Source organism: Pseudophryne corroboree, chromosome 12, assembly GCF_028390025.1.
Source record: "Pseudophryne corroboree isolate aPseCor3 chromosome 12, aPseCor3.hap2, whole genome shotgun sequence".
Taxonomy (NCBI): Eukaryota; Metazoa; Chordata; class Amphibia; order Anura; family Myobatrachidae; genus Pseudophryne; species Pseudophryne corroboree.
In genome coordinates, this window is record NC_086455.1 from 705,381 (window position 1) to 817,500 (window position 112,120).

General features: G+C 49.5%; 3 protein-coding genes across 4 annotated transcripts in view; all 3 read left to right on the forward strand.

The window, feature by feature from the left end:
• The first annotated feature begins 28,451 nt into the window (after positions 1-28,451).
• Positions 28,452-55,273, forward strand: LOC134980788 (complexin-3-like). Its single transcript, XM_063947755.1, has 4 exons — positions 28,452-28,799; positions 38,783-39,037; positions 54,784-54,871; positions 54,948-55,273. The coding sequence occupies exons 2-4, from the start codon at positions 38,862-38,864 to the stop codon at positions 55,155-55,157; spliced, it is 474 nt and encodes a 157-aa protein (XP_063803825.1). The 5' UTR covers positions 28,452-28,799; positions 38,783-38,861; the 3' UTR covers positions 55,158-55,273.
• A 5,518-nt stretch (positions 55,274-60,791) lies between these two features.
• On the forward strand, positions 60,792-87,609 carry SCAMP3 (secretory carrier membrane protein 3). The gene is made up of 9 exons (XM_063946618.1): positions 60,792-60,924; positions 68,043-68,120; positions 68,910-69,047; positions 69,143-69,263; positions 74,273-74,401; positions 75,759-75,918; positions 76,880-76,981; positions 77,119-77,239; positions 87,100-87,609. Exons 1-9 carry the CDS (start codon positions 60,871-60,873, stop codon positions 87,241-87,243), a joined length of 1,047 nt encoding a protein of 348 aa, XP_063802688.1. The 5' UTR covers positions 60,792-60,870; the 3' UTR covers positions 87,244-87,609.
• Positions 87,610-103,579: 15,970 nt separating this feature from the next.
• The window catches only part of ENTREP3 (endosomal transmembrane epsin interactor 3), a 53,066-nt gene continuing 44,525 nt past the window's right edge, over positions 103,580-112,120 (forward strand). Inside the window, exons 1-2 of one of the 2 annotated variants that reach the window (XM_063946620.1) lie at positions 103,580-104,564; positions 105,644-106,566. In XM_063946620.1, coding sequence (XP_063802690.1) covers positions 106,309-106,566 — 258 coding nt within the window. In that variant the 5' untranslated portion in view covers positions 103,580-104,564; positions 105,644-106,308. The remainder of the gene's footprint in view (positions 104,565-105,643; positions 106,567-112,120) is intronic. The other variant, XM_063946619.1, reaches the window with a different exon arrangement.

Consider the following 112,120-nt stretch of genomic DNA (forward strand, 5'->3'; position numbering starts at 1 on the left):
ACATTTCTGACATTAACCCGGTTACCACTAAAAAGGGTATTATGTTTGGGGAGAAAAAGCAGCCAGTGACTTTTCCCCCATCTGATGAATTAAATGAATTGTGTGAAGAAGCGTGGTGTTCCCCTGATAAGAAACTAGTGATTTCTAAGAGGTTACTGATGGCATACCTTTTCCCGCCAACGGATAGGTTACGCTGGGAGACATCCCCTAGGGTGGACAAGGCGCTCACATGATTATCTAAAAGGGTGGCACTGCCGTCTCAGGATACGGCCGCCCTAAAGGAGCCTGCAGATAGAAAGCAGGAGGCTATCCTGAAGTCTGTATATACACACTCAGGTACTATACTGAGAACTGCTATTGCTTCAGCATGGATGTGTAGTGCTGCAGCAGCATAGTCTGATACCCTGTCAGACAACATTAATACCCTCGACAGGGATGCTATTTTGCTAACCATAGAGCATATAAAGGACGTTGTCTTGTATATGAGGGATGCACAGAGGGACATTTGCCGGCTGGCATCTAGAATTAATGCAATGTCCATTTCTGCCAGGAGAGTATTATGGACTCGGCAGTGGACAGGTGATGCTGATTCTAAAAGGCACATGGAGGTTTTGCCTTAAACGGGTGAGGAATTGTTTGGGGACGGTCTCTCGGACCTCGTATCCACAGCAACAGCTGGGAAGTCGACTTTTTTACCTCAGGTTTCCTCACAGCCTAAGAAAGCACCGTATTATCAAGTACAGTCCTTTCGGCCTCAGAAAGGCAAGCGGGTCAGAGGCGCATCCTTTCTGCCCAGAGGCAGGGGTAGAGGAAAGAAGCTGCACCAGGCAGCCAGTTCCCAGGAACAAAAATCCTCCCCTGCTTCCACTAAGTCCACTGCATGACGCTGGGGCTCCACAGGTGGAGCCAGGTGCGGTGGGGGCGTGTCTCTGGAACTTCAGCGACCAGTGGGTTCGCTCACAGGTGGATCTCTGGGTTCTACAAGTGGTATCTCAGGGATACATGCTGGAGTTCGAGGCGACTCCCCTTCGCCGTTACCTCAAATCAGCCTTGCCAGCGGCTCCCAGGGAAAGGGAGGTAGTGCTGGCGGCTATTCACAAGCTGTACCTCCAGCAGGTGATAATCAAGGTTCCCCTCCTTCAACAGGGACGGGGTTACTATTCCACAATGTTTGTGGTACCGAAACCAGACTGTTCGGTGAGACCCATTCTGAATTTAAAATCCTTGAACACTTATGTAAGGAAGTTCAAGTTCAAAATGGAATCGCTCAGGGCGGTTATTGCAAGCCTGGAAGAGGGGGATTTTATGGTGTCGCTGGACATCAAGGATGCTTACTTGCTTGTCCCCGTTTACCCACCTCACCAGGAGTACCTCAGGTTTGTGGTACAGGACTGTCATTACCAATTCCAGACGTTGCCGTTTGATCTGTCCACGGCACCAAGGGTATTTACCAAGGTAATGGCCGAAATGATGATACTCCTTCGGAAGAAGGGAGTTATAATTATCCCGTACTTGGACGATCTCCTTATAAAGGCGAGCTCCAAGGAGCAGTTGTTAGTCAACGTAGCACTATCTCGGGAAGTGCTGCAACAGCACGGCTGGATTCTGAATATCCCAAAGTCGCAGCTGATTCCTGCGACGCGTCTGCTGTTCTTGGGCATGATTCTGGACACAGAACAGAAGAAGGTGTTTCTCCCGGTGGAGAAGGCCCAGGAATTGTCATCTCTGGTCAGGGACCTCCTGAAACCAAAACAGGTGTCGGTGCATCACTGCACGTGAGTCCTGGGAAAGATGGTAGCTTCTTACGAAGCAATTCCCTTCGGCAGGTTCCATGCAAGGATCTTTCAGTGGGATCTGTTAGACAAGTGGTCCGGATCGCATCTTCAGATGCATCGGCTGATCACCCTGTCCCCGAGGGCCAGGGTGTCTCTGCTGTGGTGGCTGCAGAAGGCTCATCTTCTCGAGGGCCGCAGATTCGGCATACAGGACTGGGTCCTGGTGACCACGGATGCAAGCCTCCGAGGATGGGGGGCAGTCACTCAGGGAAGGAACTTCCAAGGACTGTGGTCAAGTCACGAGACTTCCCTTCACATAAATATTCTGGAACTAAGGGCCATTTACAACGCCCTGAGTCAAGCAGAACCCCTGCTTCAAAACCAACCGGTGCGGATTCAGTCAGACAACATCACGGCGGTCGCCCATGTAAACCGACAGGGCGGCACAAGAAGCAGGATGGAGATGGCAGAAGCCACAAGGATTCTCCGATGGGCGGAGAATCACGTGCTAGCACTGTCAGCAGTGTTCATTCCGGGAGTGGAAAACTGGGAAGCAGACTTCCTCAGCAGGCACGACCTCCACCCGGGAGAGTGGGGACTTCATCCAGAAGTCTTCACGCTGATTGTAAATCGTTGGGAACGGCCACAGGTAGACATGATGGCGTCCCGTCTCAACAAAAAGCTAAACAAATATTGCGCCAGGTCAAGGGACCCTCAGGCGATAGCTGTGGACGCACTAGTGACACCGTGGGTGTACCAGTCTGTTTATGTGTTCCCTCCTCTTCCTCTCATACCCAAGGTACTGAGGATTGTAAGAAAGAGAGGAGTAAGAACTATACTCATCGTTGGGTACCAAGAAGAACTTGGTACCCAGAACTACAAGAAATGATCTCAGAGGACCCATGGCCTCTGCCTCTCAGACAGGACCTGTTACAACAGGGGCCCTGTCTGTTCCAGGACTTACCGCGGCTGCGTTTGACGGCATGGCGGTTGAACGCCGGATCCTAAAGGAAAAGGGCATTCCAGATGAAGTGATTCCTACGCTGATAAAAGCTAGGAAGGATGTGACAGCACAACATTATCACCGTATATGGCGAAAATATGTTGCTTGGTGTGAGGCCAGGAAGGCCCCTACGGAAGAATTCCAGCTGGGTCGATTCCTGCACTTCCAACAGTCAGGAGTGACTATGGACCTAAAATTAGGATCCATAAAGGTCCAGATTTCGGCCCTATCTATTTTCTTTCAAAAAGAACTGGCTTCACTGCCTGAAGTTCAGACGTTTGTTAAGGGAGTACTGCATATTCAGCCCCCTTTTGTGCCTCCAGTGGCACCTTGGGATCTTAACGTTGTGTTGGATTTCCTGAAATCCCACTGGTTTGAGCTACTTAAGACCGTGGAGCTAAAATATTTCACGTGGAAAGTGGTCATGCTATTGGCCTTAGCTTCGGCTAGGCGTGTGTCAGAATTGGCGGCTTTGTCGTGTAAAAGCCCTTATCTGATCTTCCATATGGACAGGGCAGAATTGAGGACTCGTCCCCAATTTCTCCCTAAGGTGCTATCAGCGTTTCATTTGAACCAACCTATTGTGGTGCCTGCGGCTACTAGGGACTTGGAGGACTCCCAAGTTACTAGATGTAGTCAGGGCTTTGAAAATATATATAGCCAGGACGGCTGAAGTCAGGAAAACTGACTCGCTGTTTATCCTGCATGCGCCCAACAAGCTGGGTGCTCCTGCTTCAAAGCAAACTATTGCGCGCTGGATCTATAGCACGATTCAGCAAGCTCGTTCTGCGGCAGGATTGCCGCATTCTAAATCAGTAAAAGCCCATTCCACGAGGAAGGTGGGCTCTTCTTGGGCGGCTGCCCGAGGGGTCTCGGCTTTACAGCTTTGCCGAGCTGCTACTTGGTCGGGTTCAAACACCTTTGCTAAGTTCTACAAGTTTGATACCCTGGCTGAGGAGGACCTTGCCTTTGCTCATTCGGTGCTGCAGAGTCATCCGCACTCTCCCGCCCGTTTGGGAGCTTTGGTATAAACCCCATGGTCCTTACGGAGTTCCCAGCATCCACTAGGACGTCAGAGAAAATAAGATTTTACTCACCGGTAAATCTATTTCTCGTAGTCCATAGTGGATGCTGGGCGCCCGTCCCAAGTGCGGATTGTCTGCAATACTTGTATATAGTTATTGTTTAACTAAAGGTTTATTGTTGAGCCATCTGTTGAGAGGCTCAGTTATATTTCATACTGTTAACTGGGTATAGTATCACGAGTTATACGGTGTGATTGGTGTGGCTGGTATGAGTCTTACCCGGGATTCAAAATCCTTTCCTTATTGTGTCAGCTCTTCCGGGTACAGTATCCTAACTGAGGTCTGGAGGAGGGTCATAGAGGGAGGAACCAGTGCACACCAGGTAGTCCTAAAGCTTTCTTTAGTTGTGCCCAGTCTCCTGCAGAGCCGCTATTCCCCATGGTCCTTACGGAGTTCCCAGCATCCACTACGGACTACGAGAAATAGATTTACCTGTGAGTAAAATCTTATTTTTTTCTTCCAGTGGAAAAAGCTCTGGAAATACAGAACATGGTAAAACAGATTCTGACACCGGCAAGAGTATCGATTCTTCACTGCACTCGGTTGCTGGGGAAGATGGTGGCAGCCTACGAGGCCATTCAGTATGGCAGGTTCCATGCCAGGGTGTTTCAGTGGGAAGTACTGGACAAGTAGTCCGGGTCTCACCTGGACATGCACCAGAAAATATTCCTATCTTCCAGGACCAGGATCTCCCTTCTGTGGTGGCTGCACAGTTCTCACCTTCTGAAGGGACGCAGGTTCGGGATTCAGGATTGGATCCTGGTGACCACAGATGCAAGTCTCCGAGACTGGGGAGCAGTCACACAGGGGTGAAATTTTCAGGGAAAATGGTCAAGCCAGGAAGCTTGTCTGCACATAAACATTCTGGAATTAAGGGCCATTTACAACTGCATTCTGCAAGCGGAGCATCTTCTTTGCGGTCTGCCCGTCTTGATTCAGTCAGACAACATAACAGCAGTGGCGTACATAAACCGCCAGGGCGGAACAAAGAGCAGAGCGGCAATGGCCGAGGCCTCGAAAGTTCTTCGCTGGGCGGAGAGACATGCATGCACTCTGTCAGCGGTTTTCATTCCAGGAGTGGACAACTGGGAAGCAGACACGATCTCCATCCAGGAGAGTGGGGTCTTCATCAAGAGGTCTTTGCAGAAGTGACAAGTCGTTGGGGAATTCCTCAAATAGACATGATGGCGTCCCGCCTCAACAAGAAACTTCAGAGATATTGTTCCAGGTCAAGGGACCCTCAAGCGATAGCGGTGGACGCCCTAGTGACACCGTGGGTGTTTCCGTCGGTATATGTGTTCCCTCCACTTCCACTCATTCCAAAGGTGATAAAGATGATAAGAAGAACAAGGGTTCAGGCGATACTCATTGTTCCAGATTGGCCAAGGAGGGCCTGATATCCAGATCTTCAGGAATTGCTCATAGAAGATCCCTGGCCTCTAACTCTACGGGAAGACCTGTTACAACAAGGACCGTGAGTCTATCAAGACTTACCACGGCTGCGTTTGACGGCATGACGGTTGAACGCCAAATCCTAGCCCGGAAGGGTATTCCCAGTGAAGTCATTGCCACACTTCTTCAGGCTAGAAAAGAAGTAACGGCAAAGCATTACCACCGTATTTGGAGGAAATGTGTGTCTTAGTGTGAATCCAAGCAGGCTCCTACGGAGGAATTTCAGTTGGGGCGGTTTCTCCATTTTTTGCAAGCAGGTGTGGATGCGGGCCTAAAGTTGGGCTCAATTAAAGTATAAATTTCGTCCTTATCAATTTTCTTTCAGAAAGAATTGGCCTCCCTTCCAGAAGTTAAGACCTTCGTGAAAGGCGTACTACACATTCAACCTCCCTTTGTGCCCCCAGTAGCACCATGAGATCTGAATGTGGTGTTGCATTTCCTGCAGTCTCATTGGTTTTAACCTTTGCGTAAGGTTGAGTAAAAATTCCTTACTTGGAAAGTAGTCAAGTTGTTGGCCTTGGCATCCGCAAGGCGGATATCGGAGTTGGAGGCTTTGTCTCACAAAAGCCCCTATTTAATCTTCCATGATGATAGAGCGGAGTTGAAAACTCATCAGCAATTTCTGCCAAATGTGGTTTCATCGTTTCACGTAATCCAGCCTATAGTTCAGTTGGCTAGTAGCTTGTTTTTGTAATGACTAGGATGGTGGGTTCCCTGGCACAAATCAGCTTCTATTTATTTCCATAGTTTTTTTTAGAAGGGGATTCGATCCAGGGATCCCACCATTCTTGCCATTACATAAACCATCTACTAGCCTGCTGAGCTACGCAACCGACGACAAGCTTGGAGTCTTTTTTTCATCTTCTAGCCAAGTACAAAATCTATAGAACTAAATAAAAACCTAGAAAATGATTCGATTCTGGGATACCACCGTTTTTTTCATGACTGAAACCAGCTACTAACCCACTGAGCTATGCAACCAACAGTTTATTAGGTGTCTTTTTTCGTCTTCTAGCCAAATGCAAAAACTATAGTCAAAATAGAAGTGGATTCAAACCAGGGATCCCACCATCCTACTCATTACTGAAACCATCTATGCAATCAACAGTAAGCTGAGGGTCTTTTTCTCATCTTCTAGCCAAGTACAAAATTTATAGCACTAAATGGAAAACTAGAAAGGACTTCAAACCAGGGATCCCACAATCCTTATCATTACAAAAAGCAGCAACTAGCCCACTGAGCTATGAAAGCAACAGTGAGCTAGATGTCTTTTTCTCATCTTCTAGCCAAGTGCAAAAACTATAGCACAAAATAGTAGTTGATTCAAACCAGCAATCCCACCATCCCACCATCCTACTCATTACTGAAACCATCTACTATCCTGCTGAGATATGAAACCAACAGTGAGCTGGGTGTCTTTTTCTCATCTTCTAGCCAAGTGCAAAAACTATAGAACTAAATGGAATTCAAACATGTTAATGTTGGTTGCATAGGTCATTGGGTTAGCAGCTTGTTTTTGTAATGACTAGGATGGTGGGTTCCCTGGTACAAATCAGCTTCTATTTATTTCCACATATTTTTTTGGAAGAGGATTTGATCCAGGGATCCCACCATTCTTGTCATTATATAAACCATCTACTAGCCTGCTGAGCTATGCAACCAACGGCAAGTTTAGTGTCTTTCTCACCTAGCCAAGTGCAAAATCTATAGAACTAAATGAAAACTTAGAAAATTATTCGATCCAGGGATACCACCATCTTTTTCATGACTGAAACTAACTACTAACCCACTGAGCTATGCAACCAACAGTAAGTTTGGTGTCTTTTTTCATCTAGCCAAATGCAAAAACTATAGAACAAAATAGAAGTGGATTCAAACCAGGGATCCCACCATCCTACTCATTACTGAAACCATCTATGCAATCAACAGTAAGCTGAGGGTCTTTTTGTCTTCTAGCCAAGTGCATAATTTATAGCACTAAATAGAAAACTAGAAGGGACTTCAAACTAGGGATCCCACCATCCTTATCATTACAAAAAGCAGCAACTAGCCCACTGAGCTATGAAACCGACAGTGAGCTGGGTGTCTTTTTCCTCATCTTCTAGCCAAGTGCAAAAACTATAGAACTCAAACCTGTTAATGTTGGTTGCTTAGCTCAGTGGGTTAGTAGTTTGTTTCTGTAATGACTAGGATGGTGGGTTCCCTGGTACAAATCAGCTTCTATTTATTCCCACAGTTTTTTTGGAAGAGGATTTGATCCAGGGATCCCACCATTCTTGGCATTACATAAACCATCTACTAGCCTGCTGAGCTACGCAACCGACGGCAAGCTGGGTGTCTTTCTCATCTTGTAGCCAAGTGCAAAATCTATAGAACTAAATGAAAACCTAGAAAAGGATTCGATCCAGGGATATCACCATCTTTCTTATAACTGAAACCAGCTACTAATCCACTGGGCTATGCAACCAACAGTTTGTTAGGTGTCTTTTTTAATCTTTTAGCCAAATGCAAAAACTATAGAACAAAATAGTAGTGGATTCAAACAAGGGATCCCACCATCCTACTCATTACTGAAACCATCTACTATCCTGCTGAGCTATGCAATCAACAGTAAGCTGAGGGTCTTTTTCTCATCTTCTAGCCAAGTGCAAAATTTATAGCACTAAATAGAAAACTAGAAGGGAATTTGAACCAGGGATCCCACCATCCTCGTCATTACATAAACCATCTGCTAGCCCAGTGAGCTATGAAACCGACAGAGAGCTAGGTGTCTTTTAATCATCTTCTAGCCAAGTGCAAAAGCTATAGAACTAAATGGCATTCAAACCTGTTAATGTTGGTTGCATAGTTCAGTTGGCTAGTTTTTGTAATGACTAGGATGGTGGGTTCCCTGGCACAAATCAGCTTCTACTTATTTCCACAGTTTTTTTTAGAAGGGGATTCGATCCAGTGATCCCACCATTCGTGCCATTACATAAACCATCTACTAGCCTGCTGAGCTATGCAACCAACGACAAGTTTGGTGTCTATCTCATCTTCTAGCCAAGTACAAAATCTATAGAACTAAATGAAAACCTAGAAAAAGATTCGATCCAGGGATACCACCATCTTTTTCATGACTGAAACCAGCTACAAACCCACTGAGCTATGCAGCCAATAGTGAGCTTGGTGTCATTTTCTCATCTTCTAGCCAAGTGCAAAATCTATAGAACTAAGTGGAAACCTAAAAGATGATTCGATACAGGAATGCCACCATCCTTCTCATAACTGAGACCAGCTAATAACCCACAGATAATCAACCGACAGAAAACTTGGTGTCTTTTTCTCATCTTCTAACCAAGTGCAACATCAATAGAACTAAAAGAAAACCTAGAAAAGGATTCAATCCAGGGATGCCACCATCTTTCTCATGACTGAAACCAGCTACTAACCCACTGAGCTATGCAACAAATAGTGAGCTGGGTGTCATTTTCTCATCTTCTAGCCAAGTGCAAAAACTATAGAACTAAATGGAATTCAAACCTGTTAATGTTGGTTGCATAGCTCAGTGGGTTAGTAGTTTGTTTCTGTAATGACTAGGATGGTGGGTTTTCTGGTACAAATCAGCTTCTATTTATTTCCACAGTTTTTTTTAGAAGGGGATTTGATCCAGGGATCCTACCATTCTTGCCATTACATAAACCATCTACTAGCCTGCTAAGCTATGCAACCGACGGCAAGCTTGGTGTCTTTCTCATCTTGTAGCCAAGTTCAAAATCTATAGAACTAAATGAAAACCTAGAAAAGGATTCGATCCAGAGATATCACCATCTTTCTCATGACTGAAACCAGCTACTAACCCACTGAGCTATGAAACCAACAGTAAGTTTAGTGTCTTTTTTAATCTTTTAGCCAAATGCAAAAACTATAGAACAAAATAGAAGTGGATTCAAACCAGGGATCCCACCATCCTACTCATTGCTGAAACCATCTACTATCCTGCTGAGCTATGCAATCAACAGTAAGCTGACGGTCTTTTTCTCATCTTTTAGCCAAGTGCAAAATTTATAGCACCAAATAGAAAACAAGAAGGGAATTTGAACCAGGGATCCCACCATTCTCGTCATTACATAAACCATCTGCTAGCCCAGTGAGCTATGAAACCGACAGAGAGCTAGGTGTCTTTTAATCATTTTCTATCCATGTGCAAAAACTATAGAACTAAATGGCATTCAAACCTGTTAATGTTGGTTGCATAGTAACTTGTTTTTGTAATGACTAGGATGGTGAGTTCCCTGGCACAAATCAGCTTCTATTTATTTCCACAGTTTTTTTTAGAAGGGGATTTGATCCAGAGATCCCACCATTCTTGCCATTACATAAACCATCTACTATCCTGCTGAGATATGCAACCAACGGTGAGCTTGGTGTCTTTCTCATCTTCTAGCCAAGTACAAAATCTATAGAACTAAATGAAAACCTAGAAAAGGATTCGATTCAGGGATATCACCATCTTTCTCATGATTGAAACCAGCTACTAACCCACTGAGCTATGCAACCAATAGTGAGCTGGGTGTCATTTTCTCATCTTCTAGCCAAGTGCAAAATCTATAGAACTAAGTGGAAACCTAAAAGATGATTCGATCCATGAATGCCACCATCCTTCTCATAACTGAGAACAGCTAATAACCCACTGAGATATGCAACCGACAGAAAACTTGGTGTCTTTTTCTCATCTTCTAACCAAGTGCAACATCAATAGAACTAAAAGAAAACCTAGAAAAGGATTCGATCCAGGGATACCACCATCTTTCTCATGACTGAAACCAGCTACTAACCCACTGAGCTATGCAACAAATAGTGAGCTGGGTGTCATTTTTTCATCTTCTAGCCAAATGCAAAAACTATAGCACAAAATAGTAGTTGATTCAAACCAGCAATCCCACCATCCTACTCATTACTGAAACCATCTACTATCCTGCTGAGATATGAAACCAACAGTGAGCTGGGTGTCTTTTTCTCATCTTCTAGCCAAGTGCAAAAACTATAGAACTAAATGGAATTCAAACATGTTAATGTTGGTTGCATAGGTCACTGGGTTAGCAGCTTGTTTTTGTAATGACTAGGATGGTGGGTTCCCTGGTACAAATCAGCTTCTATTTATTTCCACATATTTTTTTGGAAGAGGATTTGATCCAGGGATCCCACCATTCTTGTCATTATATAAACCATCTACTAGCCTGCTGAGCTATGCAACCAACGGCAAGTTTAGTGTCTTTCTCATCTAGCCAAGTGCAAAATCTATAGAACTAAATGAAAACCTAGAAAATTATTCGATCCAGGGATACCACCATCTTTTTCATGACTGAAACTAACTACTAACCCACTGAGCTATGCAACCAACAGTAAGTTTGGTGTCTTTTTTCATCTAGCCAAATGCAAAAACTATAGAACAAAATAGAAGTGTATTCAAACCAGGGATCCCACCATCCTACTCATTACTGAAACCATCTATGCAATCAACAGTAAGCTGAGGGTCTTTTTCTCTTCTAGCCAAGTGCATAATTTATAGCACTAAATAGAAAACTAGAAGGGACTTCAAACTAGGGATCCCACCATCCTTATCATTACAAAAAGCAGCAACTAGCCCACTGAGCTATGAAACCGACAGTGAGCTGGGTGTCTTTTTCCTCATCTTCTAGCCAAGTGCAAAAACTATAGAACTCAAACCTGTTAATGTTGGTTGCTTAGCTCAGTGGGTTAGTAGTTTGTTTCTGTAATGACTAGGATGGTGGGTTCCCTGGTACAAATCAGCTTCTATTTATTCCCACAGTTTTTTTGGAAGAGGATTTGATCTAGGGATCCCACCATTCTTGCCATTACATAAACCATCTACTAGCCTGCTGAGCTACGCAACCGACAGCAAGCTGGGTGTCTTTCTCATCTTGTAGCCAAGTGCAAAATCTATAGAACTAAATGAAAACCTAGAAAAGGATTCGATCCAGGGATATCACCATCTTTCTTATAACTGAAACCAGCTACTAATCCACTGGGCTATGCAACCAACAGTTTATTAGGTGTCTTTTTTAATCTTTTAGCCAAATGCAAAAACTATAGAACAAAATAGTAGTGGATTCAAACAAGGGATCCCACCATCCTACTCATTACTGAAACCATCTACTATCCTGCTGAGCTATGCAATCAACAGTAAGCTGAGGGTCTTTTTCTCATCTTCTAGCCAAGTGCAAAATTTATAGCACTAAATAGAAAACTAGAAGGGAATTTGAACCAGGGATCCCACCATCCTCGTCATTACATAAACCATCTGCTAGCCCAGTGAGCTATGAAACCGACAGAGAGCTAGGTGTCTTTTAATCATCTTCTAGCCAAGTGCAAAAGCTATAGAACTAAATGGCATTCAAACCTGTTAATGTTAGTTGCATAGTTCAGTTGGCTAGTTTTTGTAATGACTAGGATGGTGGGTTCCCTGGCACAAATCAGCTTCTACTTATTTCCACAGTTTTTTTTTAGAAGGGGATTCGATCCAGTGATCCCACCATTCTTGCCATTACATAAACCATCTACTAGCCTGCTGAGCTATGCAACCGACGACAAGTTTGGTGTCTATCTCATCTTCTAGCCAAGTACAAAATCTATAGAACTAAATGAAAACCTAGAAAAAGATTCGATCCAGGGATACCACCATCTTTTTCATGACTGAAACCAGCTACTAACCCACTGAGCTATGCAGCCAATAGTGAGCTTGGTGTCATTTTCTCATCTTCTAGCCAAGTGCAAAATCTATAGAACTAAGTGGAAACCTAAAAGATGATTCGATACAGGAATGCCACCATCCTTCTCATAACTGAGACCAGCTAATAACCCACAGATAATCAACCGACAGAAAACTTGGTGTCTTTTTCTCATCTTCTAACCAAGTGCAACATCAATAGAACTAAAAGAAAACCTAGAAAAGGATTCAATCCAGGGATGCCACCATCTTTCTCATGACTGAAACCAGCTACTAACCCACTGAGCTATGCAACAAATAGTGAGCTGGGTGTCATTTTCTCATCTTCTAGCCAAGTGCAAAAACTATAGAACTAAATGGAATTCAAACCTGTTAATGTTGGTTGCATAGCTCAGTGGGTTAGTAGTTTGTTTCTGTAATGACTAGGATGGTGGGTTCTCTGGTACAAATCAGCTTCTATTTATTTCCACAGTTTTTTTTAGAAGGGGATTTGATCCAGGGATCCTACCATTCTTGCCATTACATAAACCATCTACTAGCCTGCTAAGCTATGCAACCGACGGCAAGCTTGGTGTCTTTCTCATCTTGTAGCCAAGTACAAAATCTATAGAACTAAATGAAAACCTAGAAAAGGATTCGATCCAGGGATATCACCATCTTTCTCATGACTGAAACCAGCTACTAACCCACTGAGCTATGAAACCAACAGTAAGTTTAGTGTCTTTTTTAATCTTTTAGCCAAATGCAAAAACTATAGAACAAAATAGAAGTGGATTCAAACCAGGGATCCCACCATCCTACTCATTGCTGAAACCATCTACTATCCTGCTGAGCTATGCAATCAACAGTAAGCTGTGGGTCTTTTTCTCATCTTTTAGCCAAGTGCAAAATTTATAGCACCAAATAGAAAACTAGAAGGGAATTTGAACCAGGGATCCCACCATTCTCGTCATTACATAAACCATCTGCTAGCCCAGTGAGCTATGAAACCGACAGAGAGCTCGGTGTCTTTTAATCATTTTCTATCCATGTGCAAAAACTATAGAACTAAATGGCATTCAAACCTGTTAATGTTGGTTGCATAGTAGCTTGTTTTTGTAATGACTAGGATGGTGAGTTCCCTGGCACAAATCAGCTTCTATTTATTTCCACAGTTTTTTTTAGAAGGGGATTTGATCCAGAGATCCCACCATTCTTGCCATTACATAAACCATCTACTATCCTGCTGAGATATGCAACCAACGGTGAGCTTGGTGTCTTTCTCATCTTCTAGCCAAGTACAAAATCTATAGAACTAAATGAAAACCTAGAAAAGGATTCGATCCAGGGATGCCACCATCTTTCTCATGACTGAAACCAGCTACTAACCCACTGAGCTATGCAACAAATAGTGAGCTGGGTGTCATTTTTTCATCTTCTAGCCAAATGCAAAAACTATAGAACAAAATAGTAGTGGATTCAAACCAGGGATCCCACCATCCTCGTCATTACATAAACCATCTGCTAGCCCAATGAGCTATGAAACCAACAGAGAGCTAGGTGTCTTTTAATCATCTTCCAGAAATAAATAGCATTCAAACCTGTTAATGTTGGTAGCATAGTTAAGTTGGCTAGTAGCTTGTTTTTGTAATGACTAGGATGGTGGGTTTCCTGGCACAAATCAGCTTCTATTTATTTTCACCATTTTTTTAAGAAGGGGATTTGATCCACGGATCCCACCACTCTTACCATTACATAAACCATCTACTAGCCTGCTTTGACATGCAACCGACAGCAAATTTGGTGTCTTTCTCATCTTATAGCCAAGTGCAAAATCTATAGAACTAAATGAAAACCTAGAAAAGGATTCGATCCAGGGATATCACCATCTTTCTCATGACTGAAACCAGCTACTAACCCACTGAGCTATGCAACCAACAGTAAGCTTGGTGTCTTTTTTTTTATATTTTAGCTAAAATGCAAAAACTATTGAACAAAATAGTAGTAGTTTCAAACCAGGGATCCCACCATCCTACTCATTACTGAAACCATCTACTATCCTGCTTAGCTATGCAAGCAACAGTAAGCTGAGGGTCTTTTTCTCACCTTCTAGCCAAGTGCAAAATTTATAGCACTAAATAGAAAACTAGAAGGGAATTTGAACCAGGGATCCCACCATTCTCGTCATTACATAAACCATTTGCTAGCCCAGTGAGCTATGAAACCAACAGAGAGCTAGGTGTCTTTTAATCATTTTCTATCCATGTTCAAAAACTATAGAACTAAATGGCATTCAAACCTGTTAATGTTGGTTGCATAGTAGCTTGTTTTTGTATTGACTAGGATGGCGGGTTCCCTGGTACAAATCAGCTTCTATTTATTTTCTCAATTTTTTTTAGAAGGGCATTCGATCCAGGGATCCCACCATTCTTGCCATTACATAAACCATCTACTAGCCTGCTGAGATATGCAACCGACGGCAAGCTTGGTGTCTTTCTCATCTTCTAGCCAAGTGCAAAATCTATAGAACTAAATGAAAACCTAGAAAAGTATTCGATCCAGGGATATCACCATCTTTCTCATGACTGAAACCAGCTACTAAACCACTGAGCTATGCAACCAATAATGAGCTGGGTGTCTTTTTTCATCTTCTAGCCAAATGCAAAAACTATAGAATTGGATTCAAATCAGGGATCCCATCATCCTTCTCATTACTGAAACCATCAACTAACCTGCTGAGCTATGCAACCAACAGTAAGTTGGGTGTCTTTTTCTCATCTTCTAGCCAAGTGCAAAAAACTGTAGACCTAAATAGAAGAGGATTTGAAACAGAGATCTCACCGTCCTTGTCATTACAGAAAACAGCTACTAGTCTGCTGAGATATGCAACTAACGGTAAGTTGGGTGTCTTTTTCTCATCTTCTAGCCAAGTGCAAAATTTATAGCACTAAATATAAAACTAGAAGAGAATTCGAACCAGGGATCCCACCACCCTTATCATTACAAAAAGCAGCAAGTAGACCACTGAGCTATGAAACCTACGGTGAGCTAGGTGTCTGATAATGTCGATATTATCTTAAACCATAAAGCTATACCTTTAAACACACCTTTACCATGGAGCCGCTACGGCCGCTAAACTTAATATGCACTCTATGTACCTTTTACGCTATTTGCGTAACGAGTCCCGTACCGTGTACGGACTCTGCGTACAAACGCCACGCTGGGGTTACTAAGTACACGCAGCGCGTACACACTCAATTAATACACTTTAAAACCTTATACAGTTTGGTAATGTAATACACTTTAAACCCTAGCAGGGAAAAGAGGACACAACACCGATTTGTAGTTAATCACTGGGTTCCGACACCACAGAGTAATATATCTGAAAGGGGGTTTAACAATACAAATTATGCACTACAATACAACAGAGTAAATGGCTACAGTCAATGTACATACGTGAGAATATTTGCATGCGCTTCCTGGTCCAGTCCTCCGCTAATCAGGTAGATAGCGTTAAGAGTCTTGTGTCTGGCCGGGCTGCAGCAGGCTTTATTTATACAAGTCTTCCAAAAGCAATACAATAGATACTGTAATCCCTTTGTCCATTGGACACAGGGATGCATCTTTACAGTACAGGAGAGGTCATAGGTTGATTTGAAAAGGTGGGCGATGTCTTTCTCAACTGCTCTGGTGGGTGGTCTCCTCTGGATTCCCGCCGCATACATAATATACAGTAAATACAGTTTATATCTATATTCTGCTTCTGCACAAAACTATCCACAGGAACATGCGATCTTCCGCAGACCAACACCGGGATGTTACCCTTAAAATACCCTACAGCTGGATACCAAACACCACCTTATAACCTTAGTCTGTCCCCTCCTATCATGCAAAGGTGAATCCCTTTGTTCTGGAATAATTTAAACTGTTGATACTTGCTGATGTGGTGCGGGGGGGCTATGTGTACAATGTGCGCTATTTGGATTTAATATGTAATGTTTTGATAGCCCTCCATGCGTTCACAAACTCCACCGTAAATACCCATACCACGCGCAGGACCGCGGGAGCGACCATATGCAAATTGCGGATATGTGCACGCACGACGGAACAAGTGGGTTGAGATTGCCTAAAGGATAAAATAAAAAAGGGGCAGACTAGATGGGCCAAGTGGTTCTTATCTGCCGTCAAATTCTATGTTTCTATGTTAAGTGCACGCGCAGTGGGCATGTGTGTGTATTTTATACGTGCTGCGTGTTCTATAATATTTTTTTCGACTTTGACAGTCCACCCTTTGGCAGTCAACAATAACTGCCACTATCTAATCACTAAACAGAAAAATATCAATACAATATCTACAGAAGATTGGATGGTAGGAGGAGAGTTGTAGGCGGGAAATGTATGACCTAGTGGGATAGTAAAAAGCATGTATGTATGAATCCATGTCTGAGGGGCATGTATCATTGTGCCGTATATGTTCTAGAAAAGCTTCGAGGTATTGCGAAGTATACATTAAATCCTTCTTATCCCGTATTAAGGGTCTGTAAGTGGGCCAACAAACACTACCGAGCTCTTTTCGGCTTCTTGTTCCAACAAATGGGGTGCACATTTAGTTGATGATACATGGAAGGGGAACATATGTGAGTGCTAGTATATGTGGATATCACCTGTCGACTATGTGTGTCATTAACTGAAGGTTGTAGAGATGAAGATAAGACACATATCTAAAATACATTCACATAACATTTTCATAATCATTCTTGGGTAGGATCGATGTCTTTTCCGGATGGGTGTATCTGGGCAGAATGGGAGACAAAGGAAAAATGGGTGAAAGAAACGGGCCATGGAATTCATTTGTAATCCTTATCATAACACTGTCTCTATGGATGGGTCGTAAATTATATCTGCTGCTGTAACAATGCCCCGCTCCTTAAACTCATCAAATTTGTGCCGTGCTTGCGCCGCGTTAAAATTCGAACACACCTAAATATCAAGCCAATAATTATGACGACTCCCAGGATACAAAGGAGAAACTTTCCTACACTCATAATAACATTTTGAGCCCATTCTCCTAAACCTGAGAACCAATTTCGTGGGTTCAACCATGAGACCCAGCCGGTCAGTTCATTACTCACAGCGGTAAGGGTAAGGTTGTGTCTCCTCCGGAACTCCCACTTCAACTGCAAGATATCGTCCATCTTTTGATCGATGATCTCGGTTGGGTCATCAGTGCTGTTTGTAATATACGTGCAGCACTTCACACCATATTGAGTTGCCAAAGTGACACAGTACCCACCCGTCACGGCTGTGATATAATTGAGGACCATCCTATGCTGGATCAGTTCTGTCTTGTAAGCTTGCAACTCCCTACCCATATACCTGAAGGTGACGTCATACATCTCAGTGATATTATCTATCAAGTTCGCTAGCGCATGGATATACCTATAATTTATAATTCCTCTGGCAGTACGGGTGATGTCTAATGCGAGAAGGAATTGAATCCCGGTGGATTCGTGGATCAAATCAGAGGCTACGTGTTCTGTCCTATCTATGAGGTGTCTCTTGACGATGTGTTCATAGCGAGTATGAGTATAAGGAGCCTGAGCACTGCGGTGAACATCTTTCATCTTATCATGGGTTATGGTAATGACCTCTGGCAACACTCTTCCAACATAACACAATCCCTCTGAGTTCGGGGCAAGCCACTTATACGCCTTCCTCCCACATATGAAATAGGCATCATCGGGGAGAACATATGGGACAGAATATAACATTACCATATTACAAACTTTCCAAGTGAAAAACCCAATCCCTAGTTCTCCCATCTGCTCAGTACAAGTATCAGGCTGGATGATATGAGCACAGTACCCTGGTGATACTTCTCCAACCCACATGGTCTTGCTTCCTCGAGTATACCTATACCGAAAATACCTTCCACTGTTGGCTATTTGGCGTACAAGTTCAGAGTCTATGGGTATCCTATCAGCTCTGTGTGAAAAGGCCATGGTCTGGTTATTCCATGTCACCTCCCAATTTCCTGGTTTTCGGTAATTGGAAATGTTGAAACACACTAAGGATCTATCTACATGATACTGGTGGAGCTTCAAACTAGGGGGCCTAGAAATATTAAATTTCTTGTCCACCGGTCTCCCACCCCGTAATTCGAGTACCTCATCTATTGCTAAAGGGTACGGTACTAATCCTGACTTCCTCTGGCCTTGAGGTACTTGTGAGCACACCCAGCATTCTGTCTGGTTTAAGACCTTACCAACTAGTGAGTGGTAATCACTCAATGGATGACGGTCCATGTTGATATTAAGGCTGGACTGACATCTCTGGATGCACCCATCCTCAACTATGTTCTCGCAATTCCTACAAATGCAATTTTCATTAGCCAATAACCCTTCACAGTGCCTCCGAGCTCCCTGACTACCAGATCGTTTTCTGATACTCGCCTTTGCTCGAGTGATCTGTTGCTCTTGGAATTCTACAAATCCATCCTCGCCATCAGAACCCATTCCAGATCCTTTCTCGACCTCTCTGGTACTCTCACCGAAACAGACTGTTCTGGTCAACAACAGGATTAACAGGAAAACCCGGAACGCAGTCTCTTGGGGTAAGTCCATCTTGTTAAGGGAAGAGAAAGGAAACAAGAAGGGGGAAAAAGGGAGGGAGGAGAGAAGGAGGGTAGTGGGAGATGGAGAAAATAATAAAAAGGAAAAACTGGTGCGACAACCGCCTCTGGTCTTGTTCTCCGCGCTCAGGTGCCGTCTCAACAGTACTGCCTCTCAGCCTTCCCGGAACAGACACTCCAGTGATACGATGTTCTCTACACTCTGCTCTTTGTCACGGGTTCTCTCTGGGTCAGCGACCTTCTTACAGTGGGACGAGTGGACCCAAGTCTCTCTTTCGGCAACCTTTAATGCTGTCATGCTGGTTAGTAAGACTTGGTACGGTCCTTCCCACCTGTCAATGAGGCAACCTGAGCGTAGAAAATTTCGAATCATTACATAATCTCCAGGTTCAATGTCATGACAATTACTGTTTGGCAGGTCAGGAATCACCAGCTTTAGATTTCTGTTTTGATTCCTCAGCTGCTGGCTCATCTTAACCAAATATTTTACAGTCACTTCATTATTGCATTTCAAATCATCCTGGGGGTCTATCATTACATGGGGTTGTCGGCCAAAAAGAATCTCAAAGGGTGATAGGTTAAGTGGGGACCTGGGAGTGGTTCTGATGCTGTACAACACTAGTGGCAAAGCTTCTGGCCACAACAATCCAGTTTCAGCCATCACTTTGCTCAGCTTGTTCTTAATAGTGCTGTTCACTCTCTCTACCTTCGCACTCGCCTGTGGGCGGTACGGAGTTTGCAGCTTGCTATTAATTCCCATCAGTTTGCACATAACCTGAAAGACTTCACCTGTAAAATGGGTACCCCTTTCGCTTTCAATTATCCTGGGGATACCGTACCTACACACAAATTCCTGCACAATTTTCTTTGCAGTGAACGTAGCAGTATTTGTGGCAGCAGGGAACGCTTCTACCCAATTGGAAAACACATCAATACAGACTAACACAGATTTTAAATTCCTACAGGTTGGTAACTGTATGAAATCTATTTGTATTACCTGAAAAGGGCCGTCTGTCAGAGGGATATGGGACGGTTCTATTGGTATTGATTTTCCAATATTCTTCCTCAAGCAAGTAAGACATGTCATTGCTCTCTTACCCGCATGAGAAGAGAATCCTGGCGCACACCAGTAGGCTCTCATCTGCCTGCACCTACCCTCTTTACCCAGATGAGTCAGACCGTGTGCCACCTCAGCTAAGATTGGAAGATATGCTCTGGGGGCCACTGGCTTACCCTGTCCAGAGTCCTGAGGACTCCTGGCCATACCCCTTTGACCTCCAAACCGCCTTTTCCTGTGGAGAACACAAATTTTGCATTTCAATTAATTTTTGTGTGTTGATTGTGTTGAATGTCATCAGTGATGTGATATCTGTTTGTATGGGGGTGCTGGCTGCTGATTTAGCAGCTTCGTCTGCCCGGCTGTTACCAAGTGAGATTGGATCTTGGTTGTAAGTGTGTGCTTTTCACTTGATAACAGCCACTCTGTCTGGTCCTTGTATCGCTGAAAGAAAGCCTTTTTATGTGGGATGCATGCGCTACAGGTGTGCCAGCTGCCGTCATGAAATTTCTGAGGCGCCATGGGGCCCCGAAATCATGCACAACTCCAAAGGCATACCTAGAATCTGTGTATATATTGGCTGACTTACCCTTGGCCAATTCACACGCTCTGGTTAGGGCGACCAGCTCAGCAACTTGTGCTGAGTGCGGTGGACCCAGGGGTTCAGCTTCTATGATACCTCTGTCATCTACGACTGCGTATCCAGTACACAGGTCTCCCGAGTCCATCTGTCTGTGGCAACTACCGTCAGTATAAAAAGTAAAATCTACGCCTTCCAGTGGGTTGTCACTAATGTCGGGTCTTGTAGTGATTCAGGTATTCCATACAATCATGCGTGTCAGTGTCTGCACTAAATTCTCCTTCGCCATCATTCTCATCCTCCACCCTTTGTGCCTGTCCAGGCACACCTGGCAGATAAGTTGCAGGATTTAGTGCGCTGCATTTCTTTATGGTGATGTTTATAGGGGCCATTAGTGCTAATTCCCACTTTGTAAACCGTGCCGATGAGACATGTCTGGTTTAGGCGGAGTTCAGTAAGGCTGACACTGCATGAGGTGTATGGATTGTCTGGTTGTGTCCTAACACTACATCTTCGCTTTTACTTACTAGCAAGGCTATCGCTACAACACTTCGCAAGCATGTGGGGAGAGACCGCGCTACGGTGTCCAACTGTGCACTGTAGTAAGCTACCGGCCTGCTGGCATCACCATGTCTCTGGGTTAGGACACCTGCCGCACACCCAGCACTTTCCGTACCGTACAATTCAAAGGGTTTCCCATAATCTGGCATGCCTAATGCAGGTGCCTGTGATAGGCACTGTTTGAGTCTCTCAAATGCCAGTTCGGACTCATCTGTGTGCGAGATCCGATCTGGTATGTTCGAAGAGACCATTTCTTGCAAAGGTAAAGCCAGTATGGAGAACCCTGGGATCCAGTTTCGGCAGTACCCACACATTCCAAGAAAAGTGCGGATCTGTTGCTCGGTTTGTGGCAGAGTCATGTCGCGAATCGCCTGTATTCTATCAGCGGTGAGGTGTTTAAGTCCTTGCGTCAAGCAATGTCCCAAATATTTTACCCTGGTCTGGCACAGCTGCAACTTATCCTTTGAAACCTTGTGTCCCGTATTAGAAAGGTGAAACAGAAGCTGTTTCGTGTCTTTCAAGGACGATTCGAGATTCAGAACACAGCAGTAAGTCATCTACATACTGTATTAATACTGATCCGCTCTCAGGTTGAAAGGATTGTAAACAGTCATGCAAAGCCTGGGAGAAAATACTTGGGCTGTCAATGAAACCTTGGGGTAGATGAGTCCAGGTGTACTGTACTCCCCTGTATGTGAATGCAAACAGGTATTGGCTGTCAGGGTGCAGAGGGACAGAAAAGAAGGCAGAACAGAGGTCAATGACAGTGAAAAATTTTGCAGTAGGGGGAATTTGCATGAGGATGACAGCTGGATTTGGCACTACGGGGAATTGGCTCTCAACTATCTTGTTTATCCCCCTTAGATCCTGCACTAGCCTGTAACCCCTCCCCCCACTCTTTTTCACAGGGAAGATGGGACTATTGGCAGTGCTGGACGTCCTGACTAGGATGCCCTGTTGTAGCAAGGGCTCTATGACTGGGTACACTCCTAATTCTACCTCTGGCTTCAGAGGATACTGAGGGATTTTTGGAGCTATCCTACCATCTTTTACTCGTACTGCTACTGGAGCTACATTCGCCATCAATCCAGTGTCCTGTCCATCTCTGGTCCAGAGGGAACCCGGTATTTGTGAGATCATTTCCTCTACCTTTGATGGACACTTGTCTATAACAGCAGAGTGTGACATTAACCTTTGTGGGGTGTCTAACATATCCTGCACTTCCTGAACGTGATTCTCGGGTATATCCAAGGAGACACCCTCAGGAGTACAATATATGACACACCTCATTTTACACAATAAATCTCTCCCAAGTAGATTAGTCGGAGCCGATGCAGCTAGCAAAAAGGAGTGCTTGGTCTGCAAAGGCCCTATCGTAATCTCCGCAGGTCTACTCAAAGGGTAGTGTTGCACTACTCCTGTTACTCCCATTGCCGAAATTGTTTTACCCGTGGTTTTCATACCTACCGTCGAATTTAACACTGACCTGGCCGCCCCTGTATCTACAAGAAAAGGTAATGCTCTACCAGCTACATCAACTGTGACCTCGTGTTCACTACCAAGGCTAGCAATCAACTTCACTGGCTGCAGACTACAGGTGTGGCCCAACCCCTATTGTATATTGTGACCCTCCCGCAGCGCGCTGGCAGCTACAATATGTGAGGGGGGTAACTGAGAATTTTCGGAGGTCTGCCAGTCCCTCCTAGGTGGGTACCTCCTTGTTTCCCCTGATGTGGCTCATAACTTCTCCTATGCGATCCCTGATCCCTATTATGTGTATTATAGTGTGGTTCATATCCTGGTCTAGGAGGTCAGTATACCTTATGTGTGTTTTTATACCTACAATTCCGTGCAAAATGTCCTTCCTTCTGACAGTTATAGCATACTACTTCACATGACTTACCATCAGGGGTCTGGGGTTTTGGCTGATGCGGTTTTGTTGTAAGAGCATTTATACTTACTGTCATCAGCTTATCCCCCTGAGACTCCCTGTGCTTAATGACGTTCCGATCGTGCTCGATAGCGGACTCTCTTAATGCAGCCACCGAGATACCTCTCCAGTTAGGTAGAGTGGTTTGTACCCTTGTTCTTAATGTCTCTTTTAACCCGTCCATTAATACTGACACAGCTACCTCCCTGTGATGTACATTTTCCTTAATGTCCTCGATCTCAGTGTATCTAGCCATTTCCTGCAGTGCTCGGTGGAAATATTCAGATGCTGTTTCACCTTCTTTTTGTCTTATGGAAAAGATTTTATTCCATTTGACAACAGTAGGGAAATATACTCCTAATTGCAGATTGATTTGTCGTACATTCTCCTGAGTGTACTCATCAGTGAGAGGTACTTCTGCGTCTAATTTACAATCAGTAATGAATTTTGCGGGGTCAATATTGGAAGGCAAACATACTCGTAGCACTGTTCGCCAATCTTTGTGGGTTCGGTGGCGTTACCTAATTCTTTAATGAACCTCTGGCATGCGACTAGATCCTCTCTGGGATCGGAAAATTAAGACATAATTGTCCTCAATTCTGTCCGGGACCAGGGACAATGCATTGCAGTGTTCCTGATGGGAGTGACTCCTTGAGCGTCAGTCTTCCCATTGGAGACTGCGATCACCCTGACAGGATTTAATTCAATTACATCATTCTGAGTTGACTCCACAATCTGAGGTGCTATTGTCTCTGCATAATGTATGGTACCGTACTTACCTGTGGACACGACCTCACTTATCCCTCCGCTAGGGGGCCTTACTACTGATCTTACTGGTTGGGCCGTGCCCACCTGAGTATTCTGTATGGTGGCTGCTAGAGAGAGTCCCGATATCGTGCTGGGCTCATCTTCTTGCTCGCAGTCCTGAGGAAAGTTTAAAATGGGATACAACTTGCAAGGGTTAGCGTTAGTACATTTATCAACTATACTCTTATCGGATACCAATATGCCATTGTCTGTAGCCACTTTCTCCCCTACAATATACGGTGGTGGTGGTGCAGTTGCCATCATTTTCCTGCTAGGTTTGGAACCTGCTGCGTGAGCTAATTCTCTTTGCATATCGCCCTCTTGCTGCCATAAGTTTAAACAATTTGTGTGTCTGACCCTTTGTTTTCGGGATTTTATCAGAGATATCCTAATCCTTAAATTCTGCAATACCTCTGGTTCAAAACTGCCTACCTTAGGGAATGGTTCCCTATCTCCCGCAGTCATACGTTCCCATTCATTGCATAAAACTTCTGTGTGTGGTCCATACTTCTCACACATTATGAACCTCGCTGACCCCCTGGGCCGCGGTATGTCAACCTGAACCCTGGTTGAACGTCCCTTACTTGAGCAACTGGCCCCCATATTTTTGCAGGTATTTTCCTTTCGGCTAATCCCACAAAAAAAAAAAAAAAATACTCAATATAAGGCAACGGTGAAAGTTCTCTGAGCGCTCTTCACCCGCTCACGCCCACGTTGGCCTGTACTACCATACACTGTCGATAGCGAAGGCAATGTACCCAACCTAGGGCCCTGTGTAACCTCTATTTACTGGAAGTATCTGGGAATAACTTACCCTTTCCAGTAAATATAAGTTGTTGGAGATTTCCTGAGAGAGACCAGCGACAACTCCCTAAACCTTTATTATACACAAATCACGCTTGCGTATGCTATATACAGCACTAATGATACCGCGATTTTACGCAAAGCTCGTAAAAAGGGTATCACGTTGCGCTAAAATTGCACCCACGAACGCGCAGTCCAATTGCACAGCGTATAGGTACTTGTTACTTATCCGCCGTACGACCACTGGAATCGATTTTCAGGCTGCGAAACCTCAGCCGGAGCGTATGAAAAAAAAAACTAAATGGGTAAACCTTCGCTAACCCCCTGGGCTGCGGTACTCTAAACCTCGCTGACCTCCTGGGCCGCGGTACTCTGCCACCTTACTCCTTTGCACTTCAATCTATATTAACGTGAGTCAGCTATCTCACGCCACCAAGTCTCCACTCACTTGGTGTACCACTCGACGGTATCCCGAATTCCCTGTGTCCACTACATTCTTTGTTACGTTTGCTCACTCACGTTCACTCTTTCAAATACACTTTGGTTTTTCTGTACAGAAAATTATCTTTCATTCAGATAAACAGCTTTACTCCCAGAGGCAATACAGTAAAAAAGGTTTTATTTAAACTAAATCTTGGAAACTGAGCAATTTGTGCTAATGTAGTGTGGCTACTGTCCCGCCCCTAAACTAAACAATGCTATTGTGTAATTTGTACTTAGCGGTCATACCCTTGCGCACGTTGCGTAAACACGCGACCGTGTGTATGTCTTTACGTTGAGTACGCAGTCCCGTCCTTTGTCCGAGACACGTGTACACAAAAACCGTACGTCCGCAATAGCACAAATCCCACACTTCTATAAATGTAAGCGATATTACCTATAATCGTTTACTTAACACAACACAGTATCTTTCTGTATAAACATGTTTAACTAGGCCAGACTGTATTTGTGTTTGACGTTTACTTCCTTAATATTTATTCTATATTTTTAACTAAATAGCAACAAATTTCTCCGCACAGGTCTAAATGAATCTAGTAATCAGTATTTATGGCAACAATATGAGCAGGTATACAAAGTACAGGTGTACGCTTGTGTTGTGTGCGCATTTGGCGCCAAACAGAAATTCACAGACTTTTTAAATAGCTTTGCGTATTTACTTTACGGGTCCCACCAGCATCCCTACAAACCATGCAGAGCAGACGCCGTCTAATCAGCAATAAAATAGGGTTTCCCAGTGTATCCTGCGGCTAGAAAAAGGTTTACGTAGGATACCTGTCCGCCCTTTGCTGATAGATAAAGTCTGCTTTAACCTGCTAGGCTGCGGGTATGTGGAAAAACCGGACGATGCCCCCAATTGATAATGTCGATATTATCTTAAACCATAAAGCTATACCTTTAAACACACCTTTACCATGGAGCCGCTACGGCCGCTAAACTTAATATGCACTCTATGTACCTTTTACACTATTTGCGTAACAAGTCCCGTACCGTGTACGGACTCTGCGTACAAACGCCGCGCTGGGGGTACTAAGTACACGCAGCGCGTACACACTCAATTAATACACCTTTAAAACCTTATACAGTTTGGTAATGTAATACACTTTAAACCCTAGCAGGGAAAAGAGGACACAACACCGATTTGTAGTTAATCACTGGGTTCCGACACCACAGAGTAATATATCTGAAAGGGGGTTTAACAATACAAATTATGCACTACAATACAACAGAGTAAATGGCTACAGTCAATGTACATACGTGAGAATATTTGCATGCGCTTCCTGGTCCAGTCCTCCGCTAATCAGGTAGATAGCGTTAAGAGTCTTGTGACTGGCCGCTCTGCAGCAGGCTTTATTTATACAAGTCTTCCAAAAGCAATACAATGGATACTGTAATCCCTTTGTCCATTGGACACAGGGATGCATCTTTACAGTACAGGAGAGGTCATAGGTTGGTTTGAAAAGGTAGGCGATGTCTTTCTCAACTGCTCTTGTGGGTGGTCTCCTCTGGATTCCCGCCGCATACATAATATACAGTAAATACAGTTTATATCTATATTCTGCTTCTGCACATAACTATCCACAGGAACATGTGATCTTCCGCAAACCAACACCGGAATGTTACCCTTAAAATACCCTACAGCTGGATACCAGACATCACCTTATAACCTTAGTCTGTCCCCTCTTATCCTGTAAAGGTGAATCCCTTTGTTCTGGAATCATTTAAACTGTTGATACTTGCTGATGTGGTGCGGGGGGGGCTATGTGTACAATGTGCACTATTTGGGTTTAATATGTAATGTTTTGATAGCTCTCCATGCGTTCACAAACTCCACCGTAAATACCCATACCACGCGCTAATGCGCAGGACCGCGGGAGCGACCATACGCAAATTGCGGATATGTGCACGCACGACGGAACAAGTGCACGCGCAGCGGGCATGTGTGTGTAGTTTATACGTGCTGCGTGTTCTATAATATTTTTTTCGACTCTGACATGACTTTTTCTCATCTTCTAGCCAAGTGCAAAAACTGTAGAACTAAGAACTAAATAGAAGAGGATTCGAACCAAAGATCTCGCCATCCTTGTCATTACAGAAAATATACACTAGCCCGCTGAGCTATGGAACCTACAGTGAGCTGTGTGTCTTTTTCTCATCTCCTAGCCAAGTGCAAAAACTATAGAACTAAATGGAAAGCTAGAATGGGAATCAAACTGGGTACCGTTGGTTGCATAGCTCAGTAGGCTAGTAGTCAGTATTCTGAAATGATATGGAAGGTGGTATCCCTGGTACGAATCTGCTTCTATTTAGTTCTATCCTAGGATCCATCCTTGTCATTACAGAAACCTTCCGTTTGCTATTCACTAACATTACCAATTTCAAGCATTGGCTTTTGGACTGCCCATGGTCTTTACCAAAATCATGGAAGTTATGTCGTCAGGGGTTTAGAATACGTCCTTATCTGGATGACCTGCTGTTCCTGACACGACCCCCCCCCCCCCTCGAGCTCCTACATCGCCATCTCCAGCTAACCATTGCCTTCCTGCAACAACATGGCTAGCTAATAATGTGGAAGACGTCATCCCTCTCTCCTTCACAACGCATGACACATCTGGGGGCTCTCTTGGAATCTTGAGTCCAGAGGCCGCAGACAAAATATTAACGTTACAGAAACGGATACGACACTTTCTCAGCAGTCATCATGTATCCATGCACTCGGCCATGCAAGTCCTGGGATCCATGTTCTCCACCTTCGACATGATGGAGTACAACCCAGTTCTACTCCAGGCTTCTACAACACTTGATCCTGTCCCAGTGGAACGGATAGCCACATAGGATCAGGTCCAAGACAATGGTCCTCTCTCCGGAGGCCCGACTGTCTCTAACCTGGGGGCTCCAGACGACACACCTGAACAAGGGGTGACCCTTCTGGATTCCAGCTTGGATACTGCTTACCATGGATGCCAGTCTTCATGGATGGGGCTCAGTAACTGGACAATTCTCCTTTCAGGGCCGTTGGACCGTGGCAGAAACCAGCTTACTAATCATCGTCCTGGAGTTACGAGCTGTATACAGAGCACTAATTCTGACACACAAAGTTCTTCAGGGCAAACTTGTACAAATCCTGTCTGACAACGCCACAGCAGTAGCCTACCTAAGCCATCAGGGAGGCACCCTCAGTCGATTGGCAATGAAGAAAGAGGACTTCCAGCTATCTCAGCCGTATTCATACCAGGAATACTAAACTGGGACACAGACGTCCTCAGCCACCATGATGTACACATTGGTGGGTGGTTGCTACACCAGGAGGTCTTCCAGCTCTTGGCACACAAGTGGGGCCAGCTGGATGTGGACCTCGTGGCCTTCAGACACAACCACAAGGTTCAAGTATACGCGTCCAAGACAAGAGATAATGAAGCAGCCTTCGTGGACGCCCTGGCAGTGCAGTGGATGCTGTCCCAGAATGTGCTTCCAGTCCCTAGCCAACTGTATACGCATTCGTAATGCAACACTACGGCACAACCAGGAAACCGCCCCAACACGCCCCATCTCCTTCCCAAATGCTGCCCACCTCTCACTCCCTGAGATGACTCCTTCTGCGTCCACCCTCGCCCCTCCAATGCCGCATGCGCAGTAGCAAAACACTCCACTGTGTTCAGCATTGTGCCACCTCTGAATCATGCCCATTGCTGGGACCACATATACCCCTACGTAGTGGTTACTGCCCTGCGCTCCCACGTCACATTGATGGCTGTGTTTGGTAATCTACAGGATGTCGCTTCTGTGTCACAAGGATAAATAAGTAGGGATTGTGACACTTGTTTATCCCAACTTAACAGATTATTATGAAGCTTTATCTGCCCAGCGCTGCTGAGTTATATACTGCATCATGGACACCGGACTACAGGTGAGATCCATGCCTGACTACTGAGGTTCCAGTGTTACACAGTGACTGCTCCGTGCTGGGGGAGACTGCTCTCCAGTGTTACACAGGGACTGCTCTCCAGTGTTACACAGTGACAGCTCTGTGCTGGGGGGGAGACTGCTCTCCAGTGTTACATAGTGACAGCTCCGTGCTGGGGGAGACTGCTCCAGTGTTACACAGTGACTGCTCCGTGCTGGGGGGAGAGACTGCTCTCCAGTGTTACATAGTGACAGCTCTGTGCTGGGGGAGAGACTGCTCTCCAGTGTTACACAGTGACTACTCCGTGCTGGGGGAGAGACTGCTCTCCAGTGTTACATAGTGACAGCTGTGTGCTGGGGGGGAGACTGCTCCAGTGTTACACAGTGACTGCTCCGTGCTGGGGAGAGACTGCTCCAGTTTTACACAGTGACTGCTTCGTGCTGGGGGAGAGACTGCTCTCCAGTGTTACACAGTGACTGCTCCGTGCTGGGGAGAGACTGCTCCAGTTTTACACAGTGACTGCTTCGTGCTGGGGGAGAGACTGCTCTCCAGTGTTACACAGTGACTGCTCCGTGCTGGGGGAGACTGCTCTCCAGTGTTACACAGTGACTGCTTCGTGCTGGGGGAGACTGCTCTCCAGTGTTACACAGTGACTGCTCTCCAGTGTTACACAGTGACTGCTTCGTGCTGGGGGAGACTGCTCTCCAGTGTTACACAGTGACTGCTCTCCAGTTTTACACAGTGACTGCTTCGTGCTGGGGGAGAGACTGCTCTCCAGTGTTACACAGTGACTGCTCCGTGCTGGGGGAGACTGCTCTCCAGTGTTACACAGTGACTGCTTCGTGCTGGGGGAGAGACTGCTCTCCAGTGTTACACAGTGACTGCTCTCCAGTGTTACACAGTGACTGCTCTCCAGTGTTACACAGTGACTGCTCTCCAGTTTTACACAGTGACTGCTTCGTGCTGGGGGAGAGACTGCTCTCCAGTGTTACACAGTGACTGCTTCGTGCTGGGGGAGACTGCTCTCCAGTGTTACACAGTGACTGCTCTCCAGTTTTACACAGTGACTGCTTCGTGCTGGGGGAGAGACTGCTCTCCAGTGTTACACAGTGACTGCTCCGTGCTGGGGGAGACTGCTCTCCAGTGTTACACAGTGACTGCTTCGTGCTGGGGGAGAGACTGCTCTCCAGTGTTACACAGTGACTGCTCCGTGCTGGGGGAGACTGCTCTCCAGTGTTACACAGTGACTGCTCTCCAGTTTTACACAGTGACTGCTTCGTGCTGGGGGAGAGACTGCTCTCCAGTGTTACACAGTGACTGCTCCGTGCTGGGGGAGACTGCTCTCCAGTGTTACACAGTGACTGCTTCGTGCTGGGGGAGAGACTGCTCTCCAGTGTTACACAGTGACTGCTCCGTGCTGGGGGAGACTGCTCTCCAGTGTTACACAGTGACTGCTCTGTGCTGGGGGAGACTGCTCTCCAGTGTTACACAGTGATTGCTCCGTGCTGGGGGAGACTGCTCTCCAGTGTTACACAGTGACTGCTTCGTGCTGGGGGAGAGACTGCTCTCCAGTGTTACACACAGTGACTGCTCTGTGCTGGGGGAGACTGCTCTCCAGTGTTACATAGTGACAGCTCTGTGCTGGGGGGGAGACTGCTCTCCAGTGTTACACAGTGATTGCTCCGTGCTGGGGGAGACTGCTCTCCAGTGTTACATAGTGACTGCTCCGTGCTGGGGGAGACTGCTCTCCAGTGTTACACAGTGACTGCTCCGTGCTGGGGGAGACTGCTCTCCAGTGTTACACAGTGACTGCTCCGTGCTGGGGAGAGACTGCTCCAGTTTTACACGGTGACTGCTTCGTGCTGGGGGAGAGACTGCTCTCCAGTGTTACACAGTGACTGCTCCGTGCTGGGGGAGACTGCTCTCCAGTGTTACACAGTGACTGCTCTCCAGTGTTACACAGTGACTGCTTCGTGCTGGGGGAGACTGCTCTCCAGTGTTACACAGTGACTGCTCTCCAGTGTTACACAGTGACTGCTTCGTGCTGGGGGAGACTGCTCTCCAGTGTTACACAGTGACTGCTTCGTGCTGGGGGAGACTGCTCTCCAGTGTTACACAGTGACTGCTCCGTGCTGGGGGAGACTGCTCTCCAGTGTTACACAGTGACTGCTCCGTGCTGGGGGAGACTGCTCTCCAGTGTTACATAGTGACAGCTCTGTGCTGGGGGAGAGACTGCTCTCCAGTGTTACACAGTGACTACTCCGTGCTGGGGGAGAGACTGCTCTCCAGTGTTACATAGTGACAGCTGTGTGCTGGGGGAGAGACTGCTCTCCAGTGTTACATAGTGACTGCTCTGTGCTGGGGGAGAGACTGCTCTCCAGTGTTACACAGTGACTGCTCTGTGCTGGGGGAGACTGCTCTCCAGTGTTACACAGTGACTGCTCCGTGCTGGGGGAGACTGCTCTCCAGTGTTACACAGTGACTGCTCCGTGCTGGGGGAGAGACTGCTCTCCAGTGTTACACAGTGACTGCTCCGTGCTGGGGGAGACTGCTCTCCAGTGTTACACAGTGACTGCTCCGTGCTGGGGGAGAGACTGCTCTCCAGTGTTACACAGTGACTGCTCCGTGCTGGGGGAGACTGCTCTCCAGTGTTACACAGTGACTGCTCTGTGCTGGGGGAGAGACTGCTCTCCAGTGTTACACAGTGACAGCTCTGTGCTGGGGGAGAGACTGCTCTCCAGTGTTACACAGTGACTGCTCTGTGCTGGGGGAGACTGCTCTCCAGTGTTACACAGTGACTGCTCCATGCTGGGGGAGACTGCTCTCCAGTGTTACACAGTGACTGCTCCATGCTGGGGGAGACTGCTCTCCAGTGTTACACAGTGACTGCTCTGTGCTGGGGGAGAGACTGCTCCAGTGTTACACAGTGACTGCTCCGTGCTGGGGGGAGAGACTGCTCTCCAGTGTTACACAGTGACTGCTCCGTGCTGTGGAGAGACTGCTCTCCAGTGTTACACAGTGACTGCTCCGTGCTGGGGAGAGACTGCTCCAGTTTTACACAGTGACTGCTTCGTGCTGGGGGAGAGACTGCTCTCCAGTGTTACACAGTGACTGCTCTGTGCTGGGGGAGAAACTGCTCTCCAGTGTTACACAGTGACTGCTCCGTGCTGGGGGAGACTGCTCTCCAGTGTTACACAGTGACTGCTCCATGCTGGGGGAGACTGCTCTCCAGTGTTACACAGTGACTGCTCCATGCTGGGGGAGACTGCTCTCCAGTGTTACACAGTGACTGCTCTGTGCTGGGGGAGACTGCTCCAGTGTTACACAGTGACTGCTCCGTGCTGGGGGGAGAGACTGCTCTCCAGTGTTACACAGTGACTGCTCCGTGCTGGGGAGAGACTGCTCTCCAGTGTTACACAGTGACTGCTCCGTGCTGGGGAGAGACTGCTCCAGTTTTACACAGTGACTGCTTTGTGCTGGGGGAGACTGCTCCAGTTTTACACAGTGACTGCTCCATGCTGGGGGAGAGACTGCTCTCCAGTGTTACACAGTGATTGCTCCGTGCTGGGGGAGACTGCTCTCCAGTGTTACACAGTGATTGCTCCGTGCTGGGGGAGACTGCTCTCCAGTGTTACACAGTGACTGCTCCGTGCTGGGGGAGACTGCTCTCCAGTGTTACACAGTGACTGCTCTGTGCTGGGGGAGAGACTGCTCTCCAGTGTTACACAGTGACTGCTCCGTGCTGGGGGGAGAGACTGCTCTCCAGTGTTACACAGTGACTGCTCTGTGCTGGGGGAGAGACTGCTCTCCAGTGTTACATAGTGACAGCTCTGTGCTGGGGGAGAGACTGCTCTCCAGTGTTACACAGTGACTGCTCTGTGCTGGGGGAGAGACTGCTCTCCAGTGTTACATAGTGACAGCTCTGTGCTGGGGGAGAGACTGCTCTCCAGTGTTACACAGTGACTGCTCCGTGCTGGGGGAGAGACTGCTCTCCAGTGTTACATAGTGACAGCTGTGTGCTGGGGGAGAGACTGCTCTCCAGTGTTACATAGTGACAGCTGTGTGCTGGGGGAGAGATTGCTCTCCAGTGTTACATAGTGACAGCTCTGTGCTGGGGGAGAGACTGCTCTCCAGTGTTACACAGTGACTGCTCTGTGCTGGGGGAGACTGCTCTCCAGTGTTACATAGTGACAGCTCTGTGCTGGGGGAGAGACTGCTCTCCAGTGTTACACAGTGACTGCTCTGTGCTGGGGGAGACTGCTCTCCAGTGTTACATAGTGACAGCTCTGTGCTGGGGGAGAGACTGCTCTCCAGTGTTACACAGGGACTGCTCCATGCTGGGGGAGACTGCTCTCCAGTGCTACACAGTGACTGCTCCATGCTGGGGGAGACTGCTCTCCAGTGTTACACAGTGACTGCTCTGTGCTGGGGGAGACTGCTCTCCAGTGTTACACACAGTGACTGCTCTGTGCTGGGGGAGAGACTGCTCCAGTGTTACACAGTGACTGCTCCGTGCTGGGGAGAGACTGCTCTCCAGTGTTACACAGTGACTGCTCCGTGCTGGGAGAGACTGCTCCAGTTTTACACAGTGACTGCTCCGTGCTGGGGGAGAGACTGCTCTCCAGTGTTACATAGTGACAGCTCTGTGCTGGGGGAGACTGCTCTCCAGTGTTACACAGTGACTGCTCCGTGCTGGGGGGAGAGACTGCTCTCCAGTGTTACACAGTGACTGCTCCGTGCTGGGGAGAGACTGCTCCAGTTTTACACAGTGACTGCTTCGTGCTGGGGGAGAAACTGCTCTCCAGTGTTACACAGTGACTGCTCCGTGCTGGGGGAGACTGCTCTCCAGTGTTACACAGTGACTGCTCCATGCTGGGGGAGACTGCTCTCCAGTGTTACACAGTGACTGCTCTGTGCTGGGGGAGACTGCTCTCCAGTGTTACACACAGTGACTGCTCTGTGCTGGGGGAGAGACTGCTCCAGTGTTACACAGTGACTGCTCCGTGCTGGGGGGAGAGACTGCTCTCCAGTGTTACATAGTGACTGCTCCGTGCGGGAGAGACTGCTCCAGTTTTACACAGTGACTGCTTCGTGCTGGGGGAGAAACTGCTCTCCAGTGTTACACAGTGACTGCTCCGTGCTGGGGAGAGACTGCTCCAGTTTTACACAGTGACTGCTTCGTGCTGGGGGAGAAACTGCTCTCCAGTGTTACACAGTGACTGCTCCGTGCTGGGGGGAGAGACTGCTCTCCAGTGTTACACAGTGACAGCTCTGTGCTGGGGGAGACTGCTCTCCAGTGTTACACAGTGACTGCTCCGTGCTGGGGGAGAGACTGCTCTCCAGTGTTACACAGTGACTGCTCCGTGCTGGGGGAGAGACTGCTCTCCAGTGTTACATAGTGACAGCTCCGTGCTGGGGGAGAAACTGCTCTCCAGTGTTACACAGTGACTGCTCCGTGCTGGGGGAGAGACTGCTCTCCAGTGTTACATAGTGACAGCTCTGTGCTGGGGGAGAGATTGCTCTCCAGTGTTACATAGTGACAGCTCTGTGCTGGGGGAGAGACTGCTCTCCAGTGTTACACAGTGACTGCTCTGTGCTGGGGGAGACTGCTCTCCAGTGTTACATAGTGACAGCTCTGTGCTGGGGGAGAGATTGCTCTCCAGTGTTACATAGTGACAGCTCTGTGCTGGGGGAGAGACTGCTCTCCAGTGTTACACAGTGACTGCTCTGTGCTGGGGGAGACTGCTCTCCAGTGTTACATAGTGACAGCTCTGTGCTGGGGGAGAGATTGCTCTCCAGTGTTGCATAGTGACAGCTCTGTGCTGGGGGAGAAACTGCTCTCCAGTGTTACACAGTGACTGCTCCGTGCTGGGGGAGAGACTGCTCTCCAGTGTTACATAGTGACAGCTCTGTGCTGGGGGAGAGATTGCTCTCCAGTGTTACATAGTGACAGCTCCGTGCTGGGGGAGAGACTGCTCTCCAGTGTTACACAGTGACTGCACTGTGCTGGGGGAGAGACTGCTCTCCAGTGTTACACAGTGACTGCTCTGTGCTGGGGGAGAGACTGCTCTCCAGTGTTACACAGTGACTGCTCTGTGCTGGGGGAGACTGCTCTCCAGTGTTACACAGTGACTGCTCCGTGCTGGGGGAGACTGCTCTCCAGTGTTACACAGTGACTGCTCCGTGCTGGGGGAGAGACTGCTCTCCAGTGTTACACAGTGACTGCTCCGTGCTGGGGGAGAGACTGCTCTCCAGTGTTACATAGTGACAGCTCTGTGCTGGGGGAGAGACTGCTCTCCAGTGTTACACAGTGACTGCTCTGTGCTGGGGGGAGAGACTGCTCTCCAGTGTTACACAGTGACTGCTCCGTGCTGGGGAGAGACTGCTCCAGTTTTACACAGTGACTGCTTCGTGCTGGGGGAGAAACTGCTCTCCAGTGTTACACAGTGACTGCTCCGTGCTGGGGGAGACTGCTCTCCAGTGTTACACAGTGACTGCTCTGTGCTGGGGGAGAGACTGCTCTCCAGTGTTACATAGTGACTGCTCTGTGCTGGGGGGGAGACTGCTCTCCAGTGTTACACAGTGACTGCTCCGTGCTGGGGAGAGACTGCTCCAGTTTTACACAGTGACTGCTTCGTGCTGGGGGAGAAACTGCTCTCCAGTGTTACACAGTGACTGCTCCGTGCTGGGGGAGAGACTGCTCTCCAGTGTTACACAGTGACTGCTCCGTGCTGGGGGAGAGACTGCTCTCCAGTGTTACATAGTGACAGCTCCGTGCTGGGGGAGAGACTGCTCCAGTGTTACACAGTGACTGCTCTGTGTTGGGGGAGAGACTGCTTCAGTTTTACACAGTGACTGCTTCGTGCTGGGGAGAGACTGCTCTCCAGTGTTACACAGTGACTGCTCCGTGCTGGGGGAGAGACTGCTCTCCAGTGTTACACAGTGACTGCTCCGTGCTGGGGAGAGACTGCTCCAGTTTTACACAGTGACTGCTTCGTGCTGGGGGAGAGACTGCTCTCCAGTGTTACAAAGTGACAGCTCCGTGCTGGGGGAGAGACTGCTCTCCAGTGTTACATAGTGACAGCTCTGTGCTGGGGGAGAGACTGCTCTCCAGTGTTACACAGTGACTGCTCCGTGCTGGGGGAGAGACTGCTCTCCAGTGTTACACAGTGACTGCTCCGTGCTGGGGGAGAGACTGCTCTCCAGTGTTACACAGTGACTGCTCCGTGCTGGGGGAGAGACTGCTCTCCAGTGTTACATAGTGACAGCTCTGTGCTGGGGGAGAGACTGCTCTCCAGTGTTACACAGTGACTGCTCCGTGCTGGGGGGAGAGACTGCTCTCCAGTGTTACACAGTGACTGCTCCGTGCTGGGGAGAGACTGCTCCAGTTTTACACAGTGACTGCTTCGTGCTGGGGGAGAGACTGCTCTCCAGTGTTACAAAGTGACATCTCCGTGCTGGGGGAGAGACTGCTCTCCAGTGTTACATAGTGACAGCTCTGTGCTGGGGGAGAGACTGCTCTCCAGTGTTACACAGTGACTGCTCCGTGCTGGGGGAGAGACTGCTCTCCAGTGTTACACAGTGACTGCTCCGTGCTGGGGGAGACTGCTCTCCAGTGTTACATAGTGACAGCTCTGTGCTGGGGGAGAGACTGCTCTCCAGTGTTACACAGTGACTGCTCCGTGCTGGGGGAGAGACTGCTGATAATTGTGTGATGAGGTCTCTGCAGGTCACAGATTCTAATCTGATAATCTCTGTGTCACTATGCCCCATCCCATCACCACAGCCACATGTTCACCAGTGTCATGCCACAACACCCTGTAACCGCTGCCACGCACCTTCTCCTACACCCCACCCTGTAACCGCCACCACGCACCTTCTCCTACACCCCACCCTGTAACCGCCGCCACAACCTTCTCCTACACCCCACCCTGTAACCGCTGCCACGCAGCTTCTCCTACACCCCACCCTGTAACCGCTGCCACGCACCTTCTCCTACACCCCACCCTGTAACCGCTGCCACGCACCTTCTCCAACACCCCACACTGTAACCGCCGCCACGCACCTTCTCCTACCCCCCACCCTGTAACAACTGCCACGCATCTTCTCCTACACCCTACCCTGTAACCACTGCCACGCACCTTCTCCTACCCCCACCCTGTAACCGCCGCCACGCACCTTCTCCTACACCCCACCCTGTAACCACTGCCACGCACCTTCTCCTACACCCCACCCTGTAACCGCTGCCACGCACCTTCTCCTACACCCCACCCTGTAACCACCGCCACGCACCTTCTCCTACACCCCACCCTGTAACCGCCGCCACGCACCTTCTCCTACACCCCGCCCTGTAACCGCTGCCACACACCTTCTCCCACATCCCACCCTGTAACCGCTGCCACGCACCTTCTCCTACATTCCACCCTGTAACCTCCGCCACACACCTTCTCCTACACCCCACCCTGTAACCACCGCCACGCACCTTCTCCTACATCCCACCCTGTAACCTCCGCCACACACCTTCTCCTACACCCCACCCTGTAACCGCCGCCACGCACCTTCTCCTACACCCCGCCCTGTAACCGCTGCCACGCACCTTCTCCTACATCCCACCCTGTAACCGCTGCCACGCACCTTCTCCCACATCCCACCCTGTAACCGCTGCCATGCACCTTCTCCTACATTCCACCCTGTAACCACCGCCACGCACCTTCTCCTACACCCCACCCTGTAACTGCCGCCACGCACCTTCTCCTACACCCCACCCTGTAACCGCCACCACGCCCCTTCTCCTACTCCCCGCCCTGTTACCGCTGCCACGCACCTTCTCCTACATCCCACCCTGTAACCACCACCAGGCACCTTCTCCTACACCCCACCCTGTAGCCACCGCCACGCACCTTCTCCTACACCCCACCCTGTAACCACTGCCACGCACCTTCTCCTACACCCCACCCTGTAACCGCTGCCACGCACCTTCTCCTACACCCCACCCTGTAACCGCTGCGACGCACCTTCTCCTACATCCCACCCTGTAACCGCCGCCACGCACCTTCTCCTACACCCCACCCTGTAACCGCCGCCACGCACCTTCTCCTACACCCCACCCTGTAACCGCCGCCATGCATCTTCTCCTACACCCCACCCTGTAACCGCCGCCACGCACCTTCTCCTATACCCCACCCTGTAATCGCTGCCACGCACCTTCTCCTACTCCCCATCCTGTAACCGCCGCCACGCACCTTCTCCTACACCCTACCCTGTAACCGCTGCCACGCACCTTCTCCTACACCCCACCCTGTAACCGCTGCCACGCACCTTCTCCTACACCCCACCCTGTAACCACCGCCAGGCACCTTCTCCTACACCCCACCCTGTAACCGCTGCCACGCACCTTCTCCTATCCTCCACCCTGTAACCACCGCCAGACACCTTCTCCTACACCCACCCTGTAACCGCTGCCACGCACCTTCTCCTACACCCCACCCTGTAACCACCGCCAGGCACCTTCTCCTACACCCCACCCTGTAACCGCTGCCACGCACCTTCTCCTACACCCCACACTGTAACCGCTGCCACGCACCTTCTCCTACACCCCACCCTGTAACCACCGCCACGCACCTTCTCCTACACCCTACCCTGTAACCGCTGCCACGCACCTTCTCCTACACCCCACCCTGTAACAACTGCCACGCACCTTCTCCTACACCCTACCCTGTAACCACTGCCACGCACCTTCTCCTACACCCCACCCTGTAACCGCTGCCACGCACCTTCTCCTACACCCCCACCCTGTAACCACCGCCAAAACCTTCTCCTACACCACACCCTGTAACCGCTGCCACGCACCTTCTCCTACACCCCACCCTGTAACCACCGCCATGCACCTTCTCCTACACCCCACCCTGTAACCGCCGCCATGCCCCTTCTCCTACACCCCACACTTATACTTGTATGGTAACCTTGTGGTGTATTCATCCCTTTAGATCTGAATAGAACATTGCTGAACCGTTCCAGGCTACGTGTTTTGTGCCTTTCCTCCTGCATCTAGTGATATCTGCAATTATGGCTTCCGTGGCCAAGTCACTGTTTGGGGGACCAGTGAAGAGTATGTCTTGCTGCACATCTGGGGGGTTCACACAGGACCTCCGACCTCCCAGAGAGGACAAGTCCAGCATATTCACCACAAGAAGATGGAGTGCAGACGAGCAGCAACACCGCAGGGTCCTACAACCTGACACGTAAGACGCCTTCAATCCGCACGCAGAGGTGAACGCGTCACAGGCGCATCTTCACTTAGGCTCTCTTACAAAGAGGGGGATGCTGACCAAACCATACACACGCGGCATGAAACGTTATACTCCAATGATAGAACTGGCGGAACTGATAGGAGCGGTGCACACGCCAAACGCATTTGCATCACTATACGCAATGCCGAGCAAACCCTGCATAGGCCCCGAAATGTATAGTCAGGTGTATACTCCTAGTATGGTCTACAGCCAGGTATATATTATACAGGCGGGTGTGTGTTACTCCTAGTATAGCCTACAGCCGGGTATATATTATACAGCCGGGCGTGTGTTACTCCTAGTATGGTCTACAGCCAGGTATATATTATACAGCCGGGCGTGTGTTACTCCTAGTATAGCCTACAGCTGGGTATATATTATACAGCCGAGCATGTGTTACTCCTAGTATAGCCTACAGCCGGGTATATATTATACAGGCGGGCGTGTGTTACTCCTAGTATAGCCTACAGCCGGGTATATATTATACAGCCGGGCGTGTGTTACTCCTAGTATGGTCTACAGCCAGGTATATATTATACAGCCGGGCATGTGTTACTCCTAGTATAGCCTACAGTCGGGTATATATTATACAGCCGGGCATGTGTTACTCCTAGTATGGTCTACAGCCAGGTATATATTATACAGCCGGGCGTGTGTTACTCCTAGTATAGCCTACAGCCGGGTATATATTATACAGCCGGGCGTGTGTTACTCCTAGTATGGTCTACAGCCGGGTATATATTATACAGCCGGGCGTGTGTTACTCCTAGTATAGCCTACAGCCGGGTATATATTATACAGCCGGGCATGTGTTACTCCTAGTATGGTCTACAGCCGGGTATATATTATACAGCCGGGCGTGTGTTACTCCTAGTATAGCCTACAGCCGGGTATATATTATACAGCCGGGCGTGTGTTACTCCTAGTATGGTCTACAGCCGGGTATATATTATACAGCCGGGCGTGTTTTACTCCTAGTATATATTATACAGCCGGGTATATATTATACAGCCGGGTATATATTATACAGCCGGGTGTGTGTTACTCCTAGTATAGCCTACAGCCGGGTATATATTATACAGCCGGGCATGTGTTACTCCTAGTATGGTATACAGCCGGGTATATATTATACAGCCGGGCGTGTTTTACTCCTAGTATAGCCTACAGCCGGGTATATATTATACAGCCGGGCGTGTGTTACTCCTAGTATAGCCTACAGCCGGGTATATATTATACAGGCGAGCGTGTGTTACTCCTAGTATAGCCTACAGCCGGGTATATATTATACAGCCGGGCATGTGTTACTCCTAGTATGGTCTACAGCCGGGTATATATTATACAGCCGGGCGTGTGTTACTCCTAGTATAGCCTACAGCCGGGTATATATTATACAGCCGGGCATGTGTTACTCCTAGTATGGTCTACAGCCGGGTATATATTATACAGCCGGGTATATATTATACAGGCGGGCGTGTGTTACTCCTAGTATAGCCTACAGCCGGGTATATATTATACAGCCGGGCATGTGTTACTCCTAGTATGGTATACAGCCGGGTATATATTATACAGCCGGGCGTGTTTTACTCCTAGTATAGCCTACAGCCGGGTATATATTATACAGCCGGGCATGTGTTACTCCTAGTATGGTCTACAGCCGGGTATATATTATACAGCCGGGCGTGTGTTACTCCTAGTATAGCCTACAGCCAGGTATATATTATACAGCCGGGCATGTGTTACTCCTAGTATGGTCTACAGCCGGGCATATATTATACAGCCGGGCGTGTGTTACTCCTAGTATAGCCTACAGCCGGGTATATATCATACAGCTGGGCATGTGTTACTCCTAGTATGGTCTACAGCCGGGTATATATTATACAGCCGGGTATATATTATACAGGCGGGCGTGTGTTACTCCTAGTATAGCCTACAGCCGGGTATATATTATACAGCCGGGCATGTGTTACTCCTAGTATGGTATACAGCCGGGTATATATTATACAGCCGGGTATATATTATACAGCCGGGCGTGTGTTACTCCTAGTATAGCCTACAGCCGGGTATATATTATACAGCCGGGCATGTGTTACTCCTAGTATGGTCTACAGCCGGGTATATATTATACAGCCGGGCGTGTGTTACTCCTAGTATAGCCTACAGCCGGGTATATATTATACAGCCGGGCATGTGTTACTCCTAGTATGGTCTACAGCCGGGTATATATTATACAGCCGGGCGTGTTTTACTCCTAGTATAGCCTACAGCCGGGTATATATTATACAGCCGGGCGTGTGTTACTCCTAGTATAGCCTACAGCCGGGTATATATCATACAGCTGGGCATGTGTTACTCCTAGTATGGTCTACAGCCGGGTATATATTATACAGCCGGGTATATATTATACAGCCGGGCGTGTGTTACTCCTAGTATAGCCTACAGCCGGGTATATATTGTACAGCCGGGCGTGTGTTACTCCTAGTATGGTCTACGGCCGGGTATATATTATACAGCCGGGTATATATTGTACAGCCAGGCGTGTGTTACTCCTAGTATGGTCTACAGCCGGGTATATATTATACAGCCGGGTATATATTATACAGCCGGGCGTGTGTTACTCCTAGTATAGCCTACAGCCAGGTATATATTATACAGCCGGGCGTGTGTTACTCTTAGTATAGCCTACAGCCGGGTTTATATCATACAGCTGGGCATGTGTTACTCCTAGTATGGTCTACAGCCGGGTATATATTATACAGCCGGGTATATATTATACAGCCGGGTGTGTCTTACTCCTAATATAGCCTACAGCCGGGTATATATTGTACAGCCGGGCGTGTGTTACTCCTAGTATGGTCTACAGCCGGGTATATATTATACAGCCGGGTATATATTGTACAGCCAGGCGTGTGTTACTCCTAGTATGGTCTACAGCCGGGCATATATTATACAGCCGGGTATATATTATACAGTCGGGCATGTGTTACTCCTAGTATAGCCTACAGCCGGGTATATATTATACAGCCGGGCATATATTATACAGCCGGCGTGTGTTACTCCTAGTATGGTCTACAGCCGGGTATATATTATACAGCCGGGCATGTGTTACTCCTAGTATAGCCTACATCCGGGTATATATTATACAGCCGGGCATGTATTACTCCTAGTATGGTCTACAGCCGGGTATATATTATACAGCCGGGCGTGTTTTACTCCCAGTATAGCCTACAGCCGGGTATATATTATACAGCCGGGCATGTGTTACTCCTAGTATGGTCTACAGCCGGGTATGTATTATACAGCCGGGCGTGTCTTACTCCTAGTATAGCCTACAGCAGGGTATATATTATACAGCTGGGTGTGTGTTACTCCTAGTATAGAGTACAGCCGGGTATATATTATACAGCTGGGCGTTTGTTACTCCTAGTATAGCGTACAGCCGGGTATATATTATACAGCTGGGCGTGTGTTACTCCTAGTATAGCGTACAGCCGGGTATATATTATACAGCCGGGCGTGTTTTACTCCTAGTATAGCCTACAGCCGGGTATATATTATACAGCCGGGCGTGTGTTACTCCTAGTATAGCCTACAGCCGGGTATATATCATACAGCTGGGCATGTGTTACTCCTAGTATGGTCTACAGCCGGGTATATATTATACAGCCGGGTATATATTATACAGCCGGGCGTGTGTTACTCCTAGTATAGCCTACAGCCGGGTATATATTGTACAGCCGGGCGTGTGTTACTCCTAGTATGGTCTACAGCCGGGTATATATTATACAGCCGGGTATATATTATACAGCCGGGCGTGTGTTACTCCTAGTATAGCCTACAGCCGGGTATATATTATACAGCCGGGCGTGTGTTACTCTTAGTATAGCCTACAGCCGGGTTTATATCATACAGCTGGGCATGTGTTACTCCTAGTATGGTCTACAGCCGGGTATATATTATACAGCCGGTGTGACAGGACGATACCGTACGGAAGCACTCGCAGCTTCCGCGTCCCGTTGACTGCGCACAGAATGGAAGGTCAAGCCGCACGAGGCCTGACCACATAGGGGATTCCCTGCTTACCGTCAGTAACCGCCTGTTACTGACTCCACCCACTGCGCTGTGGGCGGGTTCTCGCTGCCACCACCAAACTCCTAACCTGCCGTGGCGTTTGGAACCACGGTTCTGCTCTGTATGTGCCGACGCACTGCTTTACCACACCTGTGTGGTGTTGACGAATCCCCTCTAGCCACTTGCTAGGCCTCTACCGGTAGCTGGCGGAAGGCGGAGCTTGGAGACGTCAGGTGCTTCCCTGGACAGCCAGGCTGCAGGGCTAGGGAAGGCACTGCAGTGCCTGAGTATGTAGAGTCTGTGCAGGGCACAGGCTCAGTGTATATTTAAAGAGAAATGTACAGTGTGATTTAAAAATGTAATGTATTTAAAGATAAAATGCACTTACTTGATTGTGTGTCCCAGGAGGGGGGAATCCATAGCTGTGCAGGCTGATGGATTCTCCCAGACCTTTTCCCTAAAAACGGAATGCTTTCCCATCCAGCCTCACAGTTCCAATGGGGACAGGGAGAAAGAGAAGCAGCTTAGCTATAGAACAAGCTGAGGGGTTTCTTGGAGCTCCATGGAGATCAGCCGTAGTGAACCAGAGACCTGGACCGGGGAGTCAGGCTGCCCAGCTCTGGAGCCCAAATCCAGGCTGCAGGCAGTGAGAGGGGTCCCGGGCAGGTTTCTGGAAGTCAGTTTAGGAGGGAAAACTTCCCCCCAGCCAGACTGAACGGCACCGTGGGAGTAGCCTGCTCTCCCAGATGGGAGAGACAAAGGAGACCGGCCACTCCCCACTGTCCATTGGGGACAATGTTAGGTGTGCATGAGTCCAGAGCATGCACAGCTCATGGGTAAACATTGATTGGTTGTACACCACAGGGCGGGCTTACCCCCTGTGGTAGAGGGTCTTGGAGAGGGATAAAAGGAGGGCAGTTGGCCCATAGGATGGTGTATTGTAACATCTTCTTCTGCTGAAAAGATCTTGATTGTATGCCGTTGCCCCTAGCAATAGGGAGGAGCCTTTTTAAAGGTTATTTGAGCAATAAACACCTTTGCCTCAAGAAGACTGCTTCATCTTGTGACCAACAGGGTTAGGCCAAACCTAGCCCCGTTCTCCGGCTGTCCAGGGAAGCACCTGACGTCTCCAAGCTCCGCCTTCCGCCAGCTACCGGTAGAGGCCTAGCAAGTGGCTAGAGGGGATTCGTCAACACCACACAGGTGTGGTAAAGCAGTGCGTCGGCACATACAGAGCAGAACCGTGGTTCCAAACGCCACGGCAGGTTAGGAGTTTGGTGGTGGCAGTGAGAACCCGCCCACAGCGCAGTGGGTGGAGTCAGTAACAGGCGGTTACTGACGGTAAGCAGGGAATCCCCTATGTGGTCAGGCCTCGTGCGGCTTGACCTTCCATTCTGTGCGCAGTCAACGGGACGCGGAAGCTGCGAGTGCTTCCGTACGGTATCGTCCTGTCACAGCCGGGTATATATTATACAGCCGGGTGTGTCTTACTCCTAATATAGCCTACAGCCGGGTATATATTGTACAGCAGGGCGTGTGTTACTCCTAGTATGGTCTACAGCCGGGTATATATTATACAGCCGGGTATATATTGTACAGCCAGGCGTGTGTTACTCCTAGTATGATCTACAGCCGGGCATATATTATACAGCCGGGTATATATTATACAGTCGGGCATGTGTTACTCCTAGTATAGCCTACAGCCGGGTATATATTATACAGCCGGGCATATATTATACAGCCGGCGTGTGTTACTCCTAGTATGGTCTACAGCCGGGTATATATTATACAGCCGGGCATGTGTTACTCCTAGTATAGCCTACATCCGGGTATATATTATACAGCCGGGCATGTATTACTCCTAGTATGGTCTACAGCCGGGTATATATTATACAGCCGGGCGTGTTTTACTCCCAGTATAGCCTACAGCCGGGTATATATTATACAGCCGGGCATGTGTTACTCCTAGTATGGTCTACAGCCGGGTATGTATTATACAGCCGGGCGTGTCTTACTCCTAGTATAGCCTACAGCAGGGTATATATTATACAGCTGGGTGTGTGTTACTCCTAGTATAGAGTACAGCCGGGTATATATTATACAGCTGGGCGTTTGTTACTCCTAGTATAGCGTACAGCCAGGTATATATTATACAGCTGGGCGTGTGTTACTCCTAGTGTAGCGTACAGCCGGGTATATATTATACAGCTGGGCGTGTGTTACTCCTAGTATAGCGTACAGCCGGGTATATATTATACAGCTGGGCGTGTGTTACTCCTAGTATAGCCTACAACCGGATAGATATTATACTGCCGGGCATGTGTTACTCCTAGTATGGTCTGCAGCCGGGTATTTATTATACAGGCGGGCATGTGTCACTCCTAGTATAGCCTACAATCGGGTATATATTATACATCCGGGTATATATTGTACAGCCGGGTATGTGTTACTCCTAGTATAGCCTACAGCTGGGTATATATTATACAGCCAGGTATATATCATACAGCCGGGCGTGTGTTACTCCAACTATAGCCTATAGCCGTGTATATATTATACAGCCGGGTATATATTATACAGCCAGGTATATCTCATACAGCCGGGCATGTGTTACTCCTAGTATAGCCTACAACCGGGTATATATTATACTACCGGGCGTATGTTACTCCTAGTATGGTCTGCAGCCGGTATATATTATACAGGTGGGCATGTGTTACTCCTAGTATAGCGTACAGCTGGGTATATATTATACAGCCGGGCGTGTTTTACTCCTAGTATAGCCTACAGCCGGGTATATATTATACAGCCTGGTGTATATCATACAGCCGGGCGTGTATTACTCCTTGTATGGTCTACAGCCGGGTATATATTGTACAGCCGGGCATGTGTTACTCCTAGTATGGTCTACAGCCGGGTATATATTATATAGCCGGGTGTGTCTTACTCCTAGCATAGCCTACAGCCGGGTATATATTATACAGCCGGGCGTGTTTTACTCCTAGTATAGCCTACAGCCAGGTATATATTATACAGCCGGGTATATATCATAGAGCCAGGCATGTGTTACTGCTAGTATAGCCTATAGCCGGGATTATATCATACAGCCGGGTATATATCATACAGCCGGGCATGTGTTACTCCTAGTATAGCCTACAGCCGGGTATATATCATACAGCCGAGCGTCTGTAACTCGTAGTATAGCCTATTGCCGGGATTATATCATACAGCCGGGTATATATCATACTGCCGGGCGTGTGTAACTCCTAGTATAGCCTATAGCCGGGTATATATATCATACAGCCGGGCGTGTGTAACTCCTAGTATAGCCTATAGCCGGGTATATGTATCATACAGCCGGGTATATATTATACAATCGGGCATGTGTTACTCCTAATATAGCCTACAGCCGGGTATATATCATACAGCTGGGCATGTGTTACTCCTAGTATAGCCTACAGCCGGGTATATATATATCATACAGCCGGGTATATATCATACAGCCGGGCGTGTGTAGTCCCTAGTATAGCCTGTAGACTGGTATATGTATCATACAGCCGGGTATATATCATACAGCTGGGCGTGTGTACCTCCTAGTATAGCCTATAGCCGGGTATATATATATCATACAGCCGGGTATATATCATACAGCTGGGGGGGTGTTACTCCTAGTATAGCCTATAGCCAGGTATATATATCATACAGCCGGCTATATATTATACAGCCAGGCGTGTGTAACTCCTAGTATAGCCTATAGCCGGGTATATATATCATACAGCCGTGTATATATCATACAGCCGGGCGTATGTAACTCCTAGTATAGCCTATAGCTGGGTATATAAATCATACAGCAGGGTATATATTATACAGCCGGGCGTATGTAACTCCTGGTATAGCCTATAGCCGGGTATATATATCATACAGCCGGGTATATATCATACAGCCGGGCGTGTGTAACTCCTAGTATAGCCTATAGCCGGGTATATATATCATACAGCCAAGTATATATCATACAGCCGGGCGTGTGTAACTCCTAGTATAGCCTATAGCCGGGTATATGTATCATACAGCCGGGTATATATTATACAATCGGGCATGTGTTACTCCTAATTTCTCTGACGTCCTAGTGGATGCTGGGAACTCCGTAAGGACCATGGGGAATAGCGGCTCCGCAGGAGACTGGGCACAAAAAGTAAAAGCTTTAGACTAGCTGGTGTGCACTGGCTCCTCCCCCTATGACCCTCCTCCAAGCCTCAGTTAGGATACTGTGCCCGAACGAGAAGGGTGCAAGCTAGGTGGCTCTCCTGAGCTGCTTAGAAGTAAAAGTTTAAATAGGTTTTTTATTTTCAGTGAGTCCTGCTGGCAACAGGCTCACTGCATCGTGGGACTAAGGGGAGAAGAAGCGAACTCACCTGACTGCAGAGTGGATTGGGCTTCTTGGCTACTGGACATTAGCTCCAGAGGGACGATCACAGGTTCAGCCTGGATGGGTCCCGGAGCCGCGCCGCCGGCCCCCTTACAGAGCCAGAAGAGCGAAGAGGTCCGGAGAAAGCGGCGGCAGAAGACGTTCCTGTCTTCAAATAAGGTAGCGCACAGCACTGCAGCTGTGCGCCATTGCTCTCAGCACACTTCACACTCCGGTCACTGAGGGTGCAGGGCGCTGGGGGGGAGCGCCCTGAGACGCAATAAAAACGATATGTAAACCTTATATGGCTAAAAAAAAAATGCATCACATATAGCTCCTGGGCTATATGGATGCATTTATCCCCTGCCAGTTTCCTGAAAAAAGCGGGAGAAAAGGCCGCCGTGAAGGGGGCGGAGCCTTTCTCCTCAGCACACAAGCGCCATTTTCTTTCACAGCTCCGCTGGAAGGACGGCTCCCTGACTCTCCCCTGCAGTCCTGCACTACAGAAACAGGGTAAAACAGAGAGGGGGGCACTATTGGCAGCTAATATATAAATACAGCAGCTATAACAGGGAGTAACACTTATATAAGGTTATCCCTGTATATATATAGTGCTCTGGTGTGTGCTGGCAAACTCTCCCTCTGTCTTCCCAAAGGGCTAGTGGGGTCCTGTCCTCTATCAGAGCATTCCCTGTGTGTGTGCTGGGTGTCGGTACGATTGTGTCGACATGTATGAGGAGGAAAATGATGTGGAAGCAGAGCAATTGCCTGTGTTAGTGATGTCACCCCCTAGGGAGTCGACACCTGACTGGATGGTAGTAATTAAAGAATTACGTGACAATGTCAGCACTTTGCAAAAAACTGTTGACGACATGAGACAGCCGACAAATCAATTAGTGCCTGTTCAGGCGTCTCAGATACCGTCAGGGGCGCTAAAACGCCCGTTACCTCAGATGGTCGACACAGACCCTGACACGGATACTGAATCCAGTGTCGACGGTGACGAGACAAACGTAATGTCCAGTAGGGCCACACGTTACATGATCACGGCAATGAAGGAGGCATTGAACATTTCTGATACTACAAGTACCACAAAAAGGGGTATTATGTGGGGTGTGAAAAAACTACCCGTAGTTTTTCCTGAATCAGATGAATTAAATGAGGTGTGTGATGAAGCGTGGGTTTCCCCCGATAAAAAACTGCTGATTTCTAATAAATTATTGGCACTATACCCTTTCCCGCCAGAGGTTAGGGCACGTTGGGAAACACCCCCTAGGGTAGATAAGGCGCTCACACGCTTATCAAAACAAGTGGCGTTACCGTCTCCTGATACGGCCGCTCTCAAGGAACCAGCTGATAGAAGGCTGGAAAATATCTTAAAAGGTATATACACACATACCGGTGTTATACTGCGACCAGCGATCGCCTCAGCCTGGATGTGCAGCGCTAGAGTGGCTTGGTCGGATTCCCTGACTGAAAATATTGATACCCTGGATAGGGACAGTATATTATTAACTATAGAGCATTTGAAGGATGCATTACTATATAAGCGAGATGCACAGAGGGATATTTGCACCCTGGCATCTAGAGTAAGTGCGATGTCCATTTCTGCCAGAAGAACGTTATGGACGCGACAGTGGTCAGGTGATGCGGATTCCAAACGACATATGGAAGTATTGCCGTATAAAGGGGAGGAGTTATTTGGGGTCGGTCTATCGGACCTGGTGGCCACGGCAACGGCTGGAAAATCCACCTTTTTACCCCAGGTCACCTCTCAGCAGAAAAAGACACCGTCTTTTCAAACCCAGTCCTTTCGTCCCTATAAGGGCAAGAGGGAAAAAGGCTGCTCGTTCCTGCCCCGGGGCAGAGGAAGGGGAAAAAGACTGCACCATGCAGCCTCTTCCCAGGAGCAGAAGCCCTCCCCCGCTTCTGCCAAGTCCTCAGCATGACGCTGGGGCTCTGCAAGCAGACTCGGGCACGGTGGGGGGCCGTCTCAAGAATTTCAGCGCGCAGTGGGCTCACTCGCAAGTGGACCCCTGGATCCTGCAGGTAGTATCACAGGGGTACAAATTGGAATTCGAGACGTCTCCCCCTCGCCGGTTCCTGAAGTCTGCTCTACCAACGTCTCCCTCCGACAGGGAGGCAGTATTGGAAGCTATTCACAAGCTGTATTCCCAGCAGGTGATAATCAAGGTACCCCTCCTACAGCAGGGAAAGGGGTATTATTCCACGCTGTTTGTGGTACCGAAGCCGGACGGCTCGGTGAGACCAATTTTAAATCTAAAATCTTTGAACACTTACATAAAAAGGTTCAAATTCAAGATGGAGTCACTCAGAGCAGTGATGGCGAACCTGGAAGAAGGGGACTATATGGTGTCTCTGGACATCAAGGATGCTTACCTCCATGTCCCAATCTACCCTTCTCACCAAGGGTACCTCAGGTTCGTGGTACAGAACTGTCACTATCAGTTTCAGACGCTGCCGTTTGGATTGTCCACGGCACCCCGGGTCTTTACCAAGGTAATGGCCGAAATGATGATTCTTCTTCGAAGAAAAGGCGTCTTAATTATCCCTTACTTGGACGATCTCCTGATAAGGGCAAGATCCAGAGAACAGCTGGAGGTCGGAGTAGCACTAACCCAAGTAGTGCTCCAACAACACGGGTGGATTCTGAATTTTCCAAAATCCCAACTGATCCCGACGACACGTCTGTTGTTCCTAGGGATGATTCTGGACACAGTCCAGAAAAAGGTGTTTCTCCCGGAGGAGAAGGCCAGGGAGTTATCCGAGCTAGTCAGGAACCTCCTAAAACCAGGACAAGTGTCAGTGCATCAGTGCACGAGAGTCCTGGGAAAAATGGTGGCTTCTTACGAAGCGATTCCATTCGGAAGATTCCATGCAAGAACTTTTCAGTGGGATCTGCTGGACAAATGGTCCGGATCGCATCTTCAGATGCATCAGCGGATAACCCTATCTCCAAGGACAAGGGTATCTCTCCTGTGGTGGTTACAGAAGGCTCATCTTCTAGAGGGCCGCAGATTCGGCATTCAGGATTGGATGCTGGTAACCACGGATGCCAGCCTGAGAGGCTGGGGAGCAGTCACACAGGGAAGAAATTTCCAGGGCTTGTGGTCAAGCATGGAAACGTCTCTTCACATAAATATCCTAGAGCTAAGGGCCATTTACAATGCCCTAAGTCAAGCAAGGCCTCTGCTTCAGGGTCAACCGGTATTGATCCAGTCGGACAACATCACAACTGTCGCCAACGTAAACAGACAGGGCGGCACAAGAAGCAGGAGGACAATGGCAGAAGCTGCAAGGATTCTCCGCTGGGCGGAAAATCATGTGATAGCACTGTCAGCAGTGTTCATTCCGGGAGTGGACAACTGGGAAGCAGACTTCCTCAGCAGACACGACCTCCACCCGGGGGAGTGGGGACTTCATCCAGAAGTCTTCCAAGTGATTGTAAACCGTTGGGAAAAACCAAAGGTGGACATGATGGCGTCCCGTCTCAACAAGAAACTGGACAGATATTGCGCCAGGTCAAGGGACCCTCAGGCAATAGCGGTGGACGCTCTGGTAACTCCGTGGGTGTTCCAGTCGGTATATGTGTTCCCTCCTCTTCCTCTCATACCAAAAGTACTGAGAATCATAAGAAGGAGAGGAGTAAGAACGATACTCGTGGCTCCGGATTGGCCAAGAAGAACTTGGTACCCGGAGCTGCAAGAGATGCTCACGGAGGACCCGTGGCCTCTACCTCTAAGGAAGGACCTGCTCCAGCAGGGACCTTGTCTGTTCCAAGACTTACCGCGGCTGCGTTTGACGGCATGGCGGTTGAACGCCGGATCCTGAAGGAAAAAGGCATTCCAGATGAAGTCATCCCTACCCTGATCAAGGCCAGGAAGGATGTAACTGCAAAACATTATCATCGCATTTGGCGAAAATATGTTGCGTGGTGTGAGGCCAAGAAGGCCCCTACGGAGGAATTTCAACTGGGTCGTTTCCTACATTTCCTGCAAGCAGGATTGTCTATGGGCCTAAAATTAGGATCCATTAAGGTTAAAATTTCGGCCCTGTCGATCTTCTTCCAGAAAGAACTGGCTTCAGTGCCTGAAGTTCAGACGTTTGTCAAAGGGGTACTGCATATACAGCCTCCTTTTGTGCCTCCAGTGGCACCTTGGGATCTCAATGTAGTTTTAGGGTTCCTAAAATCACATTGGTTTGAACCACTTGCCACAGTGGATTTGAAATATCTCACATGGAAAGTGGTAATGCTGTTGGCCCTGGCTTCAGCCAGGCGCGTATCAGAATTGGCGGCTTTATCCTATAAAAGCCCTTACCTGATATTTCATTCGGATAGGGCGGAATTGAGGACTCGTCCTCAATTTCTCCCTAAGGTGGTTTCAGCGTTTCACATGAATCAACCTATTGTGGTACCTGTGGCTACTAGGGACTTGGAGGACTCCAAGTTGCTGGACGTAGTCAGGGCCCTGAAAATATAGGTTTCCAGGACGGCTGGAGTCAGAAAATCTGACTCGCTGTTTATCCTGTATGCACCCAACAAGCTGGGTGCTCCTGCTTCTAAGCAGACGATTGCTCGTTGGATTTGTAGTACAATTCAACTTGCACATTCTGTGGCAGGCCTGCCACAGCCAAAATCTGTAAAAGCCCATTCCACAAGGAAGGTGGGCTCATCTTGGGCGGCTGCCCGAGGGGTCTCGGCTTTACAACTTTGCCGAGCAGCTACTTGGTCAGGGGCAAACACGTTTGCTAAATTCTACAAATTTGATACCCTGGCTGAGGAGGACCTGGAGTTCTCTCATTCGGTGCTGCAGAGTCATCCGCACTCTCCCGCCCGTTTGGGAGCTTTGGTATAATTCCCATGGTCCTTACGGAGTTCCCAGCATCCACTAGGACGTCAGAGAAAATAAGAATTTACTTACCGATAATTCTATTTCTCATAGTCCGTAGTGGATGCTGGGCGCCCATCCCAAGTGCGGATTGTCTGCAATACTTGTATATAGTTATTGTTACAAACAAATCGGGTTGTTTATTGTTGGAAGCCATCTTTTCAGAGGCTCCTACGGTTATCATACTGTTAACTAGGTTCAGATCACAGGTTGTACAGTGTGATTGGTGTGGCTGGTATGAGTCTTACCCGGGATTCAAAATCCTTCCTTATTGTGTACGCTCGTCCGGGCACAGTATCTTAACTGAGGCTTGGAGGAGGGTCATAGGGGGAGGAGCCAGTGCACACCAGCTAGTCTAAAGCTTTTACTTTTTGTGCCCAGTCTCCTGCGGAGCCGCTATTCCCCATGGTCCTTACGGAGTTCCCAGCATCCACTACGGACTATGAGAAATAGAATTATCGGTAAGTAAATTCTTATTATAGCCTACAGCCGGGTATATATCATACAGCTGGGCATGTGTTACTCCTAGTATAGCCTACAGCCGGGTATATATCATACAGCCGGGCGTGTGTAGTCCCTTGTATAGCCTATAGACGGGTATATGTATCATACAGCCGGGTATATATCATACAGCTGGGCGTGTGTAACTCGTAGTATAGCCTATAGCCGGGATTATATCATACAGCCGGGTATATATCATACAGCCAGGCGTGTGTAACTCCTAGTATAGCCTATAGCCGGGGATATATATATCATACAGCCGGGTATATATCATACAGTCGGGTGCGTGTAGCTCCTAGTATAGCCTATAGCCGGGATTATATCATACAGCTGGGTATATATCATACAGCCAGGCGTGTGTCTGTCCTAGTATAGCCTGTAGCCGGGTATATATCATACAGCCGGGCGTGTGTTACTCCTAGTATAGCCTATAGCCGGGTCTATATATCATACAGCCGGGTCTATATCATACAGCCGGGAGTGTGTAACTCCTAGTATAGCTTGTAGCCGGGTATATATATATATCATACAGCCGGGTATATATCATACAGCCGGGCGTGTGTAACTCCTAGTATAGCCTATAGCCAGGTATATATATCATACAGCAGGGTATATATTATACAATCGGGCATGTGTTACTCCTAGTAAAGCCTACAGCCGGGTATATATTATACAGCCGGGCGTGTGTAACTCCTAGTATATCCTATAGCCGGGTATATATATCATACAGCCTGCTATATATCATACAGCCAGGCGTGTGTAACTCCTAGTATAGCCTATAGCCGGGTATATATATCATACAGCCGGGTATATATCATACAGCTGGGGGGGTGTTACTCCTAGTATAACCTATAGCCAGGTATATATATCATACAGCCGGCTATATATCATACAGCCAGGCGTGTGTAACTCCTAGTATAGCCTATAGCCGGGTATATATATCATACAGCCGTGTATATATCATACAGCCGGGCGTATGTAACTCCTAGTATAGCCTATAGCTGGGTATATAAATCATACAGCAGGGTATATATTATACAGCCGGGCGTATGTAACTCCTGGTATAGCCTATAGCCGGGTATATATATCATACAGCCGGGTATATATCATACAGCCGGGCGTGTGTAACTCCTAGTATAGCCTATAGCCGGGTATATATATATTATACAGCCGGGTATATATCATACAGCCGGGCGTGTGTTACTCCTAGTATAGCCTATAGCCGGGTATATATATCATACAGCCGGGTATATATCATACAGCCGGGCGTGTGTAACTCGTAGTATAGCCTATAGCCGGGATTATATCATACAGACGGGTATATATCATACAGCCGGGCGTGTGTAACTCCTAGTATAGCCTATAGCTGGGTATATATATCATACAGCCGGGTATATATCATACAGCCGGGCGTGTGTAACTCCTAGTATAGCCTATAGCCAGGTATATATATATATATATATCATACAGCCGGGTATATATCATACAGCCGGGCGTGTGTAACTCCTAGTATAGCCTATAGCCGGGTATATATATCATATAGCCGGGTATATATCATACAGTCAGCCGGGCGTATGTAACTCATGGTATAGCCTATAGCCGGGTATATATATCATACAGCCGGGTATATATCATACAGCCGGGCGTATGTAACTCCTGGTATAGCCTATAGCCGGGTATATATATCATAGAGCCAGGCGTATGTAACTCCTGGTATAGCCTGTAGCCGGGTATATATATCATACAGCCATGTATATATTATACAATCGGGCATGTGTTACCCCCCAGTATAGCCTATCGCCTGCATTGTGTCTTGGCAGGAAGAGGAGAGACTCGCTGTACGCCCAGCAGAAGGCAGAGAGGGCGGTGATGAGGGAACACTTTCGGGAGAAGTACAACCTGCGTAAAGTAAGTGTTGAGTATGAGTATGAGTGTGAGTACATGTGCAATCTGCACACACTCACTCCTCTCCCTCTCTCCCTAGAACCCTCAGGATCAGCAGCAGGTGAAGGCGGCTGGAGACAACGTCAGGCTGGCCAAGGAGCTGCGAGCCGCAGTGCGACAGGGCGAGCCGGAGAGAGACGACTTCTCCCTTCCCGGGTTCCTCAGCTACAAGAGCCTGGATCTCAGCTACCTGAGGAAGGGCGCCAACATGGAGTACCTGCAGCCAGGGCGCCGCTGCCTGGTCATGTGACTAACAACTGTCACCTGCTCATGTGCCCAGCACCTGGGGCCTCATCACGTGATCATGTGACCAGCATGTGGCGGATTGGACTGTGTTATATAATGAGTTAGTATCTAATAAAGAACTGGACAGAATAACTGTGTTATATGATCAGACGCTGCAGGAAATCTAATCACCTGTCCACCCCAAATTATACACCTCTACACACCAAACCATTCACCAGGGGGCAGGGTAATGGGGAGGGGCTGGGATCAGTGGATATAGGGTAATGGGGAGGAGCAGTGATTAGGATATATAGGGTAATGGGGAGGGGCAGTGATCGGGGATATAGGGTAATGGGGAGGGGCAGTGATTAGGGGATATATGGTAATGGGGAGGAGCAGTGATTAGGATATATAGGGTAATGGGGAGGGGCAGTGATTAGGATATATAGGGTAATGGGGAGGGGCAGTGATTATGGTATATAGGGTAATGGGGAGGGGCAGTGATTAGGGTATATAGGGTAATGGGGAGGGCAGTGATCAGGGGATATAGGGTAATGGGGAGGGGCAGTGATTAGGGGATATAGGGTAATGGGGAGGGGCAGTGATTAGGATATATAGGGTAATGGGGAGGGGCAGTGATTAGGGGATATAGGGTAATGGGGAGGAGCAGTGATTCGGGTATATAGGGTAATGGGGAGGAGCAGTGATTAGGGTATATAGGGTAATGGGGAGGAGCAGTGATTCGGGTATATAGGGTAATGGGGAGGGGCAGTGATTAGGATATATAGGGTAATGGGGAGGGGCAGTGATTAGGGTATATAGGGTAATGGGGAGGAGCAGTGATTCGGGTATATAGGGTAATGGGGAGGGGCAGTGATAAGGATATATAGGGTAATGGGGAGGGGCAGTGATTAGGGTATATAGGGTAATGAGGTGGGGCAGTGATTAGGGTATATAGGGTAAAGGGGAGGAGCAGTGATTAGGGTATATAGGGTAATGGGGAGGGGCAGTGATTATGGTATATAGGGTAATGGGGAGGAGCAGTGATTATGGTATATAGGGTAATGGGGAGGAGCAGTGATTAGGGTATATAGGGTAATGGGGAGGAGCAGTGATTAGGGTATATAGGGTAATGGGGAGGAGCAGTGATTAGGGTATATAGGGTAATGGGTAGGAGCAGTGATTAGGATATATAGGGTAATGGGGAGGGGCAGTGATTAGGATATATAGGGTAATGGGGAGGGGCAGTGATTATGGTATATAGGGTAATGGGGAGGGGCAGTGATTAGGGTATATAGGGTAATGGGGAGGGCAGTGATCAGGGGATATAGGGTAATGGGGAGGGGCAGTGATTAGGGGATATAGGGTAATGGGGAGGGGCAGTGATTAGGATATATAGGGTAATGGGGAGGGGCAGTGATTAGGGGATATAGGGTAATGGGGAGGAGCAGTGATTCGGGTATATAGGGTAATGGGGAGGAGCAGTGATTAGGGTATATAGGGTAATGGGGAGGAGCAGTGATTTGGGTATATAGGGTAATGGGGAGGGGCAGTGATTAGGATATATAGGGTAATGGGGAGGGGCAGTGATTAGGGTATATAGGGTAATGGGGAGGAGCAGTGATTCGGGTATATAGGGTAATGGGGAGGGGCAGTGATAAGGATATATAGGGTAATGGGGAGGGGCAGTGATTAGGGTATATAGGGTAATGAGGTGGGGCAGTGATTAGGGTATATAGGGTAAAGGGGAGGAGCAGTGATTAGGGTATATAGGGTAATGGGGAGGGGCAGTGATTATGGTATATAGGGTAATGGGGAGGAGCAGTGATTAGGGTATATAGGGTAATGGGGAGGAGCAGTGATTAGGGTATATAGGGTAATGGGGAGGAGCAGTGATTAGGGTATATAGGGTAATGGGTAGGGGCAGTGATTAGGATATATAGGGTAATGGGGAGGGGCAGTGATTAGGGTATATAGGGTAATGGGGAGGGGCAGTGATTAGGGTATATAGGGTAATGGGGAGGGGCGGTGATTAGGGTATATAGGGTAATGGGGAGGGGAAGTGATTAGGGGATATAGGGTAATGGGGAGGGGCAGTGATTAGGATATATAGGGTAATCGGGAGGGGCAGTGATCAGGGGATATAGGGTAATGGGGAGGGGCAGTGATTAGGGGATATATGGTAATGGGGAGGAGCAGTGATTAGGATATATAGGGTAATGGGGAGGGGCAGTGATTTGGATATATAGGGTAATGGGGAGGGGCAGTGATTAGGGTATATAGGGTAATGGGGAGGGGCAGTGATTAGGGTATATAGGGTAATGGGGAGGGCAGTGATCAGGGGATATAGGGTAATGGGGAGGGGCAGTGATTAGGGGATATAGGGTAATGGGGAGGAGCAGTGATTAGGGTATATAGGGTAATGGGGAGGGGCAGTGATTAGGATATATAGGGTAATGGGGAGGGGCAGTGATTAGGGGATATAGGGTAATGGGGAGGAGCAGTGATTCGGGTATATAGGGTAATGGGGAGGAGCAGTGATTAGGGTATATAGGGTAATGGGGAGGAGCAGTGATTCGGGTATATAGGGTAATGGGGAGGGGCAGTGATTAGGATATATAGGGTAATGGGGAGGGGCAGTGATTAGGGTATATAAGGTAATGGGGAGGAGCAGTGATTCGGGTATATAGGGTAATGGGGAGGGGCAGTGATAAGGATATATAGGGTAATGGGGAGGGGCAGTGATTAGGGTATATAGGGTAATGAGGAGGGGCAGTGATCAGGGGATATAGCGTAATGGGGAGGGGCAGTGATTAGGATATATAGGGTAATGGGGAGGGGCAGTGATTAGGGTATATAGGGTAATGGGGAGGAGCAGTGATTAGGGTATATAGAGTAATGGGGAGGGGCAGTGATTAGGATATATAGGGTAATGGGGAGGAGCAGTGATTAGGGTATATAGGGTAATGGGGAGGGGCAGTGATTAGGATATATAGGGTAATGGGGAGGGGCAGTGATTAGGGTATATAGGGTAATGAGGAGGGGCAGTGATTAGGGTATATAGGGTAATGAGGTGGGGCAGTGATTAGGGTATATAGGGTAAAGGGGAGGAGCAGTGATTAGGGTATATAGGGTAATGGGGAGGGGCAGTGATTAGGGTATATAGGGTAATGGGGAGGAGCAGTGATTAGGGTATATAGGGTAATGGGTAGGAGCAGTGATTAGGGTATATAGGGTAATGGGGAGGAGCAGTGATTAGGGTATATAGGGTAATGGGTAGGGGCAGTGATTAGGATATATAGGGTAATGGGGAGGGGCAGTGATTAGGGTAGGGGCAGTGATTAGGGTATATAGGGTAATGGGGAGGGGCAGTGATTAGGGTATATAGGGTAATGGGGAGGAGCAGTGATTAGGGTATATAGGGTAATGAGGAGGGGCAGTGATTAGGGTATATAGGGTAATGGGGAGGAGCAGTGATTAGGGTATATAGGGTAATGGGGAGGGGCAGTGATTAGGATATATAGGGTAATGGGGAGGAGCAGTGATTAGGGTATATAGGGTAATGGGGAGGGGCAGTGATTAGGGTATATAGGGTAATGGGGAGGGGCAGTGATTAGGGTATATAGGGTAATGGGGATCGGGCAGTGATTAGGGTATATAAGGTAATGAGGAGGGGCAGTGATTAGGGTATATAGGGTAATGGGGAGGGGCAGTGATTAGGGTATATAGGGTAATGGGGAGGAGCAGTGATTAGGGTATATAGGGTAATGAGGAGGGGCAGTGATTAGGGTATATAGGGTAATGGGGAGGAGCAGTGATTAGGGTATATAGGGTAATGGGGATCGGGCAGTGATTAGGGTATATAGGGTAATGGGGAGGGGCAGTGATCAGGGGATATAGGGTAATGGGGAGGGGCAGTGATTAGGGTATATAGGGTAATGGGGAGGAGCAGTGATTAGGGTATATAGGGTAATGGGGAGGGGCAGTGATTAGGGTATATAGGGTAATGGGGATCGGGCAGTGATTAGGGTATATAAGGTAATGAGGAGCGGCAGTGAATAGGGTATATAGGGTAATGGGGAGGGGCAGTGATTAGGGTATATAGGGTAATGGGGAGGAGCAGTGATTAGGGTATATAGGGTAATGAGGAGGGGCAGTGATTAGGGTATATAGGGTAATGGGGAGGAGCAGTGATTAGGGTATATAGGGTAATGGGGATCGGGCAGCGATTAGGGTATATAGGGTAATGGGGAGGGGCAGTGATCAGGTGATATAGGGTAATGGGGAGGGGCAGTGATTAGGGTATATAGGGTAATGGGGATCGGGCAGTGATTATGGTATATAGGGTAATGGGGAGGAGCAGTGATTAGGGTATATAGGGTAATGGGGAGGGGCAGTGATTAGGGTATATAGCGTAATGGGGAACGGGCAGTGATTAGGGTATATAAGGTAATGAGGAGGGCAGTGATTAGGGTATATAGGGTAATAGGGAGGGGCAGTGATTAGGGTATACAAGGTAATGAGGAGGGGCAGTGATTAGGGTATATAGGGTAATCGTGAGGGTAGTGATAAGGGTATATAGGGTAATGGGGAGGGGCAGTGATTAGGGTATATAGGGTAATCGGGAGGGGCAGTGATTAGGGTATATAGGGTAATGGGGAGGGGCAGTGATTAGGGTATATAGGGTAATGGGGAGGGGCAGTGATTAGGGTATATAGGGTAATGGGGAGGGGCAGTGATTAGGGTATATAGGGTAATGGGGAGGGGCAGTGATTAGGGTATATAGGGTAATGGGGAGGGGCAGTGATTAGGGTATATAGGGTAATGGGGAGGGGCAGTGATTAGGGTATATAGGGTAATGGGGAGGAGCAGTGATTAGGGTATATAGGGTAATGGGGAGGAGCAGTGATTAGGATATATAGGGTAATGGGGAGGGGCAGTGATTAGGATATATAAGGTAATGAGGAGGGGCAGTGATTAGGGTATATAGGGTAATAGGGAGGGGCAGTGATTAGGGTATATAAGGTAATGAGGAGGGGCAGTGATTAGGGTATATAGGGTAATAGGGAGGGGCAGTGATTAGGGTATATAAGGTAATGAGGAGGGGCAGTGATTAGGGTATATAGGGTAATCGGGAGGGGCAGTGATTAGGGTATATAGGGTAATGGGGAGGGGCAGTGATTAGGATATAGGGTAATGGGGAGGGGCAGTGATTAGGATATATAGGGTAATGGGGAGGGGCAGTGATTAGGGTATATAGGGTAATGGGGAGGGGCAGTGATTAGGGTATATAGGGTAATGGGGAGGGGCGGTGATTAGGGTATATAGGGTAATGGGGAGGGGAAGTGATTAGGGTATATAGGGTAATAGTGAGGGGCAGTGATTAGGGTATATAAGGTAATGAGGAGGGGCAGTGATTAGGGTATATAGGGTAATAGGGAGGGGCAGTGATTAGGGTATATAAGGTAATGAGGAGGGGCAGTGATTAGGGTATATAGGGTAATGGGGAGGGGAAGTGATTAGGGTATATAGGGTAATGGGGAGGGGCAGTGATTAGGATATATAGGGTAATGGGGAGGGGCAGTGATCAGAGTATATGGTAATGAGGAGGGGGCGGGGCGGGGCGGTGTCTGGCCTTTGTAATGAGTAGCGGCGAGTCAGGGTCACATGACTGAGCAGAGGGATCATGTGATCGGCATGTGACCGGCTGCCGCTTCCGGGTTGTGTCTGCAGTGGAGATGGCGCAGCCTGACAGGGGGAATCCTTTCTCAGAGCTGGACAACCCGTTCCAGGTACCGGCCCCTCCCCGCCACCCCGCACATTACTGCCCCCTGCAGGGTAATTACCCCCCCTGTCACTGCTGCCTGCCCTCACCCTGATACATGGCGTCATATCCAGAGTGTCAGTGTGTCCGGTGCTGCGCCCGTGTAATATAACCATCGTGCAGTGTAATGGGGGCACAGTGCAGTATAATGGGGGGTGCGGTATAATGGGGGCACAGTGCAGTGTAAGGGGGGTGCGGTATAATGGGGGCATAGTGCAGTGTAAGGGGGGTGCGGTATAATGGGGGCACAGTGCAGTATAATGGGGGCTCAGTGCAGTGTAAGGGGGGTTGCGGTATAATGGGGGCACAGTGCAGTGTAAGGGGGGGTGCGGTATAATGGGGGCACAGTGCAGTGTAAGGGGGGTGCAGTGCAGTGTAAGGGGGTGCAGTATAATGGGGGCTCAGTGCAGTGTAAGGGGGGGGTGCGGTATAATGGGGGCACAGTGCAGTGTTAGGGGGGTGCAGTGCAGTGTAAGGGGGGGTGCAGTATAATGGGGGCACAGTGCAGTGTAAGGGGGGGTGCGGTATAATGGGGGCACAGTGCAGTGTAAGGGGGGTGCAGTGCAGTGTAAGGGGGTGCAGTATAATGGGGGCTCAGTGCAGTGTAAGGGGGGGTGCGGTATAATGGGGGCACAGTGCAGTGTAAGGGGGGTGCAGTGCAGTGTAAGGGGGTGCAGTATAATGGGGGCATAGTGCAGTGTAAGGGGGTGCAGTATAATTTGGGGTGCAGTGCAGTGTAAGGGGGGTGCAGTATAATGGGGGCACAGTGCAGTATAATGGGGGCATAGTGCAGTGTAAGGTGGGGTGTAGTATAATGGTGGCACAGTGCAGTTTAAGGGGGGTGTAGTATAATGGGGGCACAGTGCAGTGTAAGGGGGGTGCAGTATAATGGGGGCACAGTGCAGTGGAAGGGGGGTGCAGTATAATGGGGGCACAGTGCAGTATAATGGGGGCACAGTGCAGTGGAAGGGGGGTGCAGTATAATGGGGGCACAGTGCAGTGTAATGGGGTGTAGTGTAATGTGGGCACAGTGCAGTGTAATGGGGGTTGCAGTATAATTTGGGCACAGTGCAGTGTAAGGGGGTGCAGTATAATGGGGGCAAAGTGCAGCGTAAGGGGGGTGCAGTGTAATTGGGGTGCAGTGTAATGGGGGCACAGTGCAGTGTAATGGGGGGTGCAGTATAATGGGAGCACAGTGCAGTGTAAGGGGGGTGCAGTATAATGGGGGCACAGTGCAGTCTAAGGGGGGTGCAGTATAATGGGGGCACAGTGCAGTGTAATGGGGGGTGCAGTATAATGGGGCACAGTGCAGTGTAAGGGGGGGTGCAGTATAATGGGGGCACAGTGCAGTGTAATGGGGGTGCAGTATAAAGGCGACACAGTGCAGTGTAAGGGGGGTGCAGTATAATGGGGGCACAGTCCAGTGTAATGGGGGTGCAGTGTAAGGGGGGGTGTAGTGTAATGGGGGGTGCAGTATAATGGGGGAATAGTCCAGTGTAATGAGGGTGCAGTATAATGGGGGTGCAGTGTAATGGGGGTGCAGTATAATGGGGGCACAGTGCAGTGCAATGGGGGGTGCAGTATAATGGGGGCATAGTCCAGTGTAATGGGGGTGCAGTATAATGGGGGCACAGTCCAGTGTAATGGGGGTGCAGTATAATGGGGGCATAGTGCAGTGTAAGGGGGTTGCAGTATAATGGGGGCACAGTCCAGTGTAATGGGGGGCTGCAGTATAATGGGGGCATAGTCCAGTGTAATGGGGGTGCAGTATAATGGGGGCACAGTCCAGTGTAATGGGGGTGCAGTATAATGGGGGCACAGTCCAGTGTAATGGGGGTGCAGTATAATGGGGGCACAGTGCAGTGTAATGGGGGTGCAGTATAATGGGGGCACAGTGCAGTGTAAGGGGGGTGCAGTATAATGGGGGCACAGTGCAGTGTAAGGGGGGTGCAGTATAATGGGGGCACAGTGCAGTGTAAGGGGGGTGCCGTATAATGGGGGCACAGTGCAGTGTAAGGGGGGTGCAGTATAATGGGGGCACAGTGCAGTGTAAGGGGGGTGCAGTATAATGGGGGCACAGTGCAGTGTAAGGGGGGTGCAGTATAATGGGGGCACAGTGCAGTGTAAGGGGGGTGCAGTATAATGGGGGCACAGTGCAGTGTAAGGGGGTGCAGTATAATGGGGGCACAGTGCAGTGTAAGGGGGTGCAGTATAATGGGGGGCACAGTGCAGTGTAAGGGGGGTGCAGTATAATGGGGGCACAGTGCAGTGTAAGGGGGGTGCAGTATAATGGGGGCACAGTGCAGTGTAAGGGGGGTGCAGTATAATGGGGGCACAGTGCAGTGTAAGGGGGGTGCAGTATAATGGGGGCACAGTCCAGTGTAAGGGGGGTGCAGCAGTATAATGGGGGCACAGTCCAGTGTAATGAGGGGTGCAGTATAATGGGGGCACAGTCCAGTGTAATGGGGGGTGCAGTATAATGGGGGCACAGTCCAGTGTAATGGGGGTGCGGTATAATGGGGGCACAGTCCAGTGTAATGGGGGTGCGGTATAATGGGGGCACAGTCCAGTGTAATGGGGGTGCGGTATAATGGGGGTGCAGTATAATGGGGGCACAGTGCAGTGTAATGGGGGTGCAGTATAATGGGGGCACAGTCCAGTGTAATGGGGGTGCAGTATAATGGGGGCACAGTCCAGTGTAAGGGGGGTGCAGCAGTATAATGGGGGCACAGTCCAGTGTAATGAGGGGTGCAGTATAATGGGGGCACAGTCCAGTGTTATGGGGGGTGCAGTATAATGGGGGCACAGTCCAGTGTAATGGGGGTGCGGTATAATGGGGGCACAGTCCAGTGTAATGGGGGTGCGGTATAATGGGGGTGCAGTATAATGGGGGCACAGTGCAGTGTAATGGGGGTGCAGTATAATGGGGGCACAGTCCAGTGTAATGGGGGTGCAGTATAATGGGGGCACAGTCCAGTGTAATGGGGGTGCAGTATAATGGGGGCACAGTGCAGTGTAATGGGGGTGCGGTTTAATGGGGCACAGTGCAGTGTAATGGGGGTGCGGTATAATGGGGGCACAGTGCAGTGTAATGGGGCGTGCAGTATAATGGGGGCACAGTGCAGTGTAATGGGTGCACAATGCAGTTTAATGGGGGGTGCAGTATAATGGGGGCACAATGTAGTGTAATGGGTGCAGTATAATGGGGGCACAGTGCAGTGTAAGGGGGGGTGCAGTGTAAGGGGGGGTGCAGTATAATGGGGGCACAGTGCAGTGTAAGGGGGGTGCAGTATAATGGGGGCACAGTGCAGTGTAAGGGGGGTGCAATATAATGGGGGCACAGTGCAGTATAATGGGGGCACAGTGCAGTGTAAGGGGGGTGCAGTATAATGGGGGCACAGTGCAGTGTAAGGGGGGTGCAGTATAATGGGGGCACAGTGCAGTGTAAGGGGGTGCAGTATAATTTGGGGTGCAGTGCAGTGTAAGGGGGGTGCAGTATAATGGGGGCACAGTGCAGTATAATGGGGGCACAGTGCAGTGTAAGGGGGGTGTAGTATAATGGGGGCACAGTGCAGTGTAAGGGGGGTGCAGTATAATGGGGGCACAGTGCAGTGGAAGGGGGGTGCAGTATAATGGGGGCACAGTGCAGTATAATGGGGGCACAGTGCAGTGGAAGGGGGGTGCAGTATAATGGGGGCACAGTGCAGTGTAATGGGGTGTAGTGTAATGTGGGCACAGTGCAGTGTAATGGGGGTTGCAGTATAATTTGGGCACAGTGCAGTGTAAGGGGGTGCAGTATAATGGGGGCAAAGTGCAGCGTAAGGGGGGTGCAGTGTAATTGGGGTGCAGTGTAATGGGGGCACAGTGCAGTGTAATGGGGGGTGCAGTATAATGGGAGCTCAGTGCAGTGTAAGGGGGGTGCAGTATAATGGGGGCACAGTGCAGTCTAAGGGGGGTGCAGTATAATGGGGGCACAGTGCAGTGTAATGGGGGGTGCAGTATAATTGGGCACAGTGCAGTGTAAGGGGGGTGCAGTATAATGGGGGCACAGTGCAGTGTAATGGGGGTGCAGTATAAAGGCGACACAGTGCAGTGTAAGGGGGGTGCAGTATAATGGGGGCACAGTCCAGTGTAATGGGGGTGCAGTGTAAGGGGGGGTGTAGTGTAATGGGGGGTGCAGTATAATGGGGGAATAGTCCAGTGTAATGGGGGTGCAGTATAATGGGGGTGCAGTGTAATGGGGGTGCAGTATAATGGGGGCACAGTGCAGTGCAATGGGGGGTGCAGTATAATGGGGGCATAGTCCAGTGTAATGGGGGTGCAGTATAATGGGGGCACAGTCCAGTGTAATGGGGGTGCAGTATAATGGGGGCATAGTGCAGTGTAAGGGGGTTGCAGTATAATGGGGGCACAGTCCAGTGTAATGGGGGGCTGCAGTATAATGGGGGCATAGTCCAGTGTAATGGGGGTGCAGTATAATGGGGGCACAGTCCAGTGTAATGGGGGTGCAGTATAATGGGGGCACAGTCCAGTGTAATGGGGGTGCAGTATAATGGGGGCACAGTGCAGTGTAATGGGGGTGCAGTATAATGGGGGCACAGTGCAGTGTAAGGGGGGTGCAGTATAATGGGGGCACAGTGCAGTGTAAGGGGGGTGCCGTATAATGGGGGCACAGTGCAGTGTAAGGGGGGTGCAGTATAATGGGGGCACAGTGCAGTGTAAGGGGGGTGCAGTATAATGGGGGCACAGTCCAGTGTAATGGGGGTGCAGTATAATGGGGGCACAGTGCAGTGTAATGGGGGTGCGGTTTAATGGGGCACAGTGCAGTGTAATGGGGGTGCGGTATAATGGGGGCACAGTGCAGTGTAATGGGGCGTGCAGTATAATGGGGGCACAGTGCAGTGTAATGGGTGCACAATGCAGTTTAATGGGGGCACAATGTAGTGTAATGGGTGCAGTATAATGGGGGCACAGTGCAGTGTAAGGGGGGGTGCAGTGTAAGGGGGGGTGCAGTATAATGGGGGCACAGTGCAGTGTAAGGGGGGTGCAGTATAATGGGGGCACAGTGCAGTGTAAGGGGGGTGCAATATAATGGGGGCACAGTGCAGTATAATGGGGGCACAGTGCAGTGTAAGGGGGGTGCAGTATAATGGGGGCACAGTGCAGTGTAAGGGGGGTGCAGTATAATGGGGGCACAGTGCAGTGTAAGGGGGGTGCAATATAATGGGGGCACAGTGCAGTATAATGGGGGCACTGCAGTGTAAGGGGGGTTCAGTATAATGGGGGCACAGTGCAGTGTAAGGGGGGTGTAGTATAATGGGGGCACAGTGCAGTGTAAGGGGGGTGCAGTATAATGGGGGCACAGTGCAGTGTAAGGGGGGTGCAGTATAATGGGGGCACAGTGCAGTATAATGGGGGCACAGTGCAGTGTAAGGGGGGACGCAGTGCTGTGTATAATAGGAACGATTTGAGTGTCTGGCCCCTGGGGGGTTAAGTACCTATATATACAAGGGTGTACACAATATCTGTGCTCCCTTCTTGCTTCTTGGATTCCAGTAGGTTATAAGGCTGCTGTGTAGTGTAATATAACTTGTGTATACAGTGTACTGTAGCCTGTGTGCTGTGTGTATATTAAGTGTGAGGCCAGGGCCCTCTATGATTTCTTCTTTCCCTGTAGCCTCTGGTGCTGGCTCTGATAGAGTGACTAGCACAGACTAACAGCACGTTGTATGGTAGAATCACACAGGAGACAGTGTTGCCCCTTCAGTATCCCTGGCGCTGGCAGAGAGACTAGCGCAGAGTAACAGCACGCTGTATGGTGGTATCGCACAGGAGACAGTATGGCCCCTTCAGTATCCCCGGCGCTGGCTCTGGTAGAGAGACTAGCGCAGAGTAACAGCACGCTGTATAGTAGCATCGCACAGGAGACAGTGTGGCCACTTCAGTATCCCTGGCGCTGGCAGAGAGACTAGCGCAGAGTAACAGCACGCTGTATGGTGGTATCGCACAGGAGACAGTATGGCCCCTTCAGTATCCCCGGCGCTGGCTCTGGTAGAGAGACTAGCGCAGAGTAACAGCACGCTGTATGGTAGCATCGCACAGGAGACAGTGTGGCCACTTCAGTATCCCCGGCGCTGGCAGAGAGACTAGCGCAGAGTAACAGCACGCTGTATGGTGGTATCGCACAGGAGACAGTATGACCCCTTCAGTATCCCCGGCGCTGGCTCTGGTAGAGAGACTAGCGCAGAGTAACAGCACGCTGTATGGTAGCATCGCAGAGGAGACAGTATGGCCCCTTCAGTATCCCCGGCGCTGGCAGAGAGACTAGCGCAGAGTAACAGCACGCTGTATGGTGGTATCGCACAGGAGACAGTATGGCCCCTTCAGTATCCACGGCGCTGGCAGAGAGACTAGCGCAGAGTAACAGCACGCTGTATGGTGGTATCGCACAGGAGACAGTATGGGCCCAGTGCGACAAGAATGAGGAGCTCAGGAGACCCCATGTTTGTATATTGCCCTGAGGAGACCCCATGTTTGTATATTGCCCTGAGGAGACCCCATGTTTGTATATTGCCCTGAGGAGACCCCATGTTTGTATATTGCCCTGAGGAGACCCCATGTTTGCATATTGCCCTGAGGAGACCCCATGTTTGCATATTGCCCTGAGGAGACCCCATGTTTGCATATTGCCCTGAGGAGACCCCATGTTTGCATATTGCCCTGAGGAGACCCCATGTTTGCATATTGCCCTGAGGAGACCCCATGTTTGTGTATTGCCCTGAGGAGACCCCATGTTTGTGTATTGCCCTGAGGAGACCCCATGTTTGTGTATTGCCCTGAGGAGACCCCATGTTTGTGTATTGCCCTGAGGAGACCCCATGTTTGTATATTGCCCTGAGGAGACCCCATGTGTGTATATTGCCCTGAGGAGACCCCATGTTTGCATATTGCCCTGAGGAGACCCCATGTTTGCATATTGCCCTGAGGAGACCCCATGTTTGCATATTGCCCTGAGGAGACCCCATGTTTGCATATTGCCCTGAGGAGACCCCACTGTTTGGCTCATGCTTTCTCCTCTTCTTCCAGGACCCAGCTGTGACGGAGCACCAGTCCACCGCCCAGTACGCAACACTTGATGTCTACAATCCGTTTGATAACCGAGGGGTGAGAATTGTTGTTTGTGTGATTCTGAGTATTGTGGGTGGCTATAGAGTCAGATGACTCCTCCGTTGCCCTGTGATACAGCCGCGTCCTGGCTCCCGTGCGCTGTCTGAGCTCCTGCATTGTGTGGGTTTTCGTTCCACTGATTGAAGGAAATGTTTTGACACGGTGTAGCCAACGAGTAGATTATAAATGAGACAAACACTTTATAAGTAACCAACAGAACTGATCTTACGTCTGTTATCGGCTCATCGTCTCGATGCCAGATGTAGGTCAGTTCTGGGGACCCCGTCATTTGTCATCAAATGCTCATATCAGTCCATACATACAGCAGGCGCCAGTCTGACAGCAGTACCCTTGGCCCTGGCAGAGACTCCGGCTGCCAATATTTACCATAAACTGGATCTTAATTCATCCTATAATGTACCAGTCGCTGGCTAGTAGCACACAGCCTGGACCAGTCCTATCTCTTCACATGCTCAGTCGTGTCTGAGATACACCATCAGATTCTGTAGCCCCTTTGTCTACAATTTACCCATAATGCTTTGCTACGCTCATTAAATGGGAATGTGGCTAAATGTCTGCTGCTAAGCCACATAAGGTAATGCCTAAGACGTGATGAACATTGTGTGTAATGCCAATGACAGGTACAGAGTAGGACGCTCAATTTATGTCTTCTTAGACCCCAAAGGCTGAAACCAAATCTAAGCCTGAAGCCTCAAGGGGCCATAATGACGTACTAACCCCACTGGATACAGCTCCTCTATCAGTCATAGTTCTGTGTGCTTTCAGGTGCCTCCTCCATACCATGAGCCGTCTGCACAGCCTCCGGCCACTCTGCCCACCTCCCAGCTTCCGCCTACTGTCACTCCAGCAGCCAAGAAACCAAGTCCAACCGAACCCAAAAACTATGGCTCATATGGAACACAGGTACACACGCCCCCTGTCCTCGGCTGTCCGCTTACCTCCTCCTCTCCCTTCCAGTCATTGGCCTCCATGCAGTGTCTCTGCTCTCATTGGTGCAGGAATCCACAGCTGCAGCAGCAGCGGACTTACTACGGCGGCAGGAGGAGCTTAATCGGAAAGCGGAAGAACTGGATCGGAGAGAACGAGAATTAAAGAATGCTAGTGTTGGAGGAACAACATGTAAGACGTTTGTAGGCTGACTCTGGTCAGGAGGGGGACTGGGTGGCATTGGGGACTGGGAGGGTCTGCGGCAGGGAGACGGATGGGAGTGGGGTCTGCGGCAGGGAGACAGTTGGCATTGGGGACTGGGAGGGTCTGCGGCAGGGAGACGGATGGGAGTGGGGACTGGGAAACTCTGCGGCAGGGAGACGGATGGGAGTGGGGACTGGGAGACTCTGCGGCAGGGAGACGGATGGGAGTGGGGTCTGCGGCAGGGAGACGGATGGGAGTGGGGTCTGCGGCAGGGAGACGGATGGGAGTGGGGTCTGCGGCAGGGAGACGGATGGGAGTGGGGTCTGCGGCAGGGAGACGGATGGGAGTGGGGTCTGCGGCAGGGAGACGGATGGGAGTGGGGTCTGCGGCAGGGAGACGGATGGGAGTGGGGTCTGCGGCAGGGAGACGGATGGGAGTGGGGACTGGGAGACTCTGCGGCAGGGAGACGGATGGGAGTGGGGTCTGCGGCAGGGAGACGGATGGGAGTGGGGTCTGCGGCAGGGAGACGGATGGGAGTGGGGTCTGCGGCAGGGAGACGGATGGGAGTGGGGTCTGCGGCAGGGAGACGGATGGGAGTGGGGTCTGCGGCAGGGAGACGGATGGGAGTGGGGTCTGCGGCAGGGAGACGGATGGGAGTGGGGTCTGCGGCAGGGAGACGGATGGGAGTGGGGACTGGGAAACTCTGCGGCAGGGAGACGGATGGGAGTGGGGACTGGGAGACTCTGCGGCAGGGAGACGGATGGGAGTGGGGTCTGCGGCAGGGCGACGGATGGGAGTGGAGTCTGCGGCAGGGCGACGGATGGGAGTGGGGTCTGCGGCAGGGAGACGGATGGGAGTGGGGTCTGCGGCAGGGAGACGGATGGGAGTGGGGTCTGCGGCAGGGAGACGGATGGGAGTGGGGTCTGCGGCAGGGAGACGGATGGGAGTGGGGTCTGCGGCAGGGAGACGGATGGGAGTGGGGTCTGCGGCAGGGAGACGGATGGGAGTGGGGTCTGCGGCAGGGAGACGGATGGGAGTGGGGTCTGCGGCAGGGAGACGGATGGGAGTGGGGACTGGGAAACTCTGCGGCAGGGAGACGGATGGGAGTGGGGACTGGGAAACTCTGCGGCAGGGAGACGGATGGGAGTGGGGACTGGGAAACTCTGCGGCAGGGAGACGGATGGGAGTGGGGTCTGGGAAACTCTGCGGCAGGGAGACGGATGGGAGTGGGGACTGCGGCAGGGAGACGGATGGAAGTGGGGACTGGGAAACTCTGCGGCAGGGAGACGGATGGGAGTGGGGACTGGGAAACTGTGCGGCAGGGAGACGGATGGGAGTGGGGACTGGGAGACTCTGCGGCAGGGAGACGGATGGGAGTGGGGTCTGCGGCAGGGAGACGGATGGGAGTGGGGTCTGCGGCAGGGAGACGGATGGGAGTGGGGTCTGCGGCAGGGAGACGGATGGGAGTGGGGTCTGCGGCAGGGAGACGGATGGGAGTGGGGTCTGCGGCAGGGAGACGGATGGGAGTGGGGTCTGCGGCAGGGAGACGGATGGGAGTGGGGTCTGCGGCAGGGAGACGGATGGGAGTGGGGTCTGCGGCAGGGAGACGGATGGGAGTGGGGTCTGCGGCAGGGAGACGGATGGGAGTGGGGTCTGCTGCAGGGAGACGGATGGGAGTGGGGTCTGCTGCAGGGAGACGGATGGGAGTGGGGTCTGCTGCAGGGAGACGGATGGGAGTGGGGTCTGCTGCAGGGAGACGGATGGGAGTGGGGTCTGCTGCAGGGAGACGGATGGGAGTGGGGACTGCGGCAGGGAGACGGATGGGAGTGGGGTCTGCGGCAGGGAGACAGATGGCATTGGGGACTGGGAGGGTCTGCGGCAGGGAGACGGATGGGAGTGGGGACTGGGAAACTCTGCGGCAGGGAGACGGATGGGAGTGGGGACTGGGAGACTCTGCGGCAGGGAGACGGATGGGAGTGGGGACTGCGGCAGGGAGACGGATGGGAGTGGGGACTGGGAGACTCTGCGGCAGGGAGACGGATGGGAGTGGGGACTGCGGCAGGGAGACGGATGGGAGTGGGGACTGGGAGACTCTGCGGCAGGGAGACGGATGGGAGTGGGGACTGCAGCAGGGAGACGGATGGGAGTGGGGACTGGGAAACTCTGCGGCAGGGAGACGGATGGGAGTGGGGACTGGGAAACTCTGTGGCAGGGAGACGGATGGGAGTGGGGACTGGGAGACTCTGCGGCAGGGAGACGGATGGGAGTGGGGTCTGCGGCAGGGAGACGGATGGGAGTGGGGTCTGCGGCAGGGAGACGGATGGGAGTGGGGTCTGCGGCAGGGAGACGGATGGGAGTGGGGTCTGCTGCAGGGAGACGGATGGGAGTGGGGTCTGCTGCAGGGAGACGGATGGGAGTGGGGTCTGCGGCAGGGAGACGGATGGGAGTGGGGACTGCGGCAGGGAGACGGATGGGAGTGGGGACTGCGGCAGGGAGACGGATGGGAGTGGGGACTGCGGCAGGGAGACGGATGGGAGTGGGGACTGGGAGACTCTGCGGCAGGGAGACGGATGGGAGTGGGGACTGCAGCAGGGAGACGGATGGGAGTGGGGACTGGGAAACTCTGCGGCAGGGAGACGGATGGGAGTGGGGACTGGGAGACTCTGTGGCAGGGAGACGGATGGGAGTGGGGTCTGCGGCAGGGAGACGGATGGGAGTGGGGTCTGCTGCAGGGAGACGGATGGGAGTGGGGTCTGCTGCAGGGAGACGGATGGGAGTGGGGTCTGCTGCAGGGAGACGGATGGGAGTGGGGACTGCGGCAGGGAGACGGATGGGAGTGGGGACTGCGGCAGGGAGACGGATGGGAGTGGGGTCTGCTGCAGGGAGACGGATGGGAGTGGGGACTGCGGCAGGGAGACGGATGGGAGTGGGGACTGGGAGACTCTGCGGCAGGGAGACGGATGGGAGTGGGGACTGCAGCAGGGAGACGGATGGGAGTGGGGACTGGGAAACTCTGCGGCAGGGAGACAGATGGGAGTGGGGACCGGGAAACTCTGTGGCAGGGAGACGGATGGGAGTGGGGACTGGGAGACTCTGCGGCAGGGAGACGGATGGGAGTGGGGTCTGCGGCAGGGAGACGGATGGGAGTGGGGACTGCGGCAGGGAGACGGATGGGAGTGGGGTCTGCTGCAGGGAGACGGATGGGAGTGGGGACTGCGGCAGGGAGACGGATGGGAGTGGGGACTGGGAGACTCTGCGGCAGGGAGACGGATGGGAGTGGGGACTGCAGCAGGGAGACGGATGGGAGTGGGGACTGGGAAACTCTGCGGCAGGGAGACGGATGGGAGTGGGGACTGGGAAACTCTGTGGCAGGGAGACGGATGGGAGTGGGGACTGGGAGACTCTGCGGCAGGGAGACGGATGGGAGTGGGGTCTGCGGCAGGGAGACGGATGGGAGTGGGGTCTGCGGCAGGGAGACGGATGGGAGTGGGGTCTGCGGCAGGGAGACGGATGGGAGTGGGGTCTGCTGCAGGGAGACGGATGGGAGTGGGGTCTGCTGCAGGGAGACGGATGGGAGTGGGGTCTGCGGCAGGGAGACGGATGGGAGTGGGGACTGCGGCAGGGAGACGGATGGGAGTGGGGACTGCGGCAGGGAGACGGATGGGAGTGGGGACTGCGGCAGGGAGACGGATGGGAGTGGGGACTGGGAGACTCTGCGGCAGGGAGACGGATGGGAGTGGGGACTGCAGCAGGGAGACGGATGGGAGTGGGGACTGGGAAACTCTGCGGCAGGGAGACGGATGGGAGTGGGGACTGGGAGACTCTGTGGCAGGGAGACGGATGGGAGTGGGGTCTGCGGCAGGGAGACGGATGGGAGTGGGGTCTGCTGCAGGGAGACGGATGGGAGTGGGGTCTGCTGCAGGGAGACGGATGGGAGTGGGGTCTGCTGCAGGGAGACGGATGGGAGTGGGGACTGCGGCAGGGAGACGGATGGGAGTGGGGTCTGCTGCAGGGAGACGGATGGGAGTGGGGTCTGCGGCAGGGAGACGGATGGGAGTGTGGTCTGCGGCAGGGAGACGGATGGGAGTGGGGTCTGCGGCAGAGAGACGGATGGGAGTGGGGTCTGCGGCAGAGAGACGGATGGGAGTGGGGTCTGCGGCAGGGAGACGGATGGGAGTGGGGTCTGCGGCAGGGAGACGGATGGGAGTGGGGTCTGCGGCAGGGAGACGGATCGGAGTGGGGTCTGCGGCAGGGAGACGGATGGGAGTGGGGTCTGCGGCAGGGAGACGGATGGGAGTGGGGTCTGCGGCAGGGAGACGGATGGGAGTGGGGTCTGCGGCAGGGAGACGGATGGGAGTGGGGTCTGCGGCAGGGAGACGGATGGGAGTGGGGGCTCTAGGAAGGTCTGGGGTCGGTGGACGGAGGACAGTGGTTGGGAGTGTCTGGGAGTGGGACACGGATGCCAGTGTGGTTGGGTCGGGCAGACAATGGACAGTGGTGGAGGTATGAAGGTCAGCATGGCTGGGAGGGTCTGAGACAATGGTCATTGCTGGAATGTTCTGGGTGTGGTAGATGGTGACCATCCAGGACCGCTGGGTTTAGTATGGGGAAGAGGAAGCCGTTTGTGGCCAGGGAGTTTTGAGTGTGGGGACATCGGATGCAGGAGCAAGCTGGGCTGGTATGACGGTTCCAGCAAAGATGGAGAGCACCTGGGCCGGTGGGAAATAGACCAGCTGGGCCGTTGTATTCAGTTTGGCAAAAATACTATGGCTTTCAGGAGTTACGATTTTGGTGGGACAGTCCAGATTTAAGGGTTGCGGGGGTGGGGGGATTGTAATTTGGGTGGACTGGGGTGGAGCATATGTCCTGATTTCACGTATGTAAATGAGTGTGAGACATATACAAGGCTGAGCTGGTATCGGAGAGGGGGACGGAGGGCCCTGGGCAATCTGTGTACCGTGGACTAGTGGCTCTCACCATTTCTCTTGTGCCCACAGTGAGGCAGAATAACTGGCCGCCCTTGCCAGCCTTTTGCCCTGTGAAGCCCTGTTTCTACCAGGACATCGATGTGGACATCCCGCAGGACTTTCAGAAGACCGTGTCCATCATGTACTACCTGTGGCTTGGTGAGCACATACCTTTCTATGTGATACTGTGCAGCAGGGGAAGGGTAATACTGGTGCGCCAGCTGGTGTACACAGGTACTGCCATCATTACTCCATGTCGTTATGCATACGTTCTGCCAGAAGGCCTGTGTGGGGGCAGTTTCCTATGTCTCTATGGATCTCTTTCCTCATTTGTTTAATCACATATTGTTGTGTTTATATTTTTTTTAATAACCTGCCTGTCGCTTCTCCAGATACAACAAACGTATTCGCCGCCACCAGCAAAAGTCTATTTAGCGCTGAAGCGTACGGTACACTTTTGCTTCTACCTGCAAACACACTGAAATACTTAGAAAAATTGGTAACATGGGCCGCACGAGGCCTTGGGTCATAAGAGACACAGAATCAGAAACAAGGATTTTTTTAATTTTCATTCCAAGAATACTTCAGATCTTTTGTTACAAAAAGTGTTACAAAGATTATTAGGAATATTTTAAGAATACACACAGAGTATGGTACAATCCAAACAAAAATCATAGGAGATAATAATTCAGAAACCTAAACTTACACACGAATCTAGGATCCTGTTGTGGGGATTTCACAGGTGAAGAGATATGATGCATTCCCAGCATACGATAGCCGATTTCCCCCAAGAACTGAACACATATACAGGGAGAAAGATAGTTATACCCTCAGCTGCTCTCCCTCCCTCCCCCTTTTTGTGTCTTAACCAGCTCATTGCTGGACAATAGACTTAAGGGATCATACACTCCCTCCACTTTTTCTTTCAAGAGTTATTAGGGGAGGGGGAATAGCCCACATGGACACGGAACTCCATGCCTCTCTGCTTTATTATCTCTAACCTAAGTGACCAGGTTGTTTGAAGATGGGAACTGAATGATGCAGTCTTCCACCCCACCCAAACATTTATGACTGGTACGGGATGGGAGACCTCTATCTGCTGGATGGACATAAACTTCTCCTTCTCCCATTTTGTTGCTGGGGTCTGGTTCTTGTCCATACTGAACAGATTTATGGCCTCTCTTCAGGAAGGATTGTGGCCTGGTCAGACGCATTCTTGGGCAGAGTGATAATGTCTTAGTCCCCCTGGAGTTATGTCATCGCCCCATTTACAGCCTAGCAGAGGAGACCTGGTACTTGCAGAATGACATACAGCTCAAGAAAAAGGGATTTTGGTACTCTGCAAGAAAACCCGGAGGCATCTGGGGACTATGGAGGGGGGGTGGAGGGTTACTCATTTAAATATTTAAATGTGCCTATCCCTGCTAACGCCCCGTCCATATCCCAAGAGAACTCCAGTGCCCCCTAGTGGATGCCATATTCTGGGATCGCTCAGTCTTTGTGTCTCTTCATGCAGCTAGTGCAGGAAGTCTCCTCCTGAATTTCGTGGCATGTCTGGCGTGGTTCATTGTGGATGGATCCCAAGGTTCTGGGTTTGGCATGTCCATCCTGTGGATTGTTCTCTTCACACCCTGCTCCTTCGTGTGCTGGTACCGACCCTTGTACAAGGCTTTTAGGTGAGTGGTGGTGACTGCAGCCTTCACATCCTGCATAGCGACACTCAGTACTATCTGCTGTCTCTAGCTGTACGCGGGCGGTCTCTGTAGCGACACTCGGTACTATCTGCTGTCTCTAGCTGTACGCGGGCGGTCTCTGTAGCGACACTCTACTATCTGCTGTCTCTAGCTGTACGCGGGCGGTCTCTGTAGCGACACTCGGTACTATCTGCTGTCTCTAGCTGTACGCGGGCGGTCTCTGTAGCGACACTCGGTACTATCTGCTGTCTCTAGCTGTACGCGGGCGGTCTCTGTAGCGACACTCGGTACTATCTGCTGTCTCTAGCTGTACGCGGGCGGTCTCTGTAGCGACACTCTGTACTATCTGCTGTCTCTAGCTGTACGCGGGCGGTCTCTGTAGCGACACTCTGTACTATCTGCTGTCTCTAGCTGTACGCGGGCGGTCTCTGTAGCGTCACCGGATCGCGCTCTCCCGTCTCTAGTTGTAAGCGGGCAGTCTCTGTAGCGTCACCGGATCGCGCTCTCCCGTCTCTAGTTGTAAGCGGGCAGTCTCTGTAGCGTCACCGGATCGCGCTCTCCCGTCTCTAGTTGTAAGCGGGCAGTCTCTGTAGCGTCACCGGATCGCGCTCTCCCGTCTCTAGTTGTAAGCGGGCAGTCTGTGTAGCGTCACCGGATCGCGCTCTCCCGTCTCTAGTTGTAAGCGGGCAGTCTCTGTAGCGTCACCGGATCGCGCTCTCCCGTCTCTAGTTGTAAGCGGGCAGTCTCTGTAGCGTCACCTGATCGCGCTCTCCCGTCTCTAGCTGTACGCGGGCGGTCTCTGTAGCGTCACCGGATCGCGCTCTCCCGTCTCCAGTTGTAAGCGGGCAGTCTCTGTAGCGTCACCGGATTGTCTATCTGCTCTCCATACATATAGTGACGGATAATCAGTAATTATTGTCTTTCCCGGTTTCTCTCTCCGTAGGAGTGACAGTTCCTTCAACTTCTTTTTCTTCTTCTTTGTCTATTTCGTCCAAGATATTGTCTATGTCCTGCAGACTGTGGGGATTCCTGGATGGGGATTCAGGTACGGACTATGCTGTAATAACTTACGTCAGAGGTGAAATGATTATAAAGCTATGCAGTTACCCTTATATAACTGCAGCCAATCAGAGCCCAGCTTTCACTGACCTCTGTAATCTTTCCTGTGTGCGTGTCTTACAGTGGCTGGATTGCTGCTCTCACCGCCATAAAGACTGTGAATGTGGGAGTCGCCATATTAATGATCATTGTTGCTGTGATATTCACAGCGACCGCAGCCCTGGGGATCATCATGCTAAAGAAGGTGAGAAGGGGGAGGGGACTGTGTATTACAGGTAATACCGTCCTAAGGGTCATTATACAGGGTGTGAGGTCACTCTATTACAGGTAATACTGTCCTGGGGGGTTAATACACAGGTTGAGGGGTGTGGGGGTCACTCTGTTACAGGTAATACGGTTCTGCGGTCATTACACTGGGAGAGGGGTGTAGGTTCACTCTTACAGGTAATACAGTCCAAAACCAAGGCACCTGTGTTTAAACGTCCCAAAACAGTTAAGACTGAGTTTCCAGGGTCAGATCAGCTGACAGAAATTATGAAAGAGGCTTGGACTACGCCCAATAAGAAGTTTAGTATTCCTAAGAAATGGAATTCCAATTATCCCCTTCCAGCTGGGGATTGTTTAAAAAGGGAGGTGGCTCCTAAAGTACATACGCATGTGATTCGATTAGTGCAAAAATCTACATTACCTTTGTCTTCAACATCATTAAATGATCTCACGGATAGGAGAGTGGATGGTTTTCTAAAAAAACATTTTTTCCCTGTCTGGGGCAGTCATAAGACCAGCCATGGCCTCAGCTTGGAGGGCTGATGCATTGGAGGGGGATTTTTCTATAGTTTCTAGAGGGCAAAAATCCCATATAGCTCATATAAAACAGGCTGCATTGTTCTTGGAAGAAGCAGCATTGGATTATGGGTACTATTGCCTCCAGGGCATCAGCTTCTACAATAGCTGCTCACAGAGCAGTTTGGTTACATAAGTGTAAAGCTGATTCAGAATCTAAGAAGGTTCTGGAATCTTTGCCCTTTTCTGGAGATATTCTTTTTGGTAAACAATTGACAGATATTCTGGAGTCAGAAGCAGACTCCAAGAAGGTCAAGTTTCCTTCCACATACAATTTCAAACCTAAAGTTCTGGCTTTTCTGCCCTTTCAATCTCAAGGAAAAGCTAAAGGAAAAAGTGATGGCAAGCAGCCCCAGTACAACAAGCCTGGTAAGACTAAAAAGCATTGGGCTACCAGAGGACCGGTTGGGAAAATAGATAAGCCATCAGCCTGATGGTGCCGGCCTCCTCCTGGGGGATCCCAGGGTAGGGGGCAGACTTCTTCAGTTTGCACAGATCTGACAGCAGTCTACCACAGATGCCTGGGTGCAGGAAGCGGTATCTCTAGGTTATGCTTTTGCCTTCAAGAAGCATCCTCCTCGAAGGTGTTGGTTTTTTATGTTTTTTTTTTTTGTACCAGCCCATCTCTGGTAGAGACGAAGGCCAGGGCTTTGTTAGAAGCAGTTCAGAAATTGCTTCAGTCAGGAGTAGTCATTCCAGTTCATCCTGCACAACGAGGACAGGGTTTTTACTCCAACCTGTTTTTAGTTCGGAAGCCAAATGGGTAATTTCGGCCCATTCTCAATCTCAAAATGCTGAACCAATACATTTGGGTACCTTGGTTTCACATGGAGCTTTACGTTCCATCATTTTGGTCATGGAGCCAGGGGATTATATGGTATCCCTGGATATATAGGATGCTTACCTACATGTTTCTATAGCACTGTCCCATCAGTGTTATCTCAGGTTCGCTATCCTCCAACAGCATTTTCAGTTCTAGGCCCTACCATTTGGACTGGCCACAGCTCCCAGAGTATTTACCAAGATTATGGTGGTTATGGCAGCTTATCTCCGCAAGCAGGGGATAAGAATATTTCCAGACCTCGACGATCTTTTAATCCTGGCACAATCCCAGGAATTGCTCCTATGTCATCTCCAACAGACAATAACATGTCTGCAGAACCACGGGTGGCTCCTAAATTGGGCAAAATAGTCTAGTTCCGTCACAACGAATGACTCACTTGGGGGCTGTACTGGATTCAAGTCTTTAGAGAGTAAGTTTACCTCTGAACAAGATATCCAAAGTCCAGTCAAGGATTCAGAACTTGTTACACAGTCAGAAGATATCCATTCACGCAGCAATGTGAGTGATGGGTTTGATGGTGTCAACATTCAACATGGTGGAGTATGCACAATTCGACTCGAGGCCTCTGCAGCGTCTGATTCTTGCCAAATGGAATGATAAAAACACAGACTGTTTCTTACGATAGAAGTAAGAAGGTCATTATCCAGGTGGCTACAGACATCCCATCTGGACAAGGGGAGGCCCTTTTGGGTATCAGATTGGGAAAATCTGACGACAGATGCTAGTCTCCAGGGCTGGGGAGCAGTGTCCGGAAGGTTGTGTTTTCAGGGGCAATGGACCAAGGAAGAAAGTTGCCTGCAAATAAATATTTTGGAACCTCGGACCATATATATGGCACTGATTCAGGCAAAGGACATTCTGCAAGGAAAACCAGTCCAGATACGATCGGACAATACAACGGCAGTAGCTTACCTGAACCAACAGGGAGGAACTCGCAGCTGAAAAGCGATGAAGGAGTTAAGTCACACACTAAAGTGCGTAGAACTCCATCTTCCAGCATTGTCCGCCGTGTTCGTTCCAGGAGTCCTAAACTGGGAAGCGGACTTTCTCAGTCGACACGCCATTTAGGCAAGTGAGTGGGCTCTACACCCGGAGGTCTTCCAGACTCTAGTAGACAAGTGGGGGTTGCCAGAGATAGATCTCATGGTGTCCTGTCTGAACAACAAAGTGCTCGCATACGGGTCAAGAACAAAGGATCCCAGAGCGATCTTTGTGGATGCCCTGTTGGTGAGATGGGACTTTCATCTGGCCTATGTGTTTCCTCCAATCACCCTATTACCCAGGGTGGTGAGAAAGATAAAGCAAGGAAAAGGTGCCGTGATACTAATAGCTTCGGCTTGTCCCAGAAGACATTGGTACACAGATCTGCAGAGAATGTCGATGGATGTTCCACTTCTGCTCCCTCAACGTCCAGATTTACTGATGCAGGGTCCTTGTTATCACTGACATCTGGATCGACTGAAGTCGAGGTTTTTCACAACAGGTAATTCAAACGATACTCAGAGCAAGGAAACCCTCCTCAGCTCGCATTTATCACCGAATATGGCAAGCCTATATTCATTTGTGCAGTGAACGGAAAATGGACCCTAAGTCGTTCAGAGTTTCCAGGGTCTTCGCATTCCTTCAGGCGGGAATGGATAAAGGTTTGAAGGTGGCTTCCTTGAGAGTGCAAGTATCAGCATTGACTGTATGGTTCCAAAAGAAAATTGCCAATTTACAGGATGTGCGTACTTTTTTCCAGGGAATTCTGCGCATTCAACCTCCATTTGTTGCTCCTACAGTGCCTTGGGACTAAAGTCTAGTCCTGAAAGCCCTTAATAAAGTGGACCTTAAATGGTTGACAGCAAAAGTTATCTTTCTACTGGCTATGGCGTCGGCTAGATGAGTATCAGATTTAGGGGCATTATCATGTCGTTCCCCCATTTCTGACTTTTGTGTTTTGTTTTGTTTTTTATATCCAGATAAAGCCGTTCTCAGAACTAGGTCTGGGTATCTTCTGAAGGTGGTGTCTAAATTCCACCTTAATGAAGAAATTTGTAGTTCCGGCTTTTCAGGTATCGGGACTTTCTGCGGGAGATGCATCGCTGGACGTAGTCCGTGCATTAAGGATCTACGTGGACCGTACCACTGCCATCAGAAAGACAAATTCTCTCTTCATTCTCTACGGTTTTCACAAGAGAGGATGGCCTGCTACTAAACAGACACTGGCAGGATGGCTTTGGCTGGTGATTTCAGAAACATATTCTCAGGCTGATCTCCCGGTTTCGGCTAATGTCTCTGCTCATTCTACACGTAAGGTAGGTCCTTCATGGGCAGCACAACATGGTGCTTCAGCAGAACAGATATGTAGGGCAGCCACATGGTCTTCCATTAACACATTCATTAGACATTATTCCTTGGATAACTTTGCCTCTCATGACGCTGTCCTTTCCATCCAATCAGGATATCTTACAAAATATAAATAAATAAGTTTCAATTTAAAAGGAGATAACTACTACAGGAAGCAATTTCCTCCTTCCTGTCAACCACAAAGTTTGGTGTCATGTAAACTCCATCCTTTACCACCTGGGAGTTTACGCTTCGCCTTTGATACATTTATCACATAGCTTCAAAATACGGTTTGTATTTGATTTCTCAAACAAATGTTCCTCATCCTTCCTGTATATACCATTCAGGATTCATATATCAATCAAACCAGCTACATAAATGAATACAGGTTCCAAACCCAATCTGACACTTTTACCTATGGAATAAGGAAATCCCCCGTGATTGACGCCTTTGTCTAAGGACCTCACACTCTCAGCCATTACCTGCCGTGCACTGCCCAACAGCAAAAGGTTTTGTCAGTCACCAGATCTGCTGGGAGAGGGCAATTAGCATCCAGGGTGGTATAAAAATACGGATTTTGTTCTAATCTCTGGTCGGAGGGGTAGAGTCTGGGTATCTATTACTCCCAGGTTATATGCCGGTCGGAGGGGTAGTTCCTTATAGTATTACTCTCCAGTTATATACTGGTCTGAGTGGGTTTCAGGGAATTTTGCTCTTGTATACAGGTAAGTGTTGGGAACCGGGTACTTCTTACACTCCTGTTTTATATTGGTCTGCGAGGAAGAGTCAGGGTATTATTACTTCCCTGTTATTTAACGGTCTGAGGAGGTGTACATATATAGGTGCTCCAGTTATATACTGGTATAATGGGGGAGTCAGGTACTTATTACACTCCATTTATATACCATATGAGCGGGTATCAGGATGGAGGGGTATTACCACTCCTGCCATATGAGGTGGAAAGGTGTGATTACTGCTGTGACCGTATGACCGGGTGGAGGGGTATTGATACTCCCGCTGTGTACTGTATGACCGAGTGGAGGGGTATTGATACTCCCGCTGTGTACTGTATGACCGGGTGGAGGGGTATTGATACTCCCGCTGTGTACTGTATGACCGGGTGGAGGGGTATTACTACTCCTGCTGTGTACCGTATGACCGGGTGGAGGGGTATTGATACTCCCACTGTGTACTGTATGACCGGGTGGAGGGGTATTGATACTCCCGCTGTGTACTGTATGACCGGGTGGAGGGGTATTACTACTCCTGCTGTGTACCGTATGACCGGGTGGAGGGGTATTGATACTCCCACTGTGTACTGTATGACCGGGTGGAGGGGTATTGATACTCCCGCTGTGTACTGTATGACCGGGTGGAGGGGTATTACTACTCCTGCTGTGTACCGTATGACCGGGTGGAGGGGTATTGATACTCCCACTGTGTACTGTATGACCGGGTGGAGGGGTATTGATACTCCCGCTGTGTACTGTATGACCGGGTGGAGGGGTATTACTACTCCTGCTGTGTACCGTATGACCGGGTGGAGGGGTATTGATACTCCCACTGTGTACCGTATGACCGGGTGGAGGGGTATTGATACTCCCGCTGTGTACTGTATGACCGGGTGGAGGGGTATTACTACTCCTGCTGTGTACTGTATGACCGGGTGGAGAGGTATTGATACTTCTGCTGTGTACTGTATGACCAGTTGGAGGGGTATTGATACTCCTGCTGTGTACTGTATGACCAGTTGGAGGGGTATTGATACTCCTGCTGTGTACTGTATGACCAGTTGGAGGGGTATTGATACTCCCACTGTGTACTGTATGACCGGGTTGAGGGGTATTGATACTCCTGCTGTGTACCGCATGACCGGGTGGAGGGGTATTACTACTCCGTCTGTGTACCGTATGACCGGGTGGAGGGGTATTGATACTCCCACTGTGTACTGTATGACTTGGTGGAGGGGTATTGATACTCCCGCTGTGTACTGTATGACTGGGTGGAGGGGTATTACTACTCCTGCTGTGTACTGTATGACCGGGTGGAGGGGTATTGATACTCCCGCTGTGTACTGTATGACCGGGTGGAGGGGTATTACTACTCCTGCTGTGTACTGTATGACCAGGTGGAGGGGTATTGATACTCCTGCTGTGTACCGCATGACCGGGTGGAGGGGTATTGATACTCCTGCTGTGTACCGCATGACCGGGTGGAGGGGTATTGATACTCCTGCTGTGTACCGTATGACCGGGTGGAGGGGTATTACTACTCCTGCTGTGTACTGTATGACCGGGTGGAGGGGTATTACTACTCCTGCTGTGTACTGTATGACCGGGTGGAGGGGTATTGATACTCCCGCTGTGTACTGTATGACCGGGTGGAGGGGTATTGATACTCCCGCTGTGTACTGTATGACCGGGTGGAGGGGTATTACTACTCCTGCTGTGTGCCGTATGACCGGGTGGAGAGGTATTGATACTTCTGCTGTGTACTGTATGACCAGTTGGAGGGGTATTGATACTCCTGCTGTGTACTGTATGACCAGTTGGAGGGGTATTGATACTCCTGCTGTGTACTGTATGACCAGTTGGAGGGGTATTGATACTCCCACTGTGTACTGTATGACCGGGTTGAGGGGTATTGATACTCCTGCTGTGTACCGCATGACCGGGTGGAGGGGTATTACTACTCCGTCTGTGTACCGTATGACCGGGTGGAGGGGTATTGATACTCCCGCTGTGTACTGTATGACCGGGTGGAGGGGTATTGATACTCCCGCTGTGTACTATATGACCGGGTGGAGGGGTATTGATACTCCGTCTGTGTACTGTATGACCGAGTGGAGGGGTATTGATACTCCTGCTGTGTACTGTATGACCGGGTGGAGGGGTATTACTACTCCGTCTGTGTACCGTATGACCGGGTGGAGGGGTATTGATACTCCCGCTGTGTACTGTATGACCGGGTGGAGGGGTATTACTACTCCTGCTGTGTACTGTATGACCGGGTGGAGGGGTATTACTACTCCTGCTGTGTACTGTATGACCGGGTGGAGGGGTATTACTACTCCGTCTGTGTACCGTATGACCGGGTGGAGGGGTATTGATACTCCCGCTGTGTACTATATGACCGGGTGGAGGGGTATTGATACTCCGTCTGTGTACTGTATGACCGAGTGGAGGGGTATTGATACTCCTGCTGTGTACCGCATGACCGGGTGGAGGGGTATTGATACTCCTGCTGTGCACCGCATGACCGGGTGGAGGGGTATTGATACTCCCACTGTGTACCGCATGACCGGGTGGAGGGGTATTACTACTCCTGCTGTGTGCCGTATGACCGGGTGGAGGGGTATTGATACTCCTGCTGTGTACTGTATGACCGGGTGGAGGGGTATTGATACTCCCGCTGTGTACTGTATGACTGGGTGGAGGGGTATTACTACTCCTGCTGTGTACTGTATGACCGGGTGGAGGGGTATTGATACTCCCGCTGTGTACTGTATGACTGGGTGGAGGGGTATTACTACTCCTGCTGTGTACTGTATGACCGGGTGGAGGGGTATTGATACTCCTGCTGTGTACTGTATGACTTGGTGGAGGGGTATTGATACTCCCGCTGTGTACTGTATGACTGGGTGGAGGGGTATTACTACTCCTGCTGTGTACTGTATGACTTGGTGGAGGGGTATTGATACTCCCGCTGTGTACTGTATGACTGGGTGGAGGGGTATTACTACTCCTGCTGTGTACTGTATGACCGGGTGGAGGGGTATTGATACTCCTGCTGTGTACTGTATGACTTGGTGGAGGGGTATTGATACTCCCGCTGTGTACTGTATGACCGGGTGGAGGGGTATTGATACTCCTGCTGTGTACTGTATGACTGGGTGGAGGGGTATTACTACTCCTGCTGTGTACTGTATGACCGGGTGGAGGGGTATTGATACTCCCGCTGTGTACTGTATGACCGGGTGGAGGGGTATTACTACTCCTGCTGTGTACTGTATGACCAGGTGGAGGGGTATTGATACTCCTGCTGTGTACCGCATGACCGGGTGGAGGGGTATTGATACTCCTGCTGTGTACCGCATGACCGGGTGGAGGGGTATTGATACTCCTGCTGTGTACCGTATGACCGGGTGGAGGGGTATTGATACTCCCGCTGTGTACTGTATGACCGGGTGGAGGGGTATTGATACTCCCGCTGTGTACTGTATGACCGGGTGGAGGGGTATTACTACTCCTGCTGTGTGCCGTATGACCGGGTGGAGAGGTATTGATACTTCTGCTGTGTACTGTATGACCAGTTGGAGGGGTATTGATACTCCCACTGTGTACTGTATGACCGGGTTGAGGGGTATTGATACTCCTGCTGTGTACCGCATGACCGGGTGGAGGGGTATTACTACTCCGTCTGTGTACCGTATGACCGGGTGGAGGGGTATTGATACTCCCGCTGTGTACTGTATGACCGGGTGGAGGGGTATTGATACTCCTGCTGTGTACCGTATGACCGGGTGGAGGGGTATTACTACTCCTGCTGTGTACTGTATGACCGGGTGGAGGGGTATTGATACTCCCGCTGTGTACTGTATGACCGGGTGGAGGGGTATTGATACTCCCGCTGTGTACTGTATGACCGGGTGGAGGGGTATTACTACTCCTGCTGTGTGCCGTATGACCAGTTGGAGGGGTATTGATACTCCCACTGTGTACCGTATGACCGGGTGGAGGGGTATTGATACTCCTGCTGTGTACCGCATGACCGGGTGGAGGGGTATTACTACTCCGTCTGTGTACCGTATGACCGGGTGGAGGGGTATTGATACTCCCGCTGTGTACTGTATGACCGGGTGGAGGGGTATTGATACTCCTGCTGTGTACCGTATGACCGGGTGGAGGGGTATTACTACTCCTGCTGTGTACTGTATGACCGGGTGGAGGGGTATTGATACTCCCGCTGTGTACTGTATGACCGGGTGGAGGGGTATTGATACTCCCGCTGTGTACTGTATGACCGGGTGGAGGGGTATTACTACTCCTGCTGTGTGCCGTATGACCAGTTGGAGGGGTATTGATACTCCTGCTGTGTACTGTATGACCAGTTGGAGGGGTATTGATACTCCCACTGTGTACTGTATGACCGGGTTGAGGGGTATTGATACTCCTGCTGTGTACCGCATGACCGGGTGGAGGGGTATTACTACTCCGTCTGTGTACCGTATGACCGGGTGGAGGGGTATTGATACTCCCGCTGTGTACTGTATGACCGGGTGGAGGGGTATTACTACTCCTGCTGTGTACTGTATGACCGGGTGGAGGGGTATTGATACTCCCGCTGTGTACTATATGACCGGGTGGAGGGGTATTGATACTCCGTCTGTGTACTGTATGACCGAGTGGAGGGGTATTGATACTCCTGCTGTGTACTGTATGACCGGGTGGAGGGGTATTACTACTCCGTCTGTGTACCGTATGACCGGGTGGAGGGGTATTGATACTCCCGCTGTGTACTGTATGACCGGGTGGAGGGGTATTACTACTCCTGCTGTGTACTATATGACCGGGTGGAGGGGTATTGATACTCCGTCTGTGTACTGTATGACCGAGTGGAGGGGTATTGATACTCCTGCTGTGTACCGTATGACCGGGTGGAGGGTATTGATACTCCCGCTGTGTACTGTATGACCGGGTGGAGGGGTATTACTACTCCTGCTGTGTACTGTATGACCGGGTGGAGGGGTATTGATACTCCCGCTGTGTACTATATGACCGGGTGGAGGGGTATTGATACTCCGTCTGTGTACTGTATGACCGAGTGGAGGGGTATTGATACTCCTGCTGTGTACCGCATGACCGGGTGGAGGGGTATTGATACTCCTGCTGTGCACCGCATGACCGGGTGGAGGGGTATTGATACTCCTGCTGTGTACCGCATGACCGGGTGGAGGGGTATTGATACTCCCACTGTGTACCGCATGACCGGGTGGAGGGGTATTGATACTCCGTCTGTGTGCCGTATGACCGGGTGGAGGGGTATTGGTACTCCCGCTCTATACTCACATCTAACGTTCTCTTCCCCAGATCCACTCCATTTACCGCCGGACCGGTGCCAGTTTCCAGAAGGCCCAGGCGGAGTTCGCCACCGGAGTGTTCTCTAATCCCGCAGTGCGTACGGCGGCCTCCAACGTTGCAGCAGGTGCTGCCCAAAATGCTTTCAAGCCCTAAGAGAGGAATAGGCCGCATATTGCTGTGCTGGACTGTGTCACGGAACTGTCGCCAGCTCTCGGGCGCTGGTCAGGACGGCTCTGCCTTCTCTAAGTTCATGTCTGCTTCTGGGTGTCTGACGTGACACGCCCAGCAGCTCGCCTCCGTGGGTGAGTGACCCACAGCCTAAAGGGCCCTATTCTGTCTGTGCCATAGTGTTCATCACCCTTCTCTGCCTGCGGTCATACCTGTGATTATGGGAAGTGCATGTATGTTCTGTAACGGGAAGCATGTTATGTTCCAAGCCTGGGGCTGTTCCCAGCCAGTACGGTGTGTATGGAGTGCGGAGACCAGCAATCCCCAAATAAAGTGTTTTATTAAGTCCTCCTCTCGCTGTGTGATTATTGCATCCATCTCTGGACCTCAGGCAGCGTTCCGTCTCTCGCTGTGTGATCTCTGGAGCTCAGGCGGCATTCCGTCTCTCGCTGTGGGATATCTGGAGCTCAGGCGACGTTCCGTCTCTCGCTGTGGGATCTCTGGAGCTCAGGCAGCATTCCGTCTCTCGCTGTGTGATCTCTGGAGCTCAGGCAGCGTTCCGTCTCTCGCTGTGGGATCTCTGGAGCTCAGGCGGCGTTCTGTCTCTCGCTGTGGGATCTCTGGAGCTCAGGCGGCGTTCTGTCTCTCGCTGTGTGATCTCTGGAGCTCAGGCGGCATTCCGTCTCTCGCTGTGGGATCTCTGGAGCTCAGGCGGCGTTCTGTCTCTCGCTGTGGGATCTCTGGAGCTCAGGCGGCGTTCCGTCTCTCGCTGTGTGATCTCTGGAGCTCAGGCAGCGTTCCGTCTCTCGCTGTGTGATCTCTGGAGCTCAGGCGGCGTTCAGTCTCTCGCTGTGTGATCTCTGGAGCTCAGGCAGCGTTCAGTCTCTCGCTGTGTGATCTCTGGAGCTCAGGCAGCGTTCAGTCTCTCGCTGTGTGATCTCTGGAGCTCAGGCAGCGTTCCGTCTCTCGCTGTGTGATCTCTGGAGCTCAGGCAGCGTTCTGTCTCTCGCTGTGTGATCTCTGGAGCTTAGGCAGCGTTCAGTCTCTCGCTGTGGGATCTCTGGAGCTCAGGCGGCGTTCTGTCTCTCGCTGTGGGATCTCTGGAGCTTAGGCGGCGTTCAGTCTCTCGCTGTGGGATCTCTGGAGCTCAGGCGGCGTTCTGTCTCTCGCTGTGTGATCTCTGGAGCTCAGGCGGCATTCCGTCTCTCGCTGTGTGATCTCTGGAGCTCAGGCAGCGTTCTGTCTCTCGCTGTGTGATCTCTGGAGCTCAGGCGGCATTCCGTCTCTCGCTGTGTGATCTCTGGAGCTCAGGCGGCATTCCGTCTCTCGCTGTGTGATCTCTGGAGCTCAGGCGGCGTTCCGTCTCTCGCTGTGTGATCTCTGGAGCTCAGGCAGCGTTCTGTCTCTCGCTGTGTGATCTCTGGCGCTTAGGCAGCATTCCGTCTCTCGCTGTGTGATCTCTGGAGCTCAGGCAGCGTTCAGTCTCTCGCTGTGTGATCTCTGGAGCTCAGGCAGCGTTCAGTCTCTCGCTGTGTGATCTCTGGAGCTCAGGCAGTGTTCTGTCTCTCGCTGTGTGATCTCTGGAGCTCAGGCAGCGTTCAGTCTCTCGCTGTGTGATTATTGCATCCATCTCTGGAGCTCAGGCAGCGTTCTGTCTCTCGCTGTGTGATTATTGTGACAATGCTAAATTCCCTTGTCGTATAAACAACCCTTTATGAAGTCTAAGAACACTGTACGCTGTTTACTTAAGAAGTACCGTAATGGTACGCTAGTTGCGTAACGATCGCTCAGCCGTAGGCGAGACGCTCAAGCGTCACGTTCGCTCACGGCCCAGTGATCACAGGACACGTTATTGGCTATGACTAGAGTAATGATTCGCTATGGCGTAGCGGACGCTCGAGACCACGAGGAGATCACCAGCGGCGCAGACGCTCACAACGCTATACCTTTATGTCTAAACCTTATACCAATGAAATACACAGAATACCTTAATGTGAATACAGGGTGTAAGTGCAACCTTGTGTAACCTGACTAACTACAAAGCTGCTTGAGCGTCACCGACGCTCAAGTGAACACTTAACACTATAGGAAATACACAGATACTGGTTTAGGGTCCAAAGCCTATCAACTGTATTATATCTAATATACTTGTAAAAGGGGATAACAGTACAAATGATACACTACAATATAACAGAGACTTCCTAACCAAAATACAATACTATCTAATACAATACAATACTAGTCTAGGGGAGATACGAGAGAAAGAGAAGGGAAGGAGAGAGAGAGACGGAGAGAGATGAGAGAAATTGGCTCACAGAAAGACAATGATTACGGAGAGAAACTTACGCACAGGGTAAACGATCGCATGCGCCTGGACATCCAGCACCCGATTTTCAGCAATGAGAACCGTTGAAGAGTGAGAGCTGGATGTGGTCGGCCTGCCTATTTATGCCCCACACACAATGCAATCTCATAGTCCCTACAATCCCATTGTCCATTGGACGTCGGAATTCGGCCCTGCATCATAACAAAAGGTCATAGGTTGATTCATACAGGTGGGCTGTGACGATTTCAAACAGCTCAGGTGGGTGGGGAACTAGGTTTCCCGCCGCATACCTGAGTATGAGTAAATAATAGAAATGGACATAAACTTCTTATGTCCATAACTATTCGCACGAGCGATTAATACGCTCCAAACCAACACCGGAATATTGCTAATTAAATACTCTTCCGATGGGTACCAAACACTGCTGTATGATTCCTGTTAGACCCTTCGTACAATACAAAGAGGGATTACTTTAAACAGGGACCTTCTATATTAACCAAACTTTCAGAATCTATCAAAGGGATCATGATCTATAAACTACATTAATTGTGAAAATATGTAACGAATGAGTCGCACGCTACGACTACATAAACTCTACCGTAAATACGCATACCGCGCCTGCGAGTGCACGCTATTGCGGGTATGCGCCTTCACGGGAGAGCGTACGCATGCGCAGCACGGACCAGTGTGCGGTGCAAATATGGCAACGTGCATGGGGATATTTTTCTGACTTTGACAGTCCACCCTTTGGCAGTCAATAATAACTGCCACCTTCTAAAACATTTCAAAAGGAGAAAAATATATGTCAGGGGTTAATTCATTTCCATGGTTGGGTGAGGGAGGAGAGAGGAGTAGGTGTGAAGAGGGTATGACCTAGTGTGATAGCAGAAGCATGTGTGTATGAGTCCATGTTTGGGGGGTCATGTATCATCGTGCCGTACGTGTTGTAAATCAAGCTTCGAGGTATTGCGAAGTATACATTTGAATTCCTTCTTATCCTGTGGTACAGGTCTGTGGATGGGCTGTCAAACTTTACCGAGCTCTTTTCGGATTTTGAACAAAATGGGGAGCACATTTTAGTTGATGATACATGAATGGGGGAGGTATGTGGTTGCTGATATCTGTTAGAGATGAGCGGATTCGGTTTTACTCGGTTTTACTCGGTTCTCTAAACCGAATCTTATTGGCTATCCAAAACACGTGACATCCGTGAGCCAATAAGATTCGGTTTTGAGAACCGAGTAAAACCGAGTAAAACCGAATCCGCTCATCTCTAATATCTGTGCCTGTATTCCCTATCGTCTATGTGTGTCATTACCTGAGGGTTGTAGAGATGAAGATAAAGAACACTTATGGAAAATGCAATGATATTCTATGTCAGGGAAATGTACATCTGTCGTCGAAGTTGTGTTCGGTATCTGTTGAGAGTCGTCTTCTTTGCGCTGTATTGCTCCTTGGGCATGAGCAAATAGCTTTGTCAGAGCCATCGGATTTACAAAAAAATGTTGGGCTAGCGTGAGTTTAAAAGTACTAGGGAAACTGGGGATCCATGGCAAAGTTCATCAAATGTCCATTTCTCAAGTGGTCAAATCTTCTTCTTTGGTGTTTGTCTGTTGTCTGTATAGCGTCTCGTCAACTTCCTCGTCCAAGGGGGTCTTTGTATCTTGGAGAAAAGCAGAAAAACAGGTGAAAGAAACGGACCGTATAATCGCATTTTCATCACATTCTGGTTTCTATCATTGGGTCATAAATCAAATCCAGGTTAATTACGGTTTCCTCACTCCTCAAGCTCATCACTTTTGTACTTTGTTTGCACCTCATTAAAGCCTGCCCGCATCTAAATATCAATCCAATAAATATAACAACACCTAAGATACATAGTAGAAACTTTCCAACATCCATTATGACTCCTTGAGCCCAGTCTCCTAAACCGGAGAACCAATTTCGCGGGTTCAACCATGACACCCAACCAGTCAGCTCATTACCTACAGCAGCAAGGGTGAGATTGTGTTTTCGACGAAATTCCCACTTTAATTGCAGAATATCGTCCATCTTTTGGTCTATGACCTCTACCGGATCCTCGGTGCTATTTGTGATATACGTGCAACACTTTATGCCGTACTGTGTTGCCAATGTAACACAATATCCGCCTGTTACTGCTGTAAGATAATTAAGAACCATCCTATGCTGAACTAGTTCCGTTTTGTAAGCTTGAAGTTCTCTTCCAGTGTATCTAAACGTGTCATCATACATTTCAGTGATATTATCTAACAAATTGGCGAGTGCGGAAATGTATCTATAATTCATCACTCCTCGAGCGGTGCGAGTGAAATCTAACGCTACCAGGACCTGAATCCCGGTGGATTCATGGATAAGATCAGAGGCCGGATGCTCTAACCTTTCTGACAGTTGTCTTTTAACTCGGTGCTCGTAATGAGTGTGAGTATAAGGAGCTTGGGCACCACGGTGTATGTCCTTCATTTTGTCATGTGTAACAGTCATCACTTCAGGCAATACTTTTCCAATATAACACAATCCTTCAGAGTTTGGGGCAAGCCACTTGTACGCCTTTCTCCCGCATATGAAATATGCGTCATCGGGGAGAACATATGGGACGGAGAAGGACATGACCATGTTACAAACCTTCCAGGTGAAATCTCCTGACCCTAATTCTTCCATCTGCTTAAGGCACGTATCAGTTTGTACGATATGTGCACAGTATCCTGGTGATACTTCTCCAACTCTCGTAATCCTATTTCCTAAGGTATACCTATACCGGAAAGATTTTCCTCTACTGGCTATGTGGCGTACAAGCTCTGTATCTGTAGGCATTCTATCTGCTCTATGCGAAAAGGTCATGGTTTGGTTGCTCCATGACACTTCCCAATTTCCCGGCTTTCGGGGATTGGAGATGTTAAAACATAATAGGGACCTATCCACATGGTATTGGTGGAGCTTCAAACTAGGAGGGCTGGAGATATTAAACCTCCGGTCCACCGGTCTCCCACCACTTAGCTCAAGTACCTCCCCTAACGTTAAAGGAAATGGTACTAGCCCTGATTTGCTATGACCCTGAGGTACTTGAGAGCATACCCAACAATCTGTTTGGTTTAACACGTTACCCACTAAGGAGTGATAGTCACTCAATGGATGCCGGTCCATATGGATATTAAAACTGGATTGGCATTTCTTTATGCATCCATCTTCAACCAGATTATCACAAAGCCTACAGATACAATTTTCTTTTTGAGCTAACAATCCTTCAAAGAAAATGTTTACAGATAACATGGTTGTTAGATCGTGCCCGGTACTCGCCTTTGCTTGGTGATTGGGTTGCTATTGGAAATTTACACCTCCGTCTCAGTCATTAGAACCTTTCTGGATCCTTTCTCGACCTCACTGGTACTCTCACCGAAACAGACTGCTCTGGTCAACATCCTGGTTAACGGGAAAATCCATATTGCAGTCTCTTGGGGCAAGTCCATCTTACAGGAGGAGAAAAGAAGAAATTTGTAAAGGGGGTATAAGAAAACAGTTTGAGGGGGGGGGGGGAGAGAACTTGCTACGATAATAAGTTCTCTCGTCTTGTTGTTCTTCTTGTTCTGCTGTCTTCTCAAAGGTGCTGTCTCTCAGTCTTCCAAACGAACATTCTGGTGATGCAATGTTCATTCCCAACCGACGATCTTTCTGTAAGGAGCAAAAATCTGGCATTACCATTGGTCCAACTGAGGGGTGACATACCATTTTTAAACCATGGAAACATGAGTGGGAAGAGAGAGATAACAAAAAAAACAAAAGAGGTAGAGAACAATTCATGTGCATATATACATTACATAACTCGACAATAACCATTAATAAGGAAAGAGAAACAAAGCATTTTTAAACATTGTCAACATTAAGAAAACATTGTTAGCATTAGAAAATCATTGTCAGACTTATTAGGCTGTCATATCTATGTGTCTAATGGTCTCCTTGAGCAGTCCCTTCCCACCAGCACCTGCATTACTCCACTGTCTGTATCTGGCCAGAAATACATTGTGGCGGAGGTCATGCTGGGGTTTGGTAGACTTCTGCAAGGACCAAGTGGATATGCAATGTGTGAATTCTTACCAATACTAGTCAGAGATGGGGATAGAGAGAGAGAGAAAAAAAAAACATTTTTTTTCACAAATACATTTACAACTTTTCACCTGGTCATTCCTGTGTCTTCAGTGAATGACCTCCCACTTCATTAACCGTTACCTCAGGCTTGCCTCTATTCCTAATAATCACCTTTCCTGCCTATGTGATCCCTGATTATAATGGTGTGTATTGTAATTTTGCTCATTTCTTGGTCTAGGGGGTCTAACTTTATGTGGGTTATTACAGTTGCTAGCATAATGCCCTTCTCTCCTACAATGATAACAAATCCTGGGCTTCCTCCACGTGTCAATGACCTGAGGTTTTGGTTGATTTGATGCCTCCTCAAACGCTCGGATGCTCATCATCATCAATCGTTTCCCCTGTACTTCCCTGATTCCTTGGGTTTTGTGATTATGGTGTTGTCTTTCTCTTGATCTACAATCTCTTGCAAAGTGTCCCTTTTTATGACAATTGTAACAGACTTCCATATCTGGATTTCTCACAGGGGTGTGGGGCTTTTGTTGGGGTGGTCTTGTGTTTTGGGCCTGTATATTTGCTGCCATTAACTCATCTCTTTGTGACTCTCTGTATCTGGTGATATTCTGATCATGATTGATGACGGCCTCTCTTAGTGCGGTCACCGAGATATCTCTCCAGTTTGGGTTGGTGGTCTGTACCCTTGTTTTTAATTCATCTTTTAAACCATTCATTAATACCTTAACCGCTATTCCTTTATGTTGTGCATTTGTCTTGATGTCTGCGATCCCAGTGTTTCTAGCCATTATTTGCAGTGCTCGATTGAAATAATTAGAAACATTTTCCCTTTCGTTTTGCCTTATGGAGAGAATGTCATTCCACTTGACAGCAGCTGGGAAATATATTCCTAACTGTCGGTTAATCTGCCTAATACATTCCTGATTGTGTTCTTCCATACAAGGTACCTCCGTGTTTAATTTACAATCCGCAATGAACTTTTCAGGGTCAACACTGGAGGGCAAACATGCCCTCAGCACTGTCCGCCATTCTTTGTTGGTGGGTTCTGTGGCGTTTCCTAGTTCTTTAATAAACTTTTGACATTTGACTAGATTTTTCCTAGGATCAGGAAATTCAGACACAATTGATCTCAATTCGGTCCGGGACCAGAGACAGCGCATTGCACTGTCCTTGACGGGAATGATTCCCTGATCGTCAGTCTTCCCATTGGGGACTGAGATCACCCTGGCCAGATCGAGCTCAGTTACATCATCTTGTGTTGGTCTTATATTTTGGGGTACATCTGTTTGTGCGTGATATAAAACATTGTACGTACCTGTGGACACGACCTCACCTGACCCTCCGTTAGGGGGTTTGATTATTGCCTTTACCAATTTGGTCGCGTCCACCTGGATGGCTTTTGTGATGGTTGCTGGAAGAGGTGCTGACATCGTTCTGGGCTCGCTTTCTTGTTTGTATTCCTGAGGGAAGTTTGACATGGGGTGCAACTTGCATAGGTTAATAGTTGTACATTCAACAGTATTACAATAATCATTGTTACAGTTATTACACTTATTCTTATAATCTATACTACAGTTGCTAAGAGCGTTTTTATTGTTCAACCTTGTGCTTTTCTCCGCAACCATAATCCTCCCCGATGCCATGTCTCTCCTCTCAAGATAAGATTCAGAAAAGTCAATTGACTCTCTTTGTAATTCACCTTCCTGTTGCCCTAACTGCACATAATCATAATGTTTACTTCGTCTCTTTGTTGGTTCAATGAGACATATCCTCCTCCTTAAATTTTGTAACACGTCTGGACTGAAGCTACCTATTCTTGGGAATTTGTCCCTGTCTTGTACAGTCATTCTCTCCCATTCATCACATAAAGATTCTGTGTGACTTCCGTATTTTTCACACATGATGTACCTTGCCGACCCAACGGGTCGGTTCTCTGAATCAACCCGAACCGAGGTTGATCGCCCCCTACCTGAACAACTGGCCCCCATAATTCTGCAGGTGTTGCTTATTCCTCCTTGGATCTTTATCTCAAGGTTTTCAGCGAACCCTTACAAACAAACCAAGATGTCCTGGGCAGGCCGGCGGTGGCGGTTTACCAAGTACCCCACTTACTTCTCGCCCACGTTGGCCAGTACTGCAATAACTGTAACCAGAGCTGCTGTACCCAACCCAGGGCCCCTGTGAACCTTCTGTTTACTGGAACATATGAGGGTTACCCGAAGGACACTTACTCTTTCCAGTAAAGTTGGGGTTGTTAGATAGTTCCTGAGTGACCAGCGAACTTCCCTTTAAAAATAAAAAATTACACAAATCACGTCAGAATGTACAGATAGCGTTTGTGACCACTTTACTCTAATGGTATTAGGTCAGATTACTAACTACTGCACACAATTACGTGCGGTCCAATCGTTCAGTACATAAGCACTACTTGTCATGTACTGAAAGATCAATGGAATCGATGTTTCCGGCCGCGATTCCTTCAGCAAGAGCTTATGGCCTATATGGGTTCTGCACCAACACCCCAGGCGTTGTGCCTCTTGTACCTTTATAGCGGACCTATTTGTCTATTTTACCTGTTACCTTATGACCTCCTGGTCTGTTACCGTCTGTTAATGACCTCCTGGTCTGTTACCTTATGACCTCCTGGTCTGTTACCTTATGACCTCCTGGTCTGTTACCTTATGGTCCGCTATACTCTAATGCTCAAATATTATTTAACCAAGGATGCCTCCCTAGCCACCGTATATGTCACTTACACGTGTGTCCCTTGACGAGTACCCGACTTTCCTTTTGGTTCAACCTCTAAGTTATATAAACTTATGTGATAAAAACACACTCACTCAACACATGTACACTTTGTTTCTATATCTATTTCTGCGCAGAAATTGTCTTCAGTCCAACTGTGTTACCAATTAGGAGCAGGATCTGTTAAACTAAATTTCAGATTTTTCCAAAAATAGATTTGCGTTATTTACCGCGTCGCGTTATTTACCGCTGTGCGTTACTTATCGCCTTTGCGCTAATTATCGCTTTGCGCTAATTCAACTTTTCGTGACTTGAGCTACGTTGCGTAACCAGACGCTACGTTGCGTAATGTACGCTGCGTGCGTCTGCCGTTTGGATTGCGTACGCAAGTCTTTTGTTAGGGACACGTGTACGCAAAACAAAGATCCACCGTAACACAATTTCTACCTTTATCAATGTAGGTGATCCCTGATCATCTACCGCACACCACACTGACTGTCTTATCTCCCAGACAAGCCGTGTGTTGGTCTATACTTTAACTATTACCTCTACTATGAAATAACAGCAAATCTCTTTTAGCACTTTCTATCAACTATAAAAAACTTGGCAAACAGGAATAGTGATATACGAAATTTGAAAAAGAAATGCAGATATATGTGTGCGTGCGTGTATACGCAAGACAGAAGAGAAATAAAACAGTTTTAAAAGACACAAGCGTTTTGTTCTTACTTCCGGTTCCCGGATTCCTTCAGCACTCTTTATCTAAGCGAGGCAGACGCTTATCCCGTCAGCACTGCGAGACAACCTCCCACCCTTTGCTGGGGGGATAATGTCTGCTGATCTACCTAGTGCAGATATGAGAAGGATAGGACGAGTCCCCAATTGACAATGCTAAATTCCCTTGTCGTATAAACAACCCTTTATGAAGTCTAAGAACACTGTACGCTGTTTACTTAAGAAGTACCGTAATGGTACGCTAGTTGCGTAACGATCGCTCAGCCGTAGGCGAGACGCTCAAGCGTCACGTTCGCTCACGGCCCAGTGATCACAGGACACGTTATTGGCTATGACTAGAGTAATGATTCGCTATGGCGTAGCGGACGCTCGAGACCACGAGGAGATCACCAGCGGCGCAGACGCTCACAACGCTATACCTTTATGTCTAAACCTTATACCAATGAAATACACAGAATACCTTAATGTGAGTACAGGGTGTAAGTGCAACCTTGTGTAACCTGACTAACTACAAAGCTGCTTGAGCGTCACCGACGCTCAAGTGAACACTTAACACTATAGGAAATACACAGATACTGGTTTAGGGTCCAAAGCCTATCAACTGTATTATATCTAATATACTTGTAAAAGGGGATAACAGTACAAATGATACACTACAATATAACAGAGACTTCCTAACCAAAATACAATACTATCTAATACAATACAATACTAGTCTAGGGGAGATACGAGAGAAAGAGAAGGGAAGGAGAGAGAGAGACGGAGAGAGATGAGAGAAATTGGCTCACAGAAAGACAATGATTACGGAGAGAAACTTACGCACAAGGGTAAACGATCGCATGCGCCTGGACATCCAGCACCCGATTTTCAGCAATGAGAACCGTTGAAGAGTGAGAGCTGGATGTGGTCGGCCTGCCTATTTATGCCCCACACACAATGCAATCTCATAGTCCCTACAATCCCATTGTCCATTGGACGTCGGAATTCGGCCCTGCATCATAACAAAAGGTCATAGGTTGATTCATACAGGTGGGCTGTGACGATTTCAAACAGCTCAGGTGGGTGGGGAACTAGGTTTCCCGCCGCATACCTGAGTATGAGTAAATAATAGAAATGGACATAAACTTCTTATGTCCATAACTATTCGCACGAGCGATTAATACGCTCCAAACCAACACCGGAATATTGCTAATTAAATACTCTTCCGATGGGTACCAAACACTGCTGTATGATTCCTGTTAGACCCTTCGTACAATACAAAGAGGGATTACTTTAAACAGGGACCTTCTATATTAACCAAACTTTCAGAATCTATCAAAGGGATCATGATCTATAAACTACATTAATTGTGAAAATATGTAACGAATGAGTCGCACGCTACGACTACATAAACTCTACCGTAAATACGCATACCGCGCCTGCGAGTGCACGCTATTGCGGGTATGCGCCTTCACGGGAGAGCGTACGCATGCGCAGCACGGACCAGTGTGCGGTGCAAATATGGCAACGTGCATGGGGATATTTTTCTGACTTTGACAATTGCATCCATCTCTGGAGCTCAGGCAGCGTTCTGTCTCTCGCTGTGTGATTATTGCATCCATCTCTGGAGCTCAGGCAGCGTTCCGTCTCTCGCTGTGTGATCTCTGGAGCTCAGGCAGCGTTCCGTCTCTCGCTGTGTGATCTCTGGAGCTCAGGCAGCGTTCTGTCTCTCGCTGTGTGATCTCTGGCGCTTAGGCAGCGTTCTGTCTCGCTGTGTGATTATTGCATCCATCTCTGGAGCTCAGGCAGCGTTCTGTCTCTCGCTGTGTGATCTCTGGAGCTCAGGCGGCATTCCGTCTCTCGCTGTGTGATCTCTGGCGCTTAGGCAGCGTTCTGTCTCTCGCTGTGTGATCTCTGGCGCTTAGGCAGCGTTCTGTCTCTCGCTGTGTGATCTCTGGAGCTCAGGCAGCGTTCCGTCTCTCGCTGTGTGATCTCTGGAGCTCAGGCAGCGTTCTGTCTCTCGCTGTGTGATCTCTGGCGCTTAGGCAGCGTTCTGTCTCTCGCTGTGGGATCTCTGGAGCTCAGGCGGCGTTCCGTCTCTCGCTGTGGGATCTCTGGAGCTCAGGCAGCGTTCAGTCTCTCGCTGTGTGATCTCTGGAGCTCAGGCGGCGTTCCGTCTCTCGCTGTGGGATCTCTGGAGCTCAGGCGGCGTTCAGTCTCTCGCTGTGGGATCTCTGGAGCTCAGGCAGCGTTCAGTCTCTCGCTGTGTGATCTCTGGAGCTCAGGCGGCGTTCCGTCTCTCGCTGTGGGATCTCTGGAGCTCAGGCGGCGTTCAGTCTCTCGCTGTGGGATCTCTGGAGCTCAGGCAGCGTTCAGTCTCTCGCTGTGTGATCTCTGGAGCTCAGGCAGCATTCCGTCTCTCGCTGTGGGATCTCTGGAGTTCAGGCAGCATTCCGTCTCTCGCTGTGGGATCTCTGGAGCTCAGGCAGCGTTCAGTCTCTCGCTGTGTGATCTCTGGAGCTCAGGCAGCATTCCGTCTCTCGCTGTGGGATCTCTGGAGTTCAGGCAGCATTCCGTCTCTCGCTGTGGGATCTCTGGAGTTCAGGCAGCGTTCAGTCTCTCGCTGTGTGATCTCTGGAGCTCAGGCAGCATTCCGTCTCTCGCTGTGTGATCTCTGGAGCTCAGGCGGCGTTCTGTCTCTCGCTGTGTGATCTCTGGAGCTCAGGCAGCGTTCAGTCTCTCGCTGTGTGATCTCTGGCGCTTAGGCAGCGTTCAGTCTCTCGCTGTGTGATTATTGCATCCATCTCTGGAGCTCAGGCAGCGTTCCGTCTCTCGCTGTGTGATCTCTGGCGCTCAGGCAGCGTTCCGTCTCTCGCTGTGTGATCTCTGGCGCTCAGGCAGCGTTCTGTCTCTCGCTGTGTGATCTCTGGAGCTCAGGCGGCGTTCCGTCTCTCGCTGTGTGATCTCTGGCGCTCAGGCAGCGTTCTGTCTCTCGCTGTGTGATCTCTGGCGCTCAGGCAGCGTTCCGTCTCTCGCTGTGTGATCTCTGGCGCTCAGGCAGCGTTCTGTCTCTCGCTGTGTGATCTCTGGCGCTCAGGCAGCGTTCAGTCTCCTAAGCTGAGAATAACATTTAGGTTGTGAGATGAGCAGGGGTGACGCACATATTATACCCCCATGCTGACTGCAGAGATTCCCCCCCAGTGAGTTCCGGCTCCCGTGCTGCGACTATTTGCCCATTCACATCAGTCCCTGCCCCAGTGGAGCTTACACTCTATATTCCCTATCACATGTACACGCACATACATACACACTAGGGTTAATTTTGTTGGGAGCCAATTAACCTACCAGTATATTTTTGGATTGTGGGAGGAAACCGGAATACCCGGAGGAAACCCACGCAAGTACGGGGTGGAACATACAAACTCCACACGGTTATGGCCATGGTGGGAATAGAACCCATGACTTGAGTGCTGTGAGGCAGTAATGCTAACCACTACACCATCCGTGCTGCCCCTTACTATTGCAGGAGAGCTCAGCCTGGTGCGTTCTGCTCTGTCCTGAGCCCCCTATGCCCGTGTGCGCTGCCCAGCGTCTCCGACCACTTCTCCCTCCCCAGAGTCTGGAGAGTCTTTGCACACGTTCTTGGGGGCTGCAACTGCATTGAACGGTGCCTCGTGCCTCTTTGCTCCATACCTTTTTGACCATTCCTTTGCAGTGATGTGACCTGGGATCAGTGTTCGGAGATCCCTGCGCCTGATCAGACAACGGCCGGCTTCTCCTGTAACACAATGTGCGCAGCTTTCCCCGCGTATTCTACGCTGTCAGTCATTCAGTTACACCGGCCAAGCCGGAGACCATGTTCTGGGCAGCGAAAGTCATCGGAGGTGGATCCATCAGCGGGGCAGCCAGGGAACATTATCGCTGGTGGATTGATTGTTGGGGCAGCCAGGGGCAATTACTGCAATCAGATTGATCGGTGGGTCAGCCGGGGGCAGTTATTGCAGGCAGATTGATTGGTGGGTCAGCCGGGGGCAGTTATTGTAGACGGATTGATCAGTTGGGCAGACGGGGCAGTTATTACAGGCGGATTGATCAGTGGGGCAGTTATTGCAGACGGGGGCAGTTATTGTAGACGGATTGATCAGTGGGTCAGCCGGGGGCAGTTATTGTAGACGGATTGATCAGTTGGGCAGACGGGGGGCAGTTATTACAGGCGGATTGATCAGTGGGGCAGTTATTGCAGACGGGGGCAGTTATTGTAGACGGATTGATCAGTTGGGCAGACAGGGGCAGTTATTACAGGCGGATTGATCAGTGGGGCAGTTATTGCAGACGGGGGCAGTTATTGTAGACGGATTGATCAGTGAGGCAGACGGGGGCAGTTATTGCAGTCAGTTTGATCAGTGGGACAGCCGGGGGGCAGTTACTGCAGGCGGATTGATCGGTGGGTCAGCCGGGGGCAGTTATTGCAGGCGGATTGATCAGTGAGGCAGATGGGGGCAGTTATTGTAGACGGATTGATCAGTTGGCCAGACAGGGGCAGTTATTACAAGTGGATTGATCAGTGGGGCAGTTATTGCAGACGGGGGCAGTTATTGCAGGTGGATTGATCATTGGGGCAGTTATTGCAGGCAGATCAATCAGCGAGGCAGACGGGGGCAGTTATTGCAGGCGGATCGATCAATGAGGCAGAGGGGGGCAGTTATCGCAGGCAGATTGTACAATGAAATAGGTTATAGGTGGGCGCAAAACCATATAACACCTTACATAAGTGTCCTTCTGAGGCTTGAAAGGAGTTATCTCCCAGCTTAGCGGGCTCTGTGTTCTCAGGTCCTCATAAGGACGCTTATGTAAGGTGTTTATATGGTTTTGCGCCCCCCTATAACCTATGTCATTGTATGCTCTGTTTTCTGGAATTGTTGTGAAGATTCCTGTGTTAATGGTGAGCTGCATTTATACCTAGGCAGCGCATTTGTGTGATTTTTCCTGTTTATATCGCCGGCAGATTGATCGGTGAGGCAGACGGGGGCAGTTATTGCAGGCGGATTGATCAGTGGGGCAGACGGGCAGTTATTGCAGGCGGATTGATCGGTGGGGCAAACGGGGGCAGTTATTGCAGGCGGATTGATCAGTGGGGCAGACGGGCAGTTATTGCAGGCGGATTGATCGGTGGGGCAAACGGGGGCAGTTATTGCAGGCGGATTGATCAGTGGGGCAGACGGGGGCAGTTATCGCAGGCAGATTGATCAGTGGGGCAGTTATCGCAGGCAGATTGATCAGTGGGGCAGACGGGGGCAGTTTTTGCAGGCGGATTGATCAGTGGGGCAGACGGGGGCAGTTATCGCAGGCAGATTGATCAGTGGGGCAGTTATCGCAGGCAGATTGATCAGTGGGGCAGACGGGGGCAGTTTTTGCAGGCGGATTGATCAGTGGGGCAGACGGGGGCAGTTATCGCAGGCAGATTGATCAGTGGGGCAGTTATCGCAGGCAGATTGATCAGTGGGGCAGACGGGGGCAGTTTTTGCAGGCGGATTGATCAGTGGGGCAGACGGGGGCAGTTATCGCAGGCAGATTGATCAGTGGGGCAGTTATCGCAGGCAGATTGATCAGTGGGGAAGTTATCGCAGGCAGATTGATCAGTGGGGCAGACGGGGGCAGCTATCGCAGGCAGACGGGCAGTTATCGCAGGCAGATTGATCAGTGGGGCAGTTATCGCAGGCAGATTGATCAGTGGGGCAGACGGGGGCAGTTATCGCAGGCAGATTGATCAGTGGGGCAGTTATCGCAGACTGACCAGCTGGGGGGCAGCCATCAGTTCGTGTGGGCGGTCACCTCCCCTCCTGGCTGCCCCGCACCCGCACATCAGTTTTGTGAATTGCTGTTCCTATATAATACGTCATTGCTGCTGAGTGAGGTCTGAAGCGCTGTAGCGTCCTTCACACGCCGCAGTGCCGCCAGACTGCAGAGGCTTCTGGGAGGAGGCCGGACGCACTTGGCGCAGTAGCTGTTCAGGAATATCAGGGCATTAAAAATAGATGAGTTTGAGGTTCATTTCCTTTCTTCTGCCTGAAACCCGAGCAGACGTGCAGGATCCAGCTAAAAGGGTTCCATTAGCCTGTCCGCAGGGAGTCGGGCCTGGGGGATGGTAGAGGGAGCAATAACTGCCTTCCAAATCATTACCGTCATCGCCACAGAGTGCAAGCTCTTGGGTCAACGATTTAAGTTTCAAAGTAGGATACGTTTTGTTTCGGGCTACTGTTACATTTTTAACCCTTTGTCTTACTATCCTGTATCTTAACGAATCAATATAAGGAAAGCCCCAGTTAGAGGGGGTTGTTATAATGGGGGGGGGGGGGGGTCACTGTTCCTATTAGCTGCGGTTTTCCCATCCTGTCCAGCAGCCGCTTTCATTTAACTCTTGTTGTACCGGGTTCTAAATGAATGAGATGAGAATACATAATGGTCAGCTTCCACTCAATGTGCCTTTAAGGGACATCACAAGTCCCCATCCCCCCTGCAGACTACATTTCCCAGCCTGCTTTGTGGTGGGAAGGGAGGAGGGCTGTCGGTGCAGCAGCTGCAAGGATGCACAGAAGATGATGGACAAGACCGAGCTCTATGCAGCTCAATACCTTATCTGCAGAGCTTCCCTCCTGTCCACCTACTGAAACTGGACAGCTGTCACTTTACCTAGACAGACAACGCTCTCATCTGCACCGGCAGAGCTGACGCTCAATCATCAGCAACCAGTCATCCTACCAGAACTATACACCTGAAGATAGCTGGCCTGGTGCTGTCTCTCCACCTGCAGGAACTATACACCTGAAGATAGCCGGCCTGGTGCTGTCACTCCACCTGCAGGAACTATACACCTGAAGATAGCCGGCCTGGTGCTGTCTCTCCACCCGCAGGAATTATACACCTGCAGATAGCCGGCCTGGTGCTGTCTCTCCACCCGCAGGAATTATACACCTGCAGATAGCCGGCCTGGTGCTGTCTCTCCACCTGCAGGAACTATACACCTGAAGATAGCTGGCCTGGTGCTGTCTCTCTACCTGAAGGAACTATGCACCTGAAGATAGCTGGCCTGGTGCTGTCTCTCCACCTGCAGGAACTATACACCTGAAGATAGCCGGCCTGGTGTTGTCTCTCCACCTGCAGGAACTATACACCTGAAGATAGCCGGCCTGGTGCTGTCTCTCCACCTGCAGGAACTATACACCTGAAGAAAGCCAGTCTGGTATATTACGTCTCAGAATTGACCCCCTGACTTGAATATCTTGAACATATCCAGTGGTCTGTTGAGCACATTGATATCTGGTACTGTACATCCAGAGAGAATAACATGCTGGTGAATTGTGACACGTAGTTTGGGTTCCAGGAGAAACTGTAGTAAAGTGAAAAGGTCAGTATTTCTATGTTAACATTTCACCAATAGTTTCCACCATCCTGAGCCTCTCCCTGTCCAAGCACAGGGTAAAGTTTGCCACCTATCCATTAACGGTAGAGACATGTCATTTAATCATATTCTCTAATCACTGTCTCCACACCACATCACAAGCCTTCACCCAAACCTTACCATCTGATCATTATCCAAATTTCATCACTCAAGCATCACCCAAACCTTACTTCTAGTCATAATCCAGATCTCATCACTCAACCATCACCCAAACCTTTCCTCTGGTCATTATCCAGATCTCATCACTGAACCATCACCCAAATCTTACCCTCTGACCATTACCCAGATCTCATTGCTCAACCATCACCCAAACCTTCCATCTGATCATTATCCAGAACTCACCACTCAGCTGTCAACCAAACCTTGCCTCTAATCAATGGGCAGATCCCCAACACCCAACCATCACTCAAACCTTACCTCTGATAATAATCCAAATCTTGTCCACACCTAACCATCACCCAATCCTTACCTCTGATCATTATCCTGATCTCATCACTCAACTATCACCAAAACCTTCCCTCTAATCAATGTCCAGATCTCCATCTCCCAAACCTTACTTCTAATCATTATCCAGATCTCTTCCTCACCTAACCATCACCCAACCCTTACCTCTAATAATTATCCAGATCTCCTCACCTAGCTATCACCCGAAATGTATTTCTAATCATTATCCAGATCTTAGCACCTCTACCTTTTCCTCCTATCATTATCCAGATATTCTCATTTATTTGCCCTCTAATGTTCCATACAACTCAGTCACCAAACAAACCTTACCCTCATATCATCGTGTGGAGTTCCTCATGCCCCCTCTCCCATCTTGCATTATTATCTAGCACTCCTAACCATTCAGACGTTCTTTGTAGTTTGCCACAGCCTGGCACTACCTCACTCTTTGCACTGCATCCCCATCATTGTCATCTGCCCAGTGTCCAGGACACCACAAGGAAGCTGTAGACCTGTCATATAGCCATCATCCAGAACTCATTGTGTAACTACTGTCTAACGCCTGCTGTCTGTCCCTGCAGGTCTCCTCTGCCATACAGCAGTGCAGGCTCCTGGCTATGGGCTGGTCAGGAGTTGAGTACCAAAGGTCTGGGATGCCCTCCATTCTGCAGCATGTCATCCGTGGTGTGAGCCAGCCATTCCTAAGGAGGTTATGTTTCACAGAAGGCTTCAAAAGATGAGCAATGACTGTCCTTGGACAGCTCTAGTCGCCATATATGACAATATGAACATGGGTCCTTTTGGGTCTCCTATTATTTAAGTTGTAGCCATGTCTAATGATGTGTATTGGTGAGAAGATCTCTCTCTCTACCACCTGCCCATGGCCAGAGCCTGGAATCTCCGGCACCGGTGTCTTCTGCTGTCTTTCCTTCAGGAGGTCACACAACCCTTTATGTCCAGTAATTGCTGTACTGGAATCATCCAATGGGCGATAGATTGGTGAGCGTGGATCCAAACACTCTAAGTGGAATCCCCTGAATCTTTAATGGTCATTCTCTGAAGTGAGCTGGTCGTACAGAATGCAGCGTTAGGGGTTAAACGTTCTTCTCATCGTCCTCTGGGGGCTCCATGCTGCAGACGTAAGATGGATACTGACACAAACTGACTCTGCAAGGTCTCTGGCAAGTGTGTTCCCCCCCCCCCCCCCCTTTCTTCCCTGTGATGCTAGACCGGGGGTCTCCTCCTGATGAGTACCGTCATAGGAATTCTGTTCCGGGACTCAGCTATGCCCTCCCCTACGGATTCCAGCTTTTCTCTCACCGGTCGCACATCCCGCAGCCTGTCGCAGCTGAGACTGCACCGAGCGTGGTCACATGTGCTGCTGGCTTTGGGCTTCGCGCAGGTGATACTGGGGGTCCTGATTGTCACTTTCAGTCTGGTCACCGCCTCCATTACACCAAATATGAAGATCAAGCACTCCTGTCCATCATGGGCCGGCTTCTCGGTGAGTGTCGCTGCTAGGCGGTGCACTGTGTGTGTGTGTACACTGTGTATGCTGCATTGTATATGTGTATGTAAATTATTATATGTGCTTATAAGTATATGTGTGTGTGTGTGTATGGTTGTACACTCACTGTATGCTGCAATGTGTGTGTGTGTGTGTGTGTGTGTGTATAAGTTAAGGGTGTATGGCTACACTGTATGCTGCTGTGTGTGTATGTATGTATGTATGTATGTATGTATGTATATATAATATGTGTGTGTGTGTGTAAGCTCTCACGAGCAGGGCCCTCTTCCCTCATGTGCTTATCCTTTTCTTACTTTAATAATCCTCAACTGCCCAAATCCAGCAGTTTTTTGGCCACCTGGAACTTCTCTGTCACTTACTGGTGTAGTTATGCTTAGTACCCTGTACTTGTCCTATATTGTCTTCAACTGTGAGTCACTGTTTTCCTGTTTTGATTATGTGCATATGTACTCTGTAATTGGGCGCTGCGGAACCCTTGTGGCGCCATATAAATAAAGGATAATAATAATAATAAATATATATATAAATTTCTGCAGCGGGGTACACTGTGGTAGACTTACCATGGTTAACTCTTTCTGCGAGGTACACTGGGTTCCACAGACAAAACATTGGGGTGTAGAGTGGGATCTTGATCCAGAGGCACCATCAGGCAAAGCTTTAGACTGTCCCAGGATGCATTGGGGCACCTATAACCCCGCCTCCAGGCACTGGGAGCTCAGTTTTAGAGTTGGAGCCTGCATGAAGCAGGTCACATAACAGGGGGGCTGCACTAGGCAGCCCTGAAAAAGCTTTTTAGAAGACTTCAAGGGCTGCAGCACTTCTTATGTCAGTGTGACATACTGTGCTGCGGCTCCATCACCTCACCAGCGACGCTGCATACGCCCGCGGTTCAGTTCCTGGGTACTTGGGGCGGAGACGCTCTCCTGATTCGCGTGGCTGCTACGAAGGGAGGAGGTAAGAGTGTCCCCCAAGTGGGACCCACTATTAAATCGCGTCCCTGATCGCAGTCTAGGAAGATGGACTGCGGCACTGGCGTGTACACTGTCACCGAGCATGGACCCCACTATATCCACCAGGGCATAGGATTACAGGTTGGGTGTACTAACGCCCCTATTGGTAAGGCTCCGTAGTACCGGCGGTGAGGCTCAGCATAGGGGAGCCGGCGCTTGACCTGTAGCCCCTCACCAGGCCCAAGGCGCCATATCCTCACAGATTTTCCACCCTGGAGCTGCCTCGCACTCTCCCTCACTCTCAGCCTGAGACGCTGGGCGCCATCTTCTGAGCATAGCTGCGGCTGGTCTCCGGGACTGCAGGGCAAGGTCTCCCCTGTAAAGCCGCCTGTATACAGTGCTGACACTTTACAGACACTTGATTATTCTATATGTCTCTATACAGACAGCGTTAAGAAAGAGTGTACCTATTACAGGATATATTGTACGAGTATTCTGATATACACCTCCAGTCTAGGACCGCGCTGTATGTATGTGTGTGTGTGTGTGTGTGTATGTATGTATGTGTGTGTGTGTGTGTATGTATGTATGTATGTATGTATATATACCAGTGCAGTTTTATTGTGCTTATAATAATCTCATTGTCTGTGTGTGCCTGTACCTGCTGTATGGTTTCACACTCATGTGTATCTCATCTAAGGTAACTATCACTATAGTCTATACCCGAGGGGACTAGGTGCGTCAGTGTCCTCTAATATAGTGTACACAGTACTTATCACTGTATGGATATTTTACTGTGTCTTAGTCATGTACACCGGGATTTAGTTCACAAGTGTGTGTATTCTAATGCTGGTTGTGTACTTTGTCCGCAGATTGTGTATTCTGTCTGGCTTCATGGTACTAATTAGCCCGGTTGTTGCTTTGTTACAATGTCTCACAATAAGGGCAGTAAACCTCTGGAGGCTCCTGTCAGTTGCAAGGCATGCTCCAGAGGTTTACCTGAGGGGTTGTATTGTGTAATGGTCTGTGTACTAAATGTCATACACCTCCCGGTCAGCCTGCAGCTCCTGTAACTACAATGGAGCCACCCTGGGCTATGTTCACCACCCTCCTGGGGACTCTGGTGGACCGTTTAGCCCTCCCTATGGGACCTCCGGTGTCACTGCTGCCACAAGTTGTCCCTATAGTAAATCCGCCTTGGGCGGAAAATTTGTCTACCCAGCTGCAGCAGTTACATCAGTCTTTGGTTAGACAGAAATCTACCCCAGGTCACTCCCGTGTCTCTGGGTCCTCCAAGCGTCTGCTTCCTCCTCACAATCCACTAACCTCTCTGGTGTTTCATCTGATGAGGAGGGGGAGCATACTGTCCTGTCAGACTCTGAATCATGTGTTACTGACGAGGATTCTCCCTCACAGGTTGATGTCCCTGGTCTGGTGGATGCTATTAAGCAGATCCTACAACTCACTGAGGATGAGGATTCCACTACAGTGGCTAAGAGAACTGATATGTTTATGCAACAGAAGGTGGTTAAAAATGAATTACCCCATTCTGATCATCTTGTGGACATCAGGAGGGAACCCTGGTCACCCCAGGTAAGAAATTCCCGCTCCCTAAACGGGCTTTGGCTCGCTATCCTCTCCCTGCAGAGTTGTGTAACAAATGGGAGACTCCACCACTGGTGGGTTCTCATGTCACCCGTCTCGTGTTGTCGTCTACTCTGCCTGTCACCACTGTCACCTCCCTGAAGGAACCGACTGATAAGCGAGTGGAGGGATGCCTAAAGTCTATATATTCCCTCGCAGGGGCCATTCATAGGCCCACCATAGCGGCCTCTTGGGCTGCAAAAAGGGTATTGAGGCGTGGGTTCAGGCGTTAGAGGATGAGCTGCCCGAGGATATTTCTGACACGGCCAGACAATTCCTGTCTCACATATGCACCACCGCCTATTACATTCAGGAGGCGTCCTCTGAGGCGGGGGTACTGGCAGCCAAAGCGTCATCCACGTCTGTCCTGGCTCGCCGCATTCTGTGGTAAAGGTCGTGGAAAGTGGATTTGGACTCCAAGAAGACCTTGGAGGTACTCACCTTCACTGGGGACATTTTATTTGGAGAGGACCTGAATAAAATTGTGTCTGAATTAGCAGCTGCTAAGACTGCTCTTCTTCCTCCTACTAATCCTTCTACACAGAGGCAAAGACTACCACTTTTCGTTCCTTTCGACCTCAAGGGAAAGCCAAGGGTCAGACTTACCCAAAATTAATCTCATGCTCCCAAGATCAACAAGCCCAAGATGAAGCAGGCCTGGGCAGCCCATCAGCCTACTTCAAAACAAGATAAGCCTGCTGCATGACTGGGCAGGCCTCCCCCTGGGGGATCCCAGGGTGGGAGGATGACTTCTAAAGTTCGCCCAGGTCTGGTTAAATACCACTTCAGACGCTTGGGTACTGGAAGTTGTCTCTCACGGGTACGCTGTCTCCTTCAAGAGATGTCCCCCTCACCAGTTCTGCACTACGGTACTCCCTTTGGAGCCGTTGAAGGCGCAGGCTCTACAAACGGTGGTAGGTTCCCTCCTGAGTACAGGAGTGGTTGTGCCGGTACCATAGTCCCAGCGTGGCAGAGGCTATTATTCAACCCTGTTTTTAGTGCAGAAACCCAATGGGTCTTTTCGGCCTATACTCAACCTCAAGTCACTGAACAAGTTTGTGAGGGTCACCAAGTTTTGTATGGAAACATTGCGCTGTATTATGCTGGCGATGGAACCGGAGATTACATGGTATCCCTGGATATACAGGATGTTTATCTGCATATTCTTATTGCCATATCGCATCAGCAGTTCCTGCAGTTTGCTATTGGCGACAGTCACTACCAATTCCAGGCTCTGCCATTCGGATTGGCCATGGCTCCTCGGATCTTCACCAAGGTTATGGCCGTGATGACGGCGCACCTCCATCACCAGTGAATCAGAATCCTGCCGTACTTGGACGACCTGCTGATTCTGGCGAGTTTCCACGATGTCCTCCTCGGTCATCTACAATTGACGGTGAGTTGCTTACAAGCCCACGGATGGCTGATCAATTGGAAGAAGTCCTTGCTGATCCCAGCTCAGAGCATGGTGCACCTAGAGGCGTCGGACACACACAGTCGGAGACTGTTCCTGCCTCCAGACAAGGTCCTGAAAATCCAGGACAGGATAAGACACTTCGTCCGTCACCCCAGAGTGTCGATTCACTCAGAGATGCAAGTACTTGGCCTGATGATGTCGACATTCAACATGGTGGCGTACGCTCAATTTCATTCCCGCCCTCTGCAATGATTAATTCTTGCCAAGTGGGAAGGCCTATCTCTTCAGATCAGATCCCAAATGATCTTGTTGACTCCGGAGGTTTGTTTGGCGCTGACCTGGTGGCTCCAGGACCAGCAATTGAGCAGGGTCCATCCCTTCTGGATCCCTAACTGGGTCCTCCTGATGATGGATGCCAGTCTGAGGGGATGGGGGGAGCGGTGTTGGAGCAACACTCTACAAGGTCGCTGGACCAAGGAAGAATCACTCCTCCCGATAAACATCCTAGAGCTGAGGGTGGTGTTCAATGCATTATTACTTGCCCTGCCTCTGATACGGAACAGACCGGTCAGACAACGCCACAACAGTGGCGTACATAAACCATCAGTGGCACTCGAAGCCGCATGGCTATGAAGAAAGTGTCAAAAATCCTTTGTTGGGAAGAACGCCATCTGCCAAGTATATCGGCAGTGTTCATTCCGGGTGTCCTGAACTGGGGAGCAGACTACCTCAGTTGCCAGGACATAGATGCCGGAGAGTGGAGTCTTCATCCAGAAGTCTTTTAACTCCTAGTGGACAGGTGGGGTCTACCGGACGTAGACCTCATGGCGTCTCGACACAATCACAAGGTTACGGTCTTCGGATCAAGGACAAGAGATCCTCAAGCAGCATTTGTGGATGCACTGGCAATTCCATGGAACTTTCAGCTGCCCTACGTGTTCCCTCCAGTGTCGCTTTTGCCCAGGGTTCTATGGAAATTCAAACAGGAAGGAGGAATACTACTTCTAATCGCTCCAGCATGGCCCAGACGGCATTGGGTCTCAGACCTGCAGGGTCTATCTATGGGGCATCCCCTTCTACTTCCTCAACAACCAAACCTCCTCATACAGGGCCCTAGTCTCTACCTAGACCTGACCAGACTGGCTTTGACGGTGTGGCTTTTGAAGCATCACTCCTGAGAGCCAAAGGATTTTCTGAGGCAGTCATTCAAATGATGTTGAAAGCCCACAAACCGGCCTCTGCCCGGATTTATTACGTGGTTTGGAATTCTTACTTCACCTGGTGTGCTGCAAAGAATTATAATGTCCATGGATTCAAAACTTCCAGAATACTGGCTTTTCTGCAAAGAGGCCTGGACTTAGCTCTTCGTCTGGCCTCCCTCAAGGTTCATATATCTGCCTTGTCGGTTTGGTTTCAGAGAAAAATTGCCTCTATACCTGATGTTCATTCAGGGCGTTATTCGAATTCAGCCTCCCTATGTCCCTCCTGTGGCTCCATGGGATTTGTCTGTTGTGCTGAA

What these genes read in the sequence shown, in the direction of transcription:
- LOC134980788 (XM_063947755.1), top strand. Translation starts at nt 38,862, where the DNA reads ATGGCTTCCGTGGCCAAGTCACTGTTTGGGGGACCAGTGAAGAGTATG. An exon ending in AGGGTCCTACAACCTGACAC is followed by an intron (nt 39,038 to 54,783) that starts GTAAGACGCCTT and finishes GTGTCTTGGCAG; the next exon opens with GAAGAGGAGAGACTCGCTGT. An exon ending in AGAAGTACAACCTGCGTAAA is followed by an intron (nt 54,872 to 54,947) that starts GTAAGTGTTGAG and finishes CTCTCTCCCTAG; the next exon opens with AACCCTCAGGATCAGCAGCA.
- SCAMP3 (XM_063946618.1), top strand. Translation starts at nt 60,871, where the DNA reads ATGGCGCAGCCTGACAGGGGGAATCCTTTCTCAGAGCTGGACAACCCG. An exon ending in CATGTACTACCTGTGGCTTG is followed by an intron (nt 74,402 to 75,758) that starts GTGAGCACATAC and finishes CTCTTCATGCAG; the next exon opens with CTAGTGCAGGAAGTCTCCTC. An exon ending in ATTCCTGGATGGGGATTCAG is followed by an intron (nt 76,982 to 77,118) that starts GTACGGACTATG and finishes CGTGTCTTACAG; the next exon opens with TGGCTGGATTGCTGCTCTCA.